Raw genomic sequence first — 144179 nt, forward strand, 5'->3', positions numbered from 1 at the left:
ATTTTAATTAAAGCTTCTTTGGTTTAGTTTTTGTAGTTCTGCTATTCAAAATGATAAAAAAATGTTATAAATAAAATTCATTAAAATCAATTTATGATTTTTATATAAATTTATTCTCTTGAGTCTTTCAAAAAAATTAAATCCCATTTTGACTTACCATAGCCATTAACCAAAATGTGTTGTTTGCCTTATGCATTTATAAAATTTATGAAAAAGAAAGAAGTTAATACAAAAATAACCATAAGTGCCTTGTGGGGGATGTTCTTGAAAAATTGACTAAAACCCACTTATTTAATATAAAAAATAGTCCAAAAGATACCATGTAACATATGTCATGTACCACAATAATCTTGTGGAGTAGAAATTTATAATATGACAATTAGGCCTATTTGGATGAGAAAAATGGATTTAAAATAGAAAATTTGTTTGAAAAACAAAAATTAAGAAAAAAAAACCCTGAAGGTATTTTTACCAGCATTTTTGACTTTCATTGGAATTGATGTCCATGGTGGAATAGAGAATCATATAAATAAAGTATGCCAATAAACTGGCCAAAATAAACAGATTCACAGAAAAAAAAAATTCCCTTCACTATTATTATGGGGTTATAATCTCTATAATTTATTGATCACACTAATGCATATAGGCATTATAATTTTGTGCAAGGGCTAAAAATATTTAAATGGCTCCTTCAGGGTAAAAATATTAAAGGAAGCTGATATCCAATATGTAATATTTATTCTGAGCTTTAGTCATCTATGATTTTTTTCAATTAAAAATATTACTGAGAAGGTAAAGCTCATGAATGCATAATCAATATAGATAAATATATTACAGTAGTTATTTTTTTAATGTTGCATAGTATATACCCTCTTGCTGTATAAGAAATAAATTGTATTTTATTTTTTTAAGTGTATTTATTTTATTTTTGAGAGAGAGAGAGCACATGTGGGAGGAGCAGAGAGAGAGGGAGAAAGAGAATTTCAAGCAGACTTCTTGTTGCCACCACAGAGCTTGGCGTGGGGCTCAAACCCACGAACTATGGATCATGACCTGATCCGAAACCAAAAGATGGACGCTTGATCTACTGAGTCACCCACAGGCCCCAGAAATGGATTTTAAACAATCTTACGTGGAAGACTAGTTAGCATTTCATAAGTCTATAATTTCTGAATGAGAAGGGGATCTATAACCTGTTGTAACAAAGATGAAAAGCTTCCAGAATCTCTTGTGTTAAAAATACACAATCAAACAAGTAAACAAATAGTACTTCAAAGTGTGAAATTCGCCTCCAAACAAATAAGACCACATATGTTATTTTTGATCCATGAAATTAGAGGAAGAAATGCCAGTAGACACAGAAATCATGTTTGAAAGACAAATATTGCCTAAGATTTCACAAGGATTAAAAATAAAAACAAAAATAAGAAAGACCAGACAGGAAAGGGAGTGGGTTGTCTGAAATGGCACAGCTGTCTCCAGAGAAGTTGCAAGTTTTTCATTATCACACAGTCTTTAACAGCCAAAATGTGCATCTCAACATGAAAATCACACAGCCCTCTAAATACAGGATGGGAAGCAATTTCTCACTCCGAAACTCTGCCTTTGAAAAGCTACCTATTAAACAATTTGTGTTCTAGAAATAGAGAATGTGTGTTTGTTGTTGGCTCAGGCTCTGCTTTATTTCTCCAAGGTCAGACTTAAAAAAAAAAAAAAAAAGGATTAAAGGGACACTGAGGTGACTCAGTTAAGCATCGTACTCTTGATTTTGGCTCAGGTCACAATCTCAGGTTTCGTGAGTTTGAGCCCCACATCAGGCTCTCTGCTGTCAGCAACAGAACCTGCTGCAGATCCTCTGTCCCCCGTTCTCTCTCCACCCCTCTCTGGCTCATGCTGTCTCTCTGTCTTCCTCTCTCTCTCTCTCTCTCAAAAATAAACAAACATTTAACAAATAAAATTTTTAAAAGGCATTAAAATCAACATTACAGCCATGGAACTTGAAAATCTGTTACTAAAAGTAATATACATGAAAGAGAATCCTCATGTATAAATCCATATTAATTCTATTAAAATATGTACATAATTACATGGAACATAATTTTACAAGTTGTTTGAGAACCTATTTTATCTTTGTCTGGTAATTAATTCTTTGGAAGTACTACAGTCAGAGTTTTTTCCTCAATAAGAAAAGCTTCATCCATACATACCTACCACCTTTTCATTCTCATGGTTCCAGGTGACTATAAAAATCACATATGGCTGGTATTGTAGGATTAGAATATAAAGGGGTAGATACAATTTCCTTAGCCACATGGCTAATGAAAACTCCTTCCTCAAAATGAAATTATACTCCTCTTCCTCCAGTCTTAAAGTATTTCCTTGTTCAGTTGGTGTGAGTATCAACCACTAAAAGGCAAATGGGAGTGGAGGCAAATGGGAGTGGAAAAGTGAGAAATTTTGAAGAGAAAGAATAAAGGAAAAGGAAGAAATAAAAAATGGAGGGGAATATTTGCCCCCATTGTGACAAACGTCAACTCACAAGACTCTTTCCTTTAGGATTACTAACAACTACTCTTCATTTTTATTTTAGATGCTGTTTATTACTTGCATCCTGGTAACATGGTAATCCTAAAACTTCAAGAAATATTCTCCAAAATGCTGAATATGTCTGGAATTAGTAAGTAAAACCAAATGTTATAAATGTGTAGCTCATTATCATATAATTTGCGTAATAGTGAAGATCAAATCTGATGACGTGTATCCACATACCATTAAAATCTGCTATGATTAGCTTAACTATTACTAGTTTTAGTATCATTTCATGCCTATGGCACTGTAAAGATGACCATAACATATAAATATACTCTATTCATTTGAATGCCCTAATCAGAATAATGAAAACAACCCAAACTCAGTAGATTTACAGTGGGGGATAGGAGAGAATACTAAAAACTCTCAAGCAATAATGATGCATCTTAGTTTTTGAACATTTTATTAAGATACAATTTATGTACCATAATATTCACCCACTTAGCTGAACAATTCTATGGCTTTTAGGTATTTTTACAGAGCTGCACACCATAACCATAATCTAATATTAAAACATTTTATTTATAACACAAAGAAATCTCATAACCATTTAACTGTTGCCCCTACAGAAACCCCAGGAAAGGACTAATATACTCTCTGTCTTTATAGATTTGTCTATTCTGGACATAGGATCATATAATAGATAGTTTCCCATCAGCTGCTTCCACTTAGCATTATTTTTGGAGGTTTATCTATGTTGTAGACTGTTGTGCACTGTATTTTTTATTACTATATTCTTTATTATTATTATTAATATTATAAATTATTACTAAACATCCTTCCCTATCTATTTTGTGGATTATTTTCACTTTTTAGCTATTATGCATAATCCTGAATAACAGCTACCTTGAAGAATTAAACAATAGTAAATTGATAAATAGACATATGCTGGCCATCCTGGAACAGAACCTTGTTTCCCAAGAAAACTGTTACAAAGACACAAATCAAGGTTATATTAAGATATAGTTGAACTTTCACTAGATATGATCCAGTTTCTCATTTTATAAAGCATATGGACATAATGTTATTTGTCAAAGTCTTTATTTTCTTACCAATTATTTGGTGTTACACTGGACATCTGAGAATTTAACTTTTAGGCTAGAATCTAATATTTTTCTGAATCCTTGATTCTATTAATAGGGTCAAAGTATAATTTTCAAAAGTTAAAGACATTAAACTCATACAAATATAAAACCTGTGCGTGTCAAAGTTGTACTTTACTCATGAATGAGGGAACAATAAAATAGTAAAAGTGGTTCTAAGGGCATTTTAGAAACATAATTTATAGGCATTAGAAGAAGAAGAATGTTAGAATTAAGATTCTGTCAGATACTAAGCTAAGGGCAATAAAATCATAACCTTGGGGATTGTTACTTTTTTTCCACGACAAAAATCTTTAGGTTAACGAAACAAATCTGTTATCTTGACTTTAATCAGCATGTAAATAAAAAGTCAAACACTGGTAAATTTTCCTGTAGAATAAAATAATTCATGAAAATGCCATTGTAGGACATTAAAAAAACATCCTGACACATTTTCCACCCTTATCTATTTTCTGACTTTTGGAAAAATTTTCTTAATAACACTGTGCTACAGGAAGTTGGTAGATGTAGCTAATGTTACAAACTTTGTTATTACTGAAAATATTTTTCATCTTTGTGTTGTATGTGTTTTGGTAATCACTGAAAGAGTAATATTGGGGCACCTGGGTGGCTAAGTTGGTTAAGTGACCAACTCTTGATTTCTGCTCAGGTCATGATCTCCCTGTTCCTGGGATGGAAACCCACCTCTGGATCCACCCTGGGTGTGGAGCCTGCTTAAGATTCTCTCATTCTCTCTCTCTCTTTCTCTCTCTCTCTCTCTCTCTCTCTCTCCCTCCCTCCCTCTCTCTCCCTCTTCCCCCCGACCACCCATTTACACACATGCTTATATGCTTACACACGCTCTCACTCTCTCTCTCAAAAAAAAAAAAGAGTAATACCATATTACCTTGAGGAAAGCATAATTTTACTTGCTAAGTTTCCATGACTTTTTTATTTTCTAACTTTGTGTGTTTGAAAATGTTCCTTTTAATAGTTAAATTTAGTTAATATAATAGAAGGTTTGTCTTATCTATAGCTAAGCAACAAATCTTAGCATAAAAACAAACACATGAAACTACTGAATAAATTGGACCATGGCATGGGAAAATCTCTCTTAATGTTTTAATTGATCTCTCCATTATCCAGGGCATTATTAAAGACCTATCCTATCATGTCTATTTAACAAGAGAATCAGGCAAAATTAATAACCTGTGAAAGTAAAATGCCAAGCATTTATTAAATCAAGGTACTATGTGTGGTTACTTTTATATTCCTGCCCTGAAGAATGATATAAAAAATTATAGGAAATTTTAAGATGCACACCTAAAGAGTTATTGATTTGGAAAGTACAACTGACAAATTATAGTTTGTAAGTCATATGGAGTCACATAAAAATCACATGGCATGAGCTACAGTCTCCTGTATGGAGGCACACTTCTGCACACAGGCTATGCTCTAATACTAATAGAAATTCCAAATACTGGCCCTGATCCATTCTCCACTTATCCTGAAATTAACAATAATGCAAGCAATAATGGTGATATCCATTGATTTAGCTAGTTTTCTGCTCTTTTTTAAATTTTTTTAATGTTTATTTATACTTGAGAGAGAGAGAGAGAGAGAGAGGGAGAAGAGGGGAGGGGCAGAGAGAGAGAGAGAGAGAGAGAGAGAGAGAGAGACAGAGACAGAGACAGAATCTGAAGCAGGCTCCAGTCTCTGAGCTGTTAGCACAGAGCCCAACCTGGGGCTCAAACTCATGAACTGTGAGATTATGACCTGAGCTGAAGTTAGATGCTCAACCAGTTGAGCCACCCAGGCGCCTGGCTAGTTTTCTTTTCTTAAATTGACAGGCCTACCCAACTATATTTAGCAGAGGAAGTAAACTTACTCTTTAGACTCCTCAGCTATTCTGACAACTTCATTCATTTGACTACAAACCTTTTTTAAGTAAACTTGAACAAAAAGCCAATTCCTCATGAAAAGAACTGCGAAAGAAAGTCTTGGAGCAACACATGTAACCTACTCTATCAGCAGCCAGACAAATAGACACATCGCAATTAGTCCCCAAGGAAATTAGACATTACTTATATATGGGGCTGCTGATGTACCATCCAGAATAGACAGTAGAAGTCTGTGCTTAAACTGATGTTATTTAATGAAAAATCATATATTTAATATGGAGACACACTGTGTCAGAGAATTAAATAGAAGCTATAATTTTATTACCTTACTTCCCCCCCTTTTTACAGTGGTTTTAGGGAATTATAATTTCCTCAATTCCCTTTTTTACCCCAAAGTAATAGATTTATATTAAAAATGAAAAAAAAAAAAGGTGTGAAAGGTTATATTTTTCTCCCTTTGGTACCACCATTTTGTTGCTACTGAGGGACTATAGAAGAGGGTGGCTACTACTGTTTCATTAAACCAGGATCTCTGTGAAGTTCAGCTGCAGAACATGTGTTCTACTTTTCTTTTGAAAATGTGCTCTATTAAAACCACATTCTTTTGCCAGTCCAAATTCATGAAAGTCTACATGTCTCTGTTTGAATTATCCAAATTCTGCCTGTGAGGCAACGGATGTAAAGTAAAAATGACGAAGCCACAACACAACAGTCTTGAAAGTTGCCAGTTGTTGTATGGCTGATTGAGATTCGGCAACTGTACCAGTTGAGAAAAGAGCCAAGACAGGTGATAGTGACCAGTATACAGCTGTGTGGAGCCAGCACTCATAGGCTGGTGCCTGTTAAAGGCTTGAAAGAGCCTTCCAGTAATTTTATTGGCCTCAAAACTGGAAGTGGCATCTTGTATTCTTCAATAGAATCCGGAATTGAGGCCTGATGAAGGACTTATTACAAATAAATAATGATATAATATAAAGAATAATACCATACAATTATAATATAATAATAAATAAAATAATTTGTCCCTATCACAGGTAATCTTTCCAATCCCCCAGAACAAATGGGAAGAGAAATAACTATCGTGTCTAATCAGAAATCACTTGCAATTTCAAACAACTATTTATCAGGACCTCTTGAAATAAGACATTCTAATCCTGGAAATTTACAAAAGATGCAATGAGAGAGCATCTACACTACTTTCTGATAGAAAAATTACACAGGTAGAGTAAAATTGAGTACTTTTTCAGTGGTATAAAATATGTTTGGTCAAGGGTCTGTGGTAGCGGTGGTGGAAAGATGTGGCAGGAAATGAAAGGGAAAAGGTAGATTGCTACCAGATCACAGGATTTTTGCTTTCCTGAAAATTTTGGAATTATTTCTGGGAAGTCAGAAGGGTTTTTGAAAAGGGGAAATTACATGATCTAAACTATATTTCAGGAACATAACTGTTGTGCAAGGAAGAATAAACCACTAGCAATATTTCAGTCAAATGGGCACTCTTTCTCGTAAGCAGCATTGCAAATCGCTAAGGCAGTTCAGCTCGACTACTGAAAATAAGGAAAGCGTTAAAAAGTTGTGGGTAGGTCCCATCTGAAGAGAGGATTAAACTATCAAAGGAAAACAAAAGGTTCTAAAAGCTTTGATCTAAAGAATGATTTTAGATCATTCTCACAATGTCCCAGAGATCAATTAATGCAATTCCCCAAGAAAACTCAGAACAGACCTGGCAATCTCCCGGGAGTTTTGGAACTTTCACCCTCTGGAGTTTCGGAACCAGCCAGATTAGAATCTATACCTGTGCATATGGACATCTGTGATGCCAAAGTCATCTTTACCACACATTTTCACATTCTACAAGCTTAACAACTAGTAAAAATATAAAGTTTAAAGACAATACCTCTTCAAAGTCACATTTAATTGTTAAACATTTATGTAAGCTGGGAATTGAGTAGGCCACCTGGCAATTTTACAAGGTGAAAAAATGCTTTACTCAAAATGACAGTTTTTGCTTCTATTTCCCTGGTGTGAGAGTTCACTAATTATTTGCCACTGTAAGTAAGTTTCACAGTGTTAAGAAACTGAACTTAAGATTATTATTGTTCACGTTGGACATTCAGAATCATCCCTGAAGTATTTGTAATTTCAAACACATTTGTTATACCAGTGTGAAACATTGTTTATTCATGGCACTATATGTATTAGTTAGGTACTCTTTAATTTTAGATTAAAAAAGCCAAAAAAAAAAAAAAAAGCATAAAAAAGTGCACTTTAGAAGCCAAGTGGACAATGACTTGAAAAGAAGTTAATTTCAAAGATTTCAAGTAAACTAACAGTTACAAAAATGTCAGAAATACTAACTAAACCAGAGTGACAACACTTTTGTTCTAAAAGTAGAATATTTAAACCAAGGCTGATCCTTAGATGGCACAATTTGAAAAAATAAGTTAACAAGACACAAAATGGATTTCTAATACTATTAAAATTGCTCTAAATTCTAGCTATGAGAGTTAGAAACAGGATGGTAATAAACGTTGGATCGTTCAAGTTGTCCCAGTGTAATTAACAGTTTTTGCTTTCACTGTCAAAGGCATCCCAGTTTGAATAATAAACTATATGAACACCTGAGTCATAACACATCCCTGAAAATTATCTTAATTATCCAGGAAGTGAAATGTAATTGAAGAAATAGGCTTATCAAAATTGATTTTCAGTAGAAGTGGAAATTTTAAAAATATATGTATTTTATTAAAACCTGACCAAAAAACCTAACATATACATGCAACCATAATTTGGTATTTCTTTATTTACAAATAAGTGCATTCAGTGTTATAAAACTACTTTAAGGATCACTTAGCTGCCTCTTACAAGTTTAATATGCTGAAATCAGCACATTTTTCATTAGCTATGTGTTGTCTGATATTTTAATTTTGCACCAGTTTTCTTTTGAGTAGGTTTTGTATGTTCCATGGCTTTTCATCTCCCCCCCCGCCTCAATCTCTTTCTATAAATTAAAAGACTAAACAAAATACCCTTGAAGTATTCAGATAGATTTTTATTTCAGTAATCTACTATTCTCTGTATATCTATGGATTAATCATCTATAATATTTATATTTATTTATATATTTCTACTTAGTACTATGATTTTTTTTTCAGTTTCATCTACCATTTTTTCCATCGTATGCCTTCTATTGCATTGACAAAGTTTCCACATTTACTTCCTTCAGATAATTTTGAAATAACAGACTTGATTTTTATCATATTTTGAATATTGTTTTAAACATAATTAGCGTCACCTAACAAATGTGCATTACTGTAGCACGTTTACCTACTTCTAAAATTCCCTGTCCTCACATTCATCTATTTACATGGTATAAAGCCTTGAGTTTAAACCTTTTTTAGCCAAACTCGAAAATAATAATTTTAATATTTAACAGTTGTATTTACTAATATTTAATCAATTACTTTGATCAACTTCCCTACATTTCTTTCATACCATAACTGGATTTTACTTTTTCCTTCTAAAATAAATTATTTTAAAGTCATAGTGTGTTTTTTAAGCTTCAAAATCTTTATGTAATCTAAAACTAGTCTTATTTTGCTTTCACCTTGAATGATATGGTATGTTCACTAAATATTAAACTTTAACTTGACTCTGATTTACCTTCAGTACTCTGAAGATGTCACCATCGGTGGTACAAAGTGTACTATATGTTTCCATCATGAATTTTTCAATTTACTCTTTTATCTTTATTTTTCAGTTTCAATCTGTTGTGACCAGATATAAGGTTATATATATATAATATATATATATATTTTTTTTTTCGTTACAACTTGCATTGAATTTTGTATCTGGGAAATTTTATCAATTCTGAAAACATCTTGGTGATTCTTCAAATATTGACTGTGTTATTTTTATTCATTTGAATCGCTTTTATATCTCTGGTGGGGATTCTGAAACAACGCATCGTGTTACATATATAAAAATTTCTTTATGCTGGTTTGGAGTTGACTTTCTTATATGTAGGTCACACAAGGCTGATACTGACTATATTTAGAATTTTCCTTTCAGTAAACAATTGTTATGGAAAACATTTCTAATTTAGTAATTTATTCTTTCACATATTTACCATTCTTATTTATGACTGCTTATTTTTGTTTCATGCATTTATTTGTGTTGAGTATATCACTTTTTTTGAGCATCCCGGCACTAATTATTTCAAATTCTCAGACTGATTATAACATTGATTTCTCCTGGAGTGAATGTGTATTTGGTTGTTTAATTTGAAACCCTATCATTTATTATTTAATTGTTTGAATGATCTAATAATGCAGATTGTAAGTACGTTTTGAACTGTAAGTACTTTGGTAGGAAAGTTTTAGCGATTTTGATTTTGTTTTGTTGTTATTGGTATGTATGCATGTATATGCATTTGCTTGCTTTTCTTTGATTTTTTATTTTATTATTTTTTCCCCTCTTCAGCAATCCTGTTGTTTTGAAGTTGCTTCCTTCTAATCCAGATAAGATGCAGTTATTAAAATAGAGTTTGACAATTTCTATTTTTATAAATACATCCAGCCTATCAGAGATCCAATCACAGAGTCAGATGACGACTTGGCTCAGTAGTAGGTTGAAAGTTGTGGTTTTTGTCCCTATTTCCTTAGGTCAGGAGCTTTATAATGCTGCTGTGGTATCATAATGCCAGATCCCAAGCAGCAAAGTCAGCAGCCATTTGTTTCAGCCCCCTTTCACAATAGAGGGGAAGGGGGTCTATTTCTTCCTAGTCCCACGCTTTAACCCCGAGAGGGAACAGGGAGAACCAAGTCACAGAGGGCAATCTTAGTACTTTTCTTTTCAGGAGCCCCACCTCCTTGCTTCCACTCCCATCTTCCAATTGTTCAGCTGGCCAGTGGCATACACCATAACAACTTTGCAATTCTGGGGACTCACTTCCCATGTATGAAAATATTTATCACGTCATTGGATCTCAGCTACTATATATGAATACATGGTATATATGTCCAATACTTGTGTGAACATATATATTTGGTAGTTTTGGATTAATGGGTCTGTTTAAAACTCATTGCATCTTTTGGGGCACCTAGCTGGCTCAGTCAGAAGAGCATGTGACTGTTGATCTCAGGGCTGTGCATTGGAGCCCCACATTGAGTGTAGAGATTACTTAAAAATAAAATCTTAAAAAAAAGCGAAAAACAAAAAAAATAACTCATTGTATCTTTTGACCAGTAGTTCATATTTTCAATGAGAGAATTAGTGAAAAACTTACTTATGATTTCTATATCTCCATGATAAACTAAAGCCCACTCACACTGTAAAAGCTGAGAGATCTGTTTTATCATTTTTTAAATATCTTTATTATTATACATATAAAATAACTAAAAAATAGAAAAACTTAAACATTTATAAAATAATATAAAATGCTATTTAGCCCTTTCGATCAAAGGATATTTTGAAATTATCCTATTTTGAAATTAAAAGCTAGAACTTTTAATTCAGTACTGAATTCTTCAAAATTTTAAGATGTGACTAGACTTGACCTCTATTTTGGGATCTTTAACTAATGGATTAGAAGTATTTATCATTGTTCTATCATGTCTAATTCTAAGAGAAACTATCCCATAACTAACACTTACAGAGGGCTTATTTTGTCCCAGGCTTTGTTGTATGCATTTTACAAATATTGACTTGATTAGTCGTCACACTTCCTATGAGGTAATTACTATTTCTGAGTGTTCAGAAAAGCTTAAGGCACAGAGAGATAGTTACTTAATGATAGCATAGTGTGTAATAAATGACACAGTCAGAATCTGACTCTTGGCAGTCTGACTCCAAAAGAAGATTCTATGTAGTTTTTCTCATTTGACTTTCAAAGTAGACATCATTAGTTACCACATGATAATGACTGACTTCTTGTCTTTGTCTGGTTATGAATGAGCTGTTTGACTTCTGCATTTTTTTCCCTCCCCAAATGGCCTTTCTTCATTATCAAATGAAGCTGCCTAGCTTTACAACTGATTTGCAGACCTTTGAAGATATCTGCTTTTGTATTTGACATGGTGTATTTTAATGATATATAGCCTTAAACATACTGGCTACAGATGAATCAGTGTAAAAAAATGCATAATAAATTTTAATTCCTGATATATGTTGTAGAACAATATCTACACATGAAAACCAGCCAACTATATTTCTGGTATAATTCTGACTATAGATTACTGTAAACAAACAGATTCTAAATTGTGACAAAGTGTACATTAGTACACTGTATTTGACATTGAGGGTTTTTTAAGTTTATTTCTTTATTTTGAGAGAGAGAGAGAGAGAGAGAGAGAGAGAATCCCAAGCAGGCTCTGCACTGCCAGCATAGAGCCTGATGCGGACCCACAAACCATGAGATCATGACCTGAGCCCAAATCAAGAGTTGGTCACTTAACTGACTGAGCCACCCAGGTGCCCAAACATTGAGGATTTAAAAGCCAAAGTGAAATTATTACCGACACATTCATTACCAAAGTTCAAAAAAAAAAAAAAAAAAACAAGAATCAACAAAACCAACTTAATCTTTGGAGCTCAGTAGATGTGGCCCAATATAAGTGGTTTTTTTCCTCTGCTATAGCAAGGAAAAAGAAAAAAAAAAGTTCCTACTATTTTGCCATATCGTTTAAATTTCACATTTCCATTTACTGTCCTCATTAATGTCTATGTGGAGAGCATTCATGATTTCATTTTACTTTGAACAGCTTTGCTTCCTTTGCTCTCACTGGACTTTAGTCAGACCACCCTTTCATTAAATAGTTCAGTAATTAATCCACTTATTAGTTATAGACTCTTAGAGTAAATCTATATAGAAGCAATATTGTTTAGGAAAGGGAAATATTGTGTAAATTGCAACAAGGGGCATCCTAATTTAAATGAAACAAATAAGTTGTGTGTGTGTGTGTGTGTGTGCGCGCGCGTGTGTGTGTGTGTATGTGTGTTTGGACGTGTGTGTGTGTGTGTGTACACAGTCAGGACCTTAACTTGAGAACACGTGATATTGAAAAATGTATTTATGTGTCTTTTGAACTCAAAATGAATTTTTCCTTAAAACAATATGATTAGATTTCTAGGTTAGCCTAATATAGACTTCCTGTATTATAGAAATATATAACCTGACTGATGAATTTTAGGATTTGAGAACCACGAGGAAGGAAGATGGGGAAAGTAGAGTCAAGTACAATACAAGTCAAAATATTGTGACAGGTGAACTTTTTCTTTAGGCTGACATCATTTCTGTATGACTTCCTGTCTCTGGTGCACATCTCCTCACGTGCATAGAAGTAGGTCCATTGAATGTGGAAACCGTTGTAGCACTAAATGAGGGATAATGAGTAAATATCCATTCCTTAATTTGCAAAGGGATAAAGATCATAGACTCTGGAACCTGATTTCTGGGGCCCAAATTTTGTTTTTTTCCCCAGTAAGTTTTGTGACCTTAAGCAATTTACTCAATCACCCTGTGTCTTATTTTACTCATTTGTAAATAGTACCACTAACTAGCTAATAACTAGCTCATATAGTCTCTATGAAAATAGACTGGATCATGTATTTAAAACTTTTGGAACAATGACTGACAAAACACAAGTGGTATAGAATTTTAGCTATTAGTATTAATATTGTTATTATTAATAAAAAACACAAACATGTATTAGAGTGTCAATTTTGTGTTAAACACTATAACAGAGGATAAACATGTAAGATAAACAAGAACAGTTCCTGCACCAAAGAGTTTCAGGTGAGAGAAAACAGAGATTGGTTCACTTTAAAGATGACAAAATAAGGATACCAGGAGAAAATTTTATGGAAAGATATTTAAAGAAGGTGTGAATGTTTCATCTCTAAAGTACCTGCGTTGAAGACAAACGTGACTATCCAGACATTGAAGGTGTGAGTAATTGCAAGCAACCAAAGATTAAAAAATCAATTTAGATATTGAGAGATGCACACAGAAGGTGGCATTTAAGATTTTATTTTTTAAAGTTTATTTTTGAGAGAGAAAGACAGAGCATGAGTGTGGGGAGCTGGGTGGTGCAGAGAGAGAGGGAGACACAGAATCCAAACCAGGCTCCAGACTCCAAGATATCAGCAAAGAGCCCAATGCAGGTTTTGAACTCACAAACCTTGAGATCATGACCTGAGCCAAAGTGGGACACTTAACCAACTAAGCCACACAGGCGCCCCAGAAGATGGCATTTTAAATGTTAAGCAACAGGTATTAGGATCACAGTTCGAGGGAAAGGAGTCCAAGCACCAAAAGACTTTGAAGTAAAACAAGAAGCAAGCGTTAAGAAACCAGAAAACTGAGAGAAGCAAACCCCTCTTGGAGCAACTAGAAGCCAACGTGGCAAGACTAACCAAATGCAACTATTGAGCTACTTTCTCTAGATGTGAATCATTCTCTATGATGAGGGACATGCCTAGTCTCAGAATCTGGGAGTACAGTGTAGAAGTGGGAGAGTTTAGAGAAAATTCACAACTGACATAAGAACACTTGGCCCAAAACTAACAGGTATACAATCTTCCTGAACAATACATTGTCTATTGACAACATATAATTGTACTAAAACATTTTTTAGTCTCTGAACAGAGAAAGAACAAGTGAGGAAAAGAGTTTTAAAGTATTGTATAAGCCATACATATATTACCTAATTATCATATGACCATGGCCACAAACATAAATATACTGGAAAACTGCAATACGGGACTGAAATATTAGGGTGTGCCAATATATTGTAGGTCCTCACTGTACTGCTTCAATGCTACACTAGGTTCAAGACATTCTCAAGCCTCTTTATTCCTCTAAAATGCTTGAAGTATAGCAGGAAATTAGTCAATGTGAATTGATGAATAACATGGGGACTGGCCAAATTAAACCACATTAATCTGGGAAAGATTGTCAACACCTGACTCCTCATAGAGCTATTTGCATTTTCCAAAGAAGAGCTTGTTGATCCCAAATTAATGTCTAAATGGTAGAATTTCAAGTAATGTGGCAAGTTTTACATGAAAAAAGAAAAAGTGAAAAAAATAAAATGGAACAATTATGCATGGGAGTTTAAACAAGAGATTTGGCACTTTTCCTGTTTGACAGTTCCTTTGTTTCTTCCAAACCTGAGCACAAATGTTCTTTCAGAATTCCATGATTTATTTTGGCTTGTATCTCATTTCATAGCCATTCTTACGCTATTTACAGGAGTGGGGATGGAGGTAATTGGTCAAGAGTAGCTTTATATGTATGGGTAAAAATCGCTTTACATATTAGACAGGGTGCCTGGGTGGCTCAGTCAGTTGGGTGTGGGACTCTTGATTTCAGCTCAGGGGTCATGATTCCAAGGTCGTGGGATGGAGCCCCGATGGAGCCCTGCATCCAGCTCCATGCTGAACATGGAGCCTGCCTAGGATTCTCTCTATCGGCCCCTCTCCCCCACCTGTGCATGTGTACACACACGTACACACTCTAAGTAAGTAAATAAATAAATAAATTGCTTTACATATTGGAAGTGAGAGCTTATTTGTATTAAGAGAAATATTGGAAATATTAGATATGAAATAATAACAAAATTAATCTACAGGATGGCAGTTCTGATCTAAATATTTGGCTCATTTAATAATATACATAGTTTACCAAACTGATCAGCATTTTTTCTCCAGATAAATTTAAGCAATGAAAGATCTTTCACCTGAAATGTTATTTCCCTGGAACTTATATCTTCTTAAATGCTCTAAAAGTAAGACATCTAACATAGTTAATATGTAACGAATATGTTGCAGTTCAGGAGTATGTCAACACTATACGCTTTTAAAACACCTTAATTAGGTTTTTAAACTCTTCAGCCTAGGGGTGCCTGGGTGGTTCAGTCGTTAAGCGTCCGACTTCGGTTCAGGTTATGATCTCGCGGTCTGTGAGTTTGAGTCCCGCGTCGGGCTCTGTGCTGACAGCTCAGAGCCTGAAGCCTGCTTCAGATTCTGTGTCACCCTCTCTCTCTGACCCTCCCCTGTTCATGCTCTGTCTCTCCCTGTCTCAAAAATAAGTAAAACGTCAAAAAAAAAAAATTAAAAAAAAAAAACAAACAACTCTTCAGCCTATATTCTACGTGTAAGATGCTAATTGTTAAATGATACATTCTAGAATTCCCTCAACTAGGTGATTTCTAGAATTTTAGATTGGGTTTATTGGCAAAATATGGATCAACATGAGATTTTTATTTTTTCATTGTTTAATCTGGACAGAGAGTAAAAAAAAAAAACTCTACCAATTAATAATTTTATTTTTGAAAAAAAATTTTAACATTTACTTATTTTTGAGAGACAGAAAGAGACAGCATGATCAGGGGAGGGGCAGAGAGAGAGAGAGGGGGAGACCAGAATCTGAAGCAGGTTTCAGGCTCCGAGATGTCAGCACAGAGCCCAACGCGGGGCTTGAACCCTGAACCATGAGATCATTATCTGAGCTGAGGTCAGACGCCTAACCAACTGAGCCACCCAGGCACTCCATAACTAATTTTATTTTAAAAATATAAGTAATTTTTCAACAAAAGAAATTAAAATCCCATAAAGTATAGGAATTATAAAAATCATTGCTTTTTCTAATATAATGGATATTGCCCTATAATAAACTCACTTAATATAAAAATTCATTCTGTTTTAATAGCATTGCAGACAACACATGGGAACAACATTCCTCTTCCACCGAAAGCAATGAAAAAATTAACGTGATTCTAGTTAATTTTAGCTCTATCCCTACACAAATAATCTGGTATTGACCTTGTTAATAAAATAAAATGTATCTTTGGGTTACTGAAATAAATTTTTGAAATATACATTTTTTTTTTTTTAGCAAGGGAGATGTTATTTCTGAGGAGCTATTTGCATGGCACTTTTATTGTTAAAATGATTTATAATTGCTTATTTAAATTATTCTGGTGCCATTAACTATCATGTTTGGTGCTACATACAAAAACAAAACTGAGATATATCTGAAAAATATGTACTTTTCCACTTTATTAGCATCTGTAAAACACATTATCATAGATTTATTATTAACTCATTAGAAAGAATTCTAAACATGGAGTTATGATTTTACTCTAGATATTTACAGTATGCATATCATAGCTCTAGTAATATAAAGTAACTAGGGATATTAGCATGGAAAAATATACAGCTATATATGCCTTATGTGTAAAAGTAAACCAAATATAACTTTTATCATGTGGTAAACAATTTCATGTTTACACTAGATATATACCATGAGTCATTTGGATCAACTTCTTGAGGCATTTAAGAATTTCAAAAGATGGATAATTACTGGAAAGAACACAGCTAATTCAAAGGAGAGGTAATGTTGAATAAATGTCTTAATCTAAGGAAGCTTTAAGTGACCTCGAGCAAACATGTAGTTAGCCTGGTCAAAGTGAAAGGTAGAAAAGATAAGTAACAAGGGAACAAAGGTGTCACTGGAAATAGCACAGAAAATTCACCGGAGAGGAGAATTAAGTGGAGAGAAGGTTGAAATGTTCAAATGAGAAATGAATAGTATTTGACCTAATCCTATCTTTATAGATTGGAGAGTGTATTATGTTTCTTGGAGATTCCACAAAAAAATTACCACATACCTGGTGACTTATACAAACAGAAATTTATTCCCTCACAGTTCTAGAGGCTAGATGTCTACAGGGCCACACTCCCACCCGAAGCTGTAGGAGAAAATTATTTCTTTCCTTTCTTAGCTCCAGGGGGCTCCATCAGCTGGTAGTAAGTAGCATTACTCAAATATCTCCACCTCATCTTCACCCAGGCTTCTTGTGTCCTCTGTGTATTCTTTTCTGTCTCTTATAAGGACTCTTTAGATTTAGGACCTATCCTAATTCAGCATGCTCTCATCTCTATTCATTCCTTAATTCCATCTACAAAGACTACATGTAAGTAGTCACATTCTGAGATTCCAGTGGACATGAATTGAGGGATGGAGAATGACACTATTCAACCCACTATAGAAAATAAAGAACTTTTTGTTAGCTTATGAAAAAGAATGGTTAAAAGAAAGTAGAAATATTGAGCACAGCATAGTCACAAATGTAACGTAAGTCCTGGTAATGCCGATATACAGAATGACATTTGTTATGAGGACCTGAGACATATGTATCAAGTAGCAGTGAAAATATCAGTCATCAGGAAAGAATGATGAATAATATCGGTCACTGTGTCCTCAGTTACAGGTGGTAGAATTGAACACATGTACTGTCCCTGTCCCTCATGATCCCTATAAAATGACAGAAAAGATGTAAAAATACACAAACTAAAAGATAGATAACAATAGGGTACCCTGTAATATAGGCAGCAAAAGATACCAATGAGGAGCAAGTTAATTCATGCCTCAAAATCACAGAAAATAGGTGAATGGGAGCTAGAAATGACAGATCATAAGATGAGGTGTGGGACTGGAAACAAGCAATAGATAATGTCTAAATTAAATCAAATAGAAATAAAAGCATATCATTTAGAAGTCAGAAATCACATACCAGAAGAAACAGCAAAGTATTAAGGGCAGGCGGTACAAAGATGAGGAAGGTTTCAGCAGAATACTGCTGATTTTCATTTTACACCTGTCAGTATACTTAATTTTTAAACTAGAATTACGAATAATGTTCATAAAGACTTAAATGTCATTAAAAGCAAATACAAAATAGCAATGAATAACTGCATACATTCAACATTAACTTGAGACAGGCACAATGCTTAGCACTTTATCTGTTCTGATTCATTTGGCATTTACAACAATCCTCAGAGGTAGATGACATTATTTTTGTCTCAATTTTATACATGGGGAAACAAGATAATTTGCACAGATCACACAGTTCTTAAGTGACAAAGACGGCATTCAAACCTAGGGCTTTCTGCTTCCAAATGCTCTTAATTGCTAGACCATAGAATACTGTGAACTGAAACCTTTGAGGACACTGAACTCAGAGGTTGTGATTGGGGTATATGGCAAAGAAATCCTCTGGCGGTATCCTATTAACACTAGGTTAGAAGGGAAGGAGGCTACGTCAAAATGCCCAACAGGATATTCCCAGTTAAGAAACAATAAAGATGGAGAAAATTTAAGCCATAGGTCATTATGCTATAAAATATAAGTGTATCTTATATATTGAATATAAGATTCTAAAATACCCAATCATCATTGTCTTAGAAAAGAGAAAGCATGACTAATAAATACTCTTCCTGTTTCTTCCTAAGTGTGACCTAATAGGGGATCCTTAGTATCTTCCAGTTTTCACTGGGCAGCCCCACTTTATGTTTCTTATGCTATAATTTTTACCAGTTTAATAAGTTGATGTCCCAGCATAATTATTAATGCATCCTCATTCATTCTCAATAGTGTCATAATATATGATAAATTATATAGCTCCCTATATAATTTATGGAAGCTGCAATCGTGGGCACTTAAATATTGACAATTTTGGAATTCTAGAAGCAAGGCACTTGTTCTTCCAAATCATCTGTATAATGTAGAACTTCTACCTGTTCTGACAATCTTCTGGCTCTTTAATTTAAATGTTTGATAGAAAATGGGACTTAGGCAGCTCAATCACCTCTCCCCCCTTTTTTTTTTTTTTTTTTTGGTAGAGGGTTTAAATCTTGGGATCAGGCCAGGCATCTTCCTACTCCCCCTTCTGACTCCCAATCTAATTAGGTTTCAAACAGAGGAACACCTAGGTGTCTCTTAGCTTTAAATATTTAAATATACTCTTGGGTTTCCCAGCAATTTACACCCCAAACTTCAGCACAGACTTGTAAATCTCTAAACTGTGTGACATTCCACCCCCCTTCCCTTCCTGTGAGATTAGTGGCTCCTGTGGGGAAAGGGACACTTGTAAGTTCTAAGATTTACAAGAGTGCTGTGCTTTCTAAGGTGTAAATTGTGAGGAAACTCCAGAGTGCCATTAAACATTTAAACTTGGTAAGCATCATGCCCCTTTATCCTCTGGGGCAGCAGTTACTGAGAAAGAGCAAGGGGAACAAACAGTTGGGTCTCCAAGTCTGTCACTAAAGTGTGAAACCAGTATTGGAGGCATCCTGGATTCAGTAGCAGAAATACAAGCATATCCTTAATGACTTGTTCTTTTAGTTGTCATGTTAAGAATTTAACATGATCAATTATTTAACACATAACTGGCATGAGCCTAGTTTTTAAATGGTTGAAGCACATATATCATTTAAACAGTACAGTTATTAAAAATGTGCTTAATGTCTATTCCCTCGCCATTAATTTCATCCATATTATTATAAGTACATGTAATAACTGAAACTTGAAGCAAATTTATAAATTGCTTTGCCTTAAACAATATATCTATAGATTGAAAATAGAGAGGACCATGGAGAGTGGCTTGCCAAAAGTCACAAAGGTAGCGAGCGCCAGTTGCATTAAATAAATAAATTTCATAAGGGAAGGTCTTTCTAATTTATTTTGACTTCTGGAGTAGAATACGTTCTCTGCACAAGATTTTCACAGCCATCCAAGAGAATGTTGAAAAGGCTGTGGCCAAAAATACTGTTCTTGACCCAAAGATATTCATATAAAGACCAAAATGCAGGTGTTATTGTCCCAGTGCCCATTTTGTGCTGTGAAGTTGGGCCCCAGGATTTTCTCTAGAAGTCATAGTTCTACTTGCCAAATTTATCACCTAAGACTCCCAGGTGCAAATATATACACACAGAGAAATAACCAATTTCAGCTGAAATGTTTCTTGCAGTTAAGTCAATGTTGTTGCCTTTGGCTCCTAAATCTCCATTTCTCCTTCACCTACTTTGAATGAGAAGGAGGTGACAAACGGTACTATTCCAAATGATGAAATCCTAACAACACAATTTCTCCATTCTGGAGAACTGGATAGAATGACTTTATTTTCAAATAATCATACCCCCCTTTTCTAGGCAGGATTACCAAGGCATAGGACAGAATTTACTGGAGGTTTGGAGTTTCAAATCCAGCAGCACTAGAAGTAAAGGGAAATGGAAAAACAGATGTAATTGTGAAACTTCTTGTTGCCAAAAGAAACATGAAACTACTGACATGTTCTCTCTCTTTCTTTTCTTCCTTTGTGTCTTGGTTTGCTCCAGGATCTCCTCATGTCAGCCCTGGGGTCTTCTAAGATCTTGGTTACCTTCATGTGGAAAGTGTGTGTGTTCCATATTAAACCCTTCTTTGTTCCCATATTGTCCCTTCCCATGCCTTAATCTCCAAACTATTATTACTTCTATTTGGAGCTTCCAATATTTATTTCAGTTTTCCTCCCTTCTTTTCTCCTTTTAGTTTAGTTGTTTATGCAACTTAATTTTTTTTTTTTCTGTTTCATTGTTATTTTTAACTTTTACTTTCTTCTCTCCTGTTTATGCTTTTTGGAAACTGTTTGAAATAAATTTTAAAATATGTATTGTAGCCTTTCTAGTTTAATTTACTTTTCTACAGACTACCTCATCATTTTTTCCTTATGTATCTTTCTTTCCATTTTCATTTTTCCAGATGTTTTGGAGGATGTTTGAGAACATGGAATTTGGAGTTGACTAGTGTGGTTCAAAGCTCTTAGCATTCTCCAATTCTGTAATTTACTTAACCACCCTAAACCATATTTTCTTCATGTATTAAATTGAGATAATGATACTTGACAGTGCTGTTGCAAAGATTAAGTATAATAATGTTTGAAACAGTTGATCAGAATAGTTGGCTTGTAGTACACACTCAATAAATATTATTACTATAGTAATCTATAAGACAGAGGGAAAGAGGGAGTATATCTTTTATTTCCAAGGGAAAAGAGTGAAATTTGGGAAATGTTAACATTTAACTGGAGATGAAAAAGTCTTACAGTATACATGCAGTGTAATTTTACGAACACGCCTTAAAGGTGTGCTTGGAATATAACTTGCAGAGCTAGTTATAAGCTCTAGTTACAGTGCTAGAATAAGAACTTGAGTTGTAGACCCAGGAAAGTTTTTGTTCAAGTCACTACTCTCTCCCTTAATTTGTTATGCAGATGTAATCAGATTACTTAACTTTTTGATCCTCAATGTTACATATGTTAAATAGATAATAATATGTTATCTTGTGGGTTGTAAGGATTACACACAAGGCTTGCAAAGCTTCTATCACGTTGTCTGATCTATTATATAGATTATTGACTTGGGAGTGAGTTTGAAAAGTTTTCACTTGTATTAAGAAAAACATACATATACATACGAATTTAATTGAGCCAAAAGGACACATTTTCTTTCTATATGCATTGACATTGGTATTCCTTCCACACATTCTGTATAGAGGCAACTGAAATGAATGAGTTATACTCAAACTTGGAAGAACCGTTTAATATCTTTTTAAATCACGTTATTCAGTAAATGCTTCAAACTGGGCATAATCTAAGTGTATATATATATGGACAGTCAAAAAGTTATACAATGAATCACTTCCAGTGGTTCCTTCCTGTGGGTTTCTGGTTTATTTTCAAGAGAAATTTCTATGGAAGGGCCCGACAGGTAGGCTGAGCTTTCTGGATTTGTCAAGCAGATCACTCGTCTTTAAACCTATAGACCAAGTCTTAAGTGACACATTTTAAGACTAGTCAACACCTAAAGGATGAGCTATTGTCTTGGAGGCATCTTAAAATAACATAGTAGCATGTAAACCATTGGACACTAAGTTGAACCACAAATTTTTGGTTTGTTTGTTCTTTTTTAAGTCAAAATTTGGCCTTCACATTTATGCTGAAAATGACTTCACACATGTCTTTTCTTGTACCAATATTTTACTGCCATAAGAAAAAATAAGTATTTCTGAAATGGGTGAATTAATATTTAAGATTTTGTGAAGTCATTCTAGTTCTGCTGATTTTGTATTAAAAGTATAATTAGATGATAAAATTGGCTTTATAGTGACAAATATTAAATATCAATCTTCTGTTTTTGTATGTACTGGGAATTCAAGGATGACATAAAGATTTTAAGGTTTTAATTTTGAAATGAAGTGAGCAATATTATTACTCTATGAAAAAGTAATCACATGCCCGCCCCTCTTCTAAAAGCATCAGTTATTTTGATTAATTAACCCTCAAAATATTTTAACTACCTACTGTGTCAAATTCATATTATCCCCATTTTCACAAAAGAGGACACTGAGGCAAAAGAGTTGAAGTAATTTCCCCCATGATTACACAGATGAAAAGCAATATAAGGGGATTCCAATCCAGTCAGTCTGGCTCCAGAATTCAGGATAATAATAATATAAATTTACACAGAGCATATTCCTTAAAATTAAGATGAAGATAGTCCTTTTCACATACATTTAAGAAAAATAACATTTAATATAAATATAAATCTTGCACAGCTATATGCCTTTGAAATGAAAGAAACCTTAAAAGAAAATTGAAACAATATGCCTCCCAGGATTGATAAATTAATGCAACACATGATCTCTAGGTCTCTTAAGCCTAATTAGACAGTACCAATATCATTTATCTAGTATTAAAATCTCTAAGACTGCTAAGAAAGCTTGTTAGTGAGTGAGTCAGACAACCCAAGATCAGGAAGAAATGGTACCTCATTAGTTGGTACCAAGTAAGTTAACATACCTATTATTACTGCAGCAAGGCAATGATTCTTCTTGGTTAGAGAAATGCCCTTACCTAGAAAATTATTACTGATGTTTCAACCCATAGATGACTTAAAACCTCATTAGGTCATAGGCTGGTTTAGCAGCAGATATGAGAAGGTGAGATATGCTGGTTTGGAATTATGAAAGAAGACATTTTTAAAAAAATAATAGCTACTATGCCAACCGATTTCTGAAGCTTAAGAAAGCCATGTCTCTCTTCTTCTTTTATAATTTATTTAGGATTTGTGAACTATTTTATAAAAGTGTTTAATACTTCTACCTGACTGTCATCTATCTGGGCCTTAATTTTTTCTCCTCCCTTTAATGATTATTAATGAAAATCTCCTATAAAGGAAGTGAATTCTTTTCACTGACAAAATCTGATATAAATAAAAACATGACTGATGATGGAAGAGGTGTAGAGATAATTTTCATATATAGTTAATTCTCACCATACTTTCCTGATGATGAAATTTCCTCCTCCTTATTCCATGGAGAGCAGGATAATCCCACAGTCCTCTTCATTATGGCCCTTAAATTCATCCACTATTGTGTGCATATGATGCCTGCATGTTGGAAGCACTTTCTGATATAAGAGATTTCTTCGTGGAGGATGAAAAGAGGTTATATCCTTCATTGTTTTCATCTTTATCCTGAGAAAATATGGAAGATATTTACCATGAGAAAGAGCAAAAAAGACCGACTCATGTTTCACAGATAAATATCTAGTTTCCCGAGCTATTACATTTTGCGTGACTATATTTTTTACCCTCTGGAAGTATATCAGGATTTTATACTGCATGTTTTGGGAAGAAAGAGGGTTGGCACATTGTGCTGTGGAAGAAAGTAAATGTCTTTAACAGTCACTGTGGGAAATCAAATAGCTGTGTCCTGAGTTAGGAGATTATAGGGGACACATTCCAAAGCAGAACACTGCTTTCTGGCCTTGCTGAAAACAGTGGGCTGTGTTTTGCTTATCTAGTTAATATATATCTAGCGGGTGAGTCCTGCCTGTGCTCATGAATTCCTTAGACCTTGTTATGTATGGAATATCTTATCTTGTTTTCCACCCTGCTTTCTACATCTGCTCTATTGTAGTCTTGGGAATGCCTTAACTTGTTTCTCTGCACGCTTTCAATACACTCTTACTGGCACATAGCCCTCTGATGTACTGAGGATTATTTCCATAAATATATGCTTAATAAATATGGGAGCTTGAGAGCAGCTCGGGGAGACTTCCCTTAACCTTCCTCTCACTTCTCTTGACTTGCAGAGTCTTGAATAATCCTTTCTGCCACTCTCAGCTTTGCTGGGGGAAGCTGGAAGCCAAACCCACAACTCACCATCCTGTAATATTGGATAGTTAATATGATAGATATAGATGGGGAATATGAGGAGACCTAGGCATACTTTATACTCTAAGGATGCTCATATTTAAAATATTTTCCTGACTTCCTTTGTCTCTGTGATAGCTGTGTAACACTGACTTTCATTCCTTCCCCTGCCCCCCAAACTAATACCTGCTAAAATAATGCCCACATCAACTAGGTAAAAACTGTTTCTGGGGTGCCTGGGTGTCTCAGTTGGTCAAGTGTCTGAGTTCGGCTCAGGTCATGATCTCACGGTTCGTGGGTTCAAGCCCCGCATCAGGCTCTGGGCTAACAGCTCAGAGCCTGGAGCCTGCTTCAGTTTATGTGTCTTCCTCTCTCTCTGCCCCTCCCCTGCTCGCTCTCTCTCTCTCTCTCTCTCTCTCTCTCTCTCAGAAATAAACATTAAAAATTTTTAACAAAAGACTGATTTTGTTTATACAAAATTATGTTTACACAAAAATTTTTATACAAAATTGTTGATAATTACATTTGAGTCTCTATAACAGTTTCTGGTATAAAAGAAGCATAATAAAATTATTGTCAGTAAATGAAAATTCCTAGAGAAAAACCTAACAATATCATTTATCCTAACATATCTTACAATTAACAGACCACAGTACCAGAAATTTTTAGAAGTAGACCATCTTCTTACATTAGGTTCATTTTGTTTGTTTATTGCTATTTGTATATTATAAGAATATATCTATCCCATGTTATTGGAAGAGTGCAATTCATGAGTGAAATTCATTTTGACAAAAAGCAAAAATATTGATTCATGTGAAACTAAAGAGTAACAACCAACAAAATTCTCAAGCTTAGGTGGACTAGTGTAGTTGAGATACCAAAGGACTAACTCTGGCTGGCAGACACCAAGCAAACTTTCTGTTCCTGTCTAAATTTTACTAGATTTCATACATTTTGCCTTGTTCTAGAGTCTATATGATTGGCAGTTGCCCTGGCTGGATTAGTTGTTAAATGCTTGACCTGTTACCACTAAGGAGCTGAATTGATAGCAAAGAGAATTAGACACTTAGGGGTAGGTGTATGAAAGAGTAGGGTGAGTGGTTTGAAAAAAAAAATTAAAAACATTGAGACAGATATACTTCTACATAATATTGTTAACCCTAACACAAGGCTATGATAAAGCTGTGCTTTTTGGTAGACATTTGATTTTTTACAAAATAACCATCCATTAGTACCATGCATGGTGTACTAGATGTGGTTCTCACATAGTATAAGATGCCTAGAATTCCTCTAAAGACTAAGCTTCTGAAAATGAATTCAAAAGATCAGCTCCATCAGAAAGTCTTGGGTCAGTAGTTACAATGCAAACTTCTCTGTCCTACTCCAGAAGTATTGAATCAGAATTTTGAGGGTGGAGTAAAGAAATCTATATTTTAATAATTCCCCAAATAATTTTTACGCACTTTGAAATCTTGTTCCGAGAAAGGTCAAACATACTTCCTGGTTCCTGACATGTGTCAGGCCAAGCACTCAATACAAGTTGAAATGATACAGTGTTTTGGTATTATCCAAAGTGTGATCATACACCTAGGCATTGCCTGAATCTATAATATATCAGATGGTAGCAAATGTATACTTTCAGAACGTGTGCCGTCAAATGTCTACAGAGTTAGATCAGATGATCTTATTTAATGCTACCATAGAAACAACATTTACAATTGTTTCTTATAAATGTTCAAAATTTGAAATAAGTTGATATTTTAAATAATTTCTCCTTTTGTTTTTTTCTGTTTCTCCTAGGAATTACCTCAATTAATAGATCTTACTCTCAGTTGCAAAACTAAACATTTGTAAACATGCCAGGCTGTGTCTCTTTTCCAGCTGAATCCATTTGAATCCATGAAGTTATTTGGCTTCTACTCCAAATACTCAAGCAGCACAGGTCTTGTTAAAATTGGCCCAATCATGTACAGAAGTTTGTGAAGCATTCAGTAAATCTTATTCTATTTTAAAATTTGTAACCAGATCCCTCATTGGGTGTGTCTCATTTAAATTGGTTATATTTCTAAACAAAAATGTTATATGTCCCAATGAATATTCTAATAGTATGTAAGCCAAAACCTAAAGTATGGTGCAAAACAACCTTGTTCTCTGCTATTTCCTAAGTATACAGATTAAATTTTCTTGTCTTGAATTTCATATACTTTTCTAATAATAATAGAGAAACTAGCTTATACCACAATCAGTCCTACTTTTGATAATACCACATTCTGGGTGGAAAAAAAAAAGTAAGCATTCCTCTAAATCCACTGAATTACAAAATTAAAATTATAATTGTGTTCCACAGTAGATAGAGGCACTATTTCCCTCTACAGATAAGTCTACAAAAATAAATAAACAAATAATAAATAATAAATAAATTTTCTTATTAAAATTTCAATGGAATATACTTAGAAAGTATATATGATTAATGTAAATTAAATATAAAGATAAATTTAAGGCCTTCCCTCTGCCCTTCGGATATTCGATGTGACTGAAATGCTCCAAGAACACTCATGATGCAAATCTGATCAAGAACATAGAATAACATATGCCACACCACATAGTTGGTCTATGCTACTCTATGCTACAAAATTGTACAGCTCTCATATTTTAACCACACTTTACAGTAAGGGGAGAATAGTACATGGTGAAAATTCACTGAAGATATATGTCAAAATCACCAATAGGCCAAATATATTGAAAAAGTATCCATATATATATATGTATATATATATAAAAAAATATATATATATACACACACATATATATATAATTTGTATACATACAATTTGTATATGTATGTATAATATATTTATATATATTATGTATATATTATGCATATATGTATATATTATGCATGTATATATTATGTATACATATACATAATATTATATATATACATATATTTGTATGTATGTATAATATATATATACACACATAATTTGAAGTAAAATGACAGAGTTTTACTGGCTGGTGTCATATACAGAACAAGAAAGCTTTAGAGGGTCATGGGTTTAAAATGTTTGAGAAACAGGGTTTCACAGGGTCAAGTTAATTACAGGCATGGCTCCAAATCCACCTCATTAAGCATAGACATTGGCAGCTCTCAGAGTGTGAAGTTGGGAGATGACTGGAGTTGGCTTCACCTCCTAAATCATCCCTCATTAGAGCTAGGAAATTCAGGCTGTATAAAAGTTCTTCCCTAGAATACGAAAAAGTCAAATCTGACTGTTTAGAGCATCTGTCCACTGCCTCGTGAGAGGAAAATTTTTCTCTTTTTCCATTGTCTTAACTCAACATGCTCTTTTCACTTTTAATATATCTCTCCAGTTTTTAGGGATAGGAATTACGCTTCACTTTTTTCATTCTTTTTTCTCTTTCACATACGTGGGCTTTTTTCTTTTCCCAGTACATTAAAGTTGATAATTTAAATGCAATCGAAATTATACAAGCAAAGCCTCTGCTAGTCATTTGAGTTGAACCAATTTACATCAGTCAACTAAAAGAAAAAAGGTGGGGGCAGGGAAGGGCATAGAATATTCTTTTCTCATCTCTTTCCTATTATAGTTGACATTTTCCAGGGAATGAGGAGTAATTATAAACTACAACTTCAAGAAGAGTTTAGGGGGAAAACCGCTTAATCTATAATCTGTCAGCTCAGAACTACCAAATTCTCAATAATATGAATGGAGCCAGCCCTTCAGGCAGTTTTCCAGGGATGGCAGACCTCCTCTAATACTTTTTTTTTTTTTCCACATTAAAAATGTCAGATTACCTAAAAGACCAACAGACAAATTGTTTCAATATGACTTGGGGATAGTCTTACCTTATAATCACCTATACAATCATTAATGCCATATTTTTATATTGCATGTTAGTCAAAAGGTGGACAAGACTATATTTAAAAATTTGGGGGGATAAAATTTATAGTGCCTCTTATGAAAGGTGTTTCACTGAAACTACAAAAAAATGTAGATCCTTTCCTTTCATATAGCATGATGAATATATCTGTGACTTTTCTTATGGAACTTTAAAATACACAAAGACCTGAGCTAATAAAATTGCTTCAGAATAACAACTGGGCAGTGGATTATAAAGTTTGCACCAGTTCATGCAGTCATTCATTCATCAACATTAAGCACCTATCTTACGTCAAGCACCATGAAAACTTTGAAGATTTAAAGAAAAATAAGCCATGCACTTTTCTTTAAGAAGTGCCTGATTTATTGAGATAGACAGACACATAAATAATTATAGTCACTGTTGTAAGTGCTGTAATGCAGACATTGGAAAGTTTTATGCAAGTCCAGAAGACAAGGCAACACATTTTGTCTGCGGAAGTAAAGAAAGTCTTGGGAAGTTCTTAAAGAGAAAGGAGAGATGCTACATTAGTGGTGGGTGTGGGAAAGGGGGAAGGTAGCAAGGAGACACAGAAACAGAAAGATGTAGGGAAAGGAAACAGGACTTCTGAAGACATGTTTGTGTTTAGCATGGCTGGCATGTGAAGAGGAATCTTACAAAGGTGACATTGGTAAAGAAAAGTTGGATGGAGCATTCTTGTGAATACTTGGGAGAGACTGCTAATACAACAGAGATCACGGACCAGGAACAGAACTATGAAAGAGGCCAGAAGGCATTCTGTCACCATCATTTTAGGATCAGGCTTCCATTCCTAAGCTTCATACATAAGAAAATCTACTTTTGGAGGTTGAGTGTTCAAGAATCTTGACCCATGTCTGAAAATTTAGTGAGAAAAGGAGAAGTCAAAATATTTCTTTTCGAAGCAATAAGGAGATTTTGGTTTGGTTTTATTTGTTGAAAGAGGAAACTTGTCTACACTGTTAGAGAAAATTGTTTCCTTGTGCTAAAATCAATTAAGCAGGGTATTCGTTTGGCAAATGAGAAGAAAAACTACAAGCTGAAATGTATTTGTTTGAGACTATGTAGATCAAAGGAGCATTTTACTAGACAATGTAAGGGATGGTCTGGAAGGAAGGAAGGGAAAGAGTCTGTGAGATACTTTTTTAAAGTAGGGATTAAGGTTCACTTGTTGCTTTTCAAGTATGAATCTCAGCTCAAAATTTTCTTTTACTGTGTTACTCTAATTTACTTTAGACTCTTAGCTCTGGGATATCAGAAAGCTAACCTTTAGTCTTTTTGATGAGCTCCCTTCCCACAACACTATGCTTTATTTCTGGAGTTCTCTTCACTGTTAATTTCTGGGATCACATCTTGGGTAGGAGGAAGGAGGTGCAGATAGGAAGGTGTCTCTAGTCTTTGATCATTTGTTTACACAAGATTTTAGAGATGCCTGCTACCCTTGTCCACCAAACTTCTTCAGGTTGGTGACTGCCTGATGCTTCCAGGTCACCCCAGAGGCCTGAAATTCATACACTGTGGTCCAAACTATATCATAACACTATTTGTTTCTAGGGTCTTACTCTCTCATTGATGAGTTGACTGTCACATTCTATGACACAAACACATTTTTTCTAGTTGTAACATGAAACCATTTCTCTCTAGAGTCTTGCTACCTCCTTAGTGAAGTTATTGGAACCCAGCTTGGCCTTTTTTGTCTCCTGAGATTTTTCTATTTTGGAGAAACTCACTTCCTTATGTAGTTGGGAAGCTCCACTCATAAACCAATTTCCATAGCAAAGGTTTAAATAATCTTCTTTTGTGTTTTCTCTCAAGATCATCTATAGTGATTTACTGCTTAGACCATTTACTTTGGCAATTTACTACCCACCATATACTATCCCTTGGGCAAGGAAGTAGTTAGCATATCAGTTATCTATTTGAATGGGGAAAAGTGATAGGGAGAAACCTGTGAGGTAGGTGAATGAATTAAAATCTCAAAATACTATTTTGACAACTCATCTCCCAGTAAAATCCATGCTTCCTTAAAACAAAAATGATATTTGCTCCCACACCCAACCCCTAACTTGAAGATGGAATTTATATTCCTGAACTCAATGGATTATTTAGGAAAGTGTATCCTACATTTACAGCATCACCTACTTTGAAAGCTGAGACTGTTCACAGGGTAAATTATTCAACTTGCTCGCCTGGGGTGGAGGATAGTAATACGGCTGTATTGAGCACACACTCTGTGCCATGTACTCTGCTGAGTCTTTTACATGAATGATTTCATTTAATTATCACAGTAGCTATATGAAAAAGGTAATATCATTATCCTTTTTTTTTTTTAACAGAACAATAAATGAGACAGAGACAGGTTACATAATTTTTCAAGCTCCAGCACTAGAAAGTATTGTAGTTACTGGTTGTGACTCCAACCAGTTAGTGTCTGGAGCCCATGGTCTTGACCACTATGCTATGCTAAGATATGCACTCCACACCTCTCAGGGCAAAACAGAGATTAAAAAAAAAACAAAAACAAAAACAAAAGCAAACAAAAACAAACAAACAAAAACCCAACAAAACAAAACAAAAAACACAGAATCAGTAGAATTTTCTCTGAGACTTGACAAGACAATCAGCCATCTTTAGTTTCAATTCTGCTGTGTGAGCATTCAATTTTGGTAGAAAGTAGGGGTTTAATCCCATCAGTTTTTATTATGCCCTCTTCATACTCTTTGTTGTTTTTCTACAGTTTGGGGAGACTTTTACCCCTCCTGTCTAGAGGAAAGCCCTACTCTCTACCCTCACAGCTACTGAGTTTCTCCAAATAACATTCTCCAAACCCATACATCTTCTTCTCTTGGTATTTCTTTTAGAAACACTTCACTTAATCTCATCAGAGTACTTAAGACTTAAAACAACCTATTATCCTAGAAACATATTACCCTTAAAACATACTCAGAAAAGCCTGCTCTCCTGTTAAACAGGAAGAAGTTAAAACAAAACAAAAATAAGACAAAAACAGAAAAGTAATTAAAAATAATAATAATAAACCCACACTTGTTTTAGTGGAGTATGTATGAAAGTGTATTTTTGTGTTGTTTGATCATTTATTAATGAGAACAAAAGGAACGATTGTCATAGACTCTGAGTCTAGAGTTCTCTCTTGTCTAGCAAGAGAGCGGGACACATGATGAAAAACGAGATGGCTAATGTCTGGGAAAAGACAGGAGCCCCAAATAAGGGTCCTTGCCCCATTTTTATTAGGATCAGAAGGCTTACAAACATGACAATGGACACGCACAAAGAGACAATGAATCTATGAACATTAACTTGTGGACATGAGGGAAAGGGGGTCTTGAAGATATTTGGGGCTAGGGGTTTGGGTTAATACAAAGCAAAATCCTGATGCTGGGCAGTAGGGTGGAAGGTTGTTTACAGTGGACATGAGGCACCACCTCTGTTTATCTTAGCTAGCCTAAGGGATGAGACAGGTAGGGGAAATACCTTCAGAGTTAACAAGGCACCTTTTCTTTCATTAATCATCTCCTCTCTGGGCTGCTTTACCTGCATCACAGCAGGTCTATAGTCCAATTTACCTGTTTACCTAACTTGCTTGTTTCTTCCTGTGAAAGCAGCTTTCTGCTATAGTACTAAATTGGGGGTGCTTCCATCCTAAGTATCTAATCTTGTTTATTTCATTTACCTATGTATTGGGCACCTTTGTGCCCTTATTTTTGGGCTTTGCCCCTCCCTCTCTATTCTGGGGGCTCTGCACCTCCTCTTTATTCTGAGGTGCCTTTGCACCTCCCTATTCTTGGTTTCCTTGTCTTGTTTACCCAAACTCGGGTGTGAGCATCCTATGGCTTTATAATTCTTTATGCCTTTTTAACCCATTGATGTAAGCCCAGGGAATTTCTAAGCTTATTACCCACAAACGATGTTCAGAATTTTGTGAGAATTAGGACACGATTCTAATGGTGCCATTTCAATTCTAGTGGTGCCATTTCAACACCAAGATATCAAAGCAGCTCACCAAGTTGGAGAAGAAAGGCTTTTACATACTTCCAGGTTGAAACCAGAATTTCTTTACCAATCCATCCTGTGACAAATGTGTGTGCACAGAGGGACAGCATCCAGTAGAGGCTGTGCCAAGAAGAGTAACATTATCATAGAGAGCTCACATCCCCAGGACATAGAGGGGAGACCAAGCCAGGCTTAGTTCTGGATTCATCTGAGACCCTTCATTCTGGATACTCTTGAATATAATGGGAGTAGAATGAAGGAAAGTGGACCTTGAATATTAGATGGAGGGTTACAGTCATTTCAATTTAGGCCCTAAGATAAAAGTGGCTTTCATTACAGTGCAATTCTTGTGATGTACACATTATGCTATTGGACAGAGGAACTTAAATTGATCTAGAAAAACAGCATCTGATGTGAGACAGCATTTGTGTTTCAGGAACAACAGAAAAAAAAATCTATGAAATGATGAAAATCTGTACTAGAAGAGTAGTAACAAAAAACAAATAAATTTATAATTTAGAGACAGTTGTGAGATGTTAACTTATTGCATGTGGAACATCAAGAAGAGGAAGAAACTGAAGGTGATTGCCATGGAACTACATATATGGTGATGCTGTAAACCAGTATGAGAAATATAAGAAGTAAAGGAACATAATTTCCAGAGAAGACAATGAATTCCATGTGGGACCCATGTATTTATATTTCCTGTCCAATATCCTAAAAAAGATAGAAATTGGCAGTTAGGAACTTGATAATTAATAAGCTCAGTAAAGAGATCAATGGTAGAAAATTGAGTGATAAGAAAGAAAATGTCATTGGTGAACAAGTGGGTTAGTAAGCTACCAAGTTAATTATATAATCAAGAGAAAAACCATGTAAAATATAAGAAAATGACCCAAGATGGAATGGTAGGAGATGAGAACATTCAAAGAATGGATTTAGGAAAGGAGGCAGAGGAGGACTGATCACAGAGAAAGTTGTGGGTAGGCTAAGGCTAGGAAAAGAATTGGAAACCTGATGCCACAACATGAGCATTTAAAGAAGTAGGAAGCTGAGATATAATGTCACAGAGAGATCAAATAAGATGAGAAGTGAGAATGTGTGTGTTAGATTTTGGTGGTCGTTAAATCAATGGGAGGGATTTTTCTAGAGTGATGTACATAAATGAGATTGTAAAAAGTTGTTGAGGTAGTAAAGATCAGACTATGGATAGTACTTTTAAGAAGCCTGTGTATGAAGAATGATTTGGGAATCCACCAAAAATACTGAGAGAATTTTGAAAACAATATTTTTGAATATTATTTTTGAAATGGAAGCTAGAAATTTACCCAATTCAGATGGAACATAGAAAGAATAAATCCTAAGAATAAAATTTATTCCACAGATTTATTTGATTGTCATAAAAGCTAACTCTATACCACGACTTTTCAGAGGATCAGAAACATCTTGCCATAATACATTATAATGACCAACATATTTGTCTTTGTAGCTCTCTTCCATTTCTCTGAGTATACATATTCTTAATCTTCAGAATCTGTTTCTGTATCAGAAATTTATCCTACCCCAGGGAAAAACCTATTCCGGGGACAGTGTTAAAATATTTAAGAGCTTAAGTGACCCAGTCTAAACAACTGTATTGCTATTTTTTTCTACATTGGGTTTAGCTCTCTAAGGTGCTGTAACCACATTCTTACTTTACCTGCCTAGTCTAGTAACTGATGCTCTTTCTTGAATACCGGAGTGTCTAAGAACCCATGATAATTTCTTTCTAGATCTCCCTGAGTGTGTTTTGTTTGAACTATTGCCAGCACACTCTTCAGATGACTATCTGCCTGCATTGAGAACACCTAAATTCTTGCATCTTTTCAAAGGGCTAGTCTCATTTCTAAATTCTAAGATTTCCCATGCAAGCCTGATTCTAGTGGTTCTGGACCTGGAATCTGACTTGTTCAGACTCTTCTTTATGTCTTTTTCCTCCTTTCTTATTCTATAAGTTTTCAGAATGATGGGTTTAGTGATGAACTGGGAGTGGAGGCAGTTGTCATATTTCTAGATGGGGGGAGAGGTCAAGTTCCCTGTTGTTCATGACGGTCATGTAAGTAAAGAACAGTTAGTTTCTAGGCCATTGTAAGTTATTTTCTTTACCATTTTTTAAGCATTACAAGGAAAGAGTAAAAAGTCCAAACTTGAGAAAAGAAAACCTAAAGGGTCAAGAAAAGTTGCACTTCTCTGCAATGTAGAAACGGGGAAATGTAGAATAAGGAGATGATTATAAGTAAGGGAAATGGTACACGGTATTAAGAAGTGGTAGAATAATATCAGCTGTGCTACAGCAGACTTACTGTATATTGACACTGCTTTATTTGGTATGCCATATTTGGAAAAATGACCACCTAATATTGCTAGACTTTTGTAAAGTGAAAGGAAAAAAAATATTTGCCTTCATTTTGGAGTCTTTGAATGAAGGACCCTATTATATGCTCACATTATCATTAATGCACAGGAAAACATATCCCATTACTTGAAGTGGTTTAGTGGCCAACATGTACATTTAATATGGGTTTGTCTAAATCAGTGTCCATGTGCACTGTTAAACAGGAAAATATAAAAACAAAAAACAAAAAACATAAAAACAAGAAAACAAAACTTCCACTAGTTTGGGCTAGAATAATTGAGCCCATTTATACTCAACAGTCTACTGGCAAGTGACCTGTATAGCCTGCTGAGAGAAATCAGTTTGATGTGGGCCTTCTCCCAATGTCTTTAGTTATTGGAAATACTTCCCTGTTGTTATATCTCTTAGTTTTACATCCCATGTAGAGCTTACTCTCTCTTAACTCTGAATGGGCAGGATGAATTTTGAAAAAAAAAATTAGTTTGCAATCTGACTATCCTTTGGTGGATAGTCATCATATCTTTTTCTGATTTAGTCATTTTATTTGTCTGTTGTCATGGTACTAGGGTCTTCTCTATCTTCATGGATGATTAAAAGTATAATCTTCTCTGAAAACTGTGTGCTAAATTTATATCACATTAATAATCTAGTAATTATTGCGGCACCTGGGTGGCTTCGTCAGTTAAGTGTCCAACTCTTGGTTTCGGCTCAAGTTATGATCATATGGCTTGTGAGTTCGAGCCCCTGTGCTGACAGCACAGAACCTGCTTGGAATTTTCTTTCTCCTTTTGTCTCTCTCTCTCAAAATAAATAAATAAAATAAAATAAATAAGTAATTATTATTTTAAGGCAATTCCTGTATCTTAAAACATGAAATATTCCCTTCCATAGAAGGGTGCGATTGAGCAAAAAGTTAATTAAGAACAAAAATGATGAAGTAATGATTCAATACTTCAATATTTTAATCAATGCAGGCTCTTAAACCAAATAATCAGACCCAATACAAAATTTTAAAGCTCAACTTACATGATTTAATAAAGAAATATATTAATGTTTAATGAGTCACTTACTTTTAATCGTCTTACCAAAAGAAAAATGTGGTAGTCCACAATTAAGTGAGTAGATCATGTTTTTACAGAATGCTTACAACTCACACTGGGGAGGCTGTTTTGAAAGGATTACCTAATAAAAAGGGAGAAAGAACAAGCGGTTACTAATGTATATCAATAGAAAACATAACTCAGTTACCCTGTCTGGAAGTCAAAATCTATTACACTCTCATGAAACAGATGGATTTTCTATTTTCCAATTATAGTCATGATTTTTACTGAGGTCAATACACACAAGTGTTATGGGACTTTCATAATATTTTTTCCCAGAGAAATATATGGATTTTAAGTGCCACACAGTACATTCCAGTATATAAAAATGGTAGCAAAGATAAAAATTTATGAGAATCAGAAGCAACAGTCGCACTGAGGAAAAAATGTTATGCATGGAATTACATCTTCCTACGTTTAATTATTCCTTAGGCATCCTAATGAAATCAGAATCTTCCTCTCATAATTTATGTCTGCTTTCTAAAAATGCTTTCTTCGGTATTAAAAAAACCTATTGATTTCAGATCATTATTTTAAAGGTTAATCTTAGGCTTTTAATTATTTACGTATTTACTTATTTATTATTTGTGTTTTGCATTGTAGTTTAGAACTAAACAAAATACGGTGCAACTTTTCACGAGCTTATAATTCTAAAATCACTTTTTTAGCTTTTAATTTTTTTAATTTTTATGACAATTACCAACCTCTTCTAAACTGAGAAGAAAAGTTCAAAATTAGTTTTGAAAATAAGTTGCTGACCTAATAGCCCACCACCATCAAACAATTTGAGTGTTTAACTCCTACAGACAAAGCCAATCTGCTATATAACCACAGCACAGAGCACACCACCGCCAAAACCAGAATACTATTTATGCATGACTGTCATTGAATCCTCAGATCCCATGCCAATTTCTTCAGTTGCCCTAATAATGACTTCCACAGAAAACTTCCAGCATATCATCATAGGCTGCATTTCATTGGCATGTCTTTTTATATTCCTTGGTCTTTCTTTGACTTTTCATGACCTCGATATTCTGAAGATTGTAAGCTACTTATTTTGTATAACGTATTCCAATTTGCATCTAATTAGATTTCGGTTATGGATTTGGGGTGGTAATATCACGCAACGATGTGCTTTTTCTCACTGCCTCTTATGAAGTAACACACAATTTCAGTCTGTCCCATTACTGCCGATGTTCAGTTTGATCATTTGATTAAGAAAATGTTAGCCAAGCTTTTCTACTGTTAAGTTGTGCTATAACTGTAATTAATACATGCTTTATGAGGAAGTGTTTTGAAATGATAAATATCCCATTCTTCATCAAGTTTTCAATATACCCATCATTTTATATTTCTATTGACTCGCCATTTGCTGTTTTGTTCAATGAATTAAGTCCATTATTATTGCTGTGTATTTTGATGATCTAATCCTTCCTTATTTGGTCAGCAGGACCCCATTTAAGCAGACTTCTGGGGGTTTACCCACCATTTTTTGAGCCCTTTTTGATACTGCATACATTCCAGACTCAATTCGTTCTTTCTTTGCTAAATTCTGATTTAAAATATAGGATGCTTCACACTACATCTATTTATAAATGATTTATGCAAGGAAAAGAAAAGTTTTCCCATTGAGAAGCTAAACCTCCAGAGCAGATTCACACTTTTGATATACTTCATTTTTTAAATTGTTTTTAATGTTTATTTTTGATTTTTGAAAGGGAGAGAGAGAGAAAGAGGACAAGAGGGAGAGGGGCAGAGAGAGAGGGAGACATGAATCCAAAGCAGGCTCCAGGCTCTGAGCTGTCAGCACAGAGCCCTACACACGGCTTAAACTCACACACTGCAAGATCATGACCTGAGCTGAAGTCGGATGCTTAACCAACTGAGCCACCCAGACCCCTGATATAATTCATTTTTCTCCATAACACACAAGCTGTATAAGACACCTAAATGAAATTTGAATGAGGCACTTTTTCTATCTATCTGGAATTAACGGTGGAAACAAACAAAACAAAGCAAAACACAACAAAATAAACAAACAATATGTTACCAAAAAGAAAAGGTCAGATCAAGTTCTAAATGCCAAAATGACTTATGAAAACTGTTTCAGAACTTTGTGTAAAAGATTAGAAACATGAATATATGTTTAATTTTGAAAAAAAAATTACCCAGACACTGGAATATGTATATAAAGATTGTATAAAGAATTAGTTTCATGTTGCAATTCACAAATAATTTAGAGTAACTGATTTACATGCTACTATTGTCAAGAAGAGTCAGCCAAAAAGGACACATTTGGAGAAGACATCATGCAAGTAAAAAATTTTGCAAAATATCTTAGTTTACACTAAAATATTAGACCTAAGTGTCCAATAAGCCTGTTATTTAGTTTATGCTTGCTGTGTCAAAACACACTTCTCAAGAATTGGCAAACCTAATCTGAACCTAATCCAATATGCTAATCTCTGAGAGGAGCCAGTTTACTGAGTGATGAGTAAATCCCTGAGAACTGAAGTCTGAATGAGCCTGCAAATAGGAAGCCTAGGACCCCGGGCTCCACAGACCAGTGGCCAGACCTGCCATGAACAGAAATAACCATTATGTACTCATCAGGCTTTATGAGACCCTTCAGATATAAACAGCATGAGTAGCAGCAAATCCAGTCTTTCCACGCCTCTCTTCTCTGTATCTGTGGCTAAAACCTGAGCCAATGACCGCTGAGATTTGTAACACCCTTGTGCAGTAACAGAGGCCAGACGGTCATTAAATTGGATATAAACAAGGCAGGAATTAAGAATGGGGCATGGGCCCTCTGGACCTCCTATGAAACCATCTGGAGAAAACCCAGATTTCCCAGATTGTAATCTTAGGCCCTAGAGTTCATATCAGCAGCTCTGCTCCAAAATAAATGAAGATAAGCACATTTGTGTGAGGATGGGGAAAAAAAAAAAAAATACCACTAAGCAATAGGACACATACAGTACATTTCGAATTTCCCAGGCTCACTCTAACTTTGCATACATTTATGTGGGTATCTCTCACTCTTATTTTGTCAATATATCTGTATATTTACTCACACATGAAGTTGTCGCAAATTAATTTTAACAATCAGTATATTTTTATTAATTAAATAAATTTTAATTTTATGCAAGAAAACTAAAGAAATCTACCTAAAAAGGACATTAGCTCTCATAAAGTTTTAAAATCACTCTTCAAGTTAAGTCCCACTGTGTTTAATGGAAACAATTCCTCAGGGCACACCTCCTCAGTGGAACCCTCTGTGATCTCATCTTTCCGGGTCGGTCCAGCCCAAGGAGAGTCGTTCAGGTAACAGTGACCTAAAACAGATTATAAATCCAGCCACAGAGAAGACCTCAGTGCTGCTCCGTTATTACAGTACATTATCATAGTATTAAACATAGAAGCAAAATTTTCATATAATTAATGAATCTGAGGCTTTAGAGACGCTCATTTCCATGGACCACTTCCACAGCACTGAGAGGCCCCCACAATTTCATATTTATAGTTTATTATATATCTTAAATGAGACCCCTCAAATTGCATAATTTTCAAGCCCCCAAAAGCACATGTGAGTAAAATTATCCTATTACCTCCTAGCCAAATTTGTTTCTAGGCAGGATATACAGTTGTTCTTTCATACACTCAAATGATGTCTAATCAGCACTGACCTTGTATTAGGGAATGAGGCCGTAAGCTAAAATGTGTGAAAAAAAGAAAAAAAAGTCACAATTGGCTATCAAAGAGTTTATATTCTGGTAGAAGCAGAAACAAAACATAAAGAATAGGAAGTTAAATTATTACAAACAGTGGCCCCTTACCCAACACATTCAGGTTTGCAGAAAACTAGAAGGAGAGTTCAATACAAAAAGGCAGTAGGTCATTGAAACACACGTCGAACTTCGGAGTATGCCAGGACTATATTTATATTGTTGTTAAGATATCTTTTTTGGATAGTGCTGTCTAAATTTACTAGAGGTCTTTAGGGGGATGTAACATAATGGGCATAAAGACAGGAAACGTTTGGTAAACTAACATCATTTAAACAAGAAAAAAAGTTATTATTCATACTTGAATGCCACATTGTGTATTGAAAGCATAATGACCCTTCTTAAGCAGGTTGTGGAAAGCCATAAAATGCCACCCAAATTTAACTGTTACTTCAAAGCTAAAGAGGATGTGTGTGTTGTGTGTGTGTGTGTGTGTGTGTGTGTGTGTGTGTGTGTCTTCATTAGGTATATAGACTTTTCTCTGGTAGTCTGAAATCAAATCACTCTAGTGTATACACTTTTCTTGATAATTTCTATTGAGTTCTTAAGATGAAGTTAGAAATAGAGCAACATAATATTACACTTCTTTAAATGCCATGTACTTTAATTTTACTAATAATTGATTAACAATTTCACAAATGCATCACATCAGGATTTTATTCAAACAGTGTGTGAATTGCAAATATCTTCTAAAATAACTTACATGTGATACATGCACAGTATTTGGCCCTCTGTTGATGTTAAGAACAAATTTAAATTAAAACCAATTCCAATAAAAGTTGATAATTTTTTATTTCTGTTGTGTTGGTTGTGATCTCTCCTCTTTCATTCTTGATTTTATTTATCTGGGTCCTTTCCTTTTTCTTCTTGATCAAACTGGTCAGTGGTTTATCAATTGTGTTAATTCTTTCATAGAACCAGCTTCTGGTTTCATTGATCTGTTCTACTGTTTTTTTGGTTTTGATAGCATTAATTTCTGCTCTAATCTTTACTATTTCCTGTCTTCTGCTGGTTTTTGGGTTTTATTTGCTGTCCTTTTTCCAGGTTCTTAAGGCGTAAGGTTAGGTTGTGTATCTGAGATATTTTTTCTTTCTTTAGGAAACCCTGGATTGCTATATACTTTCCTCCTATGACCGCCTTTGCTGCATCCCAGAGGTTTTGGGTTGTGGTGTTATCATTTTCATTGACTTCCATATACTTTTTAATTTCCTCTTTAACTGCTTGGTTAGCCCATTCATTCTTTAGTAGGATGTTCTTCAGTCTCCAAGTATTTGTTACCTTTCCAAATTTTTTCTTGTGATTGATTTCGAGTTTCATAGCATTGTGGTCTGAAAATATGCACGGTGTCTCGATCTTTTGGTACTTACTTAGGGCTGATTTGTGTCCCAGTATATGGTCCATTCTGGAGAACGTTCCATGTGCACTGGAGAAGAATGTATATTCTGCTGCTTTAGGATGAAATGTTCTGAATATATCTGTTAAGTCCATCTGGTCCAATGTGTCATTCAAAGCCATTGTTTCCTTGTTGATTTTTTGATTAGATGATCTGTCCATTACTGTGAGTGGGGTGTTGAAGTCTCCTACTATTAAGGTATTACTATCGATGAGTTTCTTTATGTTTGTGATTAATTGATTTATATATTTGGGTGCTCCCACATATCTACTCCTGAAATCAATGTTTCACTATATGCTAACTAATTTGGAGGTAAATTTTAAAAAATAAAAAAATTAAATTAAAAAAAGAAATTATCATTTGAAATTGAAAAAAAAAGATAATTTTTAAATATTTATATACAATTAAACTCAACTTTAAAACAAATTGCTTACCACTGCTTCAGCTATTCACAGCAAATATGGCATTCATAAACTTCAACTATGTGAAGAATACGTTTGTCTCCCTTATACGAGTCATGTTCTTGTAACAGAGGTATACTCTAGGCTAATTACTCATCCAAGAATCATACATTCAGTACCTAAAATGCATCAGGTAATAGGTTAGGCTCCTCTCACAATAAACTTGAAAACCTGTGGAGATAGACACATAAACACAAAAATTAGAGCATGGCATAGAAAGTACCATCACCTAAGTAAGAACAAAATGTTGTCACAGAATACTGAAGATAGAACCAGTCACTCCACCACTGGCCATGAGGTGAATCTCCAAGAGGAAATGTCAATTTCTATCTTTTAAAGAAAAAGTTGGAGCTTTCAGCTAAAGAAGGAGATGGATTTTTCAGGCAGGGGAAACAGATGGCAAAGTGACATGAAGTCATAGCAAAACCTGGTGTACTCAGGGAATGACAGATTCTGTGACTGGATTTAAGAAATGGCTCAAACAGGTGCTGAAGAGGTTGGTAAGATAAACCGCAGTCAGACTGTGGAGGGCAAGACACAGTCCGTTGGACAACAGAATGCCAGGAGAGGTTTGAAGCTGGAAAATGACATAATCAGAATTATTTTGTAGATCTGCAGTGCTTTGGCAATGTGGGTAATGAAATATAAGTGGGAAGGGGCGCCTGGGTGGCTTGGTCGGTTGTCTGACTCTTGGTTTGGGCTCTGATCATGGTCTCACGGTTCGTGAGTTCGGGCTGAATCAGGCTCCGCATTAACAACACAGAGACTGCTTGGGATTCCTCTCTCCCTCTCTCTCTCTCTGCCCCTTACCACCTCTCTCTGTCTCTCTGTCTCTCAAAATAAATAAATAAACTTAAAAAGAAGTATAAGTGGTAAAAAGTGATGAAAGGCATGACCAGATGAGAGGCATCTGACTCAGACCCTGTAAGAGATGGCATGGCTTTGACATAAAGGCAGTGGACATAAGGGCGGAGAGGAGACGTTAGGATTTTAAGACGATGCTGAGGTAGATTCTCTAGTATTTGATGACAAGTTTACACCAGTCATGAGAGTAGTGGAAGAATTCATTTAGATTATATCTGCTTGCTCAAAACATTTAGAATTCTCTTAATTGAGACATAGAGGGCAATAAGACTAGAAACAAAATCTATTTTGAACATACTGAGTTTGAGGTTTCTTGAAATATGCCAGGTAAAATAGAAATTTGTCTCCAAATTGATAGGCTGATATGATAGCCTCCAGTTCCTATGCATACTCTATCAGATCCATTTTCCACATTGCTGTCAAAATGACTTTACAAAGTTTCAGCTCTGAGCATGCCAGTCCTTTCCATCTTACACTGGCTCCATATTAACGTAGAAAAAAGTTTCAGGTTCTATTCGGAACAACACAATCTGGACCCACTTGCTTCTCTAGACTCTCCTTTGCTGGGCTCCTTTAAAAAACAAAACAAAACAAAACAAAAACAAAAAGACAAAAATAAAAACAAAGAAACAAAAAGCATTTGCTTCAGGTAAAGTGATTTAATGCTCTTTCACACTTTCCTCACCTTGGTTTTTCTGGCTGTTCATTCTGCCTGGAATGCCCCAACAAACAAAGACTTTTTCTAAGACTCAGATCAAGAGTTGTCACCATCGTGCCTTTGCTAAAGTTAGAACTGAGCATCCCTCTGTGCAGTGGAGGTGCCCATTCGTGCACTTCGCATGCCTGTAACCCCTTAGTGCTCAACATGTATTCCACTAGGACACCAGGTACAATAAAACACTGTTTTTACTTCTCCAGTGCATTGCACAGTGGTTGCGTTTGGAAGGAAGGAGAGAAAAAAGATTAATAGAATGAAGGCGAGATATTAAAGTGCACATGTCTTCAAAAATAATTCTACTCTGAAAAGTGTATTCTACAGATGGGACATCTGTGCACAGACACATGCAGAAAAATGTTAACCGTGTTGGTGTTAGTGGTACCAATCAATGAGAAATGAGCTAAATGACCATCAATGGAATATTGGTTAAATAAATTTTGATACAGCCAAATAATGAAATACTTTTAAGTTATTCATAGAATGTGGTGCATCTATGTGTGTCAGGGTAAAAACAAAAAGAGTATGAAATGAATAGTGAAAATTATTGAGTACAGTATATTCCTGTTTTTGGGGTTTTTTTTAATATTTATTTATTTTTGAGAGACAAGGAGACAGAGCATGAATTGGGGGAAGAGCAGAGAGAGTGGTAGATACAGAATCTGAAACAGGCTCTAGTCTCTGAGCTGTCAGCACAGAGCCCCATATGGGGCTGGAACTCATAAGCTGTGAGATAATAGGCTGAGCCGATGTCAGCCACTTAACCGACTAAGCCACCCAGGCACCCCTAGTATGTTCCTGTTTTAATTAAAGATCAGGACTGTCATAAAAAAAAAAAAATTAAGCTTAAAACCAGAGAAATTTATGAGGCACCTGGGTGGCTCAGTCAGTTAAGCATCAGATTCCTGATATTGGCTCTGGTCATGATCTCACACTTTGTGGGATCAAGCCATGTATTGGGCTCTGTGTTGACAGCACAGATCCTGCTTGGGATTTTCTCTCTCCCTCTCTCTGCCCCTATCCCACTTGCACTCTTTCTTTCAAAATAAAGAAGTAAACATTTAAAATAATAATAAAGAAAACCACAGAAATGCATTGTCTTCCAGTTCTGGAGGCCAGAAGTTTTAAATCAAGGTGTCAGCAGGGCTGTGTTCCTCCCAAAGACTCTAGGGAAAATTAATTAAATGTCTCTTTTATCTCTTGGTTGTTACCAGCTCCCTTGGCTTGTGGTTACATTACTCACTTTAATTTCCCCCTCCATCTTCAAGTCTCCCTTTTTTGTGTGTATCTCTTATAAAGACATTTCTCATTGGATTAGGTTTCAACCAGATAATCTAGGATGGTTTTATCTCATGGTCTTTAACTTAATTATATCCGAAAAGTCCTTTTTTCCAAATAAAGAATATTCACACTTTCTGGGGTTTAGATGTGGAGACAGCTTTTGGTAGGCTGCTGTTCAACCGACTACAAGCAGCTTCTTGTATTTGTTTAAATATGGAAAATTTCTGAAAGGACATGTAAGAAATAACTGAAGGTTGGATTTTTTTCCCCTTCCACTGAAAGGTGAGAGTAGCATGGAAAAGAAAAGTTTCTTTGTATACATTAATTTATTGTCTGAATTTTATTTTTCACTACGCTTAAGTTTTTACATTTGCAATGAAATGTAATCTAAATCTTAAAACAGTTACAAAAATTATCTGATTTGATGTTAATTCATTTAAGAAGTTCAACTATGCTGAAATCCTAATGCCCAATGTGATAGTTTTAGGAGGTGAGACTTTTGGGAGGCGAGTAGGTCATGAGGCTGGAGCTCTTATGAATGGGATTAGTGCACTTTTAAAATAGAACCCACATTGCTCCCTAATCCCTTATGTCATGTGAAGATACAACATAAAGTGCCCAGAATAGGGCACTCATCTGACATGCTGGCACCCTGATCTTGGATTTTCAGCCTCCACTACCGTGACAAATAAATTCCTGTTGTTTGTAAGCCACCCTATCTGTGGTATTTTGGTAAGGCAGCCCCAAGGGACTAAGACACCCCTTATATGAACAAACTAAGTAAAATAGAGGCAGAGTAGCCGAGGGGTTTTGTTAAAGCTAACATACCCTAAGACAAAGACAATCTAGATATGTTGAGTTTTACTGAATAAATACACTCTTATCATTGGGGGGGGCCCGCCCGGGAAAAAAAAAAAAAAAGGAAATACTAATTCCAGAGGATCATATTATTTAAATATATTTCCATCTTAGCTCCTTAAATATTAGAACTCTAAAACACATTCATACTCTATCAAAAATATCAGTGTTTTGGCATCACAAAGGAGAGCGGTCATTCTCCCACCTTAGTTCACTACAGAGTCACTGCTCTGGCCCCTTATACCTTAGGGTATCCACCACTGGAGATGTACTGTAACTGTGGAATTCTAAGAGTTGCTGTGGAGCAGCAGGAAGTACTTCTAGTATCATCTGGCGTGATGAAAGTGACTTGCAGAATGACTTTAATTAATTTGGTGGAAATGACTAGCTCTTGAACACATATGATATTTGTTAACTCCCAGACATAACCAATGTAGTTTTTTTTCTCAGAAACAGGAGGTCTTCTAAGAGAATGAGCTAATAAGTTTTCATGATTAATTATATTGTTGACTGGTTATAGTTTGCTAAAACAGATTGAAAAATATTTTTTCTGCATTTTATATACTTTGCATATGTACAATTAATTAAAAGAAAATAATACCAATTATTATGTGCCTGTTTCCTAAGAGAAATAAATGGTTCCCCACTATCAACTCATTATATATACGTAAATTTTTAGAGCAGTTTTATATTCATAGCAAAATTGAGAAGAGCGTACTGAGATTATCCATATATACCTGCCACCACACATGCATAGCCTCCCCCATTATCAACATCCTCCACCAGAGTGATACATTTGTTAAAATTGATGAACCCCTATTGAAACATATCACCCAAAGCCCATAGTTTACCTTAAGGTTCACTCTTGGTGCTGTACATTCTATGGATTTTGACAAATGTATAATAATGTATATCCACATACCATAGTTTCACTGCCCTAGAAATCCTCTCTACTCTGCTTATTCATTCCTCCTGCCTCCTTAATTGCTGGCAACCACAGATCTTTGTATTATCTCCATAATTTTGCCTTTCAAAGAATGTCATAAACTTGGAATCAAGACAGTTCTTACCTTCTACAGACTGACTTCTTTCACTTAGTAATACATATTGAAGTTTCCTCCGTGTCTTTTCATGACTCAATACCTCATTTCTTTCTAGTGCTAAATACTATTTCATTGTTTGGATGTACCACAGTTTGTCCATTCACCTACAGAAGGACATCTTGGTTGCCTTTAAGTTTGGACAATTATGAATAAACATCCATGTGCAGGTTTAATTTTCAGATAGTCGTGGTAAATAACAAAGAGCATGATTACTGAATTGTATTTTAAGAGTATGTTTACTTTTGTCAGAGACTGCCAAAATGTCTTCCAAAGTGTTTGTACCATTTTGCATTCCTGCCAGCAATGAATGAGAATTTCTGTTGTTCCATACCTTCACTAGTGTGTGGTGTGGTTTCTGTTCTGGATTTTGGTCGTTCTACAAGTTGTGTAGTCGTATCTTGAATTGTTTTAATTTCCATTTCCCAAACACCAAATGATGTATGTATATCTTTCATGTCCTTATTTGCCATTCAAGTATCTTTGGTAAGGTGACCATGGCTTGCCCTTTGACATCATTTCCCTGATGAATCTAAGAGGAGTTATGTATTTTTCAGTCTGTTCAACTTTTTACTTCTTAGAATAGAATGGGAACTTCCCAGCTTCTTACATGATTGGAAAACAGAAAATTGTATTTTTTTTTATTTTAGTGTAAATTTTTATTCCTTTCAGGGTCTAGCCTTCTGCTTATTTGTATTAAAGTGTAACTAAAGTAAAGGTTACACTGTATAGGGAATGCCGATCCTATGAGTAAATGATTATACAATTCCAGACCTATTTTTAATTGACAACACTACACTAATTGGCTGGATATGGGCCACACGCTTATCTGTGAACCAGAGTATAGTACTCTCTGGCCAGCTTGGGCCATGTGCCCAGTGCTATTGTGGTGGATACAGAGGAAATAGGGCTATAGGCCACTGGGTGGGGAAAACAAAAGAGTCTGGGCTGACTAAACTTAATATCACTACAGTTAAAATAAATAAATTAATCAAGGGTCCTTTACCAAGGTAAATATCAAACAGACCCTGTGATTTCAAAACTATAAAAACTATTCTTTTCATAAACAAAGTGAATATAGCAGCACAATAATGTGTGAAAAATAAAAGCTAAAAAAAAAACCTGACATATAGGAAGAATATGTGATTTTGTTATGTGACTCCAGATACTTAAATTAGCAGCTTTCATTTTTGGAGAAGCTGTTTAATTTTCCCCAGTCTTAAGGGAATCTAAGAATAGAAATGAAATATAAAAGGACAAAATTAAGTGAACACATCATGATTACAATACTGAAGTGCCAGCTGTAACCCCATATACTCATGCATTAGTTCATTTCCCTTTGAAGCTTTCTGCACACCCTACTTTCCGTCTGTTATCACTTTTGATGACATCCTCATTCACTTTCCCCCAGCTGCTCTGTGCATGTGTAATAATTTCGTATCTTGGGAGTGAAGATTGATCTTTTAAAGTCAAAGAATAATTATTACTTTAAGCAGCCCTCCTTTTTTAGTGAGAATCCTTTGGGGTTCAGTCTAGCTTCTAGCCTTTATGTGAATGAGAACAACATTGTACTTATTGGTGCTGAAATTCTGTAAGTTGCAGTGAGGTTTTGGATTCCATTTATTCCTTCTGCCCTCACTTCTTCTGCTCTTCTATGTAGAGCTCTTCCTTCTACACATTAACTTGAGTATGTGGTGGTAAGATACCACATATGACATTAAAACTGCTCCTAATGTGATCTATAGTATTTTTTATCCTACATGAGCTGAAAATTTGACTTCTAAAAACAAAATTATGCCTTTCAAGTATAACTGACCAATTTCTTAAAGCTTATTTATTTTTTAAGAATATTTATATTTTAAAAATACTATTCTTAAATATTATTCTTCCTTGTCAAGATATTGGCAGAGTTTTTGGAAATTCTGAAGATTTTTTTCTTTTGAATCCTATAGTTTTTATCAATAATAGGAAATATTATTTAAGGTTGGTTCAAGATCCTTTTTATATATGTATGTAATTTTAAATACAGCTATTTGAAAAACCAGATAAGCACTACAGTTTATGATTTTTTCTCCATAAAAATGTCTAATTTCAGTGAAAAAGTATTTTTTAACTCAACAGCAGCAATACTCTTGGTAAACAAATATTATATGATTAAATATTTTAAATTATTAACCTGCATTGTGTTATCAGTATTATAAAATTCTTGGTAAATCCTTTATGTCAGCTCAACTGAGAGACCTCTTCTAATAAGATATGAATAAATTGAAGTCTCTGCCATGGATATAAGGTTTCCTAAAATTCTGAGCTGCCATTAGATAATGAAAGGAATGACTGGAAGAGAGAAGGAACAAAGTTTTCTGCCTATTGGTAGGATGTGCCAAAATCAATCAACAAGTGAGATTGAAAACAAACAAACAAACAAACAAACAAACAAACAAACAGCAATTACATATGCTTCCTCCAAACCCAGCAATGAGATTCTGATATAAAGGTCTCATACCTTGAAAATCACTGTCTCAATGAGCCACTTTACTGCTGGGAATGTATATTTCATTCCTCATGTTGTTGAGATGATGAAAAATTTGAGAACAACTAAGAAAATCAGGAAAATATATTAAATCCAACTCTCTGTTTAATGGTTAGTAAATAAAACACTCAGGTAGATTTTTTTTTTCTTTTTTCACTACATATTTTATTGTGTTACAGAGTAGTCTGTATTCACACTTGCTATTCATTTTAAATTATGTACATTAATGTTTTCACAACAAATATCTAAGAATGAATTATCTTTCATAGAATTTTAAATATTTTAAGTTATCTTCTTAACAGAGTATGCCATACTGATTACAGAATAATTTATTTGCTCAAAACTAGTCTCCAGTGTAGATGATAAATTTAAGAGGTCTCAGGATCGTGTGTGCTTTATGTTCCAACCTCAACACTATGTTTAGTACATTAGGCACTCAGTGAAATTTTTAAATGAAAGAATGTTGATTGGTGGAAAGAGAAAACTTCATAATTTATTTGGAATTTACTTACATTTGAAATAATCACTTATTATGTAGACGTTAGGATCATTATCAAAAGGGTGGCTTAACCTAAGGATATTTTTTAAAACAGACATATAGGAGGGGGGATAACTATTAAATGGAAATAGTATGAGGATAATACCCAAAGATCTTATATAACACTAATAACAAATAAAATGCATATAAAAGATTTTTAAAATATGCATTAAGTCAATAATCTGTTATGATGAAAAGCCTCTTCTCCAGAAATACTTTCTACCAGTTTACAGAAATGTATTATTTCCCTCAAATTGCAGTTGTATTTGTGGAAAAGTAAAACACTAAGGCCATAATCCTTACCTGGTAGAAGTAACCTGTAAATACTTTAAAACAGTCAAAGATCATATTAGTTAAAAGATGAGAAAATCTGAAACCATTTTATTAAACATTATCATCATTTGTTATCACAAATTGTTTTTCAGGGAAAATGACCAGAAGCCTGCTGCTAAGTCAAGGAAGGACTGTTTCTGTCATCAGAATGGCAGTAAACAAGCAATACAAAATTACAGTTGTGTAAACAAGCTAAAGATTAATGGTTCCCACACTGTTTTCCTTTCATTGGCCCCTTTGGTAGGTCAAATGACCCTGTAGACCACCTACGCACAGTCACACCACACACGGACAGTAGCTCAAGTTTTCTCACTCCCTCACCCCTCAGCTTGATTTTTATCATTTAATGTTACAGGGCAATGAAAAATAGAGGAATCAGTTAATGGAAAGAAGGAAAGAAAAAATCCAGCATCCTGACATGTGTTCTTTTGCAAGTTGCTAATCAGATACCTAACTTGTGTAATGCTTCAACCTTAGTTCTCAAATCACTAAATGGAGACTACAGAAACACTAACACTAATGATACTACTTCTCCAAATACCATTGAATTTTTCCTTGTAAATCAATGACATTGATTCATACTAATAAAATGATACAGTAGAAATTGAGGTCTATGGTTTGATTTCTATGATATCTGTCATTTGAGATCTCAGAAACTTAGAACTTTAAACAAAACACTGGTACATATGATTCTATGCTTTCAACTCTACCCTTCTCCTCATCTTTAGTGATATTTTCTGAAAAGCTAACTGAAACTTTGAGCTGAAAAATGATTGTTTGTTTTAGTTCTGTCTTTTATTTCCTAAATTCATTCTCTTCTTTTAAAATCTATCCTCTTTCCAGACAAATACTATCTAATTTCACTCATAAATGGAATTTAAGAAACAAAAGAGATGAAAAAAAAAGAGAGAGGAAGGAAAACCATAAGACACCCTTAAATACAGAGAACAAAGTGAAGCTTGCTAAAGGGGTGTTGAGTGGGGGGATGGGCTTAATGGACGATGGACATTAAGGAGGGCACTTGGAGTGAGAACTGGGTCTTGTATGTAAGTGATGAATCACTAAATTCTACTCCTAAATCAATATTACACTATATGTTAACTAGCTAGAATTTAAATAAAAACTTGAAACAGACAAGAAAACAAAAAGACTTCTCACCCTTACAAAGAAACTGATAAATCTATCTGCTTTCCTTTTTTACAAAGAAGAGTTTCCGACCTTTAGCCTTAATTTATACTTCTAACACTGATGTTTAAAAGCAAAATGGAACACTTTTGCTTAAAGAACATGTATTTCAAAGTTAAAAAAATACATTAGTACACTGTATTGATTTAATATTTGGAAGATACTATATTTTAATATTTTGTGAACATTTATGAAGCTTGCTCTACTGTTAACATATTCAAAATAGCATTTTGCTTAGAACCCACAGATCTGTACTTTATGGGACAATATTTGAAAATATCCTCTATCTTTTATAACTGTTAGGTAATTTTACTAAGCAAGCATTTTTATTCAAATTCCAAAAATGCATTTTTCCTTTAAAGGTAGAGAATCAGCAACAATTTAATTTATTTTGCAAAGTTCTGTGAGCCCTCTGAAAGGTTCCTTTCAAAGGCAGAGGGCTCACTAAAGGTGATAATCACTAAAGGTGATAATGAGTGCATCCACATGCAGATATGTCAAAAGAAAAAAAAACATAAAAAAATATCTCTAGACTGAAAGGTATTTCCTTTTCTAATCTTAGATGTGTTATAATTTTACAGATCGTTTTCCCCACAGCATCTTTTATCTGGTATCTTTTATTTGGGGAAAAAAAAGTCTGATTGTATCCATTACAAAAATCAAATAGTTTATAGTACTTGTCCTGCTTTTAGGAGATTTACAAATATGAAATAATTTTTGTTTTCTACCACACAGAAGATGTGTCTTTTTGAAGAATCCTGGAAGTGTTTTACAAATGCTACATGACAAATAAGAACAAAAAAATGTGCTAATAGATAAATAGTCCAAAACACCAATTTGGGGTGTTACAGGAGTATATTCCTTTTGTAGAGGAATCTGACAAGCCTTCCCCCAGAGGTATAAGAAGGCAGAAAAATGGATGTTACACAAAGAAAAATGAAGTCAATTGGCAGCAGAGTAGAGAAAGTGAAGGAAGCCAAGATAGGCCATTAAGTCAAGGAAGACACGTCTTGACAAATATACAGATTATTATTTCTATGAATATTTATTTCTCATAACTTTAGAAACCTTATATCCATGGCAGAGACTTCAGAGTACTCATGGCTTCTTAGAAGAGGTCTTTCACTTGAGCTAATATGGAGGATTTACCAGGACCCGGGCCCATGACTTGAGCTGAGGTCAGATGCTTAATCGACTTAAGCCATCCAGGCACCCATATGAATATGTATTTCAATAGATGTATGCATGTTAATTCTCCATGTTAGCTACAGAAGTTATGAATGATCTGCTTAAAATAGATTGATACAATCAAATATGTTCTAACTTACATATTGAGGATCATTCTAAATGCTATTTTGGGAGAAAGAGTAAGAATGGAACCTGTTACGGGGCATCTGGGTGGCTCAGTCAGTTGAGCGTCCGACTTTGGCTCAGGTCATGATCTCACTGTTCATGAGTTCGAGCCTCGCATCAGGCTCTGTGCTGACAGCTCAGAGCCTGGAGTCTGCTTTGGATTTTGTCTCTCTTTCTCTCTTCTTCTTCTCCCCTGCTCATGCTCTCTCTCTTTCTCAAAAATAAATTAAAAAATTAATATAAATAGAATATAAATGGCTTTTAAAATTATGAGATCATCCAAGAAGAAAGAACAGACAAGAAAGAGTTCTAAAGACCACGCTTGGGACCTCCAGCCTCACGCAGCTGGGCAGGACAAGAAGACCAGATAGAGGCCTCAGTGAGTGGAGAAAATCCGAGAGTATAAGGCCCCACCAGCCAAATGTATACTAAAAATTAAAATAGAGTAATCAGTTTGGTCAAATACCAGCGATGAGTCAAAGTAACATAAAAGCTCAGAACCAACTGTTGAATCCAGCAACCTGGGAGACATTTAAAATTTGTCATTTTTCCATTATAAAGTTAATACATGCTTGAGAAAGACTAGCTGAATACATTAGAAAAATTTCAAGAAGACCTCGGGGGAGGGGGCGGGAAATACATCTTTGGGTGGCCCTGCCACCAAAAGCAACTGGCTTAACATCTTACAAGAGACAAGGGAAGACGCACATAGACAACTCTTTGCAGGGATATTACTGAAGGGGAACAGAAATGATGCAAAAGTTTATGGGCCTATTTTTGCAGAGTCATTTTCAGTTTGTTTCTCTTAAGATTGTGAAAACAATAGTATGCTGCCATGCAGACGAGAATGATTGATTAGAGGGAAAGTTGATGAGTTAGGAGAGAAAGTGGTACAGTGATAGAAGGATACAGTGGAGCAGGTTAGAGTAGGAGGAACCTGCTAAGCAGGAGCATGGAGAATTCACCGATGTTAATGGGCAAAAAGGCAGAGAATAGCCAACATGAAGGTGGATGTGTTGTTGGGAGCTTTTGGAAGTTGATTTCTGGTTGTTTTTTATGCTCTCACTAAAATATTCATCAATGTCATCAGCTAAAAGTGAGACTGAGGAGCCTTATTTTGGGTTTGAGCTTTGTGACCACAATTTGAAGTTAGTACAATCCACCTAGTTGAGAGATTTTACCCAGCTATTTTCTGCTACCCATATCATTTATATTTTCACAAAACAATTTGTCATGTCTTTTCAGAATTGCTTTTCAAAATGAACTGTTAAAATGAATCTTCACCTACTCTCTTTCACTTTATCCTTTGAACTGATTTTGTAATGCCTATAGTTCAGTTATATATATTTTTGAGGTTAACAATCAGAGCAGCATTTAGTTCTTTCAAATTTTGTAAAGCAAGGTAGGAATTCAGTAGATTGCTAGAAAATATCCAGAAAAGGAATGCCACGCATGCCGAGTATTTATCCATTTACTCCTTAATTCAGTGTTTCTATGTGTGTGTATGAAAGGGATGTACGTAAGAAGTGTATGACACTCCTACGTAATGGAATATTTCCATTGGTACACAATTTTAACCTATTTATCTATATAATCTTATAAGGCAGAAACATTCTAGAAGCCAATGAATTCCTACTTAGGCTGGAAGTATACTGACCTCTGGAGTAGAGGTGAGGCATAATATTCCTCTAGTGGAAAACAATACCGAGGTAGTCTTCATTTACTCCTGTAAGGTCCTAATTGCCCCAAATTCAATCAAGGAGAACTCCTTCAAAGCATATGATATCAAAAAGAAACTAAGTTCATGGGGCATGAGAACAAGTGATCATTTGCTATTCATTTATTGACTTGCTCTTAACTTTAACAAAAATTAAATTTAGAAGTTATAATTTTCCTCCTTTGAAATACTGAGGTATTTTGAGCAAAATATGGTCACAACTTACATTTTTTGCCAAGTGTTAATATTTATTTTATCCAAGGGAGTTTTCTTAGCCAATATTTAAAGAGCACATATGGTCTTTTTCTGTGGAAAATATTTAATATATGTTTTTAGAAATTTGAACATAATAACAATAAAAGGCATTGATCAATCGTGTATTTCCATGTGCTCTGACACAAAAAAGAAAACAAAATACAAGCAGTTTTATTTTCTTAGATTTTACCCAGCAGTTGTGAACTCCATATTACATTTAATTTTGGAATTTTTGTTTTACCATTTTGATTCATTAATTTTCTTAGTTGTTTTGATGTTCTTACCTCATTTCTTCATTCAAAAAAAGTAATTATAATATTGTTTTTAGTTGCCATGATAAGCTAAGACATAACCACTACTTTTTAATACTTAAGTTATTAAATATATAAAATGCATTCACTCATTATAAATATCTAGGTTGCATGGGCTGACGGCTCGGAGCCTGGAGCCTGTTTCTGATTCTGTGTCTCCCTCTCTCTCTGCCCCTCCCCCGTTCATGTTCTGTCTCTCTCTGTCCCAAAAATAAAAAACGTTGAAAAAAAAAATTTAAAAAAAAATAAATATCTAGGTTGCAGATAGTGTATATATAAAACCAAATATTTCAAGTTATCAAAGTTAAACTTTAATAAAATACAAATTAGAATTACAAGGTTTTCTACAGTTTTTGCCATTTTTTTTGTTCATCTTTTCATTTTTAAACATGACATTTTATTTATCTCCAGATGTGAAGAACTGGGGACCTTATTGAATAGCATCAACACATTTAATATTTATTTTTGAGGGAGGAAGGGAGAGAGAGAGAAAGAGAGAGAGAGAAATTGCGCATGAGTGGGGAGGACCTGAGAGAGAGAGTGGGACAAGGGATCTGAAGCAGGCTCTGTGCTGACAGTGCAGGGGGCAGAGGGCTCAGACTCAGGAACCAGGAGATCATAACCTGAGCCAAAGACTGAGCTTAACTGATTGAGCCACCCAGGTGCCCCAATAGTGTCATCATTTTTAGTCTAATCTCACTTCATCAAATTTCGTTCATAACAGTGGAAAGAAAGATAATTCAACTTAGAAGCACAAGACCTACAAAGATTAATATGAGAGCATTTTCAAAGAAGTATATCATGTGCATAAGAAAATAGAAAAGAGTTAGGGCCTCTCCAAAGTCCTCTGCATAAAAGATTCCCTATTTTGGAATCTTACCTCCTTGATTCAAATGGCACCAGAAATTCCATGAAATTTTTTAGGATCTTAAACATGTTTCTTTGTAATAAATGAGTATTTCTATTAAGTCAGTGCATTACTTCAGGAACATAAATGTAAGAGGGCTTAAGTGTTTAAGGAAAACACATGTAAATAAATTTTATATATATGCACTCTGGGAAAAAGTTTATAGCAAGTAATAATGGCAGAAAGTAGTTAGGAATAAATGTGATACTCAATCATGCATAACAGATTGTAAAATTCTCTCAGCAAGACTCTCTGCCTCATTCTGCATTCTGCTTACCATATCCTGAATGCTTTTTTTGATCACTTCTTTCTGCATAAGATCATATTGGGACAAATGCTAGAATCCTTAGAGACAGCCTAAAATGGATTAAGAGAGGAAAAAAGGAAAGAAAGAAAGAAAGAAAGAAAGAAAGAAAGAAAGAAAGAACTCACACATTGTTTGTATTAATAAATAAAGGTTGGTCACTGATGAGATTACCATTTAAATATATTACATTATTTCAATAATTTAACATAAATACTATAAAATCTTATTTAAATTCCATTCATTTTCACAAACAATATAAAAATCATCATTTTGCTCTTCACTGTTACAAATCTATAAGGAAAGATTATTTTCATAGAGTGTCTGAATATGTATTTATTGATAAAAATAAATAGAAACAAAATATTGTGAACAAGATCATGTAACCTAGTTTGAGCATTGACTTCTTAGACATTTTAATTTGATATCCTAAGTATAAATTTATTTTTTAAGTTTTTTTTATTTATTTATTTATTTATTTATTTATTTATTTAGTGATTTTGAGAGAGAGAGAAAAAGAGAGAGAGGGCTGGGGGCCAAGAGAGAGGAGGAGAGAAAGGATCCCAAGCAGGCTCCACACTGAGGGGCTCAGACCCACAACATGACCTGAGCCAAAACTAACAGCCCAACGCTTAACGGACTCAGCCACCCAGGCACCCCAATATCCTGAGTATAAATTTAAATAGAAAAGATATCAATAGTTTAATGCATACAGTAGAAGTCATATTTGAAAAAATAAAATATTAAAAGATTGTTATCCTGTGCATTTTCATGACATGACCTTCTCCCTAGTCAGCCCAGACACATCTGCTTCAAAGTGATTAAAACATTAGAATAGGAGTATAAAAGGAAAATAAAACACCGATATTCAGGTTATATTACAAATAAGAATTTTCACGAAGATATTAGGTTTGCCAGTCAAGCATTGAGGAGGAAGAAATTAGTTTTTAACTTTTTTTACCTCCCATTTTAACCAACCAAGATTCAAGTTCTGTGAGCCAGACAGCAGAAGGAAGTCTTAGGCTGGCAGGAGTAAATTAGCAGACACTCTGAATCTGGATTATTGCAGGGAAAGTACTAGGCAAAGAAGCTGTCAGGTAGATGTCTTCATTTCTTCTCTCTGGGTTTGGTCTTCAGGAGTGAATGTATCAATTAGTTTGATCAGGTGAGGACAAGGACCTCTTGTCCAGTTCTCCATTTGGGACACTTGGAAAATACTGCCATGTCAGCTTGAGGTGCAGCATTTTGGTTACGAACATGGAGGGAAAAAAAAGCCATAGGGAAAAAGAGTCTGGAATTAACTCTTAACTCGTATGCTTATGTTGGTCTCCACATAGCAAGACCCTTCTGTGGTGGAACGGAGTGACTGGACCAAGGATCCAGATAGAAACACTGCCAGAGTCTGCACCACAATAAAAGCTGAGTAAGTAGGGAGCCATTCATCAAGCAGAGAAAATTTTCAATTTCTGTTCATCAGCCCCAGATGTCAGCAGCAAATACCAGCTGAAGATCCTGAAAAAGACCAAGCCAAACAAATACTGCAGCAGACGCAGAACACCCACTCTGCAGCAGACTGAAAACCAGTAAGTAACTGATGGATGGATCCAAAGACTCTCCCTTTTTCTTCTGTGTGTTTACAAAGGTCCCCAACTGGCTCTGTCCCTGAACTCAATTTAATGCCATCCTTAAGAATATCGAGTGCATGGGGAAAGTGGAAATAACAGTCAATATCTCATTTTCCAAGGACTACTTTCTTAGAGGACTGTTAAAATTATTGGATTGGATTAAGTTTTAAAGCAAATTGGACTAAATGTAGCTTTTTATTTTCAAGTAATCATAAAAGAAGTCAGAGCAATTATAGACCAAATAAAACAAAGAAACTACTTTTTTTTTTCCTCTTCTGATTATAATGTGAGCAACAGTGGCATCTGGGACACAAATATCAAATGAGCATAAAAAGGTATTGATATTGCAGAGGTTAAAGATTAAAAATACTCTAGAGGAACCAGAAAGGAGAACTAGAGAGTAACAATTATCAAGTTTTTTGGCCAAACTAAATCCTGTTTTTACATACATACATTTTTTTTTTCTTTACCCGGTTACCTTTACTCAGTTTTACAACTGAGGCTAAAAGAGATTAAGTGACATACTTGGTCTCAAGCTTCAAAACATTGACCTCGATATTCTTCTTTATAAACTAGTCTGCTAAGGGATTATGTGGTGTCAAACACTTTATTTATATTCATATTTTAGTTGCTATATTATATAGTTATTTAAATAACTGTATATATAGGGGCGCCTGGGTGGCTCAGTCGGTTAAGTGTCCAACTTCAGCTCAGGTCATGATCTCACTGCTGGTGGGTTCAAGCCCCGCGTCTGGCTCTGTGCTGACAGCTGGGAGCCTGGAGCCTGCTTCAGATTCTGTCTCCATCTCTCTGCCCCTCCCCTGTTCACGTTCTGTGTCTCCCTTTCTCTCTATCAAATATGAAATAAAAAATAAAAGAAAATAAAAAATAACTGAATATATAATTCAAGGTGTAGGATTTAGTTATTTATAGAATCTTCTTCTATAAAAAAGTACACAATTGGAATGAAGTATCTCTGCCTATTATGGGATTCAAATAAGTAGATGCGTACAGGCATGAGAAGTTGAGATTGTAATTTGTTAGGAAATGTGAGTTGTAATTATTTTAAACCTAAACGACTATAAAACTAACTTTCATAAAATTATGTGAAAACAAAAAACACATTTATCTCTCCCCAAAGTTATAAGATAACTATATTGGAGGTTAGAGAGATGAACTAAATTTATTTGGGAGAACTTCAGTTCCCTGCAGTATTAGGGAAATAATACAATAAGCACACCAAACTTGCAATAGCATAAATTTAAGCTGCATGATGAAAATGAAAATAATTCCTATTGACTTTTATCAATCTTAATCAAATATTTAAGACTGGTGCCTCAGTCGGTTAAGTGTATGACTCTCTTAATTTAATGTTTATTTTTTTATGAGAGAAAGAGAGGAAGGAAGAGGCAGACGAGGAGGAATAGAGAGAATCCCAAGCAGGCTCCACACTTTCAATACAGAGCCTGATGAGCTGTGAGATCATGACCCGAGCTGAAAGCTTAACCAACTGAACCACCCAGGCTCCCACATCCAACTTTTGATTTCAGCTCAGGTCATCATCTCCCATCAGGTTCTGTGCTGACAGCATGGAGTCTACTTAGGATTCTTTCTGTCTCAGGGCCTCTCTGTTCCTCCCCTGCACCCCCTCTTTCCCTCAAAATAAATAAATGAACTTTAAAAAAAGAGAATATTTAAGACCTCACAAAACAGCTTTTGATATACTCTTCATTCACTGAATCCTATCCTATCAGTAAAAGGTTTCCTTAAGTGGCCATCCCAAAGTTATCTATTGCACATGCACACACATACTTTCAAAATAGTAATCAACCAGTAAAAGTGTTTTATTATGATCATAATTGCAACTATAGCTGGCATACATAGGTTTAGGAACAAACACAACTTACTTGTTAAGCCTTTAACTAAATTTATGGAAGTAGAAGTACTCAGGCAAATTTTAAACTGGCTACAAAGCATTCAGAGTGAAATGGTCAAAGGTCAATGTTTTTCCAGGAAAAGTTAATCATTTTGGTTAAGAGTGTCTCCTATAGCTTTCTATTAGTTTTTATTATATTCAGTGCATGTATTAAGCTACTGTTATTGATATCTTTCATATTCAAAAGGTAAGGTACAAACCGAATTATTATAGAGTATGTAAAAACTGTCTTATAAATAGTTAATAGAAGACGGTGTTGAGATTTTTCAAAGTTAGGGTTTTTGGAAGTTAAATCACCTGAAAAAAATTGAAATATATTATGAAAATTATTAGTTTTTAGAAGAATGCATGTTTAGTAAAATAACTAGAAGAAACAAGATAATATTAGAAAAAAAAAACCTACTAGCTATGTTAGAAAAGTAACTTGTAGTTCACAAAGATTATTTTCCAATGTCAGGAATATATATACCTACATATATATAAAATATATATATATAATTCTTTTGTAAAAGAACCTGATTCCAAGTGAAAGAGATTATATAGGAAAATATATTGTTTCTATTCTAACTTTAACTCTAAGTAAGTAAAAAGTCAAATGTAAAGTTTTTGGATTGAGACTTTGGAAGCTGAGTTCAAGTTCTGATTTAGTCACTGAGTAGCCCTGAGTAAACAACTTAACCTTTCTGTGCCATGCTCAGCAAAACAAAAGTGTTTAGTTAGATCATCATCAAAGTTGCTCCCAACATTAAACATCTATGACTCTAGGACTTCCAAAAGTCTGGAAAAAAAAAAAATAAAAATTCAGCCTAATGATTTAACAGTGAAAGCAAATATATAAGATAATGATTTTACTAAAGAAGATTTCTATGACTTCTGTAGTTTGCTTATGGCAGAGGGTGTGGGTTAATGGTGAATCAGCAACATTTAATTTAATCCTCTCAGACAAACATGGGTAACAAAGTGCCAAATAATTTCCCCATCTCATTTACTGAAATTTTGTCCAGATGTACAGTTTCATCCAGATGTACAGTACAGACAGTTCAGTTCTGGCTGTGCAGAGAGCAGTTGGTGACGAGAATGGCACAGGCCCTGTAGCCCAATCCTGCACAGAACAGCTCGGAACACTGCGTGTGCGTTGAGTCTTCCCCTTTGCAGTAGGCATGCTCCCATTTAATATTTCAACGGAACAGAAACTGAAACTTTCTCTCCCACAACACACACACACACACACACACACACACACACACACACACACACGCAACTTTGCTTTCCCTGATTCAGATTCTTCTGAAATATTTTGGGCCATTTCAGCTGAACATTAAGAATCATTCCATTATCATCATCAGAAATTAGATAAATGTCACTCTTGTAAACGACCAAAGAATGGAATTAAAGACATGTGTTCATTATTATTACATCAAGCAAGACATAATAGTTTTGTTTCTGGATTCTTTAGTCATTTATTGAGAATTTACTGCAGTCGATAGTCTGTTGTATGCCTGTGGGGAAGAAGACTGAAGGAGAGATGGCCCCTACTAGCAGAGAGTACCCTACTCATGCATTACATAACATGTATTAATAACACACATGCATTCATAACAAAAAAGTACTTAGTAAAGTAGTAGTTAAGATGGAAGTGAAAGAAAACCTGAACCTAATTAAAGGTAAGCACACACAAGAAAAAAAATTAAGAGTTTCACACATTCAAAGCAACCAGGGCCATTGGACTTCAGGTATGATTTGGTTCAAGGCTTAAGCGATGGGACCTGGACTTGGGTTTTCTCACTCTGTTTCTTTCTGTTTCTGGCTTTTTGGATACTGGTTCTGATCTCATCCCTCAGTATAAGATAGTTGTCAATAAATGCCAGTGAGTAGAAGAGTTTCTGCCCCTTACTGCAAAACAAGTACCCATGGACTGACTCTCAGTTGCCCAAATTGAAATATGCCCATATTGGAGTAAACAATTGTGGAGCTGATTAATTCAATACCAAACAAATGATTAAAATTGAGAGAGAGAGATATGCCAAAGGAAATTTCTGGAATTCCTATACAAGGAAAATTGATGTTGAGTGATGGCAAAAAAAAAAAAAAAAAAAATCCAAATGCCCCATTTAAGGAGCAGAGTAAGAGATAAGGCCCTCGATCTAAATCAGATTGTCTAGAGTTAAATGTGCTCCAAACTAAGAAATATTTTAATCTCGATAAGCCTTCTTTTCTCATGAGTTGAATGATGATAAAAACAGTATCACTAGCCTAAAATCATTTGAGGATTTTATAACAATCTCTGGTAAGAGTTATCACAGACTTGGTATTTAGTAAGCAGTTCATAAAAGTAAACTATAATTATTCATTTCATTTTCTAACTGCTTCCTTTTCTGCAGAGTAAATTCTGTCCTTTATTGCCTTCAATGATAACTTAAGTTCATCTATTGAATTTTAATTCCCTTATCATTTCTCCTTATCACAAACACCCCTATTGTAACCTAATTTTGAGATCTCTTTATCTTACTCTTGCATCTCAACCTTAGCCTGCATTTCTTATGACTGCTACATCATATTTCATAGAGTTTATAGCTGTTCAGACTAGATTATGCGACATTAAAAAGCAATCCTAGGGGCGCCTGGGTGGCGCAGTCGGTTAAGCGTCAGACTTCAGCCAGGTCAGGATCTCGCAGTCCGTGAGTTCTAGCTCCGCGTCAGGCTCTGGGCTGATGGCTCGGAGCCTGGAGCCTGTTTCCGATTCTGTGTCTCCCTCTCTCTCTGCCCCTCCCCCGTTCATGCTCTGTCTCTCTCTGTCCCAAAAATAAAATTTAAAAAAGGTTGAAAAAAAAAATAAAAATAAAAAGCAATCCTAAAATACTGATGGCTTTCAACAATAAATGTTGTTTAAATTCACATTGTATGATCACTTGGCTTTGCTTGGATCTGAATACTCTTCCCAGTGGGAAACTGCTGGCTTGCAGTCAAGGAAAAACAGAAAGGTGAAGTTAGGAAATATCTTTCAAAGTTTCTTTCCAGAAGTGGCATCCATCACTGTTCATGTTTCATTAGCTAAAACAAAGCATGGTTAAGGCTGATGTCAACAGAGCAGGAATATATAATCCATCTATACAGAATAGAGTTAATATTTTGATAATAAAATATGAAATCTGACACAGCAACCAAGCTTTTTTTTCCCTTCTTTCTCTCACCACCTGAGAATCATTTAGGGGTATTTTTCAATCTAAATTTCACCCACAATACCTACTTTATTAAGATTCAGTTTGTGTGTTGGTTCACCAACTGGTCCTGTACACAGAGGTCAAGGAGAAAATGAAGACAGAGACAGGACACTCTAGATTGATAGGTGGCAGTTTTAGTAAGCGAGGACACTTACTTATGAGGCTTATCTTGAATGGCCACAAGGTGAGTAGATCTCCACATCTACTCACCAGAATCTTACAAATTTATATAGAAGACTAATTGGGTTAAGTCACATATACCATCCAGATGGCCTCAACACCTTGCTCTCTCAAGACTATATCCTTGGAACAGCTCCCACTGTGGTAAAAGTAAGCAAAATGTACATTCCAAGAATAGAGGAGGGGGTGAGGAACCTTTGATTGCCTGGGTCTAGCTGTAGATGAACAGGTGGTCACCTTTTCTGATGACTTCCTCCTCCTCCTTTATTAGGTTTGATGAGATCAAAACTATTTTCATAATATTCTATGACATGAACTACCTATTTCACTGTGTTGACATTTGTGCTAATTGTCTAAAAGCAATGGTGGATAAAATGTCCAGTGTTTTATTACCGAACAAGGCAGTGGAATCAAAATATTCTATATATTAATTCTTTTTTTTTTTAATTTTTTTTTCAATGTTTATTTATTTTTGGGACAGAGAGAGACACAGCATGAACGGGGGAGGGGCAGAGAGAGAGGGAGACACAGAATCGGAAACAAGCTCCAGGCCCTGAGCCATCAGCCCAGAGCCTGACGCGGGGCTCGAACTCACGGACCGCGAGATCGTGACCTGGCTGAAGTCCGACGCTTAACCGACTGCGCCACCCAGGCGCCCCTATATATTAATTCTTTTATTCTTCATTACCACTCTTTTTTTTTAAATATTTATTTATTAAAGGAGGAGCAGAGAGCCTGAAGTCTTGAACTGAGATCATCAGCTGCGTCAAAATCAAGAGTTGGACACCTAACTGATGAGCTACACAGTCACCCCACTACTCTAATTCTTTTTAAATCAAATTACACTTTAATATACCCATAATGAAGTAGTAAATATTAGTAGTTCTATTTATTTAATTAATTTTTTTTATTTCATTTTCTTGAAGTTCTTCATCTGAACTTGAGCACACATCTATGTAATATTTTTTGGGATGAAATGGAAAGTTCACACAAGCATTTCTGCACGTTGAAGTATGATGGCCTTCTTGAGGAAAAGCATTTGCACAGTTGAGTTGTGAGCTGAGCTAGCTGTTTTTTTCTTTTTCTTTTTCTTTTTTTTTCTTTTTTTCTTTAGTAGAATCACCATTTTTACTTGAACAAATGGCAGAAAAACAATGGTTATTGAGATTTGCTTATTTGGCAGACATTTTCTCAGAAATGAATGAAACAGGACTATAATGTTAATCAACTGACAACTGATGGCAAAATGTAAGCTTTAAATGAAAACTCAAGGTTTTGGAAGACTCCCATATATTATCGTAAACTTGACAGCGTCCCAATAGTTCAACTTATCTGATGAGGTTGATAGTGATATTAATAAACATGAGTTTCAGATGGGGAATAACAAAATGTGTAAATATCTAAGGATCTCCTCAGCTTGGTAGACCAATGTTTTACAGGTAACATGTTTCATACATGGGTAAAAGATCCATTCAAAGGGCAAGATAGACCAATGGGATTTAAATGTGACGGTACTAAAATATAATATATTTTCAGGTTCTACATTACAAATGACTATTAAGAAATTACTTGCTGGGGGAGTGTCTGAGTGACTCGGTTGAGAGTCTGACTCTTGATTTCGGCTCAGATAAATGATCTCACGGTTCCTGAGATCAAGCAGTGCATAGGGCTCTGAGTTGACAGTGTGGAGCCTGCTTGGGATTCTCTCCCAGCCTCTCTCTCTCTGCTCCTCCCTTGCTCATGCTGTCTCCCTCAAAATAAGTAAATAGACTTTAAAAAATTACTTATTAAGTTGTTAATACCTAAGAAAAATATCCACAATTATCTGAAATGGCTATTACAATTCTCATTTTTTCAGTTGTGTAACTATCTTCCTTTCGTCCTTCCTTCTTACCCTTTCCCCTTTCTCCTTCCTTCCTTCCTTCCTTCCAGTCTCTCCCTCTCAACTCCCCTTCTCTTCTTTCTTTTGTTCTTTCTTTCTTTCTTTCTTTTTCTTCCTTTCTTTCTTCCCTCGCTTCCTTCCTTCCTTCTTTCTTTCAATGTTTAAATTGAGCAACTAAAGATGTATAAATAATTATTGCTGACTTAAAAAAAATAATTTAGGGGTAATCAGGTATATTATTTTGTGTCTATTACACATTTATTCCATATATAACGATAAATCTATTTTGTACATTATTTTTATATTGCATTTTAAATAATGTTAAAAATTGAAAGAGACTTTTATAATGAAAAATACACTAAAGAATCTGAGTACAGTTGTGGACTTGACAAATAAGCTGAAGACTCAAAGATTATTTGAGGCCTGTCAATATGTGTCAAAATACTAGCTGGGTTTGATCCTGTGGAAGTTTAAACACTAGAATTGTAGAAATCCAGTACAAGAAGGGACCCAAGTGAAGACTCATTTCTCTTTTGTCACTTTATGACTGTGGAGTTTGACTGAGGATGTTTGGGTAACTCATTTGAGATTACACAAATGGTATCAGAGTGAGGACTAGAAAGTAGTGTTCTGACATCAATCCAAAGCTAATTCATTTCCAGTCCAGCATAGGCCTTCCTAGAAGTTATTCATTACGCTATGCTTCCCACTACTTTCAAGCACCCCAAATACTTTGTATGTAGACTTTGATATCTTATCTCAGTGATTTTGTCTGTAGTGTTGTCATCTTTAGATATGAGGGTTATCCAACTATTTGTATTGGAATGTAGTACTATTTTGTTACCATCTAAAAGAACAGAATTAAAAAAAAAAACAAACAGGACGAAAATACTACAACTAGTAATTGAAATCATTGGCTCATAAAATTAATCAATTTGAAGTAAGGAAAATTGTGCTTTTCAATCTGCAGCATCAGTGTTCACTCTGTTCAAAAAGTATTCGACGAATTCTTGTGAAAATGAATTGAACAAAAGTGAATTGAACTGAATTGAGAAGTGAGCTGCCCACACTGGAAATTGTGGTAACTCTATGAGGTCATTAGGAGGAGTTGCAATTCAGAACATTGAATTATTTCTAAGAAACTACAAATGCTGACGTTTTTCCAACCCTGAGTTCTATTTGAGTGCTGAAATTTAAACCCATGTTGTACTTAGCATTCCAGAAGAAGAGGAGAATATCCCAGTATCAACTTTTTTTTTCTTTCACTAGGTTCGGTAAAAAGATACTCTTTATTTTGAATAAAAATATTCGGTGCTGAGGGGCCACGGTAGGTTTATTGCGGGCAGGAGGTGAGAATAAGGGGTGCGGATAGTCTGGGAAGGACCTTGAGAATGTCCTCACCATCCAAGAAAGACAACTATCTTTCTTTTTACAATATTCTCCGGAGATGGGAAAACCTATCTTGGTCTGAATTCCCTATAAACAAAGAAACAAACAAAACCCTGCCTGCTGTTAATCTTAAAATGTTTTACACAACACAGATGGTGGTAATGAAAGACGCAGTTGAATGCTTCTCTATTATTGAAAAGTTTTAAACTGTGTAATTGCTGTACTATTTCATTTCAACCATTTCTGTCACTTTAACAATATTTCTAAGACAAACAAAGAAATGTCTATAATAAATTATTGCAGGAGTATACTTGGTTTTCTCAAGTACAAATCTGATGAGAATGGAACTTTAATGATTCTGACTCTGTCTATTCAGTCTTACATGGAACCATTAGATCAACAAAGCCAGCTGTTTTTAAGTTCCATTAGGAGCCAGTATTAAAATAAAAGTAAATATTAAGTCTGAACCTAATTCTATTTTACAAATATTGTCGTTGATTTTTAAAAATGCTTTTCCTGATTTATCTTTTCAATTTTAACTTCTTCAACTTGAATGTAAAATATTTTTTCCTTCTCACTTTGTGTGTCAAATAGTATGTGTTTCTCCCTGGAACTAAGATTCTTTGGGCTACCCTCACTACTTCAGCCACTAATTCCTACCCTCCAAGGACTCCAAAATATCTTAAAGAAGTATTATAGTAGGCCTATAGAGTGATTTTCTATTAATTTATTCAAGTATTTTATAAAAGTTCTATATGAAGTTTTGCAACTTCAGTAGCATCCTCAGAATTTGGGGATGCTCCAAAACATTTGGGTGGATGGAGATTTACACTCCTATCATATCAGATTTCAAAACCAGAAAGTCAAAAGTCAGCTTATATTCAACAAAAATGCAGAGAATGTGGAAGGCGTGTATACTTAGAACTTACTATTTGCCACATATTTCATACATATGAACTCATGATATCTCACTGATATCATGATATCTGTGTTAACACCATTTCACTTTAAAATTCTATACCTTAGCGGGGGGGCGGGGGGGGTTGCGCCTGGGTGGCTCAGTCCATTAAACATCCAACTTCCTCTCAGGTCATGATCTCACAGTTTGTGGGTTTGAGCCCTGCATGGGGCTCTGTGCTGACAGCTGGGAGCCTGAATCCTGCTTCAGATTCTGTATCTCCCTCTGTCTCTGCCCTTCCCCTGCTAGTTAGTTCTCTCTCTCTCTCCCTCTCCCTCTCTCTCTCTCTCTCTTAAAAATAAACATTTATACATTTTTTTTAACGTTTATTTATTTGTGAGACAGAGAGAGGCAGAGCATGAACGGGGGAGGGGCAGAGAGAGAGAGGGAGACACAGAATCTGAAGCAGGCTCCAGGCTCCCCAGCCATCAGCCCAGAACCAGACACGGGGCTCGAACTCACGGACCACAAGATCGTGACCTGAGCCGAAGTCGGACGTTCAACCGACTGAGACACCCAGGCACCCCAAAAATAAACATTTAAAAAAATAATAAAAATAATAAAATTCTATACTTTGGGAAAGTTAAGTAATATCTTCAAAGTCTCCCTCTTATTAATCAACAAAGCTAATATTCAAATGATTTTTTATCTTCTATTCACGATCTGTATTGTTTTCTCTACTATGCTCATTTCTCTGTTGACTTTATAGTTTCCAAAGATTCTCTTAGCTCATTAGATTTGGTAGCTACCTGTTTACCAGCAGTAGTGAGGTCCCTACTAAGTGTTCAAATAGAGCGAAAAGCAAATGACTATAGTTTTCTCTAAGAACCTTCTGACTTCTTCCTTTTCTAGCCCTGGTCTCTGAAGACTGCAAATGCCCTTTATATATCATTTACTCATAGACCATCTTCTGACCTAACCTATCCAGTTTAGCCCTTTAATTAGGAATTTTTACTTCAACCCCATTGTTTTAGCAACCTTCAAACTTTTTGTTCACATAAAGGCAATGCAGGAAAAAAATTTTTTTTCCATTAATATTTAGAAGGCTTAAAATTAAATTTCCTTATAAACACCTAGGAAAATTAGTCTAGGCCAAAAATAAATAAATAAATAAAATGGTTGGCATTTGATGCATTTGAAATTGAAATTAATTTATTTGCAACTTGAGCCTGAGGAGGTTTTTATCTTTTTGTGGTAGGAGCCATATAGGTGATCAAGCTGACAGAAAGAAATAATGCGAGGCAACAATAGTAGTGGCTTAGTCAGTTAAGCAGCTGACTTTGGCTCAGGTCATGATCTCGCTGCTGGTGAGTTCAAGCCGTCGCAGGCTCTCTGCTGTTAGTGCAGAGTCCACTTCAAATCCTCTGTCCCCCTCTCTCCCCTCTCTCTCTCTCTCTCTCTCTGAAAAAATAAACAACACAAAAAATGTAAAAAGAAAAAGAAATCTAAGTGTCCAAAAACGTACAATTAGCCCATCCTGCATTCTCCAGAATATCTTGATATAGAGCAAGCAAATCAGCAAATGATCAATTACAAAAATTAATTCCAAGGCACCTATAATCAACAGCAATTTCTTGGCAGCTCTAAAATGTCCTAATTTTCTGAAAACTTGTAACTATTTCTATGAGCTTTGTTCCACTAACCCTTTAAAAAATATTTTAAGCTCCTAATTGCTTGTATTAAATACCTTCCTGCTTAAATTATGTATAATAATTTCTGTTTCTCTGGACAGACCCTGACTGTTAAAATCTGCTTGGCTTTCTTATAATTAAAACCACCTACTAAATCACCACTTCACAGGTATATATTTAATGTGATTACATAATCATATTCTCTAATAAAAGATTGGCAAATTGTAGTGAGCAGACAGGCTGAAAAAAATAGACCAGCCGATTTTTTTTTTATCATTATTGTTGTTTATCATCATCTACATTAAAGAGCTATTTTCAAGCCAAAATAGCAGGACAGCAAAATGGATTATAACTCCCAAGATTTTAATTTCTACTGCCTTAATGTTATTATAAAATGCCTCTGGATTACTAAAATGCTGTACATATCAATTAAAACAAAAAACAGAATTAATGTTACTAACTAAATTCATCTAAAAGCAGTTAATAACATATAGTCATCAATTCCTTACAAAGTAGGATTATTTCTATATGCTAGTAAGATTAAATTATATTGTTAATTGCTTTAAGACATACTTCTAAAATCATGGTTTAAAATTTGGACATTCTTTCAACCAAATAATATTGACTACTATAATAGACAAAGATGCATCTTAATTGCCTTCCAAATATTATCCAAAATAGAAATATTATAAAATCCTCTTTTTCACTGCTTTATCAAACATATTCAATATATAATTGGATTTTTCCCTCTGAATATTTCTTGAGGTATTCTCACAAAATCTTTTAATGTCAGTCTCAACAGTCTCTTTCTTTACTATCTTCCATCCACAACCACAAGCAGAGTGATTTTTCTAGTCAAACAAGATTATTTTACTCTTTTCCTCTAAAAAAAATCATTTCTAAGCTAGAGTTAAAATTGCCAGGATCATAGACCTTCTGCAAGGCACATGTCAGCTGTGCACACAAAAGAGGCATAGAATATTTTCAACATGACAGAAGATGGATGAGTGCTGAGTATATGACAGGAATTTCCATCTCCTTTAAATGCATAATATGAACACAACTGGCATATTTGTGAAATATTTATCTAGTCTGAGTTCCACTTTCTTTGGTCAGGATGTATTTTTCTCTACCTCCTTATCTATAGGAAGACACAGAGAGAGCCCCATTAAAGATAATATCAGAGCATATCTGAGTCATAGTTACCCCAGCACTGCATCAGAATTCAACTGACTACATAATGAAATCAGTGTATGTTTTCACGTGGAAAGAGTCATGGAGAACAGTGCCTCACCAGGCAGACATTCTGGCCTAAATGATCCAGAGCAAGGGAGACCAGCAATTGCCTGAAGATGACCAAATGCCACACAGCATTTGAGAGAGAAATTGTCAGCATCTCTATCACTTAAAGATAAGACATGAGATTGCAAGATTTATCATGAATAGATATCTTTAATAAAGATTTATTTTGTCATATATCCTTCTCTTCTTCCTGAGGCGGGGGCAGGGACCACAAAACTTTTCCTAACCACACTTCAGGAAGATTTTAAGAGCTAGTGAATTTTATGAGAAGTGGAGGAGACCTATCTCTATCTCTAACTTTAAATATATACTTAATAAATATATTAAATTATTTATTCTAGCTCTATCTCTCTGTCATATATCTATTTCTCATAGGAACTCAGAATAGAGAGCAAGGCAATATTAGTAACGATATTGCTTAAATAAAAAGAATTGTTTAGAAGTCCTACTCCTGTCCTGACTATAGGGGGAGTATATTTCTAACCATATCAGTTTTTCTAATTCCACTGAGATGTTGGATTCATAGATGTTTTTCTAATTCCACTGAGATGTTGGATTCATTGTGCATAATAAGGAATGTCCTTACTCAAAGCGATTGTGACGTCACAACCATTCCATTGTTTCTGAGCAATGTCTATTTTAACTCAGCACATTTCAAAATCAGCAATTATTGCAAAGGAAATCTGTATTGTTCATGACAGTTCCACTATTCTTCTCTAAAACAACGGTGACTTTATTAAAAGCAAAGTTGTATATGGCTATTTTTTTGAGCCTTTATTTTATTACCAGTAACAGAACAAAACATCAGACAAGACTATTGTCTGATCCATCTGGTGCTATATTTCCTCCACACAAGCCTTGTATAACACACACACTATTTCAACCGCAAATGTTGTTTAGCTTTTAAAACAATTGCCTATCAAAGCATCCAGGTCCCATTGATAATGTAGCAAAGCCCTTCCTGCAATTGTGAGTCAGGAAATGCTGGCCCCCTTGGCAAGTCTCATATGTCCTGTTGCTTGTAATCTCCCTCCCTCCTTGCTGGAATGTGTTATTTTTAAGCAGCTAGACTAACAGGAAGAGAAAGTTGTTACTTCTTTTCATGTGATGGAACAACCAGGGGAAGGCAACTGTGTTTTAAGAATATGGGCTGATGAAATCTTAAAACCACTTACCAGGTACCAAGCTACCGCTGTGAGGGAAATCTCCAGTTCCAGGCATACTTTTGGATGGATGGTAACTTCCCCATTCCATAGCCCCAATACATTTTGCAGGCACCTGAAAACTGAAAAATAAAGACACAAACTGTATTGAAGGTGCATAGAACTTCATTGTTCTGTATTGCATGGATGAAAGAATGTGTTTCATTTTGCAGAGAACTACCCTGAAAATAAATCACTTTAAAGAGAACCACAGAAATAGAGACACATTTTATTTCATGATGATTACTGAATGTTGGAAAAATATTCAATGGAACATTTTACTGACCACCATAAACAGAATTTCATAATTTGAAAAAGAAACACACTGTCTCATACTTACCTATGTAAAAACTAATATTATAGATTTAATCTATCAAATCTACTTATATTACAATTAATCTGTAGCCTTACTTAAATAATCCCTTTTTTTTGCTCTGTAAGAAAGTTTGCTTTAAAAAATAGATAAGTTTTGGGGTGCCTGGGTGGCTCAGTCAGTTAAGCTCAGGCTCTGGTCTGACTTCGCCTCGGGTCATGAACTTGTGGTCTGTGAGTTGAAGCCCTAAGTCAGGCTCTGTGCTCTGGGCCTGAAGCCTGCGTCAGATTCTGTGTCTCCCTCTCTGCCCCTCCCCCGCTCATGCTCTGTCTCTCTCTCTCTCTCTCTCTCTCTCTCTCTCTCTCTCTCTCTCAAAAATAAATAAACGTTAAAAAAATTTAAAAAATAGATCAGTTTTGGGGTACCTGGGTGGCTCAGTTGGTTGAACATCCAACTTCGTCTCAGGCCATGATCTCACAGTTCTTGAGTTCAAGCCCCATGTCAGGCTCTGTGCTGACAGCAGGGAGCCTGGAGCCCATTTCCAGTTCTGTGTCTCCCTCTCTTTCCGCCCCTCCCATGCTCATGTTCTGCTCTCTCTCTCAAAATTAATAAACATTTAAAAATAGAAAAATAAAAAATATATCAGTTTTAAAAAAGCAGAAAATATCCAAGGACATGTGGAATATGAAAGACATTTTTCCTCGCTCTTGAAGAGACAGAACATGTTTCTGCTTTAGATCCTTTGCTCTTGCTGTTCCTTCCTTCTAAAATGCTCTTTCCCCAGACTTTGGCGAGTCCCCTTCTCTCCCTTAATTAAGCCTCTGTTACAATGTGACCTTCTGATGACTGTATAAAATCACACACCCCACCCTGATAATCAGTCTCCATGTCTTTCCTCACTTTTTTTTTTTTATAGCCTTTAACATCACTGATATATTCGATACCTTTATTTATTTATTTACAACTTCTCCTCATAAGAATGTCATTTCCATAAGAGTGGAGACTTTCTTCTGTTCACTGCGGCATCCTGAGCACCTATGAGAGGGCTGGACCATAGCTGACAGTAGACATTCAATAAGCAAATGTGGAATGGTTGAATGAATTGAGTTCTAGGTACTTCCTCATTAAATTCTCATGGTGTACTTTTGGTTCTATATGTCCTACACATCCAAATAGTTCAAATAAATTGAGACTATGTTATGGAACACTGTTGTCTAGTTTACATAAAAGATGTCACCAGGGGCTCCTCGGTGGCTCAATCAGTTAAAGGTCTGACTCTTGATTTCTGCTCAGGTCATGATCTCATGCTTCGTGAATTTCAGCCCCACATCGGACTCTGTGTTGACAGTGCAAAGCTTGCGTGGGATATTCTCTCTCTCCTACTCTCTCTGCCCCTTCAGTTCTCACTCTCTCTCTCTCTCTCTCTCTCTCTCTCTCTCTCTCAAAATAAATAAACTTAACAAAAAGATGTCACCAGTATATCATAAATCCATAAGCATTACACACATGCAAATGTTTATGTGTGCATGTACCCATAAAGGTACTGAACATTACCAAAGGATCTTGGGTGTAGTTAATTTAGCATTATTCTTGCCCTCCCCCCACCCTTTATTTTCTCTGGTAATTGAACATTAAATCATTATTGTTAGATAATGCAGCTGTCTACATCTGCACATCAAGGAGCCAACACCCTTTTAATTCTACAAACTTTGCTAATATTCATCTTCCCTCCATTGCTAGTAAAGGCCTTCAGCATCTAGCCTAAAGATCCATTCATGGCACTGTTTTTTATTTTTTCTTTGAGAAGTCAGTTATAAATACTAGTAGATTCCAAGCTAATCGATTAGCATTTAGAACATTTCTAACATCTCTCTTCTGCCATCCCTTAGCACTTTTTAGTACTTTATCTTAGAAAGTAACAGAAAGGGGTGTAGCAATAACAAATAAGTATTGAAGAGACACTATTTTATTGAAAGTGAATTCTTAACTTGATTTTTAAGTCCTCCGTATGGGTTCATCATGAAGGGGAAAAGAGAAAAGGCAATACCCCTTGCAACATTTTACCTATTTCAACCCATGAGGCTGGTGATCCATTCATTGCCTCTGGGTCCTCTTTCCTTTATATCACAATGAGGCAGAAGTCAATATGTGGTGTGGTGCAGCAAGGAGGACAGTGAGTTTGTTGTTATTCTACCCTCCTCAGCAGCGAAAGGTTCTTCATTAGAAGTCTCAAAGGAGTTAGAGGTTCTCCCAAATCAGCCATTGGTATCGGTTTACCTCTCCACACTGTCTTCATTCTCCCATTCCCACCCCTGAATGATTAACGAAGATTTCCTGCAGGGAGAAATTAAAGAAATAAAGAAAATTTGCAAGAATGAGTTAAACGTTTCTATTTTCTTCAGGAATCTCCACACCTGAGCCTTGGTTTGGCAAAACCCAATCTCTAGGATGCAGTATTGTCATTTCAGTCACATGGGCCTCCAGCCCTCCCAGATGTTTGCACTGAAGACGTGCGGTTATGGAACAGGTCAAGTGCCTGGAGCACCCTTATAAAACTTCATTTAGTCATAACCCAGTGTGAACTCGTATGCCCATACCTATATCTAGTCCCTGCACAGGAAGCCAGTTTCAACTAAAAAGAGCAGCATCTTTTTATGCATCCGTTGATTCATCAACTCTGAATGTTAAATGCCTAGCACTCTCTCTTCTCCTGGCCTTGTTCTGTGCATACTGTCTACAGAGCTATGGTTTTGTTCACTGTCTCTGTGTTTTGTGTTTTCTTGTTGTCTTAAACCCTGACCAGTCAATTAGGATCCATATATCACCTAACTGACCACTCGGCATTTCCCCTTGACTTTCTTTCTCACTAACACCTCAAACTTAACATGTCTCAAAGTAAAATCATAATTATCTTCTTCCCTTCAAAAAATGTTTTCTTGGAGCCCCTGGGTGGCCCAGTCGGTTAAGTGTCCAACTTCGGCTCAGATCACGATCTCACAGTCCATGAGTTTGAGCCCCGCGTCAGGCTCTGTGCTGACAGCTCAGAGCCTGAAGCCTGCTTCGGGTTTTGTGTCTCCCTCTCTCTCTCTCTCTGACCCTCCCCCGTTCATGCTCTGTCTCTCTCTGTCTCAAAAATAAATAAACATTAAAAAAAATTTTTTTTTAAATATTTTCTTCCAGTGTCCTCTAGGTCAATACAAAGCACAACTATCCATCCAGATGTTTAATCCAAAATTCTAACTTGTCCTTACTTCCTCTCTCTTATTCATCCCATTCACAATCAAACACCAAGTTCTGTTGTTTGTTTCCCTCGTATTGCCAGAACACGTTCTCTTCTTTCTTTTCTGATTACTAAAAGCTCTCATTAATTTTTTTTTTAATTCCAGTATTTACACCGTTTCTCAAATTCACTTTGCATAATATTTTCAGGACATATCTTTTATAAAATACAAATCATGTCTATCAATTCCATTGTATAAATCGTTTGTTTCCAATTTACTATGGAAACCAATTCAAAATTCTTAAAATGGCCTACAATACCCATTACAATCTGGCTCTCCCTACTTCTTTAATCTCACCCCTTAGCACAGTGCCCTATATTCTCTCAGCTTTCACTATAATTCCATGAATATTCTAAACCATCTGCTGGAAATGCTCTCCCAGGTTATTAAGACCTAGGTAATCAGCATGTATTGTTCAGAGGTCAGCATTAAAACCATCTCCTTAGAGAAGCCATGCTGATTGCTTATGACATAATTTGCCACTACATTCTTGATCTTGGTAGTTTTTGCTTTGTATTATTTTTTAATTTTTTAATGTTTATTTATTTCTGAGAGAGAGACAGAGACACAGTGCAAGCAGGAGAAGGGCAGAGAAAGAGAGAGACATGGGATCTGAAGCAGGCTTCAGGCTCTGAGACTGGAGCACAGGCTCTGTCAGTCAGCACAGTCTGATGTGGGGCTTGAACTCAGGAACCACGAGATCATGACCTGAGCCAAAGTCAGACACTTAACCCACTGAGTCACCTAGGCTTCCTGGATCTTGGTAGTTTTTAAAATTCATAACAATTGAGTATGTTATTCACAGTTTTGCTTAATTCCCAATTTCCCATTCTATCGCAAGCTCCATGAAGACATGAAATCATGCCAAGCCTGATCACCTGAATGCCTCAAAATATCTGCTGCAATGCCTGATATCTAGCAAAGACCCAAATGTTTGATAATTGAATGAACAGAAACAATCAACGAACAATTGTTAGAGCCAAGTCTATGTTCCTCAACTGATATTTCAATTTTATGAAGTCCATTCAAAATTCCAGCTGCTGAGAGGAAATTTGAGTAATGTCTCTTGGTGAGTCACTATACCTTTTTTTCATTTCTCTCTGTTTAAAAGTGTTTTAAGTCTCAAAAAAAATTTTTTCAGTAAATAGTCCTAATAAATAGCAGCTAATAAAAGAATGAATGTAGCAAACAAGCAATTGAGAAAGACAGACAAACTAAAGATAAATGGAGAGAAAGAAAATCTAAAATGACATTAAGAGACTCCTTGAATTTTGAATCTAAGGAAGGTCTAAAGAATAAATATTCTATTGGAAATGTAGCAGAAAGAACATTAGATTTAGTTATTTAAAAACTAGAGATAAAACAGGCAAAAACAGTGCCTTCCTAGCTAGAGGAAGACAATAAGCTGGAAAATAAACAGATGGTGAGTATACCAAAGATCTAACCTAGAAAGGTGTGTATCAATAGGAAGAAAAGCATTATGATCTGTTATATATTTGTCACATGTCTCAAGACAGAAGCATCCATTAACATCCTCACAGTGGACAATAAGTAGCCCAGTAGGAATGTCAAACCAGGAGGATGAGGCTTAACAGAGCAACACTATGCAGGACCATCCAGGCGGTTGTGTTGTTAAAAAATCACACAATGGCAAAGCTGATAAAAACACATCTGCTTTCTTTCCTTGAACACAAGACAATAAATGTTTCTAGCTAACTTCAAGTCTTATCCCTGGAAACTTTGATATCACATATGTGAAATAAATTAAGACAAGACAAAAGGAGGCAAATTTATTGGGACCAAAACACAAGCACAAATTTAGAAAGCTCAGCATGTAGATAATTGAAAGCAGTGAAGGAAATTGTTTCTAGATAGTGTTCTAATTCACATGGTTTAACTTTCAACTGATAAAGTATGGCACAGCCTTGACCCTGAAACATTTGATTTAACAAGCAAAGTGCTTTGGAGGAAAATGATGTCTTTTCGTGGCTCTCATAGGGAGCAAGTCTATTATACCACTCAGGTAGACTTTTCTAGGTATTAATTAGTTTTTAATTAATTTATTTTCATCATCAGGCTTTCCAAATTTTCTTAATTTTACTTCCTTATTTTAAACCCTTTACTAGTTTCTCATTGGGTATGTGCACCACGATGTGGTGATCTGGGTTTCTACCTCCCCCAACCCTTTCCCTCCCACTGCCCCAACTCGTTCCTTCTGCCTCTGACCTCTGAGCTGTCCCTTGAACACATCGAGTACATTCCTAGAAAAGGGTTTTTTGTCTCCATTCCCTCTAACACAGGGGATCTTAACATTTCCCGCCCCGGAGCCCTCTCTGGAAGTCTAGCAGTCAGGCAAAGCCTAGAATGATATTTGATAATGCATAAAATACAATTCACAGGATTTACAAGTGTAGCCAAGTATATTAAGATGAAACTACCGAAATGCTTTTTAAGCTAAATGCGTTTAATAAAAACATATATGTTTCTGTATTAGTTTATCAGAATAACAAAGATCCAGTAGCAGATATAACAATGACCATAGTGTCAAAATAGTAGTGAGTGTAAATATTTTTTTTACAATATCCAAACGCTGTTCTCTAAAATGAAAATGCCTTGAAGTTATTTGGGTAACATTACCGCTGTTGCTATGACTCCTATGGATTCTTGATAAAATTCAAAATTAAACAGAATAGTAAATTGCAGTTAGAGATTAATAAAGTGACATTTTAATATTTTTTCTAAATCAAGTTCATAGACTACCCAAATTCTAGGGGACCATCCAGATTGAAAACTCTTGCACAACAGAACATTCTTTTTCAAGGTATCTACTCTATTCGCATCTCAAATCCTTTAATTCTCTACCTGAGTGTCCCTTATAATGACTTTTTCCCTGAGCAGCTTAGTAGAACAGCACCTTTTGTGTTAAGTTATTGCCTAGCAACCTAAAGCTATGTTATTTTTCTCAGTAGGATTATTGGCCCACTTTATATTACTCATTTATTTAGTATTTCAGCTAGTATTTCAGCTAGTATTTCACTAGTATTTCAGCTATGTACGGATACTGTTTTTCTTCCTCCTTCAATCGCTGCCATGTCTCCAGCACTTAGAACAGTGCCTGAATAGATTGAGCCTTCAGTAGATATTTGTTGAATGCAGTGGATGAGTGAATGATCTTTTAGCATGCCCTATGAAACGCTTTAAGATCTCACTTCTGATAGTTTTGCTAGTTTCATCTGGCACTGCTCCCTTTCTGTCCTACCATGTCCCAGTCACCCTCATCTTCTGCTTTCAGGAAGAAGCAAGTACCATCCTGCCACAAAGCCCTCATCAAGACATCTCAAGCTCCCCAGAGTGGTTCTCCTTCCTCCATCCCTTTTTCACTCTACTTGGCCTGGTGAACCCCAAATCACCCTCACGTCTGCGAACACTTTGCATGAGGAAGATCCCTCTTTATAAGTGTAATTTAATAATTATTTGCATAATCTGTCATTTAGTGTCTGTTGTTTAAGCTACACTATAGCTCAGTGGAAGCAAGTCACTAGCATTTAGAAGTGCCCAACCAACATTTTTAGGGGTGCATAGGTGGCTCAGTTGGTCGAGTATCTGACTTTTGATTTCGGCTTGGGTTGTGATCTCATGGTTCATGAGTTCAAGCCCCGTGTTGGGCTCACACTGAGAGTATAGAGCTGCTTGGGATTCTCTGTCTCCCTCTCTCTCTCTGCACCCCCCCACCTTGAGGACACACATGCCTGCTCTCTCTCTGTCTCCCAATAGATAAATAAGCTTAAAAAAATAAAACTGAAGTGCCCGATCAATGTTTTAAAAAATAAAATGAATAAACCAAAGAAGTCACCGAGACCACCCTCTACAAATTCTTCTAAATGTAAAACTTGGAACACAATAACAAAGTTAGTTGGCCTAGCTTGAGCAATCACTGCTTGCACCTGTTGTCTTTGAATTAAATTCTAATGAGATGGCAGAGACCACTCATAAATATTTATGAAGAGAAGGAGTTTGGCACAAACTGCCACTGGGCTGCAAACCCCAAGTGATGTTATTTCTTGTTCAGTAGCTTTCCAGTATCACAGCCACCAGTTCCATCCTAAAGTGTTGCCAAAAATTTGATCTCCAGAAGGAGCTTCTTTTTTCTAGCTTGATTGTAAAGCCTGAATTTAGAACAGACTCAACATTTTCATATAATTTTATCTTAGGGGCAATAAGCTTCTTCGTTTTCTCCTAAAACCACTAATTTTTAGTAAACAAAATACTACGTAAGAGATATGTTTCATATAAAGTAAGCAGTGTAAACAAAAGGAACAGCACTCTCCTTTTTCTTAGTCCGATTGTTTACAGTCCTGGTTAGGAGAGTGATGTTGGATCTTAGGAGTGAAGAATATTCAGTGCAGATGTCTGAGTTAAAGAAGGATTTGTAAAAACCCAAACCAAACCAAGTTAACAAAATCAGAAATATTGTTGGAGTCCTCAAGAAGTGAAGTTAATACATTTGAGGGGCAACTTCTAAATACAATTTCATGTCTTCAGAACACACTTCCAGGTTTTCTATCATCAATACAGATATTTTGTCACATTTCTTGAATATTTCATTACTATCTGTCTGGTTGTGATTAGCTGGTTAGAATGGTTTTTTTTATGCCAGTCCACTCTGTCCTTATTAACTGTCATAAGACTGTACCTCGGTGCCAGTATTTGGCTAGGGTTCTCACAAAGTAGTGAAAAACTGATAGTCTCATCAACGAACAAGGCAGAAGATGTCAGTATTTTTATAATACAAAAAAAAATTCAGGAAAGTTAAGTAGATTATTCTGAATTTTAATTCCAGGTAATTATTTGAGAGCAGAAAAATAACTTAATTAGTGTCAACATTGTTACCTGGAAGTAATTTTTGCTTATATCTAACATTCTAGAAAAGGAAGCAAACACACCCAAGAATCTCTTCAAAGTCACAGAAATATTGATAGTTGTAAGAGAGATTTTTTTTTCACAAATTTGGAGCTATTATAGAGGGTTATTTTAAAAACACATAAGCCTGTTATTGAGATGGTTACTAGTAAAATGAATTAAAGCACTGAAAAGAAAGAAATTATTTTGGATAAAGATTAATTGATATATTCATGAATTATTTTTGTAAGAGCTTGGAGCTTTTAATAAAAATTTCCATGACAAATGGTATACCCTGTCAGTATACCTATAAAAGAGAGATGGTGATTAATGATAGAATTCTACATCTCAGACCTGGGTTCCATTGATCATAGTAAAGTCATGACACTGTTGCATTTCACTAGAAGGAGCCCCATGCTTGGCCTGTTCATGTGTTTGCGTGCACATATATAATTGGCACTGGCCATTGTTTAGCGAACTCTATAATGTGATCACTGAAACAAGAGGCAATTTTGCTCTGTATATTCATACCCATACTCACAAACATTCCTTCTCGCTTTCACTGTCTCTCTCACAGATACACATACACACGTAGGTTCACAAAGCTAGTTTTGAGAAAAGGCAGGCAACAACTTTTGTAGTTAAGTTATCTAAGCTGCACAATATAAACAACTAAGCTTCATACCAGTAGGAAACAAGTGAGCAGTCGTTTCTTAGCAATGTACTGATTTTGAAAAAAATCTTTTTGGTTCATCTTTGTAAAAAAATATTTGCTTATGGATAATTTTTGCAAGTCCAACTGTGAGTTTTGCTCACTTGTGCCCATCTGCATGCAATGCGTTTTGCTCATTGAGTAAGAAATCAGTTGCAAAACAGCTACTTCTCGAAATTAACATCTGAAAAGCCAAACCAGTAATCTCTCTCATCAGCTTCAATATATTCCATTAACGTCAATCATGTTCTATGTGGCAGATATTTTTTAGGCAACAGGAATATAAAGCATCTGTAAGGGTGGAAGAGAAGGAAGTTTATATTAAAATAATAGGAGAGGGGCGCCTGGGTGGCGCCGTCGGTTAAGCGTCCGACTTCAGCCAGGTCACGATCTCGCGGTCCGTGAGTTCGAGCCCCGCGTCAGGCTCTGGGCTGATGGCTCAGAGCCTGGAGCCTGTTTCCGATTCTGTGTCTCCCTCTCTCTCTGCCCCTCGCCCGTTCATGCTCTGTCTCTCTCTGTCCCAAAAATAAATAAACGTTGAAAAATAAAAAAATAAAATAATAGGAGAAGCAAACAATTCTGAAGAGGCAGTGATTAACTCATCTTAAGCAGGGAAAGGAAGGGCTCAGAAAGAATTGTACATTTGAATAAGAGTATATATTTTGGGGAAGGATAAATTGACAACAGGGTGATAAAACATTAAGACCATGAGATCATCATATCCCCTTTTGAACCAAGATCACAGAGTAGCATCCGGATATGCCAGAAGGAAGGGGGTGGGGAATAACATATATGTATGTGTGTATGTCTATATGTACACACACACACACACACACACACACACTCAGCATGTCAAACTAGATGACATGTTAAGGAATAAATCATGAAACATGAATACACATTAAATCACCTATGTACTTTTCAAGAGGAAAAAAGTAAACCACAGTACTATTTATTCTTCATCTATGTAAATAGCAGACCAACTTCATGAAGAAAGACATTTAAATTAGAAATCAGCTTGAGCACCTTCTCATCATGTTTGATCTTGTTGTCTCTACTCATGCTGGTGGCTGGAGGGCCTGGTCACAGGTTGCACAGACTGTGTTCAGGGCCTCCCAGACCCACTCTGATGCTGTTTTACCCAGGAAGACACTCAAGTAGAGAGAAATACAACAGTATGTTCAAAGCACGTGAATAGGTTGAAATGGCCACAGCTTCAAACATATTTCATAAGGATTCCTATTATTTCTGACCGAGGCAATTTGATTGGAATAGGTTGCCTCTGTCAGGGTGGGAATGGGCAGGGAATGTTGGAGAAAGGGGACTCAGTGCTTTCTTTTGTCTGTGCTGTTTTCTAAGGAACCTCCCCTAAGAAATGAACTAATTTCAGGGTTTTGTTTTGCTATGCAGATTATTTAAACTAAGGTTGGAATCTCTGGGAAATAAAAAAAAAAGATTTGGAGAGATTCTCTGGGGAAGAAAGGAATGAGACTGCTAATAACCAGGAGGGTTTCAGTGGGTAAAATGAACAGAATTTCAAAATATACCTTAGAGATTTTTCCTGTAAGGTGGGCATCTCTCCCTGAAATCTTTAGTTAAATCTACATTACTTGCCATAACATACTATGGTTCGATTGTTGGCTTTCTAACATGTCATTGTACGAACCACAACGTGAAGTAAGAGCTGAGAGTATTGATGGGAGGCCAAGCAAATATGGATTTTAACTGGATTTTGTAAATTATAAAGTATTATGTTCTTTATTGAAAGAAATATAAGCTGTTAATTAAATATGAACAATTATATATGAAGCTTTTACTAGACACACGTTAAGAAAATAAACTCAATCCTGCACTGTTTAGAATATAATTAAAAATGCTGAAATAAGGAATTCTAACAATAAAAAAATGTTTAATTTTAGCCATTTTTGGTGGGATAAATAGATTTCTTGCCTTTTTTTAAATTTTTTCTTTTCAGAAGGAAATATGACGATGCTACATGTAGCCAACAAGTCTTGTTTAGAACATGGCCACTTTGGGGCGCTTGGGTGGCTCAGTCAGTTGAGCATCCTTCTCTTCATTTCAGCTCAGGTCATGATCCCAGGGTCATGGGATTGAGCCCCCTGATGGGCTTAGGGTGGAGCCTGTTTAGGATTATCTCTCTCTCCCTCCTTCTCCCTTGCTCACAATTTCTCTCTCTCAAATAAAAAAAAAAAAAAGTTAATTAAAAAAATAATAAATAAAACGTAGCCATCTTGTTTTGTTTGTATTATAATAATTTCTTCGTGAGTACTTACTATGCTCTTGTCAATATATCCTGCAATTTTACACAGGGATTTAATGAAGAGCTTTGAGACACATCTGCGTTTTATAGGTGTGGATGCTGAAGTACCCAGAAGAGAAGTAGGAAGCATTCCCACCATCCCAGGGAGACAACACTGCTAAGTGAGGATTCACACCGAAGCCGTTCACCCCTAGTCCACATGCTTGCTCCAACAGTGCTCTGCCAGGTCAGGAAGGGAGCTGCGGTTGGGGGCTGGGGTGCGCCAGGCCAGGAACCAGCCCCGGAGGGGAGCTGCAAGGCTGCCTGTATGTGAGGCTTGAAGACAGCAGCCCAATATCAAGACTCAGGTTCACAGTCAATACACATCCAAAGTTTAATTGAAATTGTAAACGCAAAATGACATGTTTTGTTTTTTCCCTCTAGCGAATGCTAACTATCTCCCATGCAGAGTGACTGGTACAACTTCAGCCAAGTTATCTACAAATAGAAACAATTTCAGATTCCTCACGCGTTAGTATTTCACAATAGAAATTTTGTTTCATTTTTCTTTTATTCCATATACATGTATGCTGCACATAAACGTTTTTTATTTGTCTATGTTGTGGGTTCCATGTCCATTACTGCCAAGCTGAGCATCTTTTCTGAGAGAAGTATCTCTGAAAACGTAATTCCTAAAGTTACTTTTAAAAAAAATTTTTTTTCAACATTTATTTATTTTTTGGGGGGACAGAGAGAGACAGAGCATGAACGGGGGAGGGGCAGAGAGAGAGAGGGAGACACAGAATCGGAAACAGGCTCCAGGCTCTGAGCCATCAGCCCAGAGCCTGACGCGGGGCTCGAACTCACAGATCGCGAGATCGCGGCCTGGCTGAAGTCGGAGGCTTAACCGACTGCGCCACCCAGGCGCCCCCTAAAGTTACTTTTTAAACAGTCTTTAGATTTTAGTTATTTTTTCTTAATCTTCAAGGAGCTTTGCTGGTATTTCTCTTCTGCTGTTTTTGTGGGGTTTTTTTTTGTCTCTTTTCGCTTCCTATACTGTAAAACTAACTTGTAGATGTTTCTCTCTGCCTTTTCAGAAACACCATGACTCCTCTCTGCTACCAGTTTTTCAGTGTTGCACTAAATTCTCGTTTGGGGCGGTCTTCATTCCTGCTTTCTTTGGGTACGAACCCCGAGTACACCACTAACCTCAGACCTGTCCCAGACTGATTCTCAGCTCTCAGCTCTCTCGCACTCCCAGTGGGCTGAGAGGGAGAAATTCTTCTGCCTGATGGTTTGGGTGAAATAAGGCATATACCACAGGAAACAGCATGTTCATTTTCCTGTGACCTTTTCCTGATTTCTTTTCCAAAGATTCTTCGGCCCCTAATGTTTTCCAAGCCCCATTGCTCAGTACATTGAAGATGAACTTTAATCCAAATTATTGCTCTAATCCCTAGCCCTCTCTTTGGCTTTAACACATTTTATTCCTGCTCCACCAGAGACCCTTGATATTAAGAACAAACTTTTCCTCAAGGCAAAGTCATAATTAAGCAATAATATAACCAATGTTTTTTACCAAAAGCCTGGATTAAGGTGCCCTAGAAAGCCACTCAGTGTGTTTACTGGAAATATCTTTTTGAGGTGGAAAACGTTACAAGTATATAGTTGCAGTCTTCATGATGGAGACCACAAAAAACATTTCTCTCATGAATCAAAATTAGAAATTATTCATCACACTTTCATCTCTTGAACACTGATCCGTCTACCTGATTGTGTTTCTTTCTCCACATTAACTGTTTAAATGGCTTGGAGACAAATAATGTTTCACTTCTAGCACATGCACAGAATTTCATGACCTCTCATCCTGCTGCACCTTGTTTTGCTATCTCACTATAACCCCATCGTGTCTCATTTTTCTCACCTATTTTAATTTTATTTTGTCCTGCAGACATCTTTGCCAGCCTCCGTTAAAATTTTGTAGAATACAACAATACAACAGTGTATATAAATTATACTTAATTAAAGAAATTCAACAAAGGAAATTCCGAGGGGAGGTTCCAGTTTGAGCAATAACAAATAACATTTACATGTCGTTATATCAATAGTTATAAATGTTTAAAAAAGTAACTAAAAATATAAATCTAAAACGACACTCAAATGTATGGGTAAATATAAGCCAAACTCCTTAATTTGGGCGTGGGGGTGGGAGGGGGTAGGCTTTATGATGTCTGTATTAAGTGTTGGTGGGCTGAATCTACATAAAGTTTTACTGGAACTCAGCTACATCCACTCATTTATATATTGCCTGTGACTGCTTTCAGCCTACAATAGCAGAGTTAAGTAAGAAGTTGTGACAAAGAGCATTTGGCCTACAAATTCGAAAATATTTACTATCTGACCTTTTGAAAGAAAGTGTTTGCTGACCCCTGGTCTAGATGATTGTGTTAAATTTGCTGAGCTATCTTCAGTCAGTGACTGTTGCACCTGTGCGGTGCCACCTATGGGGAGCTGGCAGGCCGAAGCTGGAAATGTGCTATAGTGTATGTATCTGCTAAAGAAATACCGGAATCTGGTTTTTCCATCAGTATTAATTACAACACAGTCCTTTGGGGTCAAACATACTTATCAGGGACAGTTATTTATTTTAGAGCGTGTGTGCAAACGTAATTCACATATCTATCTTTGTGGGGTGAATACCCAGGCAATATATAATAGATTCGTTATGTAACAAAACAATCTCCATGTACATGGAGAAAATATTCAGTTGTCCTAATGGACTCACACATGATGCAGTTCATATACTTAAGATACTCTTCTACTTAAAAAAAAAATGAACTAAATTTGTCAGGAGACCAAAAATTCCCTAGTAGAAACAAAATGGGTAACCTCTGTTTTGATCAGCTTAATCCAACTACACATCTCACAAAAGCAAAGCCATCTTTTTCCACCCATATCATATGTGTCTGTCTGCATGTTTGGGAAAGGGCTATGAAACCTAAGGGGAGTTATTACGTTACTGATGAAAAGCTCAAATCTGTAACACATATGTGCATTTCAGTATATAGTATCTGCTTATTTTCATTAAATTGCATTAAATGCTTCAATATGTAACGGAGTCATCTTCCTTAGGAAGCGTACACTTGTGGAATTCTTTGTGGTATCCTTGGGAATCCCTTTACCATGTATCCATGGCATTCTGCCCCTACGAGGCTCATTCCTTCCTGTCCCCTGGTATATTTATTAAGACAGGGGAATTTTTCCTTTCTTACTCAAAGATTTTGCTCTTGTCCCCAAGCTACTGTTTTTGAACTGAAAGAAAAGTCAAAGGATGATATATCTGAGGAAACAATATAACACTACTAGAAATTACTGCATGATATCTGTTTTTTTACTTAAAGACAGAAACAGAAGTTTTCTCTCATTTTTCCCCCTTAGACTACTGTACTTCAGACCTAAGCTGAGGCCTGAAGTAGCAGAACAAAGAAAGCTGGTATTTTCCAAGAAAGGGGAATCCACTGTTCATACACATTCACTACAGTAGGTCTATGGAAATGAATAATTATTATGTTACAAAATTCTATTCTCCGCTGTAGGGCATGCAAGTCTACATATGAATGTTTTTAAAAAGTAGTTGATTTTAAAATTTCCTCTTTCAACATTCTTTGATTATGTTATTACCAGAAAAAAAAATAAATGCAAACATACCTCAATATTTAAATATTATTTTATAAATATGCTTTTGTAAGCATCTGATAACGCACAGCAGTTTATCTTTTTACTTCTTCTAAGTTAATCATTCGTCTTTATATCCACTTTGACATTAGTGTGCCAAGAGAGGTATTAGATACCAGATATAGAGTTTCTTTCTTTTTTTTCTTAAAGTTTATTTATTTTTGAGAGAGAGAGAAAGGGAGACCGAGCGAGAGCAGGGGAGGAGCAGAAAGAGAGGGAGACACAGAACTGGAAGTGGGCTCCAGGCTCCGCGTTGTCAGCAAAAAGCCAGACTCGGGCTCAAACTCACAAACTGTGAGACCGTGACCTGAGCTGTAGTCAGAGGCTTAAGTGACCGAGCCACCCAAACGCCCCATACAGGGTTACTTTTTTTTCACATTTATTCATTTTTTGAGAGACAATGTGAGTGGAGGAGGGGCAGAGAGAAGGACACAGAATCCGAAGCAGGCTCCAGGCTCTGAGTTTGTCAGCACAGAGTCAGATGTGGGGCTTGAACTCATGAGCTGTGAGATCATGACCTGAGCTGAAAAGTCAGACGCTTAACCTACTGAGCCACCCAGGCACCCCTACAGGGTTTCTTTTTAACCAAACTTAACTTCATGTCCCCAAATCCATCTTATTTATAAGTTTCCCACTTTATTAGCTGAAAGTCATCTTCATGTTAATTTTGAGGGCAAATAACCCATTTTTCTGAAAGATAGAAATCACAGACACAAAGTGCGATTTATTTTTTTGTGCACAGAAAAGCAAGTGAGATATCAGGAAAAGATCATTCTAGATAAACTTTAATTATTGCTTTTTAATTTCAATTGCAAATATATGGAGGATGTTGGCCTCCTAGAAAGAATAAAAAATTGTGTGGCTGGGAGGCATATATGATACTGTGGTATATACTATATGATCAGTAAGTGTAATCAGGAAAATACCTGTAATTGTGAAAATCAAGGAAGTGCAGAGCTTGATAAGACTGTTTTTCTCATCTGGGTGAGTCATTATAACCAGAAAACTTACACTTAATGGTTTACAGACCTGTGTTTACATTCATCCCAGGATTGATGTAGCTTTGCCACATTTTATACCCTAGTGGGGGATTCCCAGGAAGGTAGCAGACATGAAGAGATGACTATCACAGCACTAACCTGTAGGCACTTGTCAGTCACAGTCCACATAACTGACTTTCTGATTTTTTCTATTCTACTTTTAGAAGAGGAGAATCAGTATCAGAGAGCAGGAACAGGAAGAATTTTGTCCTAAGTCTAGGTGCTTATACCAAAAGGAAATAAGCAATTCTTCATCAAGTTTAGGTGGAAGAAGTAAAATAAGCATTAAAACAATATTTGTTTTTATGTATATAGGTTGAATGTCTTTTAGAATAGCTCACTTATGTAAAATATAATTCAGAATTTATTATTGGTAGTAATGGTAATGATAATATATTTTTAAAGTTTATTTATTCATTTTGAGAGGGAGAGAGAAGCAGAGAGAGAGAGAGAGAGAGAGAGAGAGAGGAGAAACAGAGGATCTCAAGCAGATTCTGTGTCATCAGCACAGAGCCCTATGCGGGGCTCGAAATCTTGAACTGTGAGATCATGACCTGAACTGAAATCAGGAGTTAGATGCTTAAAGACTGAGCCACCCAGGCGCCCCAGTAATGATAATAATTAACAGCATAATAAGAGTATATATGTCAATCACTGTTCTAAGCAATTATACATACTTAACCTGTAAAATCTTTAACCCTTCATAAAAAGTCTGAAACAAAAGAAAGTAAATAATTTGTCCAAATTGACACAGAAAGGGCAGACACTCCAGATCCAAACCATCTCTCCAAGCTCTTACTCAAATAAACATGTATGTAACTTGAAGTCTTAGATTTTTATCAAAATCCTTCCAGCTTTACTATTACACACAGTTTCTACTGCAAAAGAGGTACTCAAAAATATTTGCTTCAGTGAATGAGTCACATATTATTTAAGAGGTTATAGACTGTAGTGTTTAAAAGCACCAACTCTTCACCTAGGATTGGTGGCCCTGAGTAAAATTTCTCTGCTCTGCTTCACTTTTCTGTTGTGTGGAGATAATAATAGTACTTACCTCATAGTATCATAGATGATATAATGAACTACATTCACAAAGTGCTTAGAATAGTACCTGGCACATAGGAAGCACTACGGAAATGTTATTGATGATTATGATTATGCTTTTGTGAGTTACATGTGTCCCTCCAAAACATGTGTTGAAGTCCTAATACCCAATGAAGATGACCTTGAAAATAGAATCTTTGCAAGATGTAATCAGGTTAAAATGAGGTCATACTAGTATTTAGAGTGAGCCCTAAACTCAATACTTGTGTTCTTATAGAGAGAAAAGAATTTGGAGTTACAAAGAGACACAGGGAAGAAGGTCATGTAATGACAGAGGCAGAGATTGGAGTTACGGGGTCACAAGCCAAGAAAGGCCAAGGATTGTAAGCTACAAACTGGGAAGAGACAATACAGGACTCCTCCCTTCAGAGGGAGCATGGCTCAGCCAACACCTTGATTTTGGACTTGTAGCCTCCAGAACGGTGAGAGAATATTATTATCATTATTATTGTTACTATTATTTAGCCTCAGGACAAAATTTATTAATTCAGTCTGAACTCTCTATCAGCCATTATATGTTTAAATTTAGTCTACTCATCATAAGTCTTGAGTGTTTCAGAATCAGAATGCAAAATTTGGAAGTGAAAGTGAAGTTTGTGAATTTCAAGTTGTTCACACCAGGTAGTGTGAATATTTTATTACTGGTCCCCACCTTACATGTCACAGATGGCAATTATCAGCCTCTATCACTCTGAGAAACCACCCAAAGAATTAAACTAGAAGGAATTCAGCACATATTCCTAAAGGATTGTGCCATTTTGAAATCTGGAAATTCATTTTATTACTTGGTTTCTTCTGGTTAAATTATTTTAAAGATTTATTCTCTTATCCATGTATCAAGAATGTGTTTTCTGCTGCTCATTCCCAGAGAAAAGGCAATGAACAGTCCTGGCAAAGCTTATCAGTTTTGCTGAATTATAATATGGTAAATTAAATACTGAGATTTAAATTAAACTATCAGATGAGATGATGGCATGGTTTCCAGACCTGAGAATGAGTTCATGTTCTCTTTTTGGGCCATGACTGAAGAAAAGTATTTCATCCATGGGGAGGAGTATGGAGAAATAAACTTTTTATGTTATGGAGCAGAATTTGCTAGCTATGCACTCCTATTTTGTTGGAGCCAGTGTATGTTTTGGAGGTATATGTGTTATATCACTTAGTCTACTCTAAAAAAGAGAGAAGGAAAGAGAGAAGGAGAGAAAGAAAGAAAGAAAGAAAGAAAGAAAGAAAGAAAGAAAGAAGAAAGAAGGAGAGAAAGAAAGAAAGAAAGAAAGAAGAAAGAAAGACACATTGTAATGTGTCTTCTCAGTTGGTCATGACATCAAGTAAAACAAATGATACAAAAATAGCTAGAATAAGAAAAAAAAGATAGAGAAAATTGATGTGAGTATTTTGTATTCCTGTTATGAGTTCTATTTCTTTCAATTCAACCTCAAAGGTCAAACACCATTACATCAAAATTTTAATTCTTGGAAAGATAAGAAAGGAAATTTGTTCACATATGTGTAGGATATGTGTTTATGTGTGCACTCTATCAGGTGATTCTAAAATCAATACTGTAAGTTGATATGTGCCATCGAGAGAAAAGATGTAATTCAATTTGCTAACATAGCAATATATATATATATATATATATATATATATATATATATATACACACACACACACATACAGAGAGAGAGAGAGAGAGAGAGAGAGAGAGGAGCACAGAGAGAGAGAGAGCCTTTAGCAGGCTCCACACTCAACACAGAGCAGGCTTGATCCCACAACCTTGGGATCATGACCTGCGCCAAAATCAAGAGTCAGATGCTCAACCGTCTGATTGAGGCTCCCCTATTTTTCTTTTTACTAAAAAGTAGATTATCACTCCCATTTTTTTCTCATTCAATTCAGGTTTCATAATAATGATAAATCACTTGAAATTAAATCAGATAGATGACAGTCTTCAGAAATTAATGTTGTGAGAAAAGAAATATGCATAAATCATATAAATATAGGGGAAAATATCTTTTTTTTATTTTTTATTTAATATAAATAAAAATCTCAGATCAAATTTCGAGACACATAGTAAGGAGTATGGTAGCTAAGCGGTCAATTTGGTTTTGCCAAACACTACATTCCCTTACATAATTCTCTCCTCACCGTACTCTTTATAATCCACTCACTCTTCCAGAAACTGAAAAATAAAGAAATAATGGCAGTCATCAAGTTATTTATCCTTTGTTCATACAAAACTCTTTATGAAGTCCCAATGCATACAGTGCATTAGGAAAAATGAATAAAATAAGACAACTAAGAGAACAGGTACTCATTCAATAGGTTTTACGGGAACATACAAGACAATCTGTCTACAAGTGAACAGATATTTCTGCTTCCCTAGTGGTTTGGCCTTGACACAGGTGATCTTCCCCTGGCTATCTCTTCTCTCACAGCTATTCTCTGCCTGAAATTCACATATCTGGAAAACAAGGGCAGAGATATATGCTCCCACATTGTGAAGCAGATGTGCAGACTACTGTGAACTGCAATCACATTAAATGCTACCAAGTACACATATTTAGTGGCTTTTTAGGAAACACGAATGAGAAATGGCAACGGTCTCAACTATCTAGCATTTGAATCTCGATCAAAGTCATAGGTAAATTTCCTCATTATACCTTAGTTTGCATGTGGGTCATTATAGGATCATTTGATCTGAAGCTAATGTAACTAACTAATTGGAAATTATTTAGGAATTAAAAATACTAATTAGAAATTAGTATTTTGTGCTTTAAAAAAATTTTTTTAAACGTTTATTTATTTTTGAGACAGAGAGAGACAGAGCATGAACGGGGGAGGGTCACAGAGAGAGGGAGACACAGAATCTGAAACAGGCTCCAGGCTCTGAGCTGTCAGCACAGAGCCCGACGCGGGGCTCGAACCCACGGACCGTGAGATCATGACCTGAGCCGAAGTCAGACGCTTAACCGACCGAGCCACCCAGGCGTCCCAGTATTTTGTGCTTTTAAATGAAGATTATAATAAGTTAGAGTGTGAATTTTAATTTACTTTTAGACTAAATGGTTGTGTTAATCTACTAGAACTACTATAACCAAGTAACACAGGCTGGGTGGCTTAAGCAACAGAAATTTATTTTTTCACAATGCTGGATGCTAGAAGTCCAAGATTAATTAAAGGTGTTTGCAGGTTTGATTTCTTCTACAGGGGATGGAAGATTGGCTTGCAGATGGTGATCTTTTCTCTGGGTCTTCTGTAGTCTTCGCTCTATCTTTGTTGTATGTGTCTTAATCTCTTCTTTTAAAGGACACTAATCATATAGGATCAAGGTTCACCCAAATGATCCCCCCCCCCCTTTTTTTTTTAACTTAATTGCCTCTTTAAAGGCCCTTCCTATCTCCAAATGCAGTCACATTCTGAGGAGTTAGGACTTTAACATATGAATTCTGAGGAGACACAATTCAGCCCATAACAAAGGTGTAACTCAAACATTCAGATATTACTGTAAAGTTAAATTTAGCTAAGATGTGAAACAAGTAGCCCTCTGAAACATGAAAGATGAAATAAAACTTTCTAAAACATTAAATTTAATCAGATTTCAAATTTGGTAGCTAATTAGTTTAGCTAGGCTTATATTTTTCTTGAAACTCTTTCTAAGCTGTAAAGGATCCACTCCAGACAAAAATGAATTTCTCATAATATCTAAAATGAAAAAAAAAAAATTCCAAAACCTACCAGATCGGTAGTACTTGTTTGCATATATAGAGGACTTTTATTTTTTAAGATGTAAAGGGCCAGAGGTGGGGGAAGGAGGGGGAAGGGGGGAAGAGTGACCCTCAGGCTCTTCCCTACCAGCAGCTGGTGTCTCTTCAGCCCTCTTTAGAGGGCTTTTAAATGCTGTGGTAATATTTTTAAACTAATTTCCTCCTGCTTCATAATTAGAGATACTCATTTCTCATGTAATCTCTAACCAGTCACAATTATTTGAGCTGTTTTATGACAATGATTATTTTGTTCAATATAAAATACAAATAAAAGAATCTCTAAAGATTGAACTATGCTGCTAAGAATGAGGGGCATTTTTGAGAACAGAAAAAGAAACAAAAAAAGTGGTATGTAATATGATATGCTTTTGTCTCTCAAATATCTCAACTGTCCACAGGGAGAGGTTTGGGGCAGTAAAATTATAGAGTTTAATTTTTTTAAATTATTGCTTTGACCTAAATCAAACTGAAAAAACTGCTAGGGTAAGAATTTAGGCTACTTTCTGTCATGTGCTTTTTTTTAAGGATACGTTTTATAGGAAGGAAGAATGAGACACTAACATCCAAGGCCTAAGTGAATGTGTGTTTGATGGCGAATGGAACGGTTGCCAAGGGTTGAGGTGTCTGAGAAGAGTTGTTGGGCAATGTTGGCTGGTGGGTGAAATGGAAGAAGAAACATGCTAGAGGTGCAAGTGAGAAAATGTGAGAATGTTGGAGACGCTGAACAAAATACTCACTTAAGGGTATTATTTCAGATCAGCGCTTTAATCGTACAGACCTAAGAGTACCAAACATTTTACTGTGTTCCTTTTTTTATCTTTAAAAGTTTCAAAAGTCTCTCCTCCAGTTGATAGTTCCAGAGTCCTTACAAATTAATTGTAATCAGTTGAATCACTGAAGATTAGGCTCGGTCATTAAAAATTTTTATTTTTATTTTTTTTAAGTTTACTTATTCATTTTGACAGAGAGAGAGACAGAGAGACAGAGAGAGAGCGTGCTTGTGCATGCGCATGAGCAGAGGAGGGACAGAAAGAGAGGGAGAAGAGAGAATCCCAAACAAGCTCTGTACTGTGGGCACTGAGCCCTGTGCAGGGCTTAAACTCACAAACTGGGAGATCATGACCAGAGACAAAATCAAGAGTTGGATGCTTAACCCACTGGGCCACCCAGGCGCCCCAATCATTAAAAATTTTTAAAGAAAGATATTCTGGGGATACAAAAGTCAATATATTTATTCAAATAAATACATTAAAAAAACCAACAGTAGCATTTTGCTATCAAAATTCTGCATAGCCCTTCACACACCTGCCTTCACAAGCATGTTTCCAAATGCTTTAGTACTTTTTGGTGCTCTCATTGGTGGCTTTCTCAAAAGTATTTTCATCTTGTGCAAATTTTAGAATCTGAAGCAGAGCCTTATTTGAATGAAATTCTTACTAAGAGTAAAAGGTTTTTTCCTGATTCTCCTTGTTATCTTTTTTATCCTAAGGGCATATATCATAGCAATTGAAATTAGGGACTTTCCAGTAAAATAGACATGGCTCAGGGAGCCCCTCTTCCTTTAGTTACATGTGTGATTTTTAAGCAAGTTACTTAACCTATGTTATTTAAAAGGGTTATTAAGCAGATTCAATGAGATAGTGGTGGTCACATTCTTTTCAGATCACGTTACTGTTTGCTAACTGCACAGAGTTTATTCTACGTATGTACATTATTTTAAGATATGTTTTCAATAATACATAAAGTGACAGAACTGTTTGCTCTAAGAATTCCTTCAGCAGAAGTACAACTCAGCTTATCAAAGACAATTAAAAGTGCACTTGATACTGATTTAAGCTTGGTCTATGGATGATAAGAGGCTCAGGAAACCATAGGGAGATTTTAAGGTGGACTCTGGAAGGTTATTCCAGATAGGACCAAGAAGCACATGTCTTTTGTGACTAACTAATGGGAGCCAATCCCCAGAATAAGCAGCAATATGGAAGAAGATGGCTGTCCTTTGTAGCCTTAGACTCTCAGTGCACATGAAGGAAAGGCTTTGAAAGCCACGGCGACAAGCCTCCATCCTGGTGTCAGAGTTGCTGCAAAGGCTGCGGTTTGTTTGCAACCACGCATGTGTTTGAAAGTAACAAACACTTATTAGACGCCCTGTTTAGTTGCTGTAGTTGCTGGCGTTACAACAGTTAATACACAGTTCCTGCTCCCCAAGGCTTTAGTTTGGCCAAAAAGAAGACAGTAACATTGTAAAACCAATGAAAGGGCACCAGAAAGTAATGCTTAAAGAAATAGATTTAAAAAAAAAGAGGGAAAGAATTGGTAATCTTAAGGTTGAATTTATTCCAGTGTTTAAGTTTTTGAAAATCTGTCTTAAATATTTTATTTTCCAAAACCCTATTCAAGAATGTAATTAGTATTCATATTAATTGTCTAATTAAAGGGAATTTTTTGTTTGTCTGTCTAGAAAAGTCTGTACTAGCATCCTTGCTTTTCAGACTTCAGTGGCAAGGTGAAATTAATATGCCTGGTTGTGAGAGAAGTTACCTTGCTCTCCAGTGGACGTTAATTACTTGAAGGCAAAAAGCAGAAGTTCTTATCTTGGGCCTATAGCCTCCCAGAATTTATTAGTTAAATGATGTGTTTATGTAAATATTTTAGGTAAGAGGATCTTAACTCTTACCAGATTTTCCAAGTGATTACCAAAAACTAAAAAGCAACATTTACTTAGGGGGATAATGCAAAACTAAATGCCAAGCCTTTAAATTCTATTTTTCATGATAAAAACATCACAATGACTCATAGTAGTTTTGCTAACCTTTTGTCCCTAAGATCATTTTTACACTATACTTAAATGAGTCCAACTTTCCCTCATTTTTATTTCTGGAAATCGCTTTTCTTAACTAAAAAAAGTTGCATTTTCCATAATGTCTGTCTACTTCCTGGAATATCAAAGTCATTTTTCATTTCAACACTATTCTCTAAATTTAATTCCCACCACATTCTACTTTACAATATTGTGGCCATAATCACTAAAGCATTTTAACAATACTGTTTATTCCAAAATCAAGCTACAACAATTATTCATTTCCCCAAAAAGAAGAACTAAGAAGAAAATTTGAAATTTACTGATTTATTTTACAAAATTTTATTATGTCTTGTATAAAATAATGCATTAAATCACAAAATGAGGGGCGCCTGGGTGGCGCAGTCGGTTAAGCGTCCGACTTCAGCCAGGTCGCGATCTCGCGATCTGTGAGTTCGAGCCCCGCGTCAGGCTCTGGGCTGATGGCTCAGAGCCTGGAGCCTGTTTCCGATTCTGTGTCTCCCTCTCTCTCTGCCCCTCCCCTGTTCATGCTCTGTCTCTCCTTGTCCCAAAAATAAATAAACGTTGAAAAAAAAATTAAAAGAAAATAAATCACAAAATGACATTTTTCCCTATTCTTGCATTGTGTGAATTCACCTATGCAAATTTTGACCTCTATCTTTGTTATAAGCCATTGTCATCTCTAGAGTGTCTTTTTGGAATATACAACACATTTTTTAAGTGTACCTTGTCTTCATTTACTTCTAAAATGCTTGGAATATGACAATTTTGAAACATGTGCTTGTTGAATTACAAATTTTATCCCACACCACAAATAGCCACTTACATTTGTGTACTCCACCACCTTTTTACTACATTTCTTTTAAAATGACTGGCAAAGGGGTGCCTGGGTGGCTCAGTCTCTTAAACATCTGACTTTGGCTCAGGTAATGATCACTGCAGTTTGTGGGTTCATGGGTTTGAGGCCATGGGGCTCTGTGCTAACAGCTCAGAGCCTGCTTGGGATTCTCTCTCTTTCCCTCTGTCTCTGCTCCTCCCTGACTCATCCCTTCTCTTTCTTTCAAAATAAATAAATAAACTTTAAAAAATATAAAATAAATACAATACAATACAATACAATACAATACAATACAATACAATACAATAAAATAAAATATTGGTAAGAGGCACTTACTCAAGGCCGGGTGGGCACAGAGCCTTGAGATTCCCTCTCTCTCTGTACCCTTCCCCACTCACTCTCTCTCTCAAAAAGAAATAAATAGACTTTAAAAAGAATAAAATAAAAAAATTAAAATAAAATGACTGGTAAAAGACTTCTTTGCAATATTTAACACAATAATTACTATATCTATATCAAAAAAATTTTTTTTTACTTTTTTTAATGTTTATTTATTTTTGAGAGAGAGACAGAGTGCGAGCAGGGGAGGGGCAGAGAGAGAGAAAGACCCAAAATCTGAAGCAGGCTCCAGGCTCTGAGCTGTCAGCACAGAGCCCGATGCAGGGCTGGAAATCATGAACCATGAGATCAAGACCTGAGCCGAAGTCGGAAGCTTAACTGACTGAGCCACCCAGGCGCCCTATTTTATTACTCTTTTTTTATGACTACTTCAGATGATGTCTATAAATACCTAAATATATACCTAAATATCTGAATATCTCTATATTTGTACTATAAATTTATACAAATATATTAATATAAATATATATATTTAGAAACTAGCAACAGTATGAGCCATTTTCGGCTGGTGTGTCTTCCCTGAGTGGTACTTTTTTATTTACAAAAAGTAAATAAACACATAGGAATTTGAGAGATTTGAAAGGACATTAAAAAGTAATTTCATAAGAATAATTGTGGAAAAATACAACTTGGATTATTTTGTGATGCATAAAATATATTAAATTCTACAGTCACTTTGCTCACAGTATAATCCTCCACTAGTTGTAAAACTGTCTCTAACAAATTATTTCTTATTTTTCACACACAGCAAAATAATAACAGTAAACTATAAATGTATAGAAACTGATCTACTCAATATTCTAGAACTGACTTGATTGATACTCAAATACCTAAGTAGCACTGGGGGAAAGTAGACCATGGAGTACTTTTGAGTGTAACAGAGTTAATCATCCATGATATAGTGCTCAATGTGGGTATGATTTTTTATTATGTTTCCATTTTGCAAAAACAAAATTCATACTTCAGTTGTTTTCCTGATTATTCTCTTAGTTTCTTACATTCTCTTTGTAATTTTTTAGAATATTTTGGAATCAATTATAGTTTCTATTTTCCCTTTTAATCATTCCTCACAATTTTACATGGCTTATATATTTTTTTCAATACAGTTTTCTAATGGTGGTAAACACTGGGTCTACCAGAATATACTTCGCATTCATAATAATCAGTTTTAATCTTATCCACATTAGAACATCAATCAAGCAATACATTTTCTAGTAGCCATTAACACTCAGTAATTCAGTCAATACTTCCACTTTCCTTACAATTACAAAGCCGGATATTCCCTGACAATAATATATTTTAACCTTTAGTTCTTGTTAGTCTTCATATTGCAGGAAAGATTACATAGTACTGTGTAAAACCACAACCAAGGTATGAGGTGATTTGGGCCATAATAAAACACTATATTTAGTAATGCCAGTGAAGATACGGTGTGCTTATGTTCTCATTTTTAAATTTCAGCCAATACAATTATTTTGAAGTGTAGAAAATTTCCATGTAAAAATGTTTTCTAATTTTCCTTCAGGTCATCATTTCTATCATCAGAACGAGAAACCAAGAATGAGTCACAGACAAGAGGAAATGAAGACAATTGTAACACAGTTTATATGTCAGATTTGTGGTGCCAAGTCCTTTACAAGCCTTTTACATGTGTTCTGGTATTTTGCTAATGTAGCTACAATATCTCCAGGGCCTTAACATCCTTTCTTTCGTCTCTCAAATGACCTATAAAAGATGGTTAGAAGAACATAGAATAAAAAAAGAAAATGACCAGAGGGGTTTTCTGGTCACTTTTTCCAGTTTGATCATTTAAACAAATTCCTTTTCATTTTCATTGGTTCTGCTTATTTTAGAGAACAGTTTAAATATTACAGAAACCCACAGGCTAACCAAATATCTAAGAAAGTTCCACTCCCTCTTCTTGATGTTGACAGTGATTTTAAAGGACCCCCAGGTATAGACAATGATATTCTTGAGTTGGATATTTTATGAGCAAATGGAATATAAGCTTCCCTCTTTCTCTCCTATAAGCAATGAAAATAAGCCTAAAAAAGGACTCAAGTTCAATTAGGGATTGTTTAATTGACCTACTGTTGAGTCAATCCTGATTTTCTTTTCACACATTAAACTACAAAATTTATAGCGTCTGAAAATGTTGCTTTTTACAATGTGTGTGAAGACTGTGAGCCATATCCTCCAGAGCTGCTGAAATCATACAGACTGAACATTAAGTTTACCCTCCTCAGAGAAAGGAATTTTCTTTCAATGGATGGCTTACTTACTTTTACACATCAAAATGGTTACATTTGGTATCTTTCTTTCTTTTTCCTTTTTTCTTTTTTTTTTTTTTGCCTCTATATTTTAGATTGAAAATAAATAAGCAAACCATACAGGCATTAACATCCAAAAGCACTCAGAGAACTGTAATACAATAATGAAAATAAATATATAAATTATTTTTCTCAAATAAGGATTCAAGTTTCACGACCTGAAACTATATACTATGCACTTGGTCTAATTTCCCTGATGAACCTTACTGATTCCATTGGACTAGACTTTAAAAAAAAACCTAGTCAAGTATACTGTTTACAAATAGTGAAGACAAAGCTATTCCTTCATTTTAAGAAACTAAAAATAATTATTATATACAGCACATACAAATTTGATTTGTATTCATTATTATTCTTCAATTTTAAATATATTACACCATAGGAAATGTTTTGATACAGTTTGCTTTTCCAACTTAAGCTCCCCCCCACAACCAAAATGCTGACATACACAAATGAATAATGGGCAGTCTGTATCAGCTACCCATTACTGTACAATAAATCATCCCACAGTGTAGTGGCCTAAGAGGTAAGTATGTATTATTGCTCGTATTGAGACAACCAGTCAGCAGGTTGTTCAGTCTAGGCTCAGCTCCCTCCTCATTTGTGAGTTTCTGTGAATCTCCTCTGCATCTCTGCTTCTAATACTTTGCTGGATGCTGACCTTGTTCCTCTCCCTGCTGGGTTAGGCTTGTTCATCTGCTAGCTGAGCAGGATTCAAGAGAATCAAGCTCTTTTGCAAGTACAATTTAAAAACTTGTAAGTTTCCTCTGCATCTGACTCAAGTCCATTCTAATGGCCAAATACACAATTATTCAGGAGATACTTATCTCTTTGTAAATTCACTCACAGTTGCTTTGGCCGTGTGAGAAGGTTACTGGATAAGACCCTTAAGTTTCTTAGAAACCCTTTTATCTAGGGGCACCTGCATGGCTCAAATGGTTGTACCTGATTCCTGGTTTCTGCATGGGTCATGATTCATGGGATCAAGCCTTGCATTGGCCTGTCAACATGGAGCCTGCTTGAGATTCTCTCTCTCCCTCTTTCTCTGCCCCTCCCCTACTCGTGCTCTCTTTCTCAAGATAAAAAACAAACAAACAAACAAACAAACAAACAAAAAGAAACCCTTTTATCTACCTGAAAGCGTATCCTCAATCCTTAGGCCTCAATAAAAGGTCTTATAATAATAAACTTGATTTGATCTTATCCTCAGAACTTGTTTTATGTTGGGACTCTTACTGGTTGGGAAGACAGAAGATGAGAAACAATTTTGTTTTCTTTTTTTTTTTTCTTTCTTTTTTTATATCCCTCAGATTTCTTGAAAACTGACCAGTTCTTTCTCTACCTCAGAGGTTAGCAAACTAAGACCTAGAGGCCAAATCCAGCCCACATCCTACTTTTGTATGGACTGTGTGCTAAGACTATTTTTACTTATTTTTATTTAAAAAAAAAAGAAAAAGAGGATAATATTTTGTGATACGTGCAAATGACATATTCACATTTCTGCATCCATAAATACATTTTTTGAAACACAGCTACATTCATTCATTTACATATTGGCTCTGGCCGTTTTTTGCATGACAATAGCAGAGTTGAGACAGACACTGTTCAGTCACAAAGCCAAAGTTACTATCTGGCACCAAAGAAGAAGTTTGGGGACCCCTGTTCTAACTCAAACTGTTCCTGTATTACTCCATCACGTAGAGCTAAAAGAAGCCCACTGACACAGCATTTTGTCTGGAAAGCATTTTGTCAAAGTCCAACAATTTATTAGGAACATATCTGTTGGTATAGTCTTGCCAATTGTTTTCTTATTTTATAATTGCGCTCTGTTTTTTCAGCCTCCGGTGGCAATCTTTCACCATTTTCTAGCCTCCACTAAATATTTGCTTACCAAGTTTCCATTATCTGTTCATTGCTTTGCTCTCAAACCAGAGTCTCATAGTTTAAGTCAAAAACATTCCAGTTCTCTGTACCCATTTCTATATCGGTTACCTCTTGCAGTAGAAGAAATAAACACCAAACTCTTAAAATAACAGGGTTTAATATTTTCAGTGAGTCTATGGGTCAGGTAGGCAATTGTACTGATCTTGCCTGGGCTTTTTCATGTATTTAAATCAACTTGTAGGCTAGCTGGTGTAGAATGATCTTTTTCACAGATCCTTTATTTGGCTAGCTGTTAACTAGGGCAGCGGGAATGATGAGGCTATGGTCCTCTTGTCCTCAAGCAAATGACCTTGAGCTTGTCCTCATGATGGTGGTGGGGATCCAAAAGAGTGAGTGGGAACATGCAATATTTCTCATGAAATGAGAAATGCCTCCAAAAGAGTGAGGCATGGACTGGGAACTAGCACTCCATATTTCCTCCACAGTGTGTTAACAAAAGCAATCCAGCCCAGATTTAATGAGTGAGGAAATAAATTCTGCCTCTTGATGAGATAGCCATAAAATTTATAATACCATATTAATAAGCTTTTGGTATATACAGTATCCTGGCATACAAAGCGTATAAGACAATTTTTGTATTTGCTAATAGTCTTTCCATTCTGAATATATTATACACAAAAGAATCGTTCTTTTTCAGTCCCGACATCGTAACAATGACAAATGAATAATGAAACACTCCCAAAAAGTTATTAGCATTGATGAAGATCATATTTCAGACAGAGAATTGGGGAAGGAACATGTAAAATAACCAAAGAAACATAAATCCAGGTAATTCAAAGGTCATCCTTTTCTAGTGTACATTTGGGAGGAAGGATTTTTTTCTTTTAATTCCCTTTAAGTGACCCGCTTAGAAACTCTTCCTCTCTATTTTGGGATTTCCCTCCCTGCTCTTGGTTGTGATGTGGGATGCTCCTGATTCTGTTGCTAGGTATCCCTTGAGTACCTTTGTTATCATCTCCTTTTTCAGGATTATATGTTCTTTTGGTATGTGTCGCTAAAATAATAAATATTAGGTCACACAATTTTACTATCTTGTCTCTTTATTGTCCATAATATTTTGTCCAAGTACTAATATGAGAGGATTAGTATTTACTGATTGGTGTAATGATTCAGAGGAGGGTCGTAAAGTTTGAACAAAGGAATAAGAATACTGAGTGAGTTTTCTGACCTAGAAACTACTGTCTACGAGCCTCTTGCTTACCCATTTTCAAAGCTTTCATACCACCAAAATATAAGAGGAGGGGGGGATGTGACTTGATTTTAATTACTTATGGTTTTCAGACAGAAGAGGAGACAAAAACATATAGATAAACAAACAAGCAAACAAACAAAACGTACATTTTATGCCAGCCTTGTGAGACCCAGGCCAGACAAATTTACTACTGAGATTGTTAGGACACTTTTTGGTTAGAAAAATAAATCAGAGAATCAGCGACCTGGGGTCAAATATTAGGTGGGTTCAATGGGCTTTCCCAACTGGGTTTCTTGAAGGGCCACAGAGTTCATTCTGTTAGCTTTGAATGGTATTGTTTTCTTCAAGCATAGTGTTGTCACCATGCTGGAAAAATCACTTTAATTTCCTGGAAACTCATACAGGGAGCTCTGTCTGGGCTTTGTAGGATGGCTTCAAAGGCATCTGTGACTGAGAGAGAATCTTTTTCTAAACTTCAGATGGGGGAAAAGCAAAGTTTGAAAAATGTGTTTCATCTCACAGTCACCAAAGTGAATGTATCCAGAGAATTCGACATTTTGCAAGGGGTTGCTTTTCATAGAAAGCCTGATTCATAGCCTGCTTCTTTGTAACCAATGGTTTATCTCTTTAAAAAAGAAAGGAACTTACTTTTGGGGCAGCTCCACATCTTACATAGTAAGTCTCACCCTTTATTCAATTGCTAAGTCTTACTTATTTTGAATTATCTAAAATGTTACTTCCTTAGAAAACCCTTCCTGCTCTCTGATTCTTTAAAAAATGCTATTTGTTTACTTATTTATTTTTGAGACGTTATGTAATTTTTAGAGCGAATTTAGTGATCCTTTGTGTGTTTGTGTGGAACAGCCCCCAACTTCCTGATGGAGTCCTACTTTCTCCCACATCCAGAGCCTGGTATTCATTGGTTACTTTAAAAAGACCCAGCAGACACATTTATAGTTTCCAATATCTGAGGCCAAATCACCTCTCCATGTAGGGTGTTTCCAGACTAGTCTTTACAAATGAAATGGAAAGAGTGAGCGGATATATAATTCTCCTTTGTGAGATACCTCAAACATGGGAAGTGGGCATGTGACTTGATCTTCCCATTAAACTCTATGTACTTCCCTTCTAGTCTAATTCAGTCACATATGTATTCAATTAACTGCTCTATCTCACTCTCCCCATCTCCTTACCCATCCCCACATACAAGCCTTAATCTGCAAGGTCATCAGAACTCGAAAATATTTCTGTGAATAATTCATTTATCACTTCTATGTACAATTTGTCCAGTCCAATGGAATCCTGAGAATTTTAATGTGATTTATGATCCTTGTTTATTCATAAGGTTTATCACATTCTTCAAATATGTACTAGGAGGTCCAATACCATATTCATTTTTTTCTTCTCTTCATTATTAATCTTTAAATAGCCAAGAACCTGTAGTTGGAGACACCGTTATATAGAGTTTTAAAACTTACTTAGAAAGAAGGGATTGCTAAATTGGACCAATTTTAGCTGAAAATGTGCTGATTAACTTAATGACTCTCACTCTTAACAATTTAAATAACTTTAAAGATATATATTTAAAAAAAACAACAGAAATATTGGTATTTTTTTCTTTCCTATCCATTGTTATTTACACATTTACTAACTTTTGTTGAAAGGTAATCGTCAACACAAAAATGAAAATGTTGTAAATGTATAGCTTGATGAATTTCACAAAATGAACACACCTGTGTAGCCAACTTCCAGATCCATAAACAGAACAGCATCAGGAACACCTCCTTTTCGGAAATCTCACGTGGGGGACAAATGTAGGGGCACCTGACATCCACTTGAGTTTTCTTTTCTTCATCTGTAAAGTGAGTGGAATAACAAATATGCCAAAAAACTGCTCTATAAATGTGATCAACTCCATTGAAGCATGTTGTAAACCACAGCAAGTTGCACAAATGAACAGTATTATTTTAATTTTCTGTTACTACAAAGTACCCATTGCAGAATTCACCTTGGAAAAATGATCAGACTTGGCTCCACCATGAAGAAGAAGGAGTGTTGCTAGGGAATGCCAGCAGGCTGCCTTCCAACAGACCTCTTAGAGTCTCATTACCTTGGTAGATTTGCCTGGCTCTCAGTCTGGCCCTCAGCCGTTCCAGACTCTGAAATCTAGTTGTCTATTGCTAAGGGGCCTAGTGATATTAAATAAGCTCAAGAGACTGATTTTAAAAATCAAAGCCTTGATTTATTAATTTACAATGAGGGGACCAGGCATTTGAGTCTTCTGGCCAGAACATTCTCTCCCCGCTGATACTCCTTTGGGGAAGCTACACTGTATTCATTAGCTTGCTTAGAGAGCATGGTTTCGGAATAAGAATTAGGTGAGAGGAATCTCCTTCTATACTGTGAGATATTGGGTCAGTACTTTTTTGTACCAGTGCAACCCTGCACTTTGACTATTCTCTTCAGGCCAACTCAGCTGCCAATCCCATGAGGAAGCACTCTGAAGCCTCCAGATTCCAAGAAAGGAAAAATGCAGTATTTTAGATTCTCAATTTAAAAATCAATTTAGGGGCACCTGGGTGGCTCAGTTAAGCATCCCACTTCGGCTCAGGTCATGATCTCACAGCTCGTGAGTTCAAGCCCCGTGTGGGACTGTGCTGACAGCTCAGAGTCTGGAGCCTGCTTCGGATTCTGTGTCTTCCTCTTTCTCTGCCCCTCCTCCCCCTGGCTCACACTCTGTCTCTCATGCACTCTCTCTCTCTCTCTCTCTCTCAAATATAAATAAACATTTAAATTTTTTAAAATAAACAAATAATAAAATAAAAATTGATTTATAAGTCTCATGTGGGCTCACCTGCAGCACAACCTCTCTGACCTGGTGACCACCCTCCTTCTCTGGCAGAGGGTATGCATGCCTGACTGGAACATCCAAAGGCTCTATTTTCCTTTCCTTCTCTTCCTCAATGTGGTTTACTTTTGGAGCTAATCTTCTTTATTTTGTATAATTAATAGAGGAAGAGTAGAGGTTCAGATACATAACTGAGTTCAGATACATAACTGAGATGGAAGCTTGTACCCCTGAAGGTAAATGCCAACTGACCATCAAAAGCTCAAAGAGAAGTGCTTCAGAGACTTGCTAGTAGAATCACTAGTAGATCACTTCTCAGACTCAGCACTTAGGTGGGTAATGACCTCCACCTTCTTTTGCCTCTGACCTCTCTTATTTGCATGCTTCCCTGCTTTAGCAATCCTCACCCTATCCCAAACCCTCAGCTAATTGAGCAGCTGTTTCCTTAATAATGTTAATATTTTCAAACTGTCATGTACTTCTGGAGACATTCTTGTCCTTTGTAATCATTATTTTTTGAAAGTCTGAACATTATATGTTCATTTTATGTTCATTATATATTGACTCTGAGTTTTTGAGCTCACAATTGACAATACCGATAATACTTTTAATCTGTTCTGTGGCAAACTTACACTTTTATGATATTTATGTATGTATGTATGTATGTATTTCAAAAATTTATTTAAATTCTGGATAGTTAACATAGTGTGTAATATTGATTTCAGTATTAGAATTTAGTGATTCATCACTTACATGTAACACCAAGTGCTCAACACTAGTGCCCTCCTTAGTACCCATCACCCATCTAGCCTATCACCCCACCCACCTCCCTCCATTAGCCCTCAGTTTGTTCTCTATTGCAAAGAGTCTCCTATGGTTTGTCTCCCTCTCTTTTTTTCCCCTTCCCGTATATTCATCTGTTTTGATTCCTAAATTCCACATATGAGTGAAATCATATGGTATTTGTTTTTCTCTGACTGACTTAGTTCACTTAGCATAATATACCCTAGCTCCACCCACATCATTGCAAATGGCAAGCTTTCATCCTTTTTGATGGCTGAGTAATATTCCATTATATATATATATATATATATATATATATATGCCACTTCTTTTTAATCCATTCATCAGTCGATGGACATTTGGGTGCTCTCCATAGTTTGGCTTTTGTTGACAATGCTGCTATAAACACCAGGGTATATGTAACACTTTGAATCTGTATTTTTTTTTTTACCCTTTGGGTAAATACCTAATAGTACAATTGCTGAATTGTAGGGTAGTTCTATTTTTAACTTCTAGAGGAAACTCCATAGTGTTTTTCAGAGTGGCTGCACCAGTTTGTATTCCCACCAAGAGAGTAAAAGTGTTCCCCTTTCTCTGCATTATCACCAACACTCGCTGTTTCTTGTGTTGTGAATTTTAGCCATTCCGACGAGTGTGAGGTGGTATCTCATCATGGTTTTGATTTGTATTTCCCTGATGATGAGTGATGTTGAGCATCTTCTCATGTGTCTATGACCTACATTTAGATCATTTCTAATACAGAGCTCTTTGAGGATTTATCCACCATAAGTGTAGGGGCACCTGGGTGGCTCAGTCAGTTAAGTGTCTGACTCTTGATCTCAGCTCAGGTCATGTTCCCATGGTTTGGGGGTTCCATGTTGGGCCCTGTGCTGACAGTGGGGAGACTGCTTGGGATTCTCTTTCTCCCTCTCTCTCTGCTCCTCCCCTGTGCATGAGCACATACATGCATGCTCTCTCTCACACAAAATAAATAAATAAACTCCAAAAAAAATAATAAATGTAAAGCACTGAAGCTGGAACCTGACACTATTCATGGATGTGCTCCAAAACCACAGTTTGATCAAATGCAAAATGGCTAATGTTAAAAATCAATACTTGGTATTTGTGATTTTGGATTTTTTCCTCTTCATGAATTTTTGAGCCATTAAATTTGATATTTTTCCTTAAATTCACCCTCACAGTATGTTAAGAATACCAAAATCAGATTGTTCTTGAGAGAATCACGACCTAAAAAAGTATTCAATGACAAAGTATTAAAAGCAGACTTTAAAGGTTATTTTTCCACTTATAATACCAAGTAATTCTAAAAGATTGGAATTACGATAAAACATATTTGGTACCATACCATTTTAAAACAAAAACTTTTAATGGCTCAAAAAGATTGAGATGTTCTCCCTAATTTTTAAGCTAATCCACTGTTGTCACTTTAATCATAAAATACTTGTCAGGACGCCTTAGCCACGTTGGCTAACTCTTGATTTCAGCTCAGGTCGTGATCTCATGGTTGTAAATGGAGCCCCACATGCAGCTTCCCACTGAGCACGGAGCCTGCTTGAGATTCTCCCTCTCTGTGCCCCTTCCCAACTTGTGCTTGCACGCACACTCTCTCTCAAAATAAATAAATAAACATTTAAAAAGTCTCTACTTATCCATTTTAAAGCTCTTAAATTTTTTAAAACAAAATTCACAGCACCACAATCATCAAATATGACAATATTTTTTTCCTTTTGTAAAAAATATACATGTATACTTAAAATGACTGAATTTCAACATAAATATACATAATGAGATTTTTCCCTTCAAGTTATACCAAGAATGCTTTCAAATTTGAAAGTACATATTTAATTATTAATAATATACCCAAATAACAAAAAAAATTAATATCATTAATAGTAATTAGATATGATCATAATTATTATTGATCATAAACAAGTTCAGAGTTGTCAGAAAGGAACTGCAGTGGGCAGTCAGCTGTTTGGCAATCCAAGGGCCAGTGCAAAAGCTATGGTCAAATGACAAGCTTTTGCTAATTTCCTGGGGGGGTTTGGTTAATTTTATCCACAAAGCCAAAATTTAGAGAATTTCTAAGTAAGAAGCATTCAGGAAGCTCTCATAATTATCGGTCATGTATATGTGTTTCTGCATGTACATAACATAATTTTCTAATAATACTTAAAAATTAAGCAATAAACATACATTTCAAAGCACCACATATTTTTTATGTTGGTTTGAATTCAAGATTCAAAACAATCAAAATTTTACAAATCTAAAGTAAAGTCTAAAAATACTAAATCCTAAGTTTTAAAATACTATCCCTTAAAAAGAAACTAAAGTATTTCAGAAAGGATTATTTGCAGACCGCACACTACAAATAATTTTAGTTGACCCATTTTAAATGTTTAAATCTGAGAGAATCCTATAACTCACTTAATATTTAAGCATCCAAGGCTTTCCTTCTCCTCTGGATTCCTCTTATTTGAAAACAGAATGTCACTCTTAGGATAATTCGATAAATGTTGTGTCAGCAGTTTTTAGAAAAAGTCTTCTGTTGTAACAAAACTGCCAGACGCTAAACAGACAAAGTCTCAGAATAATTGATATGGACAACAGAAGTAAGAATTTTGACTCCCAGTGGGCAAGCCACCTGTACAAACAACACTTCTAACTTCAATTTGAGTTGCTGGCTTCTGAACACTCAATTATTTAGGGCATTCAGAGGATTTCATTAATACAAGAAATGCCTACAGGCCTGAATTACAAAGTGGTCTTTATCATTAAAGATTGGGGTTCAGTAACAAGAATTGCTAATGCTATGTGGATGACAAATGATCTTTCTCCCCCAGAACTAGAATTCTTCCCTTTTTTAAAGTATTTTAATATGTTCTTCTTCAGAATGTTTTAATGCTATTTTGCCTTGAAATCCTCAGTCAGACGTTTTTAGAGGCAGAATATAAAAGGACAGAAAATGACCATCCAGATGTTTCCACATTCCAAGGTTGTCACAGTATTGCCATCCAGACAAAGTCTGTTCTGGATTCTTAAGAAATTAGTTCGGATTAGAGGGGTGAACTACTTGCACAGAGTTCTCTTTTAGCATTAATATGCTTTGTAGAGCCTCTTATTACAATGAATTGACTTAGATCCCCTGTCTCATATTTAAAGCGACAGATAATTTGTTTGGTTTTGTTTCACTGAAGAGTAAGGATTTAAGTACTTTTAGAATCCAGTTTTAAATTGTAAAACAATTTTAGATTTACAGAAAATTGTGAAGGTGGTACAGAGAGTTCCCAGATTTTGCACCCATTTTCTCTTAGTAACATGTTACATTGGCATACCACATTTGTTATAATTACTGAACCGGTGGAGATATATTATTATTAACTGAAATCCATAGCTTATTCAGACTTCCATAGTTTTTACCTAACGTTCTTTTTATGTTCAGGATCCCATCTAGGATCCTACATTATATTGAGTTATCATGTACCTTCATGTGCTCACGGCTGTGACAGTTTCTCAGACTTTTCTTGTCTTTGATGTCCTTGACAGTTCTGAGAGTACTGGTCAGGTAATTTGAGCAATGTCTCGCAACAGAAATTTGTCTGATTTTTTTCTCATAATTATACTAGGTATGGAGTTTGAGGAAGAAGACCACAGCAATGAAATACCATTTTCATATCTTATCAAGGATACATGACTTATTACTGCTCATGTTGATCTTAAGTTCCTGCCTCAGGCAGTGTTTTTCATGTTTCTCCAATAAAATGTTATTCTTTCCCACCCTGTCCCCTTTCTGTACTGTCTTCCTTGGAAGGAAGTCACTATGTGCAGCCTGCATATGAAAGGTCGGGAGTGATTCACCAACTCCTTGAGGGCTCGTTATCTATACAAATTATTTGGAATTCTTCTGCACAAGAGATTTGTCTCTTCTCATCCCTTCGTTCATTCGTTCAATCATTCAATCATTCATTTGTATCTGTATGCACTTTTTGTACTGGGTTATAATCCAATACTGCTTTTCTTAATTTTGTTGCTCAAATTGTTTCAGTCCTGGCCTTTAGGATCTCTTCGGGTGTCTAATATACCTCATGTATCTCTTATACCTCATGTTTGTGCTTGTATATGGAGGTCTCTTCTTAGTTTCTGATGTTACAAGGTGCTGTAGGCTCATCATGTATATTTTCTGCACAAATACTAAAATCAGTCTTTCTTCAAGGAGTTTGGTTTCTGTTATTGGAGAACAGTGTTAGAAACTGAGATCTGGGTGTTATGTATGCACATAGCTATTTATCATTGGAACCAGGTCTTCTCAGTCAACAGTGTAAGGAAATGTATTTATGTATGTATGCTAACCCCTGAATCTATACATATCTGTACTTGTATATGTAAATATCTGCCTATAGTAAACTAAATCTGCATGTGTTTTGAGGACTCCAGGTCTAACTCATTACCAGATGGATCATTCCAGCCTCCTTCTCTGGCTTGTCTGAAAACTACCAATAAGAAACCTGGATTCAAACCACCTTTATCCATTGACTTAACAATCTCAGTATACACAGAGCAGTTACAGAATTGTTAACCTGTATACCTATAGGAAACAAGGTGTTCAACTAGACTGCAGTGATAATGTATAATTCCTCTTGACTTTAGTCATGAAAACTTCACTCATTTTCCAAGTTACTCAGGCTACCAACGTGTTTGAAGTTGTTTCATATATTTGTAATATGTGAGATTCTTTTATAGCATTCCACATTTCATCCTGGGAACTCCCAGTCTCCTATTTTTTTTTTTTTTTGAAATTTACATACATTAAGATTTATTTTTTATGTTGTAAAGTTCTATTTTAACAATTACACAGTTTCATGTATCTACCATGACTGTATCATTTAGAATATTTTCACTGCCCTAAAAAAATCCCCTGTGCTTTATTTATTCAACCTTCTTCTCCCCCACAAACTCCTGACAACTACTGGTATTTATGCAATTTTTATAATTTTGTCTTTTCCATAGGTCATATCATTAGAATTACAGATTTTGTAGCCTTTTCAGACTGACTTCTTTCACTTAAAAATATGCATTTAAGTTTCATCCATTGCTGAGATGCCTAGCTGTCCCAGTCAGTAGAACATGCAACTCTTGATCGCAGGGTCATGAGTCCAAGCCCCATGTTGGGCATGAGGCCTACTTTTAAAAACTAATTAATGTGGGAGCCTGGGTGACTCGGTGGGTTAAGCGTCCAACTTCGGCTCAGGTCATGAATTCACGGTCCGTGAGTTCGAGCCCCGTGTCAGGCTCTGTGCTGACAGCTCGGAGCCTGGAACATGTGTCAGATTCTGTGTCTCCCTCTCTCTGCCCCTCGTCTGCTTGTGCTCTCTCTCTGTCTCTCAAATATAAAACAAAAAAATAAATAAAATAAAAAAACTAAATAATGTAATTCACTTTAATTAATTAAAAATCAATTAGTCAATTAGTCAACTGGTTAATTAGTTAAGTGATTGGTTATTTAAATGAATTAATTAGTTGATTAATTAATGGAACATAACTAAAAAAGATTCATTCATTGCTTTCCCTGCCTTAATAGCTGATTTCTTTTTATGGCTGAATAATATTCCATTGTATAAATGTAGCAGTTTTTCAGTTGGTTGCTTCCAGTTTTTGGCAATTATTCATAAAGCATGCAAGTTTTAGAGTGGAAAAACTTTTCGAATCATTAAGCTAAATACTTTAGAAGAGGTGGTGCTGTATCATACGGTAAAATTATGTTTAGATTTGTAAGAAACTGGCAAATTTTCTCCTATAGTGGATGTGTCATTTTCAATTGCTCCCAGAAATGAATGAGAGTTTTGTTGCTCTGCTTTCTTGGCAGTTATTGATATTGTCAGTGTTTAGGATTTTTGCCATTCTAATTAATGTGTAGTTGATATCTTGTTATTTTAATGTGTAATCCTCTGATGACAATAATGTTAATATGTTTATATGTGTATTTTGCCACCTGTATATCTTTTTTGGTAAGGTCTGTTCAGATCTTTTACCCACTTTTTAAAAAATGATTATACATTTTCTATTTGTTGAATTTTAAGATTCTTTGTATATTTTGGATATGAGTCCTTTATTAGATATGTGTTTTGCTACTGGTTTCTCCCAGTCTTTGGCTTGTCTTTTCATTCTTTTGATAGTGTCTTTTGCAAAGCAAAAGTTCTAATTTTCATAAGGTACTACCTATTCTTTTTCATGGACTATATGTTTGGATCACTTTTTTTGGTGTTTTATCTGAAAACTCATCACCAGAAAAATATTTTTAATAGCTATGTATGGTTTTAAATATTGGATAGTTACTTTGAAATAGTAACTTTCAAATCTTTTTCTCTTTTTATTTATTTATTTGAAAGAGAGAAAGTTTGAGTGCAAGTAGGAGATAGGGGCAGAGGGAGAGAGAGAGAGAGAGAGAGAGAGAATCTCAAGTGGGCTTGGTGCTCCGCACTCTGACACAGGGCTTAATCTTACGACCTTAAAATCGTGACCTGAGCTGAAATCAAGATTCAGATGCTTAACCAACTAAGCCATCTAAGCATCCAAATCTCTTTCTCTTTCATTTTTCTTTCACTGCTCTCTTTTCACTTTCCTCACTCTTTTTTGTGTTCTCTTTCTCTGTTTGCCTCTTTTCTCTCTGGCAATAAGTAGGCTAGAACACAAAAAATGAGCTTGTAAGTCAATTCTTTAATTTATCCATTTTCTTCTATGGATTTAAAAAAATATTTTATTTATTTTTGAGAGAGTGTGAGCAGGGGAGGGGCAGAGAGAGAGGGGGAGAGAGGACCTGAAGTTGGCTCTGCACTGACAGCAGTGAGTCCCATGCTGCGCTTGAATGCACAAACCCTGAGATCATGACCTGAGCTCAAGTCGGACGCTCACCTGACTGAGCCACCAGGCACCCCTCTTCTGTGGAATTTTTACATACATTTTAGAAATATTCTTTTGTGATCTAAAGATCATCTGTATGCTAGTTGGTTGGTAGTAAACTGTAGCAATAATTAAAGGATGTTCTAATAATGTGCCAATTAATCAAAATCAATATTTGATTAGTTATCAATGTAATTATCATTATAATTAATTATCAATAGAATAAATACATGTTATCCTATAAATTACAAATACTTATTCAAAGACAAGATGTTCTCAAAATGAATTCCTTATGAATGAACACAAAGCTAGTATTTGTCATGCCCCCCTCCTAGTTTGGCTCTCAAAAATCTAATTGAGGATAGAGTGCAATTAGCAAATTAAAATGAATTAAAAAAACTATATTACATTAAGTGTAATCAAATGTAAGAACACCATGCTAATGCCATATACAGTGTAATGGTTGGTGAATGTGAGAGCAATGAGCACAGCTGTATTGGTGGTAGGTTTCTGTTCATTTGTTTAAATGTTTATTTTTGAGAGAGAGAGAGAGAGAGACAGAATACAAGTGGGGGAAGGGCAGAGATAGAGGGAGACAGAATACAAGTGGGGGAGGGGCAGAGAGAGAGGGAGACACGGAAACCGAAGCGGACTCCAGGCTCCGATCTGTCAGCACAGAGCCTGATGTGGGGCTCGAACTCACAGACTGCGAGATCATGACCTGAGCTGAAGTCGGCCACTCAACCTACTGAGCCACCCAGGTGCCCCTTGGTGGAAGGTTTTGAAGAAAGCAGAGCTTGTGCTTGCCACAGAAGATGATTATAATGTAGATCGTCCAAGTTAAGAAGAAGGGATGCTCCAAACGAAGGAAAACGTGAACAAAAGCATTGACTTGAAGTTGAAAATGCGATACTCATTGGGCAGGTATAGCACAACTCCAATTAATCAAATGGCTTTTAAAATCAGTGTGTCAAGTAGATTGGTAGGTTACATGTGTTTATGTAGGAGCCTGAAGTTTTTTTTAATCGATGGTTAATGCAACACAAAGAATCTTTAAGACACACTTTGACTATTGAGGCCTCTGTTATGACGTAGTTAGGACACTGAAACCCTCTGACAAGAGCATATGGCATTCTCTTGTCCCCCGTGATTGGCTCAGATGTGGAAATATAATCTAATTGGATCTAGCAGAGGGAAATTTATGATTTTAATTTGATAGTATTTGGAAGAAAATTCTCCCTTCTGAGTAGTATGATTACAGATGGGGCATTTGAATTTCTCCAGTTACTTTAGCTCCGTGAAAGATCAGACCAGCCAATAGAGAAAGATAACACCAAGAGGATCACAAGGCAGCAGATCCAGAAAACTGATCAAAGGGTACTTGGAACCTGGCCTACTTCTGGATTGTTGTGTTAATTGAGCCAATAAATCCTGTGATGCGCCTTCTTGCAAGTACTCAGAAAATCTTTTATTTTCTCTCACATCCCACATATAGCCTCATATTAGGAAATTATTTTTGTTCTACCTTCAAAATATGTTTAGACCCTACTACTTCTCAAGTCTCTACCCTGTCTCCCTGAACCAGATCAGCATCAGCCATCACCTGAGTTAATACAACCGGTCCCGAATCAGTCTCCCTTTTTCATTACTGTTCTTTCACAGTCAATTAACTACACAGGTGGTAGTGATCTTTTAAACACAAAATAAGATCTAACTACTTCTCTGCTCAGCATTCTCTAAAAGCTCCCCATATAGGGAATAAAATCCAAAGGCAAGACAATGGCCTGCTAGGTCCCACAAGGCATGGGGCCTTAATGCTTTTGCAGTATTATCTCTTACCAAAACCCCTTTTTACCCCAGGCCAGGTGGCTTTTTTTTTTTTTTTTCCTGTTTCTCAAACATGTAAAACACACACTCACCTTAGGGCCTTTGCACTTACTGCTTCCTCTGCCTGAAACCTAGTTTCACAAAATATTGCTTTTTCTCTAACTTCACTTGTTTTCCTTACTAGAGAGAAATTGGCTTCCATTTAAAACCACACAGTGTCCTCACTGGTACCAGATAATATTTTCATCATCCAGCTTTACATTTATTCAAAGTTTTTGTCACTACTCAAGACACTTTATTTGTTGATTTTATATCCCCTCACCAATCATGTAAGTTTCCTGAGAACAGAATAGCTCTGTTTTCTTTGATGTTTCTAAAACCTGCAGCAGAGACGGCAACACATAGGATATTTTTTTAAAGTAAGTCAAATCATTCTTCAAGGTAATTAGAGTTGTTCTTATTTCTGTTAATGTCATTTGCTACTAAACCCACTTTCATTAGATAAATGACAATCTAACTAGTGTTTACTAAATTTAATAAAGACAATATACCACATCTAGAAGAAAAAATATATTGTAAATTATGTGATAATGCTTTAAAGTGACTCTGTATTTAATATTTTCCATTAAAATTAGTATATTATACAGCTAAGAAAAACTGAAATCATTCACAGAAATCTTTTGTATTGAGAAAAGAAAAATAGCTAAGAATGAAACACTCCCTGTTGTAAAAATATGGTGGTTTTACTTTAAAAAAAAAGAAAGAAAAAGAAAAACCTACCACCTTTCTCTAGGAGTACAGTTTTAGATTTCACAACAAAATGTTAACAGTGGTATAATTTAAGAGGGATTTGGCTACATAAAAGGTGGGAATTGATGGGTTATATACTTATGGAACTCATAAGTCATCAAGCTTTTTCTTGGGTGCTTTACAAGTATTATCTTATTTAATATTTTCAAACCTCTTTCTGATAAATATTAGTTATTATTTTACAGATGAAAAGAAAAAGAGGTTCTGAAGGAAAAGAAAATTCCCAAGAGCCCACAATTCATACTGACATCCAAATCTAAAGCTTCAAGCATCAAAACTCATTTAAAAAAAATGCTCTTTCCAATAAACATGTAAACCTATTGGTATGCACACAAATTTGTTAAAGTATTGTCTGTGAAGCCCTGTTTGGAAAATATTAAAATCTTTGTATGGTTTATCAATCTGTCAACTAAAATTTGAAAAAAAAAAACAACAAACCTAGCTCAATGGATTTTTTTGTTGGAAAAAAAAGAAACTAGCTCAGTGATGTTTTACAGATGAATAACGTTAGCACTGCTCTAATTACTTAAAAATGCATGTAATTATATGAGCACGAAGACTAATAATAGCAAATGATACTTACATATAAAACTACATTAGCAAGTGCTACAGTCACTTGTTAAAATAAATCATATCAAAGGGAAGGGGGAGGAATAGAAAGGCAGACAAGAAACCACAGTGATATTTAAAGTTAACGATGACTAAGAGCTGAACTTTAAGTCTATTTACATATTTCTGGAAGACTGAAACATCAAAAACCACTAACCTGAAATATAGAGGAAACAGAGGAAGAAAATCACTCAACATTGAGAAAACGTTCCTTATAACATTATGTGATAACAGAAAATACGCCATGAACTAAAAAAGAAAAGTATGCATACACTCAACAATGTCATTACGAATGTGTGACAGGAACACTGAGGTGTAAGTGATAGCTCTTGTTAAGTGGTTACTAGTAAAGTAAGATACAAAATAAAATCGGCATGTGTCCCAGGCTGTGGTTTTCTGTTCTGGGGCCGGAAAGGTCCTGCCAGACGGGGTCTGAAGATGACTGGCATTTGAGCTTCCAGCCATGTGAATATCTAAAACTCCCTGGCAGTGAGAATTCAGTCGAGAACCAGACACTAGGCTCCGGCACCAACAGCCACCAGTGGTATGGCCACAACCAGGCCAGAAGAATCTAGTGTCACCAACCTGCCCCCGTGCTATAATCATCGAAGGAGTAAATGCTTGTTGAATAGACTCCTAAGTGCCAGGTGCTGTATGAGCCCCTCCTGAGGGGCTCAATTTTGGAACTCCACATCTGCAACATCACCCCCATTTGCTCCTTCAGAGATTTTGGAACCACACTTTTGGGATATAAGCCTGCCACTGAATTCACTCTAGAAGGAAAAAAATACAGGAACGATAATAACGGTAACTACCGGATGAACTTGAGGAATGCCAGAGGCATCTGCAGCTAACAGGCTCCAGTTTAGAATTCAGTAGTCCTGAGGTGGCTGGGTGGCTTAGTCTGTTAGGCAACTGACTCTTAATTTCAGCTCAGTTCATGATCTCATGGTTCGTGGGTTCAGGCCCCACATCGGGTTCTAAGCTGTGCCAGCATGGAGCCTGCTTGGAATTCTCTCTCCCTCTCTCTCTACCCCTCCTCCACTCATTCTCTCTCTCTCTCTCTGTCTCTCAAAATAAATAAATAAACTTGAAAATAATTGACGGACTGCTAAAAAAATTATAATAATACAGTGGTCCTGCAGCAAATGCTCTTTTACTTCTACTCAGCTGGTGGTGGCACTGTTTCGTCTGTTCTGGTATCAACCCAGGAGCTTCCATGGGATTTACTCCAAATAATTTGGGTGGGCCAAGAGCAAAAACTACAACTGTATCAACAACCCTTTCTCTAGGATTGGTTAGACTTATACATAGACCCAGACTCAGACTTACATGTACACTGACACTTACCTACACATAGCTGGTTTGGGAGGTTTGAGTTTCCAAAGTTCAAGCACAACAATCGAAACTTGAACAGGAGGATATGGGCATGACTTTGGCATCTACTGTAGCTACTTCAACTGCGGCCAGTGAAGAACTTAGTGGTATAGATTTTAGTAGCTAATAATATAAAAAGAGTGAGAAAAGAGGAGGATGGCCAGAAGATAACAAAGCACTGAAGGATGAAAACCTTCCTCATGTCCTTTGCTAGGATATGGGAAATCTTAAGAAATTTGTGAAGGAACAAAAATCAATACAAAAAAATAAGCAATGATCAAAGTTTAAGAAGTATTAAGGCTCTGGGGCACCTGGGTGAGTCAATCGATTAAGCATCCGACTCTTGATTTCGGCTCGGGTCATGATCTCAAGATCATGGGATTGAGCCATGCTCAGCATGGAGCCTTGCTTAGCATGGAGCCTACTTAAGATTCTCTCTCTCTCCCTCTCCCTCTGCCTCTCCTGCACCCCCTCATTAAAAAAAAAAGATATTAAGGCTTTAAAGTAACTTCTGTCATTGGGTACCTGTGGATGAGCAAAAAAAAATACTCTTGATATCAACAACTTAAAAATATAAGTTACTCAGGAGTTAAATAAGGCACATACAGCATTCAGAACCCAGGAACTACTGCACAGACTTCAAAATAAAAATACAGCTTCTGCCGACTATGTCCCAACCACAGTTCAGCAGTTCCAGCTATAGCTTCAACAGTACAGACAGCAGATTGAACAACTAGAAAACTGTCTTGTCACTCAAGCAAATAATTGACATATAACCACTCAAGATTTATCAAGGGCTCTGTAGAAAACTTACCAACATTTGTAGCTTTGGCTCTACAACTTCGGTCTATTATTAAAAGTGTAAAAGTGCTCAAAGAGTAATACCTTCTCTATAGAAAAATGTTGGAAAATGGTATAGACATATTTGAAGTCAGGCTAGCAGAAGCTAAGAAATGGCAGAATGCACCCAGAGTTCCTACCAGACCCATGCTTCTCAGTTACATGCACGTGAAGCTACCGTCACGACCTTGGCGACACTAAGCTTAGCAAGGATGGTGACAGTTCCAGAGTTTAGTACAGATTCAACACAAGTATTGGCAATGATCTGCAAGCAAGTGGCGTAGGGTCTTCACACTGAAGATTTTGGAACGAGCTTTTGCTTTAGAAATGCCACTGCTGAGGCCACATTTGGGTTTTGGAAAAATAAATGAACCTTCAGTAATCCCAGGGCAACCTTTGGCATCTCTAGTACATCTTCATGTAACGTCAACAATTCTGGCATCGTGGTCCCCATGGATTGGACCAACAGGGTACCCAGTCCTGTCTCTTGGATCAGAAGGGGAATTATTTCAGTCGAAGAAACCTCCAACTGGAAACAAAACAAGAAAAATCATTAATATATGAGTCAATGTGTTAGGGGAATCCATGGCAGCATTGTTCATTACGAGCCTATTTTCCTAACCTTGATGCGGTAAATTGCACCTCAGGAGATTTATAAAGTTTTGATATTTTTCCCCTACTCTGGAATTTTGAATTCATACCGATAAACTGTTTTCTTGTGAATATAAAGTCCAGTAGTGTATTTTTCTTTATTTTGTAAACTATATTCTGCTTACATCCCTGACTAGTAAAGCCTATTGTTTAGCAAAGTGTTAATAGCTGTGGTTTTTATTGATAAGGTTGACACTACATAAATATATACCTATTTGTTTCTCTTAGAGTAGAAAAGACCTCTAGTGTTTATAGTTGAGTCTATTCTTATTTTGATAAAAGTCTCTTGAACTACACTGAAGGACATCTTTTATACAGAATAATATTCACACTTGTGTGTACGCATAAAATATGAATTTGTAGAAAGAAACTCTTGCCTCAAACTGTTTCCCTTTTTTAAGGGTATTTTGTTTTTCACAGTTAAAACTTCACATCTCAGTGCATGTAGATTGAAAGTCAATGGAATTAATTGCTTAAAAACTTGTTGCAGGAGTTATTGGCCTGTTTGGCTGACTCAATTTAATTGTCTCTAGTCTTCCATTTTTCTTCCCATGCTGATCTTTGACAGCCTCTCCATAAGAAGAATGTTGTGTATCTTGTCAAACAAATGTTTATTATCCTATAATAATTACCTTTAGGATATTTATATAATATTGGTTGTTTTTTTTCCCCACATCTCAAGTGAACCTTCAAGAACCTATTTCAACTCTAGTGGGATTGAGTGTATGCACGTAAAAGATTTTCTACTAGTTTAGTGAAAACTTTATGAGCTCTTTGAATGCAGAGTTAATTCTTACATGGCTATAAAAGACACCTAGGTGGCTCACTTGGTTAAATGTCCAACTCTTGTTTCCAGCTCAGGTCGTGATCTCAGTTGATGAGTTCCAGCCCTGCGTCAGGCTCCACACTTGTGCAGAGCCTGCTTGGGATCCTCTCTCTCTTCCTCTCTCTGCCCCTTCCCAACCTTTGCTCTGTCTCTCTTCCCCCTCTCTCTCAAAATAAATAAATTTAAAAGCAAATTCTTACATAGCTATTAATACCCCAAATGGAGTGGCTTATATGTCTCTTAATATATTAATGGTTTAATATAAACTACAGACACAATACATTTAAAATCTGGTTTGGGTACCAACTATGCACTCTTTCCAGTCTTATCTGTGACCACAGAGCCATAATTACATGCAGGCAGGCCAGGCTGCCTCCGTGTAATGTGCCTGTAATAGCATTAATAGCGGAATGAGAGTCAATAAAAAGGAAGGGCCTTTGACAGAGAACTGCCTTACCCCTAATTTAAGAGAAAAGCAATTAGATTGATGTATTTACCTTTCAAATACAGTTTCCAGATGTAGTCTGAGTATGGAATGTCATTGAAAATTGTGTAATTTTTTATACAGACTTAATAGTATGTATTAAGTGAATACTTTCAGAATCATCTTCATCCAGCCACTATTTTGTAAAATAGAGATTGTACATACGTATATATTTTCAGCAAACATTGGCTGGTTTTGATTATAAGTGTTGTAAAACTGTTTTATCTGCTTATAGCAACAACTGATTTTTCTGTCATATAGTAAAATTCGAAAAGATACTTGCTTTGTGAGCACTGAACTTGTTTTTGCTTTTTCATACTCCTCTATTACTGCAATTCCCAAGTTCAGATTGTGAAAAAAGGCAAGAAAATGTGTGATTTTTGTGTTCTGTGATGACTGTCAGTGAAGTGTGCAATTACATCTTTTTTATTTATTTTTTAAAAATTATTTTTAATGTTTATCCATTTTTGAGAGACAGAGAGAGGGGCAGAGAGAAAGGAGACACAGAATCTGAAGCAGTCTCAGGCTCTGAGTTGTCAGTGCAGAGCCCAATGCAGGGCTCGAACCCACAAACCGCTATATCATGACCTGAGCCGAGGTCAGATGCTTAACCGATTGAGCAACCCAGGCGCCCCTACGTCATTTTTAAAAAGGACTTTTTTTGGTTTGAAAAAATCCAAATATATTTTTTAGTTTTCCAAATGTAATTTGCATCTTAACATATTAAACTACTTGAAGTTTTGTAATATAGTAATTCACGATAGTTTAATTGGGCTCTCATTTTTCCTTAATGTCTTCACTTTGTCCAGAGTCTGCCTTTGTGTAAATAATAAAATTTAATGAGTCAATTACTGTTAAAAACAAATCTGTTGTATTCAAAAAAGATATGTTAAAGGATTTGAAAGTCATTGAGATAAATTATGCTACTTCAATATGACTTTATAATCTTTACTTTCTGGTGATGGGCACTCATCTTAGTGACCCATGTCACTGGTCAGGGGACCTGTAGGGCTGATGTAATTGATCACCTTGACTAAGCACCTTGATTGATGTAATTGACTACCTTCACTGACCTACCACCGGTACCATAAATCTCTTTACCATTAACAGAGGCTTTCAGCACTGTTCCACCATAAAAAAGTCAAAGAATTATACAGTTCAGAAAACTTGACTTATCTCAAACTGATACATTATTTAACACGGAAACACCTCTTTTCCATTACAAACTCTACAATGCTCAAGGGCTCTTGGCATCTTATGACATTTACTATGACATCTACTCCAGAGGGTATTGCTCCATTTTCCCTTATGTCAAAAATTATATAACTTCTGCAGATGAGCTGAGAGATTTGAAAAAAATCTGTGACAAAATGAGTGTGGTTTATCAAGGGATGCCCCCGCCCCCACCCCTGTTGAACAGATAACAACCTGCAAGGTGACAGAAAGCTGTAACATGGGCTAGTTCTGCATAATCATGGGGAGAAAATTACCTAGAGCAGCATGGCCTCCAGATCCCTGCTGTCTAGATAGTTCTTCCAATTCCATCTGAAGTCACTCTCAATATATGCAAAGTTTCACTTTCAATTAGGAATGATCAAGGGAACAACAAGAAAGCAGTGCCTAGCACAGCCTTCTCTACTAAATCCTAATAAGGAAGGCTAAAATGGGTCTTTCTGCTGCCAAAGTATCAGGACACAGATGCACAGATAGGTCTTGATTAGAGAAAGGAGAAGGACTTTGCAATTTATATTACAAGAGAAATGGAGCAGATAGTCTGACCACGGTGATTTGGGTCAAGTGTGGGCAAACATGTCGGGCAACAGGAAAGTCCTTGCTTCTTTATTATCTGCTGTTTCTCTGTTACCAGCCTGCTTTTTGTTCATTTACTTATTGCACAAATGTTTATTTTTTTAATGTTTATTTTATTTTTGACAGAGAGAGACAGAGCATGAGCAGGGGAGGGGCAGAGAGAGAGGGAGACACAGAATCCGAAACAGGCTCTAGGCTCCTTCCTAGCTGTCAGCACAGAGCCCGATGTGGGGTTCAAACTCACAGACTGCGAGATCATGACCTGAGCCGAAGTTGGACGCTCAACTGACTGAGCCACCCAGGCGCCCCCTTTTTAAATTTTTTTTTAATGTTTAACACAAATGTTTACTTTTTTAATTTTTTAAATTATGTTAACAGCTGCACATCAGGACTATTGAACATATCATTGAGTAATTTATAATAAATGGTGTGCCATTGCCAAGGAATTTTTTAACATGATACCATAGCATTATCTTTTCTAATATAAATCAGCTATCAGTGCTCTTCTTAACTTTTAATGTGTGTGAATCATATGAAGATCTTAGATGTAGCTTCTGATTCAGTAGGTTGTGGAGGATAAGGGGGTGTTGAGTTTCTACATCTCAAATGAATTCCCAAGTCTGTTGCTGCTAATTGTCTATAGACTACACTTCGCATAGCAAAGATTAAATTATTTTTTCATCCTCTTTTACAACTTCTCAGTTTAGTAACACTATAATCTCAAGACTCAGCACCTCACTATGACATTTGAAAAGGTTTATCTTTTACTTCCCATACTCTATTAGTCCTCAAACTTGCTATCCTTTTACTTTGCAATGCTTCATATGCCTGTCCTTTCCTTAACACTATTCTCTTCTAATTCACATCACTTTACGTTAGAAATGTTTACAAATCATCTATAGCATCTCACTCAAACCATCTATGTCCCTATTATCCCAGATTTCAGTCTTGCCTCTCTAATCTCTAGTGTCTATGTGCAATTTCTTTCTTTCACTTATTTAACTCTACCATATCGTTTTGCTCATATCAAACAGCTTCATAACTCCTTCCCATGTATGTGTCTCTCCCCCCACTCCATTACAAATTTAGAAATTTAATAAGTAGAAATTAGGAGTACTTTTCATAATCAAATGAACATTATAGCAGATGGTCAATATTAACAAGAAACAGGATGTTTGGTTTTATCTCCACTACTCTGAAGAATCTGAAAACTTTCAGCATCCTCCTAAAATATAACCAAAATGGAATTTACAGCATATTGTACTTTAAGGAAATTCATTGTACGGGATAGAAACAGGGATGGTGCACAAGGAAGAAAGGGTATTAAAATTAAAGAAAAAAAAAGTTTCATAGAAATAGTTAAGAGGGGAGGATCAACGAAAGAAGAAAAAGAAAGTATTTCTGAATTTCCACCAGAAGTAGACTCCTGCAAAGTAGAACTTAGAGGTAACTGAATTGGATAGATCAGGGAATATTTATGCAGAACATTCTGAACTATGTAAATTTTTATAGTAGGCAAGTCTGCAAGACCTTTAACTAGAAAGTAATAAACAATATAATTTATTTAATCATATCACAATTGAATGATATAGTAAATAATAAAAATGTTTCAGATAAGTAAAAATGGCCCTGGATTTGAGGACATGATATATTTTCTAAGAGTTTTAATATTTTTCAATGTTTATTTATGTTTCAGAGACAGAGACAGAGTGTGAGTGGGGGAGGGGCAGAGAGAGAGGAAGACACAGAATCTGAAGCAGGCTCCAGGCTCCAAGCTGTCAGCACAGAGCCTGATGAGGGGCTTGAACTCACGAACTGTGAGATCATGATCTGAGCGAAGTTGGCTGCTTAATCAACTGAGCCACCCAGGCACCCCTGTTTTCTAAGAGTTTTAAAGCGAAAGTGCCCAAGGCTGTATCCTGTTTGAAGTTCTGTCCCCATTATTCACTCCCTGTTAAGTAAAAATTATTTTATCTCAGCACAGTTTTTCACAATCTCTTCCAGAAAACAGAAGGGGAGAAAATACTTTCCAGCTCATTTTATCAGGGTAGTAGTACCACGATAGCAAAACCAGACAAAGGCAATGCAAAAAAATGAAAACTACAGACTAGTATCTCTTATGAACTTAGACTCAAAAAACCCTCAACCATGACCAAATAGAATTTATTCCAGGTGTACCAGGCTGGCTCAACATTTAAAAACCATCAAGGTAATTCACCATATCAATAGACTGAAAGTGAAAAATCATATGATTATTTCTATTGATGCAGAAAAAAAGCATTTGACAAAATTCAACTCCCATTGATGATTAAAACAACAAAAAAAGTCTCAGCAACTTAGGTAGAGAGCAGAACTATCTCAACCTGGAAAAGATCACTCACAAAAAAACGTGCAGGATTCTTAAAGATGAAAGACTGTGATCAGAAAGAAGCGTGTTCAAACTTATCACTTATTCAATATAGTACTGGGAGTTCTAGTCAGTACAATAAGAGAATAAGTAAATAAAGAAGTGTCACACAAATTAGGAAGAAAGAATAAACCTTCCTCTGTTTGAAGATGATGATTGACTATATAAAAATACCAATAATTCTAAACAACAACAACAACAACAATAAAAACAACAACAAAACTCCTAGGACTAAGAGGTGAGTTTAGCAATTTACATTTAGATGTAAATAGATGTAATTCTATAGAATTATAGAATGATAGATGATTCACACACAAAAATCAAGTATATTTCTACAGACTAAATATAAATATGGAGATAAAATTTAGAGGCATAAAATCATTTGGCATCACTACAAAAAATATGAAATACTTAAATATAAGCTTAACAAAGAATGCATAAGACCTATATGCTGAAAATCATAAATAAATAGAGAAACATACCATTATCATGGATTGGAAGACTTAACACAGTAAAAATGTCAATTCTCACTGAATTAATTTGAAAATTGAAAGCATTTTCTATCAAAACCCCAGCAAGATTTCTAATAGACATAGACAACGTTCTTCCAAAATAAAATGGAAAGTCATAAGTCCTAGAATAGATTTTAAAATCCTGGGGAAAAAAATAAAGTGGGACAAAGCACCCTAACTGATTTTAAAGTCTAATATGTGTAGCTACAATAATCAAGGCAAGTGTGATATTGACAAAGAGAAAGAGACGAATAGAAAAAAAAAAAAAAACCTCATAAATAGACCCAACACAAATTATCCCAACAGATTTTTGACAAAAGTGCAAAAGCAATTAATGAACGAAGGATAGCCTGTTGACATTACATATGATGCTGGAGGAGTTGGATATCCAAAGGTAAAATATAAATATATAGTAATAAATGAAACCCCCAAAAGGAGCATAGATGTAACCATAAAACTCAAAACTGTAAACATCTTACAAAAAAAATAGAAGAAATTTCTTAGAATCTTGGGCTAACCAAAGTGTTCTTAGATTTGATTCAAAAAATCATGATTTATCAAAGCAAAAGTGATAAATTTGACTTCATCAAAATTAAGGACTTTTATTCTGTGAAAGCCCATATGAAAAAGATGAAAAGGCAAGCTACAAACTGGAAGAAATTATTTTCAACTGTGTATTCAACAAAGGACCATATCTAGAATATATAGGAACTATAAACACTCATTAAAAAAATAGAAAATGGGGAAAGAGCATGGATGAACATTTCACTGAAGAGGATATAATGATAGTAAATAAGCACATGAAAGATGTTTAACATCATTAGCTGTCATGGAAATGCAAAATACAACCATAATGAAACATAACTACACAGTTATCAAAATGACTAAAATAAAAAGTGGTGATAATACCAAATGCCAGAGATGATGCAGAGAAAGTGAGTCACTCATATTGCTGACGGAAATGTAAAGTAGTATAGCCACTCTGGAAAAGATTTTGATGATTTCTTATAAAACTAAATAGTTAACTATCATGCAACTTTCTTGCACTCTTGGGTGTCTTTTCCAGGAAAAAGAAAACTTATTTTCAGAGATGAAAGATTACTGCAGCTTTTTTTCATAGTAGCTCAAAACTGAAAATAACCTAGTTATCCTTCAATAGGTGAATGGCTAACAAACTATGGCAGATCCATATCATGGGAAAATACTCAGCAATAAAAAGAATTAACGATTGATACATGCAACATCTTGGATAAATTTCCAGGGTATTTTGCTGAGTGAGAAGTCAATCCCAAAATGTTATATGCTGTATGAGTCCATTTATAACATTCTTGAAATGAATGACAATATTTAAAAATAGAAAACAGGTTAGTGGTTGGGAATAGTCAGAGAATTGAAGACAGGGGAAGGAGGTAGATGTGAATATAAAAGAGTTGCTTTTAGTATTAGACTTTTTTTAAATTTTTTTAAAAATGATTATTTATTATGGAAAGACAGAGAAACACAGAGTGTGAGCAGAGGAGGGGACAAAGAGAGGGGAGACACAGAATCCAAAGCAGGCTCCAGGCTCTGAGCTGTCAGCACAGAGCCCAACATGGGGCTCAAACTCACAAACTGCAAGATCATGACCTGAGCCGAAGTTGGTCGCCGAACCAACTGAGCCACCCAGGTGCCTCTGTTTTGTTTTGTTTTTAATAATGGAACTGTTCTGTAACAATATCAATATACTGGTTGTGATACCATAGTATAGTTTCATAAGATGTTACCTTTGGAGAAAGTTGGGGTGAACATGTGTATACTGTCTGTATTATTTTTTATAACTGTAGGAGAGTCTAAGGTTATGTCAAAATTGATACTTAATTTAATAAATTATCTTTCCTTTTTGCATTAATTATTTTATTTTATAGCAAAGAGAAAAAAATATTTTTAATACACTTAAATACAAATACAGGACTTTGTCCAGCATTGTGATGTAGATAGGTAGATAGAGATATCAGAAAGAAAGATTATATATAAAGCTCGAAGATTGTTTGTTGCCAACACATATACTGATTTAGTCTGAGAACACAAATATCTGTAAAATGGGCCTTTTAAGTGATACCTAATGAAGAAAAAAACAAATTCATGGGACATCTCAAAACGGAATGTTCAAGATTCAAAACTTAATCTTATGATAACTTAGATATTGGCAAATGTCAACAATTCTTCTTTACACCTTCATGAATAAGCAATAACTAGCTATCTGCTGCTGGCTTCCTGTTTCCTAGAAAAATCCTTTGTTTCTTTTTGAATTATTACCTCTATTTGTCAGTTTTCCTCTGAATTTAAGTAAATAATGCCACCTGTGCTTCACCCCCTACTGATTTCTCAATGCTTCCATATGTATGTCATTTTTCAGTATCTCATCTCTGCTGTAAATCTAAGTTTTGGAGGGCACATGGATACTTTTTGTGGTTGACAAATGATTCTGAGCTAGTTTTCTTCTGCTGTGTCACTAGAGATATACATAAAAAACAAAGTTCAGATGAAATTATTAATTCTTTCCTTTACGTAGTAAGGTGAATAAAACTGGGATTACATAACACAAAAGAAGCCAGTTTGGAGGAAGGGTGTTGGGGAGGTTGTATGAATATAAAATTATTCTAGCAGCATCAAGATCCTTCCATCAATTCAAGAAGAGACAAATTCTGAAGTGTATTAACTGACTGTGATGCTAACACTAATATCATTAAAGAATAGAGAGTATTCCATCTTCTTTATTTTGACCATTCCTATCCTAGAAAATCTAAAGAAAATGATGCTTATTTTAACAGATGTCATTCTGTCAAATAATTCTAGAAAATCAATTACATTCAATAGCTAATTTAAATTGTGTTTTGTGGTAGTTTACGAAGACAATTCCTATGTTCTTATTTGTTAATCAGTAGTCCTCTTAAAAAATTAAATGAGGGGCGCCTGGGTGGCTCAGTCGGTTAAGCGGCGGACTTCGGCTCAGGTCATGATCTCGCGGTCTGTGAGTTTGAGCCCCGCGTCGGGCTCTGTGCTGACAGCTCAGAGCCTGGAGCCTGTTTCGGATTCTGTGTCTCCCTCTCTCTGACCCTCCCCCGTTCATGCTCTGTCTCTCTCTCTCTGTCTCAAAAATAAATAAACGTAAAAAAAAAAATTAAAAAAAAATTAAATGAATATTAGAATGCCCATCTGCATACATAAACAGATCTTCATGCTTTAAGAAACGTTGCATATAGTATGGTTAACATGCTTATCTTTAATTGTCACATATGTGTTTATATTAAAGTTCACATGTAGATGTTCATTTCAGAGTTATCTTGTGAAACTCCTGCAGGAAATTTAGGGATATAATTTTATTCTGTGTAGATTTGAGACATTATAACATGACAAATCATAGTTTTTTGCAGCTTTTCCCAATGAGTATTCCCTGAATATTAATGAACATTATATATTCAAAAATTTGAGATTAAATATACATGATTAATAATAATATTCCGTTTATGAGATGACATTGCAAATAAACCTGTTAAAGGGTATTAAAATTTTGCCAAAAATGTGGAAAAATCTTTTTTTAAGTTTATTTATTTTTGAGAGAGAGAGAGAAAGAGCGCACAAGTGGGTGTTTGTGAGTGAAAGAGTGAAAGAGAGAAAAACAGACTCTGAAATCAGGTCCAGGCTCTGAGCTCTGAGCTGTCAGTGCACAGCCTGATGTGAGGCTCAAAGCCACGAACTGTGAGCTCATGACCTGAGCCTAAGTCAGATGCTTAACTGACTGAGCCACCCAGGCATCCCCCAAAAACGTGGAAAAATCTTAAACACCCACCTCCCAAACTTATTTGATTATGATTTTTATCATCAATATTTTGTTTTAAGTCTTAGAGAACTCCATTTGGAGCTCATCTTCCTCCTATGAAATTTCCTTTAGAAAACACTTTCCCGGAGTAAATTCTTACACTAAAAAAGGACTTTGAAAGAAAATATTCAGCCTAGAAAACTTCTACATATGTGAAAGAGTATTGCATTTGTGTGTGCGTGCATGTGTGTGTGTGTGTTCCTCCCTCATCAAAAAGTTATTTATTCAATCTGTTTTCCTTATCACCCACACCTTTTCAGCAGATGCTAACAACTCTGCCTTGAAAGTAAATCAGAAACTCAAAGATGTCTCCTAGTTCCACCATTTCCATTTTGTTCCCCTATTAATGCCTAGATATTTGCAAAAGCCCACCTAACTCATCCCTTGCTTCTGTACTTTCCATGTTCCTATAAAGCTGCTACAATAGAAAAGAAGTATCATATCATTTTATCAGCTTACAACTTTTAATGGTTTTCAATCACATTTAGAATGAAATTTATACCCTATACCAGGTTGACAAGACCCTATCTGACCTAAACTCATTATCTCTCTGGTCTCTCCTCTGACCCCTCTCCGTCTCCTTTATTATATACTATACAAGTGACCTTTGCGTCATCTCTCAAACACTGCAAATTTGTTCCTTTTCAGGTGTTTTACTTACTATTCTCTATGCCTGGAAGCTTCTTTACTCAATGTTTATATGACTTGGTTCTTCTTTATTTATACCTTAGTATCTGTTCAAACATTTTCTCTCAGTCAACAACTTATATGGTCGACATTGACATATTTAAAATATTACCCTTTTTCTAGTCACTTTCTTTTCCTGTACTCTTAGTTATTTTCTTCAGAGCACTTGTAAATATCTGAAATTATGCCACTGACTCCTAAATCTATTTTCTTATTGTCTTCATCCAAGAGTTTAAAAGCCCAGAAGAATATGTATGGATCTTGCTTGTTTTTCTTACCACACTATCCCAGAGCCTAGAAAAATGGCTAGTACTTATTAGGTGTTCACAAAATGTTTCTGAGTTAATGATCATTGTAGGAATGATGAGAAGAGATCAACAATGCTTCTCAGCAAAAGTGACACTAAGTTATTCAGCAAAAGGGAAGAGGTGGGCTTGATGTAGTGATTGACTTTAAAGTAGTTTTGATATTTATTAGCCTGCTGATCTCAGGAAATAATTTCAGCTATAAAAAAATATTGTTCCTATCTTGCGAGGTGAGAATATTATAAGAAAATTATGAGAAATAGTAGTTATTCAATTTGTAAAAGTTAATGCTGTTATAGTTCTGGAATAGAGACATAATATGTCCAGCAAGGATTTTGTGATATTGACAGAATGAGACACAAAGTGTAATTTAAGTTTTCAGAGTAAGAATGACAATAGAGTAAATTGCTGGGTAGAGCCAATAAGTAGGTACTCATTTAACAGACCTGGGTAAAAATTTCAGCAACTCCAGGGTGGCAAAGAGTTGAAGTTAGTAACAGAACTGCACATTGGTGTATCACAGTGTTACAAGTGAGTTTACATATATATGATTGGATGTTTGTCTCATTTAATAAATTACATACATTGGTTTCAGAATTATTAAATAATCATGTTCATCTGTATAGACTTTTATTCTTTTCAGGGATTAGTAAAGTCCCTGAGCTCAAGTTGTAGTTAATGAAATGGTCAACATAGTTTTCACAGAATAATATTATTGAAACTCATCTATTTCTAATTAGGGATATCCTGGGTCACACATTATTTAAGTCAATCTAGAGTAAGCCATTTCTGTACTAATTTCTTTTACCCTCTTTCCCTGAAATGTTCTGTTCTTTTGAAGAAGAAAGCCAGGAAATTGCTAGAATTCCAGCCCAATTCTCTTGTCCCTTTAAGTTGTGCTAAAAGCTTAAGTAAAGTGATATTCTAAGCAAGGAAGTTATTTTAACTGCTGACTAAATTGGAGCAGCAGAATAAGATATTTTACTGTATAAAAAAAATTACTACGGAAAATTTATTGGGTTTTCTTAAATACCAGGTGCTATGCTGATATATGAGTTATCTCATTTAATCCTTACAAAATCCCTATGCATTGAATAACGTTAGTACACTCAGTTTTACTAATCAAAAGACTTAGATTTATAAAGGTCAATTAATTTGCTCATGTTTACCCTAGACAGTGTCTAGTGCCAGAGTTTGAACTGAGAGTTCATAAATTTTATAGTTCGACCTTATTTACATCTATAACTATTTTAGTTACTGCCAAAGAGATCTGCTGAGTTTATGTGTACAATCTCTGATATTTAGGTTACTCCGACTATTTCAAGCCTCATACATGGGTGAGAGAGAAAGGAAAACAAGATTAATATAATGAAGGCAGCTTGATTGCATTAAAAAAGGAATAGTAACAATGTTCTCACTTGCCTCAAACTCAATCAGCACTGTATCAAGAAATCAGTAACATACTTTAATTTAATTTAATGATTTCTTTCATATGTGATATTCACAGTAATTCATCTTACTTCTTCCAAAACAAAGGTGGTTGAGATAGTCACTTTGAGATGTTAGTTACAAAAGGGTGAAAAACGTTACATCATCACAGGCCTCCAGTTGAAAGTGAGACTCAGAATTCAGAAGCAGGAGTTGTTAGAGAAAAAGAGAAGAGAGAGAGAGAGAGAGAGAGAGAGAGAGAGAGAGAGAGAGAGAGGGAGAGAGAGAGAGAGAAGAGAAGAGAAGGAGAGAGGAAGGAAGGAAGGAAGGAAGGAAGGAAGGAAGGAAGGAAGGAAAGAAGGAAGGAAGGAAGGGAGGGAGGAAGGAAGGACTTGCTTTGGAACAAGCAGCAACATTAGTAGCATTTTACTTCAAGAAAAAGTCAGAATCTTGACTTGGAATTCCTTTTGAAAATTGAGATGAAATTGCACCTTCTGCTAGACTATTTCTAGAGCCTGGAAGCTTCACAGTTAAATAGGTCTAATTGCTTAAAAACCATGCCTCATTCTAAATTTACTTGCCAGTCCATAAATTTCACTTATAAACCCTTATAAACCTTACATCTATATTCCAGAAATAAACCAAATGAGTCCACTGACTCTTTCATATGACAGCCTTACAAACAGCTGAAAATTACTATCTTAGTCTTATTCTTCTATAACAGAGCTTTTCTTTAGGAGGCCTCTTCTAAATTCAAGGAAAATAAATTCAGGTGGAGTTCTTTATCAGTAGTTATTAATAGACCCTTGTTTAAAAGCAGCTGAAAAAAAACTGAATACAAATGAGTCAAAATATTAAATATTTAGTAAGTCAGCTTTCTTTTACTTACCGGTTTCTCATTGCTCTGTGTTTGTATTTATGGTCGATGAAGTACATTGCATTTAACAAGTTCTGTGATAGTGAATAACTCCTCTGTTAGTGGACATTGGTGTGGTGTTTTCATATAAATCCTTGGTTATTTTATTCCACAGCCCAAATCCTAAACATAGGGACTATAAAGCAACAAGTCATCTAAAGACATAAAACAGAAAAATCACAGGAGAAGAAATAGCTACACTTTCAGAACTTTGTTATTTATTCCAATTACTTCCCCAAAAGGTAACCTTTCAAACTTTACCCTAAACCTCAATTAGATATCGTATAAGTGCTTCCTCCCCATCTTCTTTCCCCAACCTTGCTTAAAATCCTCTAGTGGCTTTTAGATTAAGGTCAAAATCCTTAACATGGATTCCAGATTCCAGGTAAACTTCAAGGTTCTCCATAATCTAATTTCTCCAATTTTCACAGCTTGCTTTCATTCAACATTCTCCCCAGCTCCATGAAAGTCTGGCACACTGGCCTTCTCCTGGCCATTGTGGGTCTTCCCACAACAGCAGGTCCTATGTATGGAACACCCACCCCTGGACTCTCAGCCTTTTAACCTGGTAGAACCCTCCTCATCCTCTAGATCTTGGTCGAATGACAATTCCCACTGAAATCCACTCTGGATCACCCTTCCCTTCACAGCACCATCATTATTTACTTGGGTAATTATTTAATTTATATTTTCTTCTCCCAGCAGACCTAAAGTTTGTCAAGATAAGAATATTGTCTATTTTTCAGGGCACCTGGGTGGCTCAGTCGGTTAAGCGGCCAACTTCAGCTCAGGATATCATCTTGCAGTTTGTGGGTTCGAGCCCCACATCAGGTTCTGTGCCGACAGCTCAGAACCTGGAGCCTGCTTCAGATTCTGTGTCTCCCTCTCTCTCTGCCCCTCCCCTGCTTGTTCTCTCTGTCTCTCTCTCTCGCTCGCTCAAAAATAATAAACATTAAAAAAAATTAAATATAAAGAATACTGTCTATTTGATTTGTCATTTTATCTCCAGCTGATAACACATTGCCCAACCCATAGTAGGTACTCAATAAATATTTCTTAGAAGAATAAAAGAATAAACAAGCTAGATATTATGAATCCTGCTTGCTGGTTCTACTGTGAGTTGATCCTCCGTTATTGTGACAATCATGACATTTTATTGCCATATTTTCATTTTTCATATGAAAGTAGAAAAAGTGTCAGTAATCACATGACTCACTATTCTATGACAATATCATCTGGTAGCATAATTTTTGACACATGTGTTAAATAGAAACTTAGATACTTTCAAATATTTCCTCCTTTTTTGGCAATTTGTTTATGGGACATTTTACTCTTGACTAGTTAACTGAGCCATGAAGATGTCTTCATGGATATATACACACACATGCATCACATAAGTAGTCAATGATATGCCTGAATATAATAGACCTTCAAAACAAATTTATCTTTCCTTTTCCTTTTTTTTTTTTTTTTAAATGTAGTTTCATGCCCAGTGTGGAGCCCAGTGCAGGGCTTGAACTCACGACCCTGAGATCATAACCTGAGCTGAGATCAAGAGTCAGAGGCCTAAACGACTGAGCCCCCCAAATTTATCTTTTATTAGCCCCTTAGCCCTTGCCTGAAAGAAGCAGATATGTGTAAATTATGCACATTGTGTAACTGAGTGGTCAAAGGAGTGAGGGAAACAGTAATGATATATTTATTTATCTACCATGTGTTAGCCACAATTTAAATTAGATTTTCACTATTGCTTATTTAATCCTCAAAACAACTTTATGAAGTGTGTATAAGCACAGAGGAGAAAAATGACAGAGAAATTCAGGACCCCAAGCCCCCACACCTAGTCATGGAGGAGCTGAGATCTCTGTGCTGACTTTCTAACACCAACAGGTTACTTGCAGTTGTGAGAAAGAAATCATCTTTTCCCAAAACACAGATTTCTGTCTACATTAACATGACTTCACTATAATTTCAGGACCTCTTGCCCAGGCACAAGCAAATTGACTGTTCATTTTAGAAACTTCCCCCAAATCCTGTGAACTCTTTGATAGTATTCGCTGACAGTTTATGCCCCAAGATTATTTGAACCCCTTGCCTCAAAAATCCTCACTTTTCTCTTTTTGCCAATCTTAAACTACTGTGTTAGAATACTTAATCCAAATCAATTCTCTGCATTTGAAAGAACGCAAACCAAACTTTAAATATTCTCTAAAAAATCCAACCTCTCCTTTCTTCCTCCCAAGTGCTGCCAAAGTTCTGTTGAGGTTCTGTTCTCTCTTACCACAGTATTGGTATTGGTGATATTTGAGAAATTGGCAATCAATAGTTACCGTTGCTGGCAAGAACACAGATATTGAGATGACATGCAAACATCACCTGAATGTATTCCAATAAATCCCTAAAACTGTAATATTCATTCAGAAGAGTGAAGACATCCTTTCCACCACACAAAGAATTTTCTAGAACATAATTTTATTTAGCTATTGGAATTTGTAATTCCACGTCACTGGAATCACTTATGCTGATTAATTCCCTGTATTCATATAGAAATGTAGAACTTGTAGCATAAAACATAAAACTTTACATACACTCTTTTAAACATAAAATACTGTTTCTCTTGAACACCTGGACTATGTTTCTATTACTCCAGGTTCAAAATAACTGTATAGCTCTTGATTTAATCACTGCCAAGAAGCTAGAGAAGAAAAGTTTAGAAATATGTGATAGGCAAGTCCTAGATCCGGCTGATCTTCTTTCCATAAACTTCAAACCTTCAGACCTGTTGATATCTAGAGATGTTTCAAACCCAAACATCAAATTTCATGTACTCTTGCTCTTTTTATATGTAGCTGTCACTAAATAGACAGATACATATTTGGTGCTTTTTCTACATCTTTCAACATGTTCATCAGCTCGGAAAATAAGCATTATGAAAATGCCTTGCTAATACTGCTTCATTTTTGTAATGCGGACAAACTCCTTGGCTTATAGTCAAAGGCTGCTTTAACACTGAGTTCTAATTGAATTTATGAACGGAGAGCGAAGTCATGTAAATCAGCCCAAAATGATAGAACAGTTTACAAAATGCTAACATAAAGTTACAATCACGTAGTAACAGAGGAATAGAGTTTCAAATTATAAAATGCAGTGTAAGTCTTGATACCAGCGCTTTTCACCTACGTAACTCCATGACTCTGTGACGGATGCTGTATTGTGCCACCCAGATAATCCGTCAAGAACAAAGGACTTCTTTTCTAGTTGCTAGGAATGCTACCACACAACTGTCCTCTGTTGTCAGCCTCGTTGAGGATCATCACACTAGGGAGATCAAGCCAAGGCCCTTGCAGATCTGACCTCTGAAGAGTTGTGCCAGATGGACAATAGCCAATGATGTCTACTGAGGCCCTTATTAGGATTGCACTGCAACTCAAGTTCTCCCTCTGCCAATCTTGCTTTTCTTCTTCCTTCCACAGATGTTGATCTCAGGTATGCTTCCTAATAAATACTGTTCACACAAAGCTTTGTGTCCGACTCCCAGGAAATTCAGCCCGTGCTAACCTTAATTTTCCCACCTGTGAAATTAGACTAATAATGTTACTACCTATTTTATAGAGTTTTGTTTCTCAAATGAAAAAGTGAAAATATTTTGAATGGGAAAGTGCTATTCAAAATTAAATTGTGGCCATTGTTATGGTTAGTTTTATCTAGGTGTTTTCCTAAACCAATAGATCTCATAAAGCCCTTAGTCAACTTAATAGGAATTCAATAGTTAAAAAAGTGTAGAGCTACCATCACCTATGAATGACACTTCTCACCAACATTTGTGTGCCTATATGAACACTCAAATACCCTTAAGGTGTGTATAGTATGGCATTTCCCCTACTAATGAGTTAGTTCTCAAAACACAGTAAGTGTTTATTTTGCATCATTTTGCAGCACATAGAACATATTTTGCTATAGGCTATTTGACACAGTTTCAGCACCACAGAATTAAAATCATAGTTTTAAGGCAGAGCTAGTGTGTGATCTTTAGGGAACTTTCATCCCCTTTGCTTTTTTAATAAACTCTAGGATAGAGCCCCAAAGTCCTTAGCTGGATTTGGTTGTCTGCACCTTAGGGCACTTCAGTCCTCTGAGCAATAGTGGCAGGAGTCCCTTTCCTGATGCCTGCTGCGCCCTGGCGGATGCATATCAAGAAGAGAACATATTTGTGTGCGTGCACGCTCTTGGCTAAAATATTCAGCTTTGAAAATACATAGCTCAGTCTCCAAGTCAACCATTTAGAAGGTTATTCTAAGAACTTATTCTTCTGTAAGCAATTATGTTCAAGTTGTAAGCCTGTTCAAATTAGGTTTTTTTTTTAAATATGTAATTCAATGAATCTCTGTTACCATGGTAATTAAAGATTTAATAGCCACTTGCATCTGCTTAATAATGAAGGAATAGGAACTAAGAACTGAAAAATAAATATTGCTGAGTTTTCATTTAACACAAAATGAATCTTTGAATGTAAAGATATTTTAGGGGCGGTTGGGTGGCTCAGTCAGTTGGGTGGGTGACTTCAGTTCAGGTCATGATCTCACAGTTTGTGAGTTTGAGCCCCTCATTGGCCTCTGTGCTGACAACTCAGAGCCTGGAGCCTGCTTTGGATTCTGTGTCTCCCTCTCTCTCTGACCCTCCCATGCTCACATTCTGTGTGTCTCTCTATCTCAAAAATAAATAAACATAAAACATTTTTTTTTTTTTTTTAGGTAAAGATATTTTAAGAGAAGTGAAAGCCTGGTACTTACAAGGTTTTTCTAAAACAGCTTTGTAAAGAAAATAGTCCCAAATACCAGACAACATCCCTGTTATTGAACTGCTTTGGGGCAAAAATAAGCACACAGAGATACAACTACAATTTGTACAGGCAAATAGGAAAGCCCTCTCAAATGTTGTATTTAAGTGAACCATCATATAAATGCAGTTTTTTAGAGACCAAGGTGATGCTTCTAGACCACTGTGGGGAGATTCTGTGCCCTAAGTGCCTTCTCATATAGGAACAGACACCGTTCTAAACCTGAGTGTCTTGATAGGACTCCAGTGACAACCAGCATATCTCTACTAGTCTGATTCACCAGGACCAGTCTGCAGGGAAAACTATGAAAAAGGGTTTAAAAAATGAAGGTCTATACTATTTGAAAAAAAAATATTATGGGGTCAAAATAAAACAGCGATGGATTGAGAGCAATATTAAAATAAAGCATTAGTTTGAAATGTTGAACAATTGAGAGTTGATAGAGAACCAACCTATGGTCAATCCCTGGCTCGGGAAGATGTGATCCTACTTGAAGAAATATGATAATATTATTATTATTAAAATAATAATGTACAAGAAAATGATACTATATAATAATATTTTAATGTGGGTTAATATAAAAATATAATGTAAAGATACTATTATTTGATGTAAAATTTTAAAGTTTACAAAGAACTTTAAAATACTTAATTTTGGTTTCAATGTCTCTAGAATTGAGTGGGCAGGTGAATGAAATCCATGAGAAAAATAATAAAAAATAAGTTATGTCTTGGGGCGCCTGGGTAGCTCAGTTGGTTGAGTGTCTGACCTCAGCTGAGGTCATGATCTCACAGCCTGTGGGTTTGAGCCCCGCATCGGGCTCTGTGCTGACAGCTTGCAGCCTGCAGCCTGCTTTGGATTCTGTGTCTCCCTCTCTCTCTCTGCTCCTCCCATGCTCATGCTCATGCTCTGTCTCTGTCTCTCTCTCTCTCAAAAATAAGTAAACATTCAAAAAAAAAGTTATGTCTTTTATGCTTTACTGAATCTCTTAGTAAACTGAAAATATTTAAATGGTCCTGAAATGAGAGTGACCAGCTGACACTATGCAGAGCATGATCTGCTTGGACAAGTCTCAGCCTCTGACAGAAGACCTAAAGGGACAGCCAAACTGATTGGGCACTTCCCAGAAATGGTTAGTCATGCAGGTATTCACACAAAAAGTTCTGCTTCTGCAGCTAAAGATGACAGTGCTTCTGAGATCTGACTTGCAGAGATAAAGAGTACAATTTAGATTAATGAAGGAACAGATTTTGACAGAATTGACATCAGAGGAGCTTGTGAGAGGAGCTTCAATTTAAAACAAATGCCTTGAGGGACACCTCGTTGACTCAGTTGGGAAATGTCTGACTCCTGATTTTGGCTCAGGTCATGATCTCACAGTTGGTGAGTTAGAGGTCTCCATAGGGCTCAGTGCTGACAGTGTAGAGTCTGCTCTCTCTGTAGATTCTCTCTCTCTGTCTCTCTGTCTCTCTCTCTGTTTCTCCCCTGCTCATACACACACTGTCTCTCTCTCTCAAAATAAATAAATAAACTTAATTTTTTTAATAAAAATTAAAAATGAAACAAATGCTTGGATGATGAATAGCTAAGGATGTAAAAACTTATAGAATTAAAAGGATTCCATAAAATATTACTGAAGCACATTTTAATCACATTAATCAAGTAACCAATTTATATGCTAGATTTTATGTGAGAATTCAGTTGGAAACGTGAGGGCTAAAAACTGTTAATGGAAAGAGTGAGGTGAAGGGACAAAAGCCACATAGGAATATGTTTTGTTTTGCAGAAACAACAGTTCCAACTAAGGACACACTCAGCTAAGTGTGTTACTTCATAGCCCCTCGCTATTTGTGTCTAATCTGATAGCTTCTATGTGAGACATTTGGAGATGTGAGCCATTTGGAGCTGGGTTGGAGCTAAGGAACTGTATAGAAGTCCCCCTGAGTTATCCTAAAGTTATCGTTAGCTCATCATAATACTGAGATCTCCTTCTATGGGCAAAAGCTTCCACCATTTTTGGAACATACGATGTATGCACGAACATGTTGACATGCTGGGCATGCACAATTGAATTCAATTGCTTATGTAAGCTCCCTGTCCCCACCTCCAATACACAGAATAAAGCTTCCTGTACTGGGGCACCTGGGTGTCTCAGTCAGCTGAGCATCTAACACCTGATTTCCGCTCAGGTCATGATCTTATGGTCATGGAATAAACCCTGTTTCAGGCTCGGCATCGAGCATGGAGTCTGCTTAAGATTCCCACTCTCCTTCTGTCCCTTTCTTGCACTTATGCTCTCTTTCTCTAAAATTAAAAAAAAAAAAAATTAAAAAAATGTTGAAGAAGCTTCCTTTACTAACCACTTAAAGAGATAGTGCTTTTGACATAGGCAGGCAGGCAGGTCAGAGGACCCACAGTGGGTCCTGCAGGACCAGCCAAGAGGGTCCTTGAATTTGTGCAGGACAGAAATCAGACATGATCCAAGAGGAACCGAAAATAGAGTTTATTGAATAGCGTAAGTGATAGAGTATAGCGGATGGAGTGACTGGGAGAATCGGAAAAGAAAGGACGGTGAGTCTGTTCAACGCTTGGGGTTAGGGATTTATTTGGAAAGCGGTCCAAGGTATGTGTTCCTTCAGGAATCCAGGGTAAGATCCAATCAAAAAGGTGAGTGAAAGGTGAACAGTAGGTGTTATTTCATAAATCACTTAAGGTAGGGGTTACTGATGCCAGCATCAGACAAGGTTTGTTGGAAGCTAATGTTCTGGAACGTCTTTGGGATCCCGTTCTTCTTAGAGATTATCAGGTGTTTGTTATCAGGTGTTTGAGGGCCCTAGGAGGAAACTCAGAGAATGATTAACTTTCTTGTTTCCCCCTTGGAGTGACAACACAGCTTCTTTGGTTTATTCAGGTGCAATGTGAAATATAGAACATGAGTAAATGGGGTCTAGCAGAAAAGCAGCAGAGACGGAGCCTTTCTAAAAGTGGGGTCCTTTATTTCTCTATCTCAAGCTGAGAGCTTTCTGTCTCCTTACTTATAGGAAGTAATGAAAAGTTCTTTGCTTTCAACACTTCCCTGGGTTGTGCTGAATCGGATGCACCCCAAGCAACAAACCCCTTGAATTTGGTTACACTCTGGTTCTGTCACTAGGCTGTGTGACATTGGTAGAGTTAGGCAACTAAACATTTGTGTTCTGCTAATCTGGTAGATGGAGATAATATTATAGAACCCAGTGGAAATTATAACTCCAAAATTTAAAGCATCAGTTACATTTTAGTTAATTTATAAACTAATTATTTTTAACTATTTAAGTAATGGATTTACTTTGCCTTCCAGTGAACTATCTTTAATACCAATGGGGATGTAGTCTTTCTTCCCTACTAGACTGATCCCTTAAACTCAGGAACAAAAGATCCCTCACAGCACTTTTGTAACACAAAAGTCCCAATGATGTGTTTCAATGACTCACATCAAGATTAACCTGATTTGAGATGACATACCCTAGGGCTATTTTTCAAACCCTCAGAGAGTGTCACCTATTTAACCTTATTTGCAATTTCCTAGGACCAAAGGTCAACTGTATTCAAATAGAATAAAATCATCATGCGAAAAAAATTGAAAAATGTAACAAAAACATTCTTCAAGTTGTCAAATAAGTAAGAATGCACATAAAAAGAGGGGAATTTTCTTAACTTGCTAAAGGCATGTACAAGAAAGCAAAACAAACACTGTATTTCAAAGTAAACTGTTGAAAGTGTTTTCTTTGGGGCGCCTGGGTGGCGCAGTCGGTTAAGCGTCCGACTTCAACCAGGTCACGATCTCACGGTCCGTGAGTTCGAGCCCCGCGTCAGGCTCTGGGCTGATGGCTCAGAGCCTGGAGCCTGTTTCCGATTCTGTGTCTCCCTCTCTCTCTGCCCCTTGCCCGTTCATGCTCTCTCTCTGTCCCAAAAATAAATACACGTTGAAAAAAAAAATTAAAAAAAAAAAAAAAGTGTTTTCTTTAAAATCCGTAACAATTTAAAGATGCCAGTTATTATTTCTATAAAGCGTCATACTGGAAGTTCAAAATGATACAATACAACACAAAAGAAGCAAAAGGTGAAAGGGCTAAATGTAAGAAATAAATTGCCACTATTTGCAAATAATAGATCTTCATTAAAAATAGGGGCACCTGGATGGCTCCGTTGATTAAGTGTCTGACTTTGGCTCAGGTCATGATCTCACAGTCTGTGGGTTCGAGCCCTGCATCGGGCTCTGTGCTGACAGCTCAAAGCCTGGAGCCTGCTTTGGATTCTGTATCTCATTCTCTGTCTCTGCCCCTCCCCCACTGTCTCTCTCTGTCTCTCAAAAATAAATAAATGTAAATAAGTAAATCAATAAATAATCTACATATACCAGTTGCCTGGGTGGCTTATTTGGTTGACCTTCGACTTAGGTCATGATCTCCCTGTCAGTGAGTTCCAGCCTTGCTCAGGGCTCTGTGCTGACAGCTCAGAGCCTGGAGCCTGCTTCAGATTCTGTCTTCCATTCTCTCTGCCCCTACCCTGTCGCACTGTGTCTCTCTCTCTCAGAAATAAACATTTACAAAAAAGTTTAAAGAAATAATCTACATGTACAGTTCATCAGTAGCTGGATAAAGTATTGATGTTTACAAATCAATGCCATTTTGTACACATTCAACTATCAGTTCCAATATATTTGTAAATTGAAATGCTACTTAAATCATCCATAATGTATGCAGGACTATGTCTAACAAAACCATATCTCCTTTATAAAGAAAATTATAAAACTTTATTCAGTCATTAAAAATACCTAACTAAATCAAAAGCTATACAATGTTCTTTTACATATTTTACTGAAGATTTTAAAGATGCTAGTTTTGTCTAAATTGCTCAATAGTATCAATGTGATGCAAAATCTCAAATAGGTTTTTTGGGGGGATGCACTTGACATATTTATGTAAAATCTATTCAAAAGAAAAAGGTCTAAATATAGTCAAAGGACTTTTTGAAGAAGAAAATAGGATAACTTGCCCTTTCAGATATTAAGACCTAATACTAAAGCCATAATACACACAGCGATATGGCATTCAACACTGGGACTTGTGAAAGCTTAGAAATAAGCCTTCTTATTTATTTATAATTTATGACAGAATGAACCTTCCAAATTACTGGGGAAAAAATGAGCTATTTAATATACAGTGTGGTAAAACTACATACATATGCATGAAAAAAATAAAAACGAATACCTACACAAAAATTAAGGTAAATTAAAGATTTACATGTCTAAGTAAAAACTTTTAAACATTTAGTTAGCAAGATCATCAGGGTAAGGAATGATCTCTTAAGTAGAGATCTGACAGCAGAAATCATAAAGAATGATTAATTTGACTACATTATAATTAAGAATGTCTATGCAACATAAAACACTATAAAAAGAATGTAAAGACAAGCCATATAATTTTGAAGAAGATATCTGCATCACATATAACCCATTAAGAATTAATCTATAATATATAATCCATAACTATATAATATATATGATATAATATAACATATATATATATATAAAATAGTACATAAAAAACAAATTGCAGACAAAAGACAAAATATTTGCCTTTATAGTTAACATAAAAGGGAGAAAATTAAACCATAAAATTTTGGGAGATGTATATTTACCTAATAAAACTAAAGAAATCAGAGAACAGTTAGTTAAGCATCCAGAATGATATTAACATTTAGGTGAAGGAGAGAGGGGATTTGATCAAGGAGTGATATGCTGGATCTTCAAAGTTACTAATAAATTTTAGTTTTTAAACTGACTGTAGGGCAATCAGTATTTCTACACTATTTTAAGAAATTGTACATGCATTCCCATTTCATGTAAAGAGTGTCTCACCAAAAACAACAACAAAATTTAAGATATATTTGTCACGGAAAGTGATAAAATTTGGTCTGATTGTCTCCAGAGAAATATCAACTTCAGTCTATGAATTAGTGTATTTTTGAACCCTAAATCAGGAATTTTTGAAAGAAAAGTTATTCTGCAGATAAAAGTCATTCTTAGGAACAGAGTCCTGAAATTTTATTTTCAGAGATTTGGATCCATGAGGAATACATGTTATATCTTTTAACAATGTCCACCACTTTTGTATTCCTCTCCCTCATTTTCTTTTAATGTTTTGTTTTGTTTTTATTTTTGAGAGAGTGCAAGCAGGAGAGGGGCAGAGAGAGAGGGACAGAGCATCCGAAGCAGGCTGGGCTTGAACTCACCAATGGTGAGCCAAAGTCAGACGCTCAATCATGGAGCCACCCAAGCATCATTTCTCTCCCTCATTTTCTCACATGGTAACTGCAGGGAAGAAATACATTAACCTTATAGGCATCATCGAGAATATTGTGGTGTATTGCTTTTGCTTTTGCTTTGTATCTTCCTCTTCTTTCTCTTCATCCTTCTCTAGACATTGTTTTTGAAAACACGTGACCTGTGGTATAAGCAAAAATTACCAGATCTGGAGGATTATTTCATGGTCAAGATCAGAGAAAACTTTGGTTTTTGCTCTCATCTAGGTTGCAGGTACTCTCTGAAATCGTCCAAAGAAGGGAGAATCCTGAATTAGTAAAATAATTCCCTGAAAAATTTACTTAACAGGTACTTGTCAAAAATGAAATATGGAAAGCAGAAGAGACAATTAGGGGGATTAAAGTGACATGAGTACTATTGCAGAATGTTCACAGCAAAGTTCCAAAATTAATACATAATAATATTTTAGACTCTATTAAAATAATTCAACCCTTTAAATCTTAAGACATGATCTGTTAAAAATAAGACCAATGAACAAGCAAAAACATAAACAAAGCAAGACAAAAAACCAAGCTTAGGCTGACCATATCTCCATCTCATTCAAGAACAAATAGAAATGGGGTAAGATACAGAACTTTTCCCATTTAACATACAATTCAGTAAAGCCAAGAACTAATGGGAGTAAGCACTCAGCTCCTCCCTTAGATAGTATAGGTTAATCAGCAAAGTATTTTAAAAATGTATGGCAAATGATTTATTTTTCTTCGTTCTCTATGCTCTTTTCTCCTTTCTTTATCTTTATGGAAAAAAATTAATAAGGAAGGAAATGAGTTATTAGCCTTCTAACATTTCATCCCTTTGGACTTCCCTGTACCTACCTCCAGCTGCCATACTAAGTAAAAGAATTTTTAATTGTTAGTTTTCCCAGCCACTCACAAGCTATATCAGCGAGTCCTAGTATCTATGACTTTATGAGAAAATGCCTGCCAAATACACAACCTAATGCCTGCCTGTAATAGCTCAGTCACCAATCATCTTTCTTTCTCGCTTTTTGTTGTTGCAACTCTTTTTGTATTCAGTAACTTGAATATGTCTTCAGAGATTTGGTGTAGAAATTCATCCACCCCTAGAGAAGCTCAAAAGATAATATGAATGGAGTATCTAATTATTATTATTATTGTAAATAGGCCTCCCATAAGGTTTTCTCTTATTCTCTGGTGTATAATGTGTGATTTTTTGGATAAACAAAAGCAT

The 144179-nt window shown here is 35.8% G+C and overlaps 1 long non-coding RNA gene and 1 pseudogene across 2 annotated transcripts; both read left to right on the plus strand.

Moving 5' to 3' along the window:
* Nucleotides 1-2040: 2040 nt before the first annotated feature.
* On the plus strand, nucleotides 2041-98193 carry LOC121028078 (uncharacterized). Of its 2 annotated transcripts, none has more exons than XR_005789079.1 (4): nucleotides 2041-2677; nucleotides 57268-57513; nucleotides 75692-75919; nucleotides 97948-98193. It is a non-coding gene; the product is annotated as an uncharacterized LOC121028078 (long non-coding RNA). The 2 variants fall into 2 exon arrangements; XR_005789091.1 differs by having other exon boundaries at nucleotides 57408-57513.
* Nucleotides 98194-117541: 19348 nt separating this feature from the next.
* Nucleotides 117542-118101, plus strand: LOC121037117 (nucleoporin p58/p45-like; annotated as a pseudogene).
* Nucleotides 118102-144179: the final 26078 nt, after the last annotated feature.

Source organism: Herpailurus yagouaroundi, unplaced genomic scaffold, assembly GCF_014898765.1.
Source record: "Herpailurus yagouaroundi ecotype Mexico unplaced genomic scaffold, PumYag 28, whole genome shotgun sequence".
Lineage (NCBI taxonomy): Eukaryota > Metazoa > Chordata > Mammalia > Carnivora > Felidae > Herpailurus > Herpailurus yagouaroundi.